The 142727-nt window shown below is 37.1% G+C and overlaps 2 protein-coding genes across 2 annotated transcripts; both read right to left on the bottom strand.

Annotated features, from left to right (window-relative positions):
• Positions 1-16895: 16895 nt before the first annotated feature.
• Positions 16896-88938, bottom strand: LOC149851608 (U2 small nuclear ribonucleoprotein A'-like). The gene is made up of 8 exons (XM_090001669.1): positions 88526-88938; positions 76392-76432; positions 75734-75863; positions 75418-75623; positions 19852-20025; positions 19098-19148; positions 18735-18914; positions 16896-17331 (listed from the first exon to the last, which is right to left on the bottom strand). The coding sequence occupies exons 1-8, from the start codon at positions 88605-88607 to the stop codon at positions 17326-17328; spliced, it is 870 nt and encodes a 289-aa protein (XP_089857795.1). The 5' UTR covers positions 88608-88938; the 3' UTR covers positions 16896-17325.
• A 45687-nt stretch (positions 88939-134625) lies between these two features.
• On the bottom strand, positions 134626-137529 carry LOC149851609 (Ubiquitin carboxyl-terminal hydrolase family protein). Its single transcript, XM_090015516.1, has 2 exons — positions 137139-137529; positions 134626-136282 (listed from the first exon to the last, which is right to left on the bottom strand). Exon 2 carries the CDS (start codon positions 136214-136216, stop codon positions 135047-135049), a length of 1170 nt encoding a protein of 389 aa, XP_089871642.1. The 5' UTR covers positions 136217-136282; positions 137139-137529; the 3' UTR covers positions 134626-135046.
• Between the last annotated feature and the right edge of the window lie 5198 nt (positions 137530-142727).

The following is a 142727-nucleotide window of genomic DNA, read 5'->3' on the forward strand; positions in this document are numbered from 1 at the left end:
CACGTTCATGCATTGTGTAACGCCTCTCTGCATCTTTCAGCTTGCGACTCTCATATGCGATCGGATGACCATCTTGCATAATAACTCCACCAATGGCAAAGTCTGAGGCATCAGTGTGGACCTCAAAGGGTCTCGAATGATCAGGCAGTCATATCACTGGCTCCCTCACTAAGGCTTTTTTCAAGCCATCGAAGACATCTTGGCACACTCCTGTCCAGAGTCATACCCGATTCTTCTTTAACAAATATGTGAAGGGTGCAACAATGAGAGAATAACCTTCAATGAAACACCGATAATAGTTTGCCAAACCGAGGAATGACCGCAATTCTAGCACTTTGCTTGGCGGAACCCATTCTTGGATGGCCCTTATCTTCTGCCCATCCATACGCAGCACATCATGCCCCACAACGTGGCCAATGAAGCTGATCTCCTCCTGCCCGAAGAGACACTTCTCTCGTTTGACACAGAGGTCATTCTCCTTCAGCACCTGAAACACTGTTCGCAAGTGCCCGACATGTTCTTCCATGTTACTATTGTAGATCATGATATCATCCCGATAGACTACCACAAACTTGTCTAAGGGTAGAAGATCTGGTTCATTAAAGTCGTGCACGTGGCTGGAGCATTTGTCAACCCGAATGGCATTACTAGAAATTCGTAAGTACCATAGCGGGTGATGCAAGTTGTTTTCGGCTCATCACCTTCGGCAATCCTCACATGCCAGTAACCCGATCACAAATCTAGCTTGGAAAAGATACGGGCACTGCCTAGCTGATCGAACAAGTCCATTATCAATGACAATGAGTATTTGTTCTTCACTGTGACCTTATTCAGAGCACGGTAATCCACACATAACCGTTTAGAGCCATCATGTTTCATTTAGAAAAGGACTGGAGTACCAAATGGGGCTTTTGATGGACGAACAATGACTGCGTCCAACATCTCGTCTAGCTGCCTGCGCAACTCCTTCAGTTCAGCTGGCCCCATACGGTATGAAACCATTGCGGGAGGCTTCGCTCCCGAGGTCAACTCAATCTTGTGGTCGACCTCACATCTTGGCGGAAGACGCTTTGGCAATTCCGGAGGCATCACCCCCCGAAACTCCTCCAATAGTGGGGCTAGGGTCGGCGACACTGCTGCTTCTATCTTCCCTTCATCTGCACGCACTGCAACTAAGAATGTCTGCTCCCCATGCTTGACACCCTTCTTCAGTTGCATTGTCGATAACAATGAAGACTTGCCTTTCTGCGTAAGGCACTGCACTGTATGGGACAGGTCTGACCCCATAATCGTCAATGTGTTAAATTTTGGCAGCATCATAACATTCTGGCTTCACAGAAACTCCATACCCAGAATCACCTTGAAATCGTCCAGGGGCACCATAGAGAAGTTGGCTTTGGCGACCCAACTCCCCACTTGAGTAGCCATATCTCTTGTTTCACCAAGGATGGGCTTGGCCTCAGAGTTCACTGTTTTGATAGTCCTCTGCTTTGGCCCAGTTTTCAAGCCCAACCGCTCTGCCTTTTTCCGTGAGACAAAGTTGTGTGTGGCCCCGGAGTCTATCATTGCTGAAGTAGACTTTTCATTCATAATGACTTCTACGTACATAAATTCCTTACTGACCTGCATGTTCTTAGCTGCGCAATTTCTAGCTGCGTTAATCGATCGCATGGCCCCCATCCTTGGTTGCATGGTATCAGTGTCACTGCATTCAGTATCGCTGCATTCTTCCCGTGCAGTGGCTTGCCCGTCGTTCTTTACAAGGCGCTTTGGGCACCGGCTGACGATATGTCTATCGCCGCAGAACCAACATGTCACAACCGCACCCTTGTTGTTGTTGTTATGCTTTGTGAAGTTTGGTTTCTTTTCGGATTGATGGCGTGTCGACGCCTCACCTTTATCATTGCGCTGCTCATCCTTCTTGCCTCCGTGGTCAGGCTTCTTCCAACTTTGGTGAATGGGGTGAAAGGCTTGCGCTGAGTGTCAACTAAGCACTCTGCCGCCACATATGCATCATCCAAAATACGGGATTACTCCTTTTCACTTCAGACTGTGCCCATGACTGAAGTCCCACAATGAACCAGTTGAGCATGTCGTCTTCTGGCATGTTAGGTATCTCCAACATAAGCTTCTGGAACGTTCTGACATAGTCTTGCAACGAACCAGTGTGTTTAAGCTCACGAATTATCTGGTAAGCCTGCCTCTGCGCATTTCTTGGCATGAAGTAGTTGCGCAACCCCATTTTAAAGTCATCAAAGGTGTCTATCACACATTGACCCCTCTCTATGTCATTGCGCTTCCTCCTCCACCAAGCGATAGCATCTCTATCAAGTAAGGCCGCTGCAACCTTAATCCTCAGATCTTCGAGGGTCACATTCTGGATATCCATGTAGTCTTTTACTTGGAACAAGAAATTCTCAATGGCCTTGCTGTCACGAGAACCATTGAATTTTATGGGTCTTGGCACATCAATCATTGATGGCCTCTCACCATTTCCGCCATTTAGGGTCACCGTCCGCTGCAACGTATGGTTCTTCAACTGAAGCTCCCCTACTTCAGTCTGCAAGTCAGCCACTGTAGTCGTCAACGAAGTGACCTGCCCCATTAATAAGGTTGTCTGCTCTTGCAGGCTCGCCACCACATCATTCAGTCCATTGAATGATTCACATGCGCGTGAAATTGCTTCTTCATGCGATGTCACCTCTTCCACCAGCTTGTTAACAGTTGCAGTCAACTCTTCTTGACCTAGAGGTGAACCCATGTGATTGCTTCTTGTGATTGCAATTTCTTTCCCTCTATTCTCTCTTGCCCTCTTGCACTTTGATTACAAGCTTCCGCGATCGGCAAGCGAGCTGACAAGTAGGCTTGCGGCGGTGAGGAAGGATCGTCATGCCGCGCTGGCCCATTGAAGGGAATAAGCCCGTGACAAGTGGTACCAGAGCTCGTTCTCATGCTGGAGAAGGGACTCCAAAGTCGATGTCGACAAACACATCGACAAGTTGCAATTTGTGAGCAAGACATCATGGCGCCTTATTAAAACTTGCGCAACACCAAAGGCAAGGCAATTACTGAAGCTGATGAGACGACGGTGAACAAAAGAAAGCTCAACACATTTACTTCATTCACAATTTTGCCCGCAGGCTATTACAGTTCAAGTATACGGGCTGCCCCTTCGAGGTATTGATTCACCTGAACCAGACAGCTTACATCAGACTCAACAAAAGCAAAACAGACTCTAAGCGCAACTGTACACTGTAACTCGCAAGGGAACAACTGCAGTCTGAGCAAATTATACCACTTCTCTCGTGATGCCTTCTGTAGCGTTTGATACCAGTCGAACACAAATAACCATGCCAATAAGGATATTTTGGTTGATGAAAAAGTGAAACTATATATGAGGTTATCTCCATCATTTGAAAATTTGGTAGATCCAGATATTTCTTAGCATTGTAGATGTCACGGGCTTACTTTTCTCAATAAACCATCCTTCCTTACCGCTGCAAGTCTTTCTATCGATCTGTCATGGGCATAGAATGCTTCACAAATCTGCGATGCGCCAAGCTGCTCAAACTAGCTTGCCTAACGGTAAAAAGCCGCATACCAACACCTTTCTATATGCTGAATCATTTTCATTGGCCCTGCGCAGCACCTCGTGCACAGCTGCCTAGCGGAAGTTGATCAAATACATTTTTAAATGCGCATTCCATTTTGTCTATGCCGCTTAGTGCATAGCCATCTCATACCAGCTATCACTTCCGAAAGAGGCACAAACTTTGCCTTAGCCTTACGTCCCATGAAACGTATTGTAGCTTCATGCGCACGACATAGCAAAATCTCGCCACTAAAAAACAAGACCTTGTGGCCCCAAGTCCGAAGACCAATTGATGATTGAACACCATAGCGAAGAGCACCACCCAGACTCATTCGTCGGCGCCTAGGCATTCACTCGCCTAGCCTCGAGTCACTATACTCGGTTGGAATCACCTAATGTGATACATAGGGGAATTAGCCCTAACCCACACACACCCCCATGCATCAAACTACTATGTGTGGGACTCATATTTCAAGCTAAGAGGTCCTTAACCAAATCTCCAAAGGCAACATCCTCTGATCGACTGACACTGCTTAACCGAACAACGCTCCACGTCTGTTTTGCCACACAATGATGCACTAATGACGATATTGATGCCTATCACATGCCGTGCTACCACCGCACATCACTGATCAAGCAAATACATACCACGCATTCCTACACTCGATGCATTTTCCACTCAGTAGAACTCCACACTGCACATGCCTCATTCCAAAATATTGGCCTGAGACATTCTCTCCCACCAAAAACCATTGTCGTCCTCGACAATATTGGTACAGATAAGAACACAGTCTTCACTGATATGCCAATTTCCCTTTTTACTTATCTTTGATTTACTCTTTTTCTTCATCCTATTCAACTTGTTCTGGATTACATCCACCATCGCCACAACTTTTAACACATCAAGTCTCATTCCTTAACACATCTTCGATCACTTAGACAACAGTCTTATACATTATCAACACCGAACATTCTCTGCTCGTGAGACCCCAATGCAGTCTCACACACAAACGAGTCTTCCTCGCTTGCATAATGAAATTATCGTCTTTATGCTCATGGTTGATGTGCCTTTCAACTCCAGTAAGGGCAAATCCAAGCCCTTCGTGGTCCTCATAGAGAAAAACGACCACCAATGCATGCTACAGGGATATCAACTCCCTTAAACACCAACTTATAGAAGTAGTCCTCAAGTAGGATGTGCCTTCTTGCGTATCACCCCAAAATGGTCCTTCAAAGCGTCTTTCTGGGTACTCGTCCTCACATGAGCACCTTTGGCCCAACGCTGGAACTCCCCTCCCGAAGCCAACATGTTGTACTCTCTCTCAGAGTCAGCAAAACGGTTTCGCAGGAACCAACGAGCTACGAACAATAACTTTTTCTACACACACAATCCATTGAGGATATGCCAACTTAAGGGACCAAAACAACGAGCATTCTGCTCAACGTGGGCACTCTGCTAACCCATAATCTTGGGAGAGTATCTAGAAGTTTAATTGAGTCTCCCATACCTAAATGTGCAAATTCATCCAGCCGAATCTAACGTGCATTCTCTGCATGCACAAGGCAAACGTCACGCTCCACCTGTGAGCCTAACATACAACTGGTAGAAATCTTTTGCTTATCTACATTTTCTTAGCCAATTGAACAACAACCTTACACTTCTACTTGTCATCGACAAGATGTCTCATACCCACACGCACCCTCGTGCATCCAACCGCTAAGTGTGGAAAATCTCTTGCAAGCTGAGAGGTCCTTAACCAAATCTCCAAAGGCAACATCATCTGATCTGCTGACACTGCTTAACCGAACAACGCTCCACGTATGTACCACCACACAACGATGCATTAACAATTATATTGATGCCTATTGCATGTCGTGCTACCACCGCACATCACTGATCAAGCAAACACATACCATGTGTTCCTACACTCGATGCATTTTTCACTCAGTAGAGCTCCGCACTGCACATGCTCCATTCCGAAAGATCAGCTCAGGACAGTAGATATTGAGGCCATATATATAAATATCATAGCACTAAATTTATTTTAAACTTGCATGATAATTTGAAAAGCAGGCATAAATTTTTTTTTAAAGAAAGATAATCATATTAATCAAAATTTAGAAGTTGGCAAACCAAATTATATAACTGTTCGACATATTTCAACCTAAAAATATCAGAAAATTATTATTATTTTTTTAACATCTTGATGATTCTTTTTTTCTTTCTCAAAATGTAATAATGCAACAGTCTCACCAACGGACATGTTTCAACTGTACCAAGTACTAGACAACCCGCCTGAGCGCAAACATGAGCGTGTCTTAGCCTCCTACTACCAAATTCAGTACGCAACCACCGCCAACAAATTCGATTGAACCATTATATAAAAGAATTTATTAATCTAAGTATTTCATCATTGGCATTATAAATAAGCTCTAGGGAGTCAACTTGGGCATGCACCAACATTTAATAGATTCGTAGAACAAAGTTTGAGAATAAAGCATGCAAATGACAAAATCCTTAAGTTATTACTATTGTGAGCAAACACAACCAAACATATTAATTTTTGGAAATAAATTTCATAAACTGTTTTTTTAGTTAAATCTCTCAGTCACATTATATTTTAAAACATTACCAATTCATACCAATAAGAGAAATCAGTTGAACATGAAATAGTCTTATTTAAGTCTCGAACCATTAAGGCAATTGTTCAAATAAATAGTCGATTAAATAATAAAAAAATTGTTGAAATTAAAATAAGACAAGTAGCCCTTGGGATCATCGAAAACATCAACGTGCGCAACCCCTTTCAGTATCCTGCACTCGCTCCAACCATCGCATATCACTTGAAAAATATTTTATTTTGAAAGCATGAGACTTTGAAAAGTCCCAGTAAAATTCACATAGGTAATACAAGATACGATACATAAAGCTTGCATAATATACATCAATAACTAAAGTATTGCATCAGCTATCAACAAGATAGATATAAGAATTTCACAAGATATTCATGCATCCATAATTCATAAACAAGTATAAAATGCAATCTCAAGCATCTATAACATCAATTCTAAATGAGATTAAGATATGTATAAATGAGAATGGATTCACAAACTTTTAGGAACAAAAATAAGATACAATAAAGTAAAGTGAATAAGTAATTTATCTTTCACTTGATTACCATGGCCTACCTGGGTATGACGTAGGACTAACCCGAAACAACCAGACTATCCAAGTGTTTATTATGCTATGTATTTTAATTTTTTCAAGTAGCCCCTGAGTCATATCCCCCAAGGATGGAGCCAGACCATGAGAGGTAGCGGCTGTTTTGAGAGAATTTCACCTGAGGGCATGGCTTCAGGCCACAATGATAATCATAATCACTTACTTTTGCAGAAGTTCCTACGAACATGCTCACATAGGATAAAAGTAGCATTCCTGGTCTCCTAAATTCTTTGAGCTGGGAGACCGTCGAGGTATTGCCCCTCGCAACTCAAAATAAATAAAGCCCAGAGAGTTCATACCGCCTACCCTCTCTAAGGTAAATACAACCAGTCTTTCTGGTTCAACATACCTTTATAACGGCATACTCAAAAATATATCACAGTGTTATCTTCATAAATTAGGCCATAGGTAAATACAACTACTATTTAGGATAGTGCATTGCCATCTCACTGTTCCCTCTAATGGAATCGTAAATTATTTTAATTTTATCAAGCACACCAAGTGCCCATACAACATTGAGGATTTCTATCAATCCTGCATGCATTTCCAAATAGTGCATCACAAAGCATAACATGTATTCTCACAATAAAGAATCATGTCATGTTGTTTAGCAATTCATTTATACAGTATCACAACATTTCAAATATTCAAAAATAAATATGCAGTAATATCACATATACATCATTTTGCATATGCACATATGACCAATATGCAACAAAATTAATATGCTCATATTCATTTTTCACATGCTTTTCATTTACCAACATGATCATAATCACTTTATCATGAAATAACATAATTAAACTGCCATAATTTCACAAATCTCAATCACAATACGTGTATGTGTTTTTTTTCTCAAAAACATAGCATCCATACATCTTAATCCCATCTTACCAAAAGTAATCAAAATCACATTTATCTTTATCATAAATATTTATATCAGATCTAATATGATTCAAAATGGAATTTATGAAAAGTTTATAGAAAATATCAAAATATAATTAAAGCCATAAACCCAACTTTCCAGATAAACGCTCCCATAAACTCTCACCAAGCAAATCAATATGACTCCAATTAATATCTTGGTCTTTCAGTTATCAAATTATATAAAGTCTTTTTTTTTTATTCAGGCCCTCATAAGCCTAAACTAGAAATGCTCGCATATTCCTAATTATGTTCAGTTGTAATCATGCTTAAACAAAAAGAATACACATTACTTAACTCAATTCATATTGTACAAACTTGTAAACATTCATATCTCATTTAAGTATGCCTTTGGAACATCAAAATCAATTAAAAAGCTCAAAAACCCTAAATCTATTTTTAAAAAATTGGAGTCTTAATTTTATTACAAAGAAGTCATCAATTATACATTAAATCAAGCATGAATCCAGAGATCTAACAAATTGATTTGCAACTGTTACTTAAATCGGTATCAAGTTGTAAATCAATTTGTATTTATAAAGTTACCTTGATTTGTACTTTACTAAGGATAAACATCTTGTTGATTTGTGTACACATGCATAAAACCCTAGTATATGTAAAACCCTAATATAGATCTGTGTAAAACCCTACTCGACCCAACCCGACTCGTTATCCAGGTCTAAAATCCTAATCTATTTAACATCTCTTCCTCTTTTCTGAGGCATCACGACTTCTTCTTTTTTCCCCTCTGCCTTCATCTCCCTTCTTCTTCTTTCTTGTATATCGGAGCAAACACATATATTTTGCATGATAGATAGGGAATGATGTTGATGACCATCTATTTGATCTATTCCTACTGTCGGACCCTCTATCGTTCACAAACCATCCTTTGCAGTTGGAAAAATATCTGCCTAATCTTCGATATACTTCATGACAAATATGCTACAGTCATGCGAGCTGCATTTTCATTGCCTATTGGGATCCATACCTTCTCCAACTTCGTCACCTCTGCCTTGAAGCTTTTTGCACTAGCAAGCTGGATTTCAGGCATTCGAACTATATCACTATTTGGACATGGGGGTGATGATGATGATGATGTCTATTTTCTTTGATGATGATGGTCATGTATTGTATCTAAGCCAAACCATTGGTCATGATGTATCATTGAAGTTACCTCAATTTGTACTTTACTAAGTCTAAACATCGTGTTGATTTGTTTATTATTTTTTCTTTCCTTCTTTTATGAATCAATCATTGTGTAAATTGATATAGGACATATCGTTCACATAGACAAAGCACATAAACGCAATTCACAATAGGCTAAATCATTTCTGCTTTATTTCCGTGGTTGTACAGATCATGATAAAACACTTCTATAAAAAAAAAATTTGTGATCTCTTATAGAAAGAACTATATAATTATTGAATGTTATGTTACAACAAAGAATTATAACTAGTTGTAAGCCAATCGATATTAAGCAAATTGTGATAGCACGTAGCCTTCATATGTATAAATCATTTCAGCCTTTTATCTATCATTGTGTAAATCGCGATAGGAAGACAACTTGTAAAAGCAAATTATAATTTTCGCAGTACACAACGCTAAATGCTTCTTCAATTTTTTTTATGAAGGCCAAACATTACAACGATTTGTTCAGTGGTACTTGTGTGTTACACTTATTAAAAAAGGAATTATATATTTATAGAATGTCACATTACAGAAAAGAATTATAGAATTACAATAAAGAATTATAGAATTACAAAAAATAATTATCGGGATACAAAAATCCTATAATGTTTATTCAGTGGCACTTGATGACTCAGATGGACTCTGACATACAAATTGTCTCTTTTTTTTTTCTTAGTGGACTCTCTTTCCTCGGTGGTCTCTTGATTTCCCCGATCTTATTAAAACCACTGGTAATCATCTCTACCTGTATACCATAATGTGACCGCATTTGTCTCCCCAAATTCTGCACTTGCTTTCGCAACTCCTCATTCTCCCTCTCCAACATCTCTATCCTTGTGGCAGAGACTACCTTCTTTTTTGTGAGCTGTGTTCACTCCTCATCGTGTATTACAGCTGAGAGAATCATTGTTCTAGCCAAAGAGACACGGTAGACATTTTTTCTATGCTAAGAGACAACATGCTCGGGGACGGGAGGGACGCATGGGTTCCCAATAATTTCACATTGCTTCTTCATAATGTTCAGATTTTGACGCATGGGTTCTCAATATTTTTTAAAATAGTTGGGTCATATTGTCGTTCTTTATAATCATATGCTATGGCATGAACACCTCATTTGTTCTAGCTATCCAATTGTTTCCTGAAGTGTTTGTGCAAATTCACGTTCCTAGCCCCACCACTATTCATCTTCCTTCTCACTTCTGCAGGCAGCTTTGAGGTAGACTGTCCCAAGTCAGCTTGTAGGAGAACTCGACTACCATTTGCAACTCAACTTCAGATTTGCTAAACAACCAAATATCGCAGCCAAACAGTCTCACAGCCTCAACAACAACCTCTTGGCTTTCATCTTCCCCATCTCCATATGGTCTTCACACAACTTGTACATTAGATATTATGGTTTAGGTGTAGACATAATTATTCATGCTAATGAATGCTAAATATTAAAATAAATTATAATGACAAGTGCTAAATATATCACAACAATTGTTATTAATGAGTGCTTTATATTAAAATGATTTACACTAATGAATACTATATATTACAATGATTTACAATAATGAATGGTAAATGCTAAAACGATAATGTTTGTACTAATGAAGATAAAATTCTGCAATGATCATTACTTAAGAATGCTAAAGATTACAATGATTTACACTAATGAAAGTTAAATGCTAAAGTGATAACGATTTATACTAAAGAATACAAAATCCTGCAATGATCATTACTTAATAATGTTAAACATTAGAATGATTTATACTAATGAATGCTAAATGCTAATGTGATAACGATCTATACTAACAAAGACAAAATCCTGCAGTGATGATTACTTAAGAATGCTAAGCATTTCAAAGATTTACACTAATAAAAGTTAATGCTAAAGCGATAACGATTTGTACTAAGGAATACAAAATTTTACAATGATCATTACTTTAGAATATTAAATATTAGAATAATTTATACTAATGAATGCTAAATGCTAATGCGATAACGATTTGTACTAACAAAGACAAAATCTTGTAGTGATGATTACTTAAGAATGCTAAACATTTCAACAATTTATACTAATGAATGATACATGCTGAAATGATTGTAAACAATTTTAAACCATTTACCTCATTTAATTGCAGACAATCTAAAATTAACTTAGCATTATCCTTCTTGACATTTATTGTAGCCCACCGGTCGATCTTGAGAAAACCACAAATCGCAGTCACACTGAGAACGCAAGGCGACAATATGCTCCCACGCCCAGGCCTACAAAAATGATATATTAGTAAGACTATAACCTTCAACAATCTTAGTCTACAACTACCAAATATATAATAAACAATTACCTGGACAAATGGCCAAAACCCTCTACCGATTTTTATACCCTTACTTGCATGATAAAGTTGACTGTACAAGTGTGCGAGCATAGCAATACCCCCCCATGCATACTTGTTGACTTCATCTAAATCTTCCAACAACTGTAGTCACAGGTAACTTAATCCCGAACCAGACAAATCTGAAAATAAAGTAAGTCCAAAACAATAAAGAAGGAAGTCACGCAATTCTTGGTCAGCTCTTTTAGATGCACATGTACGAATTGACCTTTCTATTTATTATGAAAAGAAGAAACTTTCATCGATGTGGAATTGCTTTCACCAGAAATACATTGACCCGAGTCCTCCATCGACATTCCTAGAAAGATCGTGCACTTGTCTCTTGCGTTATAGTTTGAATCCCGTGCTAGGACAACAATTCTATGACACTTAAGACTCATAATTTGTGCCACATCTTTTAGGGTCATGATGATCTTAAAACAATCAAACTGGAATAAGTTCATCTTATGATTTCACTTATTGACTAGGTGGATCATGGTGTTCTAGTACATTTCAAAATAATGTTGGTCCAAAAGGCCACTGAAGTGCATATTTCGTAATCAGTTCTTCTGATATTCACTCAGTTCATACCACGACAGAACTACAGGCCACTGACTTCGCCCTCTAAGCTTTTCACCTTGTGTTATACTTCTCTTCTGACCTCCTTGTAACACAAAATAGCATATTATTTGCATCAAATCAAAATTAGTCTCATTTGTACTTTTAGACATCGTTGTACATAGTAATCGCTATATATAATAATCGTTACATACCCGCTATCACTGTAATTGTATATGCAATAATCAATATCAAAGTAATCACTATACATACTAATCGTTATACATAGGTCACAATAATCGTTGTGTATAGTAATCACTATACATAGTAATCGTTATCACAGTAATCATTATACATAATAATACATATCACAGTAAATCATTATATAATCGCTATTACGCTAATTGTTATACGTAGGTTACAGTAGTCTCTATATATAGTAATCGCTATCACAGGAATCACTATGCATAGTAATCGTTATCACATTAACCGCTATACATAGTAATTGCTATCACAGTAATCACTATACATAATAATACCTATCACAGTAAATTATGACAAATATGAGTGATTTACATACCTTGATCACACTTTTCTCATCTTCATCCCCTCCCTTCATCCTCTGCCTTTCTTGTTGCTCCATCATTCGCTCCTCCTCCTCCTCCCTCCTCTGCCTTTCTTGTTTCTCATTCATTCTCCTCTCCTCCTCTGCCTTTCTTATTGCTCCTTCGCTCTGATGCCTCCCTCCTCTGCTTTTCTACTTCTTCCTTCCTTCGCTCCTTTGCCTCCCTCCTGTGCTTTTCTACTTCTTCCTTCCTTTTCCTTTCCTTCTCTTCCTCCTATTTTTTCCTTTTCCTTTCCTTCTCTTCCTCCTATTTTTTCCTTTTTCTTTCCTTCTCTTCCTCCTTCGGCTTCTTCCTTTCTCTTTCCTTATCTTCATTATCCTCATTCTCCTTACTTTGTCTTTCCTTCTCTTCATTGTCATCTTTCTCCTTCCTTTGCCTTTTATTCTCTTTCTCATCTTCCTTCTCTTTCTTTTGCCTTTTCTTTTCTTCCTTGTCCTTCTTCTCCTTCCTTTGCATTTCCTTCTCTTCCTCATCCTGGTGCTTCTTTCTTTGCCTTTCTTTCTCTTCTTCATCCTGATGCTTCTCTTCCTCCTTCTTTTTCAACTGCCTTTCCTTCACTTCCTCCTTCTCCTTCTTCTTTTTCAACTGCCTTTCCTTCACTTCCTCCTCCTTATTCTTTCTTTGCCTTTCCCTCTCCTCCTCTTTCTTCATTTGTCTTTTTTCATTTGCTTTTCATTATCCTCCTCCTTCTTCCTTTGTCTTTTCCACTCCTCCTCCTCCTTCATTTGTTTTTTCTTCCTTTGCTTTTCATTCTCCTCCTCCTTCCTTTGCTTTTCCTTTTCTTCGTCATCTTTCTTCTTCTTCTTCATCTTTAGTTCTTCCTCATCCTTCTTCCATTGCTCTTCAGCCTCAATATCTGATGGATAATGCTCTACATTATATAATTTCAACACTTTGTCCATGTCTTTATGATTCTCAATTTTTATTATATTTTGCTACCTTTCATAACGCTCATGTATATGGGACTGACAGATAATTTCTCCAATAGTCATCCCATCGAACGGTGTGGGCTTTCTTGTCTTACGAACTTTAGTCATTGCTAACTTGCACAACACATAAATTTAACTACATCATTATATGTTACAACTGCCTCCCCAAGTATATATTATTACAAATTATCATATTCATTAAACAACCACCAACATTACAAATCATTGCAATATTTGGCTTCATAAGTAAACATCATTGTAAGATTTAGCAAACTTAAGTACAAATCAAGGTAACTTCATAAATACACATCGCTACTGCTTTAAATGTATAAATTGTTGTTGCTTCAAACTTACAAATCATTGTAGAAATTGCAACCTTCATAAGTACATATCGTTGTAACGTTTGAACTTCATAAGTAAACATTGTTGTACGATTTAGCAAACTTAAGTATAAATCATGGTAACTTCATAAATCATAAATACACATCGCTAATGCTTCAAACATATAAATCGTTGTTGCATCAAATGTACAAATCGCTACTGCATTAAATGTATAATTCATTGTTGCATTCCAACATACAAATCGTTGTAGAAATTTAGCCTTCATAAGAATATATCGTTGTAATGTTTGGCCTTCAACAAAAACACGTATTTTTGTTGATGGCCCAAGGGGTGGGGACATATAACCTGCTTCGTGGGTCGAGGACACATTACATGCACCCATGAATAAAACCCCGATCGAAACAACAACAACTACATCATTGCCTCTGACCCCACCCATTGGGCCATCAACAAAAACATGTTTCCCTCCCTGCATGCTTACTGCTATACGAATAACCCTTTAGACACCGTGAAAGACCAGAATATAGCAAATCCTAGGCTGCCTCCAGTTGCTGCAATGAGCGTCAAATAAAGGACCAGCGTCCCAGCCAAGATAGCCCATATCATACCCCACCTCAACCCATTCAGTTTGTACCAGGATTGTTCCTAAGACAACATCGAGAGCACGACCAAATCCCCCCTAGCCTGTCGACCAAACAATCTGGCCATTTGCATCTCACTATGTCCTTGACCTCCCATTTTTGCTGGTATAGAATGTTATTAAGACTGCAAGCCTTTCTGTTGATTCCTCTCGACCCAAATTAGCCTTCATGCTGTCAAAATCCAAACACGTCAAACACACTTCCAATGGCAGCCTTTAGAGTGCATATAGACTGCAATGAAAGCCCCCCTTAGGAAATGATATCTTGTACCACTCTGAAAAATGATCCTTATATTTGATACAATAGGGAGCACATGCAAATGCAATTCCAAAAGAGGTGGTGAGATGATTCTTCTTCGCAATAACAAAGTAAGCATCGACTAGCAAGGTGAAAACCACGGATTTTGAGTAGAATTTCTGCATTAACCTTATCATGAAGTAGCATCCAACCCATGAGGGATGCTCAGAGAGGTAAACCCGCTGCCCTGATGAATTGATCCAATGCCACCACCCATCCTTTCCAAATACTGGATCTTTTCTTTCATTTATGATTATCGGACCAACTCCAACGCCAGCCAACCAAGTCATATTTTTTCAAGAAAACTGTGCTTAGTTTGCCCTCCCATCTACGTAACCTTCGTAGCCATTTGGACAAGAGAGCAATGTTAAATCTTCCCAAATTGTGTACCCCCAAGCCCCCTACACACAAAGGTTGTGAGATTATCGACCACTTAACTGGAGCTCTAGATTTTCCTTCAACCGAACTTTTGAAACATGGTGTTGAGACACTTTTCAACCTTCTTGGGCAGCTTGTACATTTATAGTAAGTGCATCACCGAAGGAGAGATTAAAATGTGACAAGATTAATCATTCCCGCTCTAAAGAATAAATGAAAAGAGTATGACTATTTGTTTTTGCAAATTTTATCTTCCACCGTACCCAAATGTGATTCTCTATAGACCCCCAAATAAAGTGAGAGGCCCAAATATTTCATTGGTAGGGACCCTACTTCACAATTAAATATTGTTGAGGCAAGCCTTTGCAAGCTCCAGATTGGTTGTTGAACACAATGATTTGACTTTTTCCTTCGTTTATATGTAGGCCCTAGATCCCCGAAAAACATTTAAAGATCACCTAAAGGGCCCATATATTTTCATCTGTTGCTTCTCTAAAAATCAAGTCATCCTTAAAGGGGTGTGATACAGTAACTGATTATGACACCTTACATCCCTGAAAAATACCTTCCTCTAAAATCATTACCGAGAGTGCTTCCAAAGTCATTTTTGGGTCTCCTTGCTGCAACCGCTTTTTGGGTTTAAAAAAAAGAACTAATTTTTTCATTGATTGTTACCGCAATTGAGGTTGCAGAAAGTAATTCATCCACCCATTGCCCCCACTTCTCACCAAAACCTATATTTTTATACAATAAGATATGAACCTCCAATTAAGTGAATTGAAAGCTTTTTCGAAGTCAATTTTCAAGATAAAGAACTTTGTACCTGAATGTTTGATGGAGTGAACAGTTTCATGTGTCAAAACACATGCATCGAGAAGCCGCCTAACGAGAATGAGGCACTTTAAATTCTAAAATGAGTTGTCCAATTGCACCCTTGTTTCTTGTTGCCAAAATCTTGAAGATATTTTAAAAGTTGAACCTACCAAAGAGGTAGTAATAAACCTTTCAATCTCATCGGCTTGGGGATCCTTAGAAATAAAAACAAGTGTTGATTTAAGTTATGAGTTCCGGGACCTTTGCGCAATGGTAAAAATCCATTATCATTTGAAGTAGATCGCCCATCACATCCTGAACTTTTGCCATTTGAAAAAGACCAAATTACATTCTTTATCACATCGAAAATGAAAGCACTAGAGATGGCCCTCCTTTCCTCGGCTAAAGATTTAAAAGCCAAGCGGGATAAATCGTATTCCACCGTCACCACATTTGTAAAGCACATTTTGAAGTACTTGTGGCACTATGCAAAATGTGTGAACGGTGACAAATCCATAAAGCTAATGAAATTTGTTACTATGGTAAATGTCATCCATAATGCATCAGCCCATCAAAATTGCCTTTTGATTTTAACCCTCAAACGATAAATTAGCATGGGCATTCCTTTTGTTTTCTTTATTCTAATAATTAGCTTCTCCTCACGCCTATTAAGTAAATTCAGATGCATATCTAGTCTCCACTTTGTTGAACAGAAGGCGTTGATCAAATTAAGACCATAACCCCATCCATCCAGTTAAGATTTGCACCCATTACAACATTGTTTATGCTATGACAAACTTGAACCTTCGTAACCTCTACTCGTGCATAGTATTCTCAAAGGAGTCAAGAATGCCAAATCGTTATTTTCATTGGCACGCGGGTTGACGGTCCAAATAAGAACTATCAACAAATGGAGCCAGTTTTCACTTCCGCAAACCAAACGGGTGAATGGGCATATTAAAGAAAAAACCATCTTTCATCACAGAGCCCTGTCATGCACCAAGTAGCATAAAGACGTTTTCAAAGTGTAAACATTGTCCCAACGTCAAGTAATTAAACCCAATTATGTCCCCATTCCGCTGACAACTAGAAAGAAGAATAAGCTATGAGTCAGATGCTCACTGAGGATAATTGCAAAACCAGCGTTCAGAATGCCAACAAAATTAAAAATACTTTGACAAAGGCAATGATGTGCAGGATCTTTCTGAACCTGTAATCGCCGTTGGCTCATTTTGACTGTACTCGACATTTCAACTGCTAGGGCATCAACTACTCGACAAAGGCAATGTACCCGATGAAATCAAGTTCAAGTTTCCTAGGGCATCAACTGCTGAATTGGTTGGGTCCCTATGATGCATATCCACGTTGAAAAATGAACCCTTTCATAGTTCTTGATGATTGACGATTCACGCAAAACAAAAGAAACACCTGAAGCACCTCCATAATACCCTTCCCTAGTCCTGAAATTGCCATTCAACATTAGCGGCAAGGTATTACTGTACCATTTCCATGACAGAGTCAAGACGGAATGAAAACCAAGGGTGTCAGAAAAGCATGTCATGCACATAAAGAAATCTGCAAAATTTTAATCAATGTAAAACAATACAAGTTGAGTTGCACAACTTTCTGGGTAAGAGAATAGCATGCAAAACCTGTTTATAAAACAAAAAATATGACAACAAACTGCCTACAAGTGTCTAAACATCCAATGCCAACTAAATACAATAGATGATAAGAAGCATCTAAATCATAAGTTAAACAATGATGCAGCTTATGTCACAAAATAATGTTGTTACAAACCAATCATATCACTATTTGATTGCACAAGATTTTCTTGGGACAGAGAGAACTGTACCCGAAAATTATCAAGGCTAAGAAACCACTCAGGAGAGATCATATGAAGTAGAGAGTGGAAGCTTATGCTGTAAATAACAAGAATCTGTTTTGAGTTACTTGATAAATAATTCTTTTGTGAAAATCAGAGACTAAAGTGTATAGAACATATATTCTTCAGAATACAAATAAACAAATCCTGAGCTCAAAATACAGTTTCCAATCAAAGTCCACCAATGGCCAACTAGTTTCCATATCTTCAACCCTTATTTAATAGGACAAGCAACACATGAAAATGATAGCACCACATATTACAAAAAAAGATACAAGATCGTCTCTTGCATAATTCTCTGTTTCAGATGGGAATTAGCTACAATGACATTTCACTAATAATCTATATGCATCTTTTCCAATTAAATAAGAAAATCTAAAATGAATAGCACTGTTTTTTGCGTGACCAAGAATTATCATATTAGACATAAGTACCAGATTGGACTGAGTTTCACTTCACTGCCTTTATATCTTATCCTAGGAGAAGATTCAAATTTAACTAAGGAGCACCATAGCCGTCAATAAGAGGATTTTTCTTGCAAGCTCTCAATGATCTATGATGCACTCCATAGTCACTGGAAGATAATAAACAGTTTTGTGTATGGACATGAGGATCACCATGATCATTCTTTAGTCATTTTTCTGCATTAGCATACACTAGTTCACAGTAAAGGTTTTCTAGTCTATCTTTATCTTCAGGTTCAATAAGTGTCTAGTTTTGCAGCTGTGCCACTCAATTTTCTAAAAATATGCCACCAAATGAGAATGCGAGGAGAACCATAAACCTTTGAAGTGAATTTTTTATAACATAATCTAAAAATGCACACCAAACAAGTTACAGTACTAAACAAGATATTCAAGAACTACATGTAAAAAAAGTACAATCACAGTTAGTAACCAAAAGGAGAAAAGTAACACATAACTGTGATTTAATATCATAAACATTAAGAACTTGGATAAATGTTAATGTCAGAAATACCTCCTCAATTGGAACAGATTGATCATCCTCGTGTGTGCCTTCAGCATCTTTTGGAACATCATTAACAACATTCCGATCATCGATATCCATTTTGCCACTTGATTCTGTACTTGTAGCAGATTTGCTCTTTGTATTGTCCATGATCTTCAGATCTGTGGGAAGTTGTCCAGACTTCAATGCCTGTTCACAACTTGGAAGATCAGTCAATAGGTTGTACCACCATTCTTAGCCCATGTTTCAGGGTGGGGGAGAATTTAAAAGAATAAAATGCCCAAGGATTAACTTTGATAATTAGAAAGATAGAAACACTATCAGCTAGAAGTACAAAAAGTATAACTCCAAAAAAGAGATATTAAGGATCACCTTTTCAAGTCTTGCGACCTCTTCAAGCGTTTGAGAATTTACAATAGCAGCCTGGATGAATCAGCATATCATACTATGAGCATAGATCATCAAATAGTACCATCATCAGCAAAAGTTCACAGATATGTATCTGGCAGACTATAGACCAGTTCTACATACCTTAAAAGTGTGTGTGTGTGTGTGTCTAAGCCTCTAAGGTACCCGTACACTGCGAGAGGCCCAGCTTATCTTCATCCGGTCATGTCTGGCATCTATACTCCTTGAGATGGCTATTTTCAAATTCTAAAGTGTGACTATGTTAAACACATTGGACACTGTCAAATGTGAGGAACTCCATGTATAGTGTATGAACACTTGAAGCTCAAGGGCCCAATACGTTGTAGACAAGCTTTTTTCCTTTTCAAGTATCAATTATATCATAAACAATGTCAACCTGCAACACTAAGTTCTCTTGGCATTATTATTTTCTAAATGAACCTTGGCATTCTTGGCATTTTCCATCTGAACTCTACCCCGTACCCACTTTTCCCTTTATCATGCAAGTTACTATTCCTGGGCCATGAAGCTCTCTCTCTCTCTCTCTCTCTCTCTCTCTCTCTCTCTCTCTCTCTCTCTCTCTCTCTCTCTACACACACACACATTGCTTATCTAACTTTTTAAGGCCCAACACTTGGGTACCCCAACACTCATGCTTGTACCAGTGTCCAGGTAATGTAGGGGGTGTCTGTGTGTGGCATTCACTGCTAAACGGTACCTTGATGGCAATAATTTGCTCTGGCGTTGGACCAAGAGCTTTGGAAGGCTGTTCTTCCAAAACCTCCGAGACAGCTGGTGGAACCTCCCCTGGGGTGAATGTCTTTGCAGATTCCTTTTTTATGTATTCTTGCACTTCAGCAGAAGCAAATAGGTTTTCTGCCTCAGTCCTTTCCTGCAAACAACATAGAGTTGGTGAGCAGGGGCTGAATAGATTGGCAATTAGGAAATAACTGCCAAAAGTGGGCAAGAGAAACATAACAAGATGTTTTTGGAATGACTGAGTACTCAAAATCCATGGGATTCACAATAAGCATGACCACTGTGTAAAAGCACAAGGTTGCGACAATTGACAGCATCAGAATCTACAACAGTCAACATGATCCAGTAGCAATGAACACAATTTCTGCAAATTTAGGTGTAAATAAATAGATGGCAACAATACAAAAAGTAAGGATGACAACAACCATTGCCTTAAAGATTTTGTTAAGGTCAGGGGTTGATATTCATAAATTGGTTAAAGACATGAAACAGCTGGTAGAAGAAGGAACCTGATCCTATTAGCTCTTCTGAGGGGCAAACACATGAGTATCATTTATAGAGAAATAATATAAAGGACAGCTACAAAAAGATGATAAAGATCGCTACAACTGCCACTATATGTGCATGAAAAAAACTATCAGAATTACAAATATAGATAACAAATAGTAATACAGTAAAGAGTAATTCAATAATGGTAATGCAGTAATAGCAGTGAATGCCGACTAATATTTCTCCCACAAGTAGTACATCTTGTTTCTTCATGTCCAACTTGTTATTAAGAAAAATAAACCTATTTCTAGTTAATCCTTTTGTAAGAATAATAGCAATCATATTTTCACCATTCACAAATTCAGTCTTGATCTCCTCAGATTCGAACTTCTCATGAACAAAATCATAGTTTATGTCAATGTGCTTAGACCTATCATGAAACAATAGATTTGCTCCCAATGTTAACTTAAATTCAAGATATCTTTCCTTTCATCAATTTCAATACGAAGAAAGTATCCCAACTGCTCCAAATCTTTCATCTTAAATCATTCAATGAAATAAGTTAATAACATCACCAATCAGCTCTTTACAGCTACCAGTACTGATAATATCATTTACATAAAGTAGAATTATCACCATAACTTTTCACCCATGAAGGACAAATAAAGAATTGTCAACTAATGATCTTGTAAATCCCCCACCTCTCAGAGCATAACTAAAACTCTGTAACCATGTGCAAGAAGCCTTCTTTAGGACATAAATTGAGCATTCAAGTTTACATAAATATCTAGAAGCATCATGTTGGTAGTATTGCATCAGTTGCTCCATGTAGTCTTTTTTCAAGACTCCATGAAGGAACTCATTTTTAACATTTAACCAGTGTTGTGAAAAGCGTTGAGGAGTAGCGAGGCGCTCCACCAAAATCTGAGGCGAGGCGTAAAGCGTGAGCCTCAAAGTTTTTTTTTTAAACTATAAAAAATATCTAAAATTATAAAAAAATAAAAAAATCTTTATTGATGAAGCAACAACCAACAGAAAATAAAAAATCTCAAATAAATACTGAAAAAAATATGAGATTAACTAGTAAAAGTAACATTAATGCAACAACTTGATCTATATAAGTATCTAAAAAATAAAACATGGGCATTCATTAAATTAAAAATTAGCATTAACAACGAAATGCATCTTAGCATTAACAATACAATGTCATAATTAGAAAATGCATGTTAGCATTAACAACCAAATGTTAATATATTTGTCCAAAACTCTTCAAAATGACAGTGTTCACATTCACAATTGCAATTAAAAGACCTAAAAAAACATATAAATGTTCATAGCTATATGATATGAATTAGGGCCTAGGCTCTTCTTGTGTCTCGTCATCATCAATATCTAAGTCTTGACGGGATTGCGTTTTTAGCATGAGAAAAGCTATGGGGGGAATGGCTGCCAAGGAATTCATTGATAATGAAACTGTTAGTTTCTTCCATGGCTTAGATGGTTTCCATTGTGTGTGACTCTCAAGGACTGCATCTTCATACCGGTGCAACTAGAGAAACTCGGAGGTCATTGGATATGCGATTCTGACGCTTGCTGGAAGGATAAACCACAAAACTGGTTTCCTACCCCAGCTTGCTAATCCAAAAAAAGAAAAAAAAAATCTATTCGCGGTTATGCAGGGAACTTCTGCTCATCTTCTCCATCTCGTACCAGCTTTCGAACCCTAGACCTCATGAATAATACGACACCATACAGATAGCAGGCACAAGAAGGAAGACTAACACAGATTAACCATGAGATGATGAGATAATAAAATTACTAAACTGCATAGTAAAAATATGCAGAACACTTTTTTTTAAACAAAAGTTTAAAAGTGATATTTTGTATGGATTTTAACCATTAATTAATTTCAGCTTTCTGTTTGACAGTTCCAGTGGAAAGTTGTCTTGAAATGTGTTTTCAAAAGCATGCCTCTTTTTAAAACATCAGATAAAAGGTGGGTCTGTATAAATAAAAACTTCCAAGAAAAAAAGCAACCAGTAGTTGATGACAGACACACTAGCGTAGCCACGATAAAACTGCAAAAAATCCAAAGCTTTTAAAGCACCTAACTTGTTCCACAAATTGCATATTGACGAGACTTTTCAGTGCAACTCATGTTATAGTGAAAACAACACTTTGCTTCGCCCACAGGCTCCCTATTCTTATTTGCTTGTCACGGATTTCTTCACCACGAAAACTGAATGCTTGTCCATTTTTCAGTTTTCTCCCTGTATCATGTGCTTCTAAAGCCAGGCATGGAGTGGTTTCCAAACATGCCTTATTAAGTGCTGAAACTTCCCCTACAGCTCACACGTTTTCATGGTTGGTCTCTCTTGACAACCCAGTTTAACCTTAAAAAGAGAGACATTCATGTGGCCAGCAAATGCATTATGTGTGAACACGAGGAAAAAGACTATACAGAGATCCTACCTTAACGGCGTTTGGGGCTGCTGTTGTTGCTAGAAGGAGATCGCCGGCGATGGTGGTCCTGCTGTCGTGCACGAAAATGAGAGGGAGATGAGAGGCAGAGGGAGATAGGAGGTGAGAAAAAAATAAAAACACATAAAGGGGTCGGTAGGGCTTTGTTTAAGCCCTATTTTTTTGGTCGAATGAAGGTTTTGACCCTCATTTGACCAAATAAATCGATGCGTGTGCGCCTCAGTCCGAGGGGCGCCTCGCCTCAAGGCGTGCGCCTCAAGGCCTATGAGGCGCACGCCTCAAGGGTATTGCGCCTTATGCCTGTGCCTCAAGGCACAAAGCCCCTCGCCTTGAGGCGAGGCGTGCTTTTTGCGCCTTGAGGTGCGTTTTTAATAACACTGCATGGATCTAATAGAGAAACTAAGAGATTGCATATGACAGGAAAAGAACTATATGTAACTATAAAAATCTAAGGTCTAGTGACTCGAGCAATTAAGTCTAAAGGATACTTTGTATCTGGTGCCTTAAGGTCGTCTTGCCTAAGTCACTGACCCAAAGCTCGTTTCACGGGTCACGAAAACCTAAAAATTGATATAGTGCTCAACTGAAAAAAGAGAAAAAGTGAAAAAAATTGAAAAAGAAAAAGAAAGCAAAAGAATAAGAAGAGCTTATTGAAAATTCATGACTTAGAAATAATTATGAAAAATTGTGTAGAAAACATTAAAGTGATGATAAATAAGCAATAGCATGAGTATACTTGATTTTCTGAGGAAAGAGCATAAATAATTATAATTTTTTTTAAAAAGTGAAAGAAAAAGTTTTTCTTCTATGATGGCATGTTAAAACTAATATGTGGTGAAAATGTAATCGCATGAAATATTTGTTTAGACAAATTTCTTAACTGCCTAATGTCGTTTGAAAAGAATTCCTATGTATACATGACAAAGATGTTTGTGGGTAGCATCATTGCAAACCTTCATGAGATCTTACTCGTCCACTGGAGTAACCCAAGGGTTTAAAGGGCATATGCTAAATACAATCGTGATTCCTACGAAAGTGAGTTAGGTGTTTCATAATAAGTTCGCATTTGGGTTATTGAATTGCATGTTTTATTTTGTTTTGCTTTTGTTAGGGGTAAAGTTTGCTCGAAGACTAGCAAAGGATAAGAATGGAGGAATTTGATCATGCATAATTTATATGGTTTGTATGCATGATTTTTGTGCGAAAGAAGCATTAAAAACCTATGTTTAACTGATATTTGTGCATGGCCCAACATATTAACTTTTGATTTCAATTAAAGAAAAAAAACAAGTTTTGACCCACTTGAGTTTTTAGAAAAGATTAGTTTTACTAACAAGTTTTTAGAAAATAATTTTTGAAATAGGTGGTTTGAGAAATTATTGAAAATTAGAGAACTTGTTTAAAAAAAATTCTTAAACCCCCCTAACCTAATTTAACATTATAAATAATAATGTAAAAGAGAGAGGGGCATCTTTCCCAAATAGAAAAACACGGCCCTCTCTCTCCCTCTCTCTCGCAACAGCCCCCTCTCTTCCCTTTTTTCTTTCTCCTCCCCTCTTTCTTCCTTTCTCTTCCTCTTTTTCGCTGGTGTAGAGTTTTCTTTCATGCATTTGGAGGTGCTGTGTGAAGGGCAATCATCTTGGGAAGGCCGCTCTGATCTCCCCAATCCGTCGGAGGTGACCCCAGGTACAGCTCTTCTCCCCCTTCTCTTTACATTCCTGCATGTAGAATAGGTTTCTGAATTACTGAATGCATATAGTTTTTAGATAGATTGATATTGGTTTTCTGCATATAGGATAGTGTTTTATTTGATTTAGTTTTTTTTATTTTCCTAAAGAAAATACAAAAAAAAAATCTCTGATATAAAATCAGATCTACTATCATCGTTGTCGGTCCAGAGCAAGTTCAGCCCAGATCTGATTTGCTTATCAGATCTGCCAGCGCAGATCCGATCAGCAGACTAGATCATGCCAATCTGATTTGTCGAACCCTGATCCTTTATGACAGTAAGCAGCCCATCTGAGACCCGATCTGCAGCCTACCAATCTAGGTCTGACTAGTTGCAGGCCAGAAAATTTGTTGTTGGACCTGATCCAGATGCAGCTGAGCAGGCCAGATCAGATCTGTCTTTAGATCTGATCGGCATCCATCCCATCCAGCTGAGTCTGCCAGATCGGATTGATTGGATCCGATTGTAAAAATGTCTACGAAGAGATGATACGTATACAAGCACAAATACTTTACAAAAGATGTGCACGAAGGCACTCGCACAATACTTGAACAACTACGCACAAATGCGTAAAAATAGCAAACATGCACTAAGGCATGTGTTTCAATAAAAAAGGAGAATGCTTGAGACTCTCAAGCTTAAGAATACAAAGGAGGAACACCCCTATATATACAAGTGCAAAAGGGAACCACCTTGCGGCTCCCAACGACTCTATTGGGAGGCCCCCAAGGTGGTGCCAAGTCACAAAAAGAAAAAAGAAAAAAAGCAAAAAATAGAAAAAGAAAGAAAATAAATAAAGAATGAAAATAAAAGCATATTCCAAGTGGAATATGTGTAAAACTGGAAATTACAAATTGGGTTTACATTTTAACACCCCCCCTGAAACTTACGGTGTGATGACCGCAAGTTTGCCAAGAAGGAAGTGAAATTTGGGTGAACAAAGGGCTTTAGTGAAGAAGTCTGTCAATTGATATTCAAATGTCATATACGGGAGATCAATGACCTTCTTCAAGTATTCTTTCCTGACATAATGACAATCCATCTCTATATGTTTTGTTCGCTCATGGAAAATGTGATTCTTGGCAATATAAATTGCACTTTTGTTGTCGCAGCATGACTTTGTTGGTTCTCTAATGAAAACTCTCATATCTTCTAGAAGACGCTGAATCCATACAATTTTCATGGTGGTGGACGTCATGGCTCTATATTCTGCTTCGGTGGAGGACAGAGAGACCTTCTGTTGTTTTTTACATCGCCAAGAAATCAGAGACTCACCTAAGAAGAACGAAAAACCAGTGGTTGAGTGACGATTATTAGGGCCACCTCCCCAATCTGAGTCAGTATAAACAATTAACTTTAATTCAGAAGAAGAAGACAAGAATACTCCCTTATTTACAGTTCCCTTTAAATATCTGATGATGTGAAGCACAACACTCATGTGAACGGTTGTGGGAGCATGCTGGAACTGACTGGCAATGTGAATTGCATGAGACAAATCAGGCTGAGTGATGCTAAGGTACATCAATGAGCCTACCAATTGCCGGTAAGGAGTAGGACCGGTTAGAAGGATCCCATCATCGATCTTCATTTTTTAGCCAACTATTTCAAGAGTTTCGCAAATTTTGTCATCGGAAATTCTTGACCTATCAATAATCTCACAGGCAAGTTTAGATTGAGATAAAAAATAACCACGTTGAGAATAAGCAACCTCAATTCCAAGAAAGTATGTCAGAAAACCTAAATCTGACATCTCAAATTTTGAAGTCAAGACGGACTTAATACCCTTGACTCCTTAAACATCATCTCTTGTAATTAACATATCATCAACATAGAGCAATAATATCACAATCCCTACATCAAATTTTCTAGTAAATAATGCAGTATCAGTATAATAAGAAGAAAATCCATTTTCTAGCATTACACTGTTTAATCTATCATACCAGACTTTGGGAGCCTGTTTCAAACCATAGAGAGCTTTTCGAAGGCGAAGAACTTTATCTTTAGGAATCTTCATGCCTGGTGGGGCATCCATATAAACTTCTTCGTTAAGATCACCATTTAAAAAAGTATTTTTCACATCCATTTGAAAAATGTTCCAATTTCTTATAGATACAATAGTAACAAGACATCTAACTGTAACCATACGGGCTACAGAAGCAAAACCTTAAATACCATATACTTGGCCATACCCTTTTGCAGCTAAGAGAGCTTTGTATCTCTCCAAAGATCTATCGCTCTTAGTCTTAACCTTAAATACCCAACAACAACCTATAGTTTTCTTTTCAATAGGCAGAGTTTAGAATTCCCATGTCTCAGCTTTCTTAAGAGAGTTCATATTGCATAGCTTCTTACCATTCTATACATTTTTTAGCTTCTTCAAAAATTCTTGGTTCAAAGTAAGAATGAATAGCACTCAGACAAGCCCTATATCTGGGTGAAAACGAATAAAAGGAGATAAATTGAGTTGATGGTCTCCTATTTCTTTCAGATCTTCTGTGATCAAGAGTGGGAACAGACTCACTATATTGATCAATAGCACTTCTGAAAGTATCTCGATTTCTATGAGAATAGGTTATTGGTTCACTTGAAATTCTGCCTTCTTGGATGTGGTGAGTTAAGTTCATCAATATCTACTCAATTTTCCCCATCATGATTTGATGATACTTCAAAATCACTAGACATATCATCATTACAAGACAATAAGTCAAATAAGAAAGAATAATCAGTATTTTCCTGGTGAGAAACATTTCTTTCGAATCCGCTCTCATTTTCTAAGTCACATTTCTTGAGACATAACTTATCATTTCTAGGATCATAACATCGAAACCCTTTTTGAGTTTCGGAATATCCAAGAAAGACGCAAGGAATAGCCTTGGGAGAGAATTTGTCATTCTTATCAGTAAGTATAAAACACTTACAACCAAAGACTCGTAACCTATTATAATCAGGTTCCATCTTATGTAAAACTTCAGAATGAGAGATCTTTCCCAAATTCCTAGTGGTAAGCGATTTATGAGATATACTGAAGCAAGGGTTGCCTCGGCCCAAAAGTTTTTAGGAATATTTTGGGATATAAAAAGGGTTCTAGTGGTCTCAATGATGTGTATGTTTCCTTTCAGCCAACCCATTTTGTTGAGGGGTTTTAGAATAAGACCTTTAGTGAACAATACCACTATCCTCAAGATATTTTTTGAATTCATTCGAGAGATATTATCCTCCATAATCACTTCTAAATATATTTATGTTGCATTTGAATTGATTCATGATCATTACATGAAAGGATTTGAAGCACGAAAATACTTCATGCTTATACTTGAGAAAATAAATCCATGAATATCTAGAAAAATCATCCACAAAGATTACATAGTAAGAAAAAACTCCTTTTGAAACAACTGGTGTAGGTCCCCAAACATCTTAATGAACAATTTCGAAAGGTTTAGAAGACAACATAGTTCTTTGTTCAAAAGGTAAACTTTGCATTTTCCCGAGAATACAATCATTAGAAGAAAATGAACTTTTACTGAGATCTTTTACAAAATGTAAATTAGACAACTTGGTGATATTAGGATGACCAAGTCTTTTGTGCCACACATTTACATCTTTGTGTTGGGCAACATTACAAAAAAAATTGGAATATGAAGAGAGTCCATATAGTATAAGTCTCCCTTCCTAAAGCCTTCCCAAATTAATTTTTCGGACCGACGATCCTGTATTGAACATTTATCAAAAGAAAATTTAATATCGCAACCATGGTCCGAGAGTTGAGAAACAGAGAGAAGGTTTAAGTTAAGCTTAGGTATAAATCTGATTTTTTGAATAAAAAAATCTTGAGTTTCAAAATTTCCTATGCCTTTATTTCAAAAGAGGTTCCATCTGCAGTGGAAACAAAAGATGATGAAATACTTTTTGAATAATCGGAAAGAGAATATATGTTTGGGGACATGAAAAGATGCACCGGAATCCAAAAGCCATGAAACTTTACCTGGAGGAAAGAGGTAGATACGGTGGCACCGGAGGTAGCTCCCTTGAGGAGAGGTTGAAAAGCTTCCACTATTTGATTTAGTAAAAGAGATCCACTTCAAGATGCCTTCTCCTTTTGCAGTATACCGGTGGTGGTCATGGCAAGAAGTCTCTTCCATTTGGGGCATATAGGTTTGATATGCCCCGGTTCTTTACAAAAATGGCAAAAAATCTTGCTATAGTCCTTATTTCCCCCTTGCCCACTATTTCCGCCATGATTTTGCGGTTTGAAATGAGGAGGACGATAACCTTTTACATTGTTTTCGGGTCTTGATACGGCATTGACCCCATCATTTTCTTCATAATTAGAAGGAACGGCAAGTACATTTGATCCTTGTTTACTTATACCCATACGGATCTCTTCACCACTTAATTTGGTGATAACATCCTCAAGAGAGAGAGGAGTAAATGAGGATAAAAGAGACGACCTTATTTGCTCAAATTTGGGCCTTAGCCCATTCAAAAAGTTGAAAAACCGGTCTTCTTCAAGTTGCTTGTGACAGAATTCAATTGCTTCTCCACTCCATTTTGGTTCGAGTATAGCAAGCTCATCCCAAATAGAAGAAAGGTCGGCGAAATATTCTCTAATAGTCATGTCGCCTTGTTGAAGAGTAAGAGCCTTCTTTTAAAGGTAGTATTTATGGGAAAGATCCCATGAGGTATACATTTTTTCAAGATAATGCCATGCTTTCGAAGCTTTCTTAAACTTAATAATATTGGCATTAATCTTGGTTTCAACCGACGAAAAAATCCAAGAAAGAATCTTAAAATTCTTCATTTCCCATTCGTCATGTTTCTTGGAATAATCCTCAAGTGCTTTTGTTCTTTCATCCCCTTCAAGAACCTTGATTTCTCCATCTTTAACAATAGTAATTTTCAGTTCGAGTTCCGGGATTGTGCCTTGCACATAACCCCATAAACCCTTCCCTTTTATGTGAACCTCCATGTTCCCAGCCCAAACATGATAGTTGAAGCCATTTAGTTTAAAGCCGAGAGCAAAGGAGGACTCTTTTTCGCCCATTAGAGAGTAAAGATAGAGGGAGAAATACGTACCAAAAGGATATCTTTAAGTCTTACTTGCACAAGATTCTTCTAAAATATTGGAGAAGCAAGATCCAAAACTTCAATCTTCAAAACACAGAAGACACACTTTTCGAGGCACTTGAAAAACAAAGAATCCCACGATCCTCTATCACCAACTTGGCTCTAATACCATGTAAAAATGTCTACGAGGAGACGATACATATACAAGCATAAATACTTTATAAAAGATGTGCACGAAGGCACTCACACAACACTTGAATAAGTACGCACAAATGCGTAAAAATAGCAAACATGCACTAAGGCATGTGTTTCAATAAAAAAGGAGAATGCTTGAGACTCTCAAGTTTAAGAATACAAAAGGGGAACACCCCTATTTATACAAGTGCAAAAGGGAGCCACCTTGGGGCTCCCAAAGGAGTCATTGGGAGCCCCCAACGGTCACAGTTGTGACCGTTGAGGGCTCCCAACGACTCTATTGGGATCCCCCCAATGTGGTGTCAAATCACAAAAAGAAAAAATAAAAAAAGCAAAAAATAGAAAAATAAAGGAAAAAAATAAAGAATGAAAATACAAGCATATTCCAAGTGGAATATGCGTACAACTGGAAATTACAGAATTACCCTTTTCGAGTATTAGGATAAAAGTATAAATATATATATATAGAGAGAGAGAGATACATATACATATTATCTCTCTCTCTCTCTCTCTCTCTCTCTCTCTCTCTCTCTCTCTCTCTCTCTCTCTCTCTCTCTCTCTCTCTCTATCTATCTATCTATCTATATATATATATATATATATATATATATATATATATATATATACGTACAATGGGATCTTTGAGTTTACATTTTAACACTGATCAGTAACAGCAAGACCAGGTCAGATTTATTGAGTTGCAGTCGATATCTGTCATCATCCACGTAGATCAGCCAGATCAAGTCGAGCCAGTCTGTGTGACAGCCAACACTAGTTCTGCTATTTTTTTTTACACAAATCTAGGCTGATTTGTCAGCCTAGATCTGTTACACAAATCAGCAACCGAGCAAATCTGACCAGGTCCAGCCTAGTCAGCTCTGTTGTATGTCAAGTCAAACCTGATCAGCTTGCGAGCAGATCTGGTTAAACAGACCAGGAAGACTGATCTGCCAACCCGATTACCTTCTTTGTTTTGCCGATTAGACTTAAAAGTGGGCTTGGCTGAATTTGATTCACAAGCTTTAATTGTTTTACTTTGGTCAGTTTGCTATCAGTTTAGGAGGTTATTGATTTTTTTTATCTAGATTTTTTCTTTCCTTCAGAATTAGATATACATAGATTTTTCTTTGGTTTTTTTAGATTTAATCTTTATTTCCTACAACTAACATTAACTAGATTAGGTGGCCTAGTTGTGTCGTTTATTTTTGTGGTTTTGTGTTTTGCAGGTGGGTACAAGATTGTTGATTAAAATGTAACAGCGAGGGTCGTGCACATTCTGACAAAGGAAGCTAGATTGCGAGGGAGAGAGCCTTGCAAATTTTTTACTTTTCTTTATTTTTAATTTTTAGGGCCCAAGCCATTTCATTCATTAGGTTAGGTTGTAATAATTTTTATTTCTACTTAAACCTCAGTAATAAGGTAGTTTGTTTTATTTACATTTGATTCAAGACAGTAAAGATTGTTTTGTGTAAAGTATAAAAGTTTTAAACTCGTTCCCTGAGTTCGACCCAGACTTCACCACAATGTGAACCGATTAATTTAAGATTTGATGCACGGTTTACACTGATAGTTTTTATCAGAAAATCTCTTTTAAAAAATACCTTCAAGAAAAGTTGCATCAAAACCTAGTTTTCTCACAAAAATTTTGCTTTGCGAAGTGATGGAGGTAGTGAATACCTTTCACACGAGTCTACTAATTTCTTACACGATAATGGTATCATATGTGAGATGTCTTGTCCTTGGACATCTCCACAAAATGGTATGGCTAAGTGCCAACATTGACACATTGTCGATATAAGAAATCTTTGAAATATGCCTTATGAAATCCTGCAGCAAAGTGTGAGAAGAGGAAGAAGAAGCCAACATTGGAAGAGGAGCAATCCACGATTTTTTTTTTCTGTGTGGCTACCTCGTGTTTCATTAGTATTTAATATGAAACATTAGGGTTTAGTATTTTACCATAATAGCCTTAAATGCAAACACTTTTTACATAACATTTTTACGAACTGGATCGGATCAATCTGGACCCGATCCAAAACATCCACATTATTTTTCTTACAGCCTCCCTCAAGTTGTACATGTAGATTGGATCATGGAAACCTTGCTCTTTAAGAACAAGAACCTTGACCTTTAAGGTCCTTGGCAAGAATATCAGCCACTTGATTATTGAAATCAACATACTTCGTTGTAATCTCTCCATCCTCAACTTTCTCTCAAATAAAATGTTGATCTACTTGAATGTGCTTTGTTCTGCCATGATGAATAGGATTCAGCAAAATTTTAATAGCACTCTAATTATCGCAATATACAATGGAGCATCCAACTTTCTTATTTAAAGTAGTCAAACTATGACGAATCCAAGTGACTTCAGCAGCAAGGGATGCCATAGAACGATACTCCACTTCTTGATCTAGCCACAGTGTGTTGCTTCTTGTTACTCCAAGATATCAGATATATTACCAAGAAAACAAAATATCCCGACACATACCTCCTCATAACAGGATCTCCTGCCCAATTTGCATCCGTGAAGCCAAAAATAATTAAAGGATCCCATTTATTTGGGAGATATTGTAAGCCATTGTTGAGTGTGCCCTTAATGTACCTTAGAATATGCTTTATAACTTTCAAATGCCCTTCTCTAGGATCATGCCTAAATTGTGATACTTGACTGACTGCATAAGCAATAACTGGACGAGTAAAACTCAGGTATTGTAGCACTCACACTATGCTCCTATAGGTTGTTGTTGTTAGAAAATGACCTTGAATGCAATAGGTTCAAGAATGAACCCATAAACACGCATGTAAAGTGTGAATACACATACCCACTAAGGGGTAACCAAATGCACATAAAGTGCAAACACATAAACCCACAAAGGGGTGAAGCCAAAAGGCTAAAAAGAAATAATCTTTATTGAAGGGAGAGGTAAAACTCTACACATTTGAGAAGGGGGAGACCCCTTTATATACAAGAGGAAAAAAGAGAGAGAGGGAGCTATTGGGGCTCCCACTAGATAGACATTGGGGAGCCCCAATGGTCATATTTATGACCGTTGGGCATCCCAACGTCTACACAAGTGGGGTCCCCAATGGTCCCATGTTGGAACAATAAAAAAGAAAAAAGAAAAATAAGAAAAGAAAAAAACCTAAAAAATATAATTACATGATGAAAAGACCAAAATACCCCTATCGGGTATTTTGGATACAACTTAAAATATACATATATATATGCATGTATATATATGTATATATCATACATGACTATATTTTAACAGTTGCATCTTGAATGGGTTGACCTTCATCAATTCTCAAACTTCTCGTTGACAGGCACGAGCGTGGAGATCGGTTTACAATCCTTTATTCCACTCTTGTTGAGTAGATCTATGGCATATTTTTATTGGAAGAGGAACATCTGGTCTGCAGTTCGATCGACCACTACTCCTAGAAAATATTTGAGGTTCCCCAAATCCTTCATCTAAAAACTCTCAGTCAAATATTCTTTCAATTTTGCAACATGCTGATCAAAACTTCCAGTAATCACAATATCATCCACATATATTAACAGGATAGTAATTCCATGCATTCCAATACAAGTAAAGAGAATAATCTACTTGATTTGGAAACCATATCTTTGGAACCAAGCTCTTGAAGCTTGCTTCAGTCTATACAATGATCTATGTAAAAGGCACATTTTACTCGTCAGATCCCCTTCTACAAAGCTTGAAGGTTGTTCCATATAGACCTCTTCTTTAAAGTTCTCTGTGAAGGAAAACGTTATTTACATCCATCTAATGCATTCTCTAATCATACATCATGGCAATGCAAAACACCAACCGTATAGTTTCCATTTTGACCACAGGGCTGAAAGTTTCTTCATAGTCTAGTTCGTGTTCCTGTGCATACCCTTTTGCTTTACCTTGTACACCCATTTACTGCCAACCACATTTTTGCCAATAGGTTTGTTCACTATCTTCCATGTTCGGCACGCATGCACTACACAATTTTTTTTGTTCATGGCCTCAATCCAACAATAGTCTTGCTACCTCTAAGTAATGTTTAGGTTTTTGGATCTCCATCATTGTGTGATAATATATCTGATAATCAAGACTACGACATTATAACTCACCCACCTGTCAACAGGATGCCGTTCTCGGTGTAAGAAAGTGAAAAATACAGTACAATAAATGTCTCTCAACAAGTTCTCACAAATACACCATAAGAACCACAAAGGTTCACAAAGACAACTCAAGAATACACACTACCCGAAACGGGTATAAAAATATGAAAAATAAACAACTTTATTGATTTGGGATAAAAACCCAAACAAGAGTAAGTATTTACAAGAGGAATAGCCCCATATTTATAGAGAGGTAGAGAGGAGCCTTAAGGGAGCTGTTGGACTCCCCAACTGCTCTCAGCACCTTTTGGATTTTACTTTTTTGACTTGGTCAAAAAGGTACCTTTTTGACTAGTCAAAAAGGTACCTTTTTGACTAGTCAAAAAGGTAAAGGCCAAATCAGTCCAATGATGGACTGGTTTGGCTAATTCTAGTTGTATTTCAACTAGAATTAATTAAACTAAAAATCCTAACTAGAAAGGAGATAAAACATTACTTGTCTATGAGATTACATATTTTAACACTCCCCCTCAAACTTACGGTTGGATAACCGAAAGTTTGCCTAAGAGAAAGTGAAACCTAGGAGCAGCGAGAGGCTTGGTGAAGAAATCGATCAACTGCTATCCTAAAGCAACATAGGGAATATTGATGGTGCCACACAAAAATTTCTCTCAAACATAATGGCAATCCATTTCTATGTGCTTGGTGCGTTCATGAAATGTCTGATTGCTTGCAATATAGATAGAGCTCTTGTTGTCATAACACAGATTTGATGCTTTTGGACTTTCAACTCTCATATCAGAAAGTAGACGTCGAAGCCAGACTAATTCCATAGTAGTTGTGGCCATTGCCCTATATTCAACTTCAGTTGATGAGAGAGAGACCTTTTGTTGCTTCTTACATCGCCAAGACACCAAGGATTCTCTCAAGAAGACGCAACAACCTTAATTGAGTGGCGGTCATTTGGATCACCACCCCAATTTGCATCAGTATAAGCAAGCAATTCTAAGTTAAAGGAAGCGGATAAAAATATTCCTCGAGAAATACAATTTTTGATATATCTAATAATACGCAAAACTGCTCCCATATGAACAGAAGTTGAAGCATGCTGAATTTGACTGGTTGTATGGACCGCATGTGTAATGTCAGGTCTTGTGATAGATAGATACGATAGATCCCAACAAGTTGCCTATACGGAGTCGGATTCTCGAGTGGATCTCCATCATCAATCTTCATTTTGACATTCACAATCTCAAGAGTATCAACATGTCTTTCATCTGAAATACCTGACCTAACAACAATATTCAATGCAAACTTAGATTGAGTTAGCAAGTAACCTCTAGGTGAGTAGGCAACTTCTATACCAAGAAAATATTTCAAAAAACTCAAATCACTCATTTCAAAATGTGTTTTGAGAAATTTCTTAATATCATAAACTCTCTGTTTATCACTTTCAGTGATGATCATGTCGTCAACATAGAGTAGAAGGATGATAATACCTGCATCAGAATTCTTAACAAACAAAGTTGTGTCAGTAAGACAAAATCGAAAACCAAAATCAAGCATAACCTTACTAAACTTATCATACCAAGCTTTTGGAGCTTGCTTGAGACCATACAAAGCCTTGTTTAGGCAGAGTGTTTTCCCTTTAGGTATATTCATTCCTGGTGTTGGGTCCATGTATACTTCTTCAGCTAAAGTTTCATTCAGAAAAGCATTTTTAACATCCATTTAAAAGATATGACATCCCTTTATTGATGCAAGAGCTATTAGGATTCTAACAGTGGTCATTTTAGCTATTGAGGCAAAGGTCTCTTCATAGTCTATTCCATATTTTTGATAATAGCCTTTTGCCACCAATCGGGCCTTGAATCTTTCAAGAGTGCCATCACTTTTGGTTTTCACCTTGTACACCCAGCGACAACCAATAGGTTGTTGTTTGGAGGATGGTCTTGAATGGTCCAGGTATTTGCTTTTTCTAAGGCTTCTAATTCGACTTCCATAGCCTTGATCCATTCTGGTTGATCCTTGGCTATATCATAACTGGGAGGTTCTTCATAGGAATGAATTAGGGCAATAAAAACTTGATGTTTTGGTGAAAAAGACTCATATGACACAAACTTTGCAGGAACCCTCGAGACCCTAGTGGGTTTTATAGATGAAGACGCAGATTCTTGTTCCCTTGTGTATTTATCCAGGGCACACTGTCTTTCTAAATTTCCTCATCTAGAGTATTGAATACAATCTTGACTATTTCTAACAGGATCAGAATCAATCACATCCATCTGATCATCTAGATCAATTTCTCTTTCACTATCCTTTGGAACTAGATCCAACAAGAAGGAATACTCATCTATTTCAGTAGAGTTTTTGTTTTCAAAAAAACTTTCATTTTCTAGAAATGATACATTCCTTGAAACATATAACTTGTTTTTAGGGTCAAAACATCGGTATCCTTTTTTATTATTTGCATATCCTAAAAAACACAGGGGATAGCACGGGGAAAAAATTTATCATTCTTATCTGTAAAAACAAAGCACTTGAAGCCAAACACCCTCAGTCTAGAATAATCAGGTTTTTGTTTATAAAGCTTTTCAGTGGGAGAAATATTGTTTATTAAGGATGAGGGCATCCTATTAATTAGATACACAGCTTTGTTTGTTAAGAATTTTGATGCAGGTATTATCATCCTTCTACTCTATGTTGACGACATGATCATCACTGGAAGTGATAAACAGGGAGTTTATGATATTAAGAAATTTCTCAAAACACATTTTGTTAAAATATGTAATCTCATATAATATCTCATATGTAATCTCATAGACATGTAATGTTTTATCTCCTTTCAAAATCGCCTCCTTGCCTTTCATTGTTTATTCTCCCAACATGTGGAGGTTTGTATGTGCGAATGTGATTACCTGGTCTAGATACAGCTAAAATTGTATCATCATCACTTTTGTTGACTCGTTTCTTGAGTCTATTTTCTTTCATACTTAGCTCTTTAATAGAGGGAACATTTCCCCGATGTAGAAGAGCGGACTTGGTTGATTCAAATTCGGGTTTCAACTCATTTATAAATTGAAAAAAATGCTCCGCATTTACTTGATTTTGGCGAAGCTCAATGTCTTGTGGACAATGCCACTTTGGTTCAAGAAGAGTCAACTCTTCTCATAGTTCGGATAAGTTATTGTAGTATTCTCTAATACTTCTCTCCCCTTGAACCATATTCCGAACATTTTCTTGTAAGTTACATATATGAGCAATATCTTTAAGAGAATACATTCTCTTAAGATATTCCCATGCATCATTAGCATGTTCAAATTTTGTGAGACTTATACACTTCTTTATGTCTACACTAGAAATTAGCCAAGACATGATCTTGGTGTGACCCATTCTCCATTCTTTCCATTCTTTTTCATATGTGGAGATGGCCTTAGTTTTTTTCACCTCCGAAAGAGGTACTTCTCTTCCACCTTCTTCTTTAGTGAGTGTTAGTTTAGGTTCCTTATCAGTTCCATCAACTAAGCCCCATAGACCCTTTCCCCAAATAAGATGCTTCATGATTGAAGCCCATGTTACATAGTTTGAATTGTTGAGTTTTATGGACTTAATGGTGACATTATCATTGTCATCCATTTTACAAGCTTAGGAATGAGAGGAGAAGAAGAAAAGCAAGTAGGAAGAGGAATATTTTTACCACAAAGATCGAAAATAAGTAGTCTTCCACGCCCTTCAAGGCTACACACGAGCACTCCTTCAAAGAGACTTCACTTTCTTGAAGAGTAGTTGCATGGCACGCTTCCCAATACACATCTTGATACCATGTAAGAAAGTGAAAAATACACTACAACAAATGTCTCTCAACAAGTTCTCACAAATACACCGTAAGAACCACAAAGGTTCACAAAGAGAACTCAAGAATACACACTACCCAAAACGGGTATAAAAATATGAAAAATAAACAACTTTATTGATTTGGGATAAAAACCCAAACAAGAGTAAGTATTTACAAGGGGAATAGCCCCATATTTATAGAGAGGTAGAGAGGAGCCTTAAGGGAGCCGTGTTACCTTTTTGACTTAGTCAAAAAGGTACCTTTTTGACTTAGTCAAAAAGGTACCTTTTTGACTAGTCAAAAAGGTAAAGGCCAAATCAGTCCAATGATGGACTGGTTTGGCTAATTCTAGTTGTATTTCAACTAGAATTAATTAAACTAAAAATCCTAACTAGAAAGGAGATAAAACATTATATGTCCATGAGATTATATATGAGATATTATATGAGATTACATATTTTAACACTCGGGTTGATCTGCACATTTCAACCTGTGATTCTTGTTAACTAGTATCAGGGTTTACTTCAACATTTGCATGAGCATGCTGACTCGTCTCCTGCTGAACAAAATTGTCCACCACTTCCTTTGCTCTTCTGTGATAGACCTGTCAATACCGCTTAACATTTGGGATAGAGGTATTTGCTGAAACTGGATCTGCGGCTGCAATATTATGTTCATCATTAGAAGAAACATGCCGAGACACAGAATCAGCTGCATCTCCTTGCTGCATATCTGTGCATGGACTATTGTTTCCCAAATCAACAATGTGGTTTTCATGACAATACATGTCAATGTCCTGCAGCATGGACATATTTATGTAGTCTTGCATATCATAATTATATAGAGGAAGCAAAGAGGATTTATATGCATTAGGACCTTACACTATAAAAACAAAATTGTTCTCATCAAAGATGACCTGCCTGGATATAGTTATGCAATGTTTCACAGGGTTCCAGCAGCGGTACCCTCTATGTTCATCATTATACCCGACAAATCTGCATATTGATGCTTTAGGAAAGAATTAGTTACGCTGAGAATCACCACCATGAACATAACAAACACAACCCCAAACTTTCAATTCAGCCAAACAGGGATCTCTCTTAAAAAGAACTGAATAAGGCATCTTATTGTCCAAAATTTTCATCGGCAATCCATTTATGATGTGAATAGCTGTATGAAAAGCTTCGGTCCACAAACCCAAACAGGCATGGCTCCCATGAACCATCGTCATCACACTCTCAACTACATGCCGATGCTTTCTTTCAGCTATGCCATTCTATTCAAGTTTATGAGAGCTCGATTTCTGATGTATTATACCAAGATTTTGTAAATACTCTTTAAAAACATTGGAACTATATTCACCCCACCATCACTATGAAGACGGGTAATGTTTTGCCCAAACTGATTTTTCACAAAGGTATGGAAACAACAAAACAAGCCAAACACTTCAGATTTTTGCTTCATGAAAAAAATCCATGTATAACGACTATACTCATATATGAACGTCACATAATACTTACTCAATGGATAAGAATGATCAGAAGCTAGGCCCCAAACATCAGAATAAACAATTTCGAATGGAAAATAAGCCCTTTTATTGATAACTTGAAAAGAGAGTTGACTTTTACATACTTGACAACTAGGACATTAAATCTTTGTCATCAACTCTTTATTACAAAGGGGACCAAACACTAAACCAGAACTGACTAAGAATTACAAAAAAGGGTGACCGCAATGAGGATAGCGACGATGACAAAGATCAAACGATGGTTTGGAAGTAGACTGAGACTCAGAAAGGAGCAATGGAAACTTTGAGGTTTCTTTTATCACATATAGGTTCCCGTCTCTCCCCCTCAGTGCACATTTCCTTTGAATCCAGTCCCTTCATACAAACAGGAATAAAAATTACAAAAGAGTTATGTTGTTGACAAAGTTGAGAAACCGGCACAAGATTACGTTTGAGGCCCAAAACAAGAAAGGTATTAGACAAAATTAGAAGTTTAGGACTGCTACGTGAGTGATGGGGTGAACAGTTCCATCACCTATAATAATTTTACCATGGCCAGTATAGACTTTAACATGATTGTTGGCTCCTGAATCCAAAGTCCATGCCTTATCCTGAGATCTTTTTGTTGTTGAATCCACCTGTATTTGCTGAAACGTTGCATCTAAAGCTTTATGGTTCCGTTGTTGTTCATTACCCTGCTGAATTTGAGCATAGTTGGCATTATATTCCACCTTTTTCGCTCCAGCCGCTATTCCATAACTAGGCAAATCCCAACAGTCGGCTGCACTATGCCTTCTTTTCTTGCACAGCTAACAGGTAAAACTTTCACAATTTTGATTTTGATGCTGCTGAAAATTCTATTGTTGTTGTTGCAGTAGGGGAAGTAATCTTCTTCCCCTTTGTCCATAATTCCTGTTGCGGCCCCTTGATCTGAAATTATTTTGTCGCCATCGACCTCTATTCGATCACACATTAATATTAAGAACTTCAATAGGTTTACTTCGATGATCGTCACTCTCTTTATTAATATCTAAAGCTTCATGTTGCAGCAAGATAGATCGTAGTTTTTCATATGAAGGAAAGTGTTCCTGGCACTCCAGAGATATGACAAGCATGGAATATTTTGGTCGAAGTCCAACAAGAATATGTTGTACCTTATCTTTGTTAAAATATGTGTACTCGTACACATATATGTTGAAATATAATCCTTAAATGTACATATATATATTTATATATATATAAAGATACGTATACATATATATATATATATATATGTATACGTATCTCTATTTATATATATATATATAAATATATACATATTATCTTCCTAAAATACCCTCAAGGGTATTCTTGTAATTTGTCATTTTACGCATATTCCAATTGGAATATTCATTGTAATTTTTTCCTTTAATTTTCTATTTTTATTTTTTAATTTTCGTAATTCGTACCATATTGGGGGCCTCCCAATAGAGACGTTGGGAGCCCCCAACGGTCACAAATGTGATCGTTGGGAGCCCCCAACGGTCACAAATGTGATCGTTGGGGGCTCTCCAACGTCCCCTTTGGAAGCCCCCAAGGTGGTCCCTTTTGTGCTTATAAATAGGGGCTTGCCCCTTTGTATTCTTTAAGACTTGGAGGAGCTCTTGCTCCATTGTAAGGGGGTTTTACCCTCTTCTTCCTTTTCTTCAATAATATTCAACTTATGACTTTATGTCATATTTTTGCCCCTTGTGTGGGTTTATGTGTAAGCACATTATGTGCTTGTGTTGTTCCCTTTAATGGGTTTATTCGCACTTCATGTGCATGGGCTCATCCTTATCAACTTCTCTTAACATTTCCCAAATAGGTTGTGTAAATTGAAGGAAGTATACCAATTTGTCCCAAAACTCATCATCAAGAATGAATTTCTTAATTTTTTGAGTCTTGATATCATCATCAGCATGATAGAATGTCCAATTTTCATCAGTCACCATGTTAATCAAAGCATTCTTCACTCTTTTAATCCTCTTCATCATCACAATGATGGACGCAAAACGTGTTTCAGTGACCTTCAACAATTTCAAATCAGAATGCCTATTAAATATAGCATTAGCACGATGGTGGTTAACAACAAAATTCCTAATGCTTTTGACATTTCTTTCTAAATCTTCAATCCATGAACATAAAGCATATGCTTGTGAATTTTCTTCTTCTTTGGGGTTGCATATGCTCTTTAGGGCTAGATTTAAGTTGTGTGCTACACAGGGAGTCCAAAAAATATGAGGGTACTCACTCTCCAAACTCAACGCTGCACTTTTACAAATCGGAGCGTTGTCTGTAATGATTTGTACCACTTTCTGATCACCCACTTCTTTTATCACTTCTATAAACAATCCCTTCAAATACTCTGCATTTTTATATTCCCCAGATGCATCAACTGCTTTCAAGAATATTGGGCCACTAAGCGAACAAGCAATGAAATTGATTAACGGACGCCTTTGAATATTTGTGCATCCATCAGACACAATGGAAACTCCATTTTGCTCCCATGAATATTTTTTAATTTCTAGCAACCTCTCCACGTTTGCCCTCTCTTCTGCAAGAAGTGTGGTTCGTATTTTTTCTGAACTTAGAGGCACATAACCACTCAAATTACAATTTGCCAAGGATGTTACTAAATCCTTCCAATAAGGATTTCTAGCCGCATTAAATGGGAGTGAACCAGAATAAAAATACCTCTCAACTTTTCTATCCAATTCTTTTCTTCCATATGTATTGAATGTTGCTTGTATCGTTCCTCTACCTCCTACATTGACTTTTTTTTTCAGCATCTTCTTGGTGGCTTGCAAATGGCACACTGACTGCAGAAGAATCGGTCATTGCCTTTCTCTTCTCATATTCTTCTTGTATTTTCTTGTATTGTCTTCGCATTGCCTCATCAACTTTTCTGCAAGCTGAAATGTCATGTCCTGGTATCTTCAACAAATGAGCTTTCACTCTTGTGTAAGACCCAACAAAATCTCTTTCGCATAGCTTGCATCGAAATCTCTTGTTTCCACCACCTCCTTCTCCAGTTTTTGCAAGTTTATCTACATGCACCCATAGTGGCCCCACATCATCAATCCCACTGCAAACTAGCAGCAGAACTCACATGTTGGGATGAGGATGACGCAAGTCCTTTCCCTTTATCCGTCATTTTTATCCTGAAAACACAAAAAAAAATACATTAAAATTTTCAAATCAATTCGAAAACATAGGGAGAAGGGGGGGCTCAGCCCCTCCCCTGCCAACCCAACAAGAGAGCGAGAGCGAGGGGGGCTCGGCCCCTCCCTGCTGAAAACAGAGAGAGCCATATGGGGGAGTGGCTCGGCCCCTTCCCTGTCGACCCAAAAAAAATCCAGATGGCCTGTCGACCCAAAAAAAACAGATGGGGGATTGTCGACCCAAAAAAAAAACAGATGGGGGAGGGGCTCGGCCCCTCCCTGTGAGAAATCAGATGTGGGAGTCACCTTACTATCGTAGCAAGAGATAGAGAGAGAGGTAAGAGGGAAGAGAGAAAAAAATGTTGGGCGGCAATGATGTCTTCTCCCCTTTCCATTGATATTTATATGTTGTACGAGTGGTACAATACAGTACAATAGTACAATACAGTACAGTATGTTGTACAATACAGTACAATACAGTACAATAGTACAATACAGTACAGTATGTTGTACAATACAGTACAATACAATTATGCTGTACAAGTGGTACAATACAGTACAGAAATATATTCATTTACATATACATATTTAACAGCCTCCCTCAAGTTGAGGATGATCTTCAATCATGCTCAACTTGCCCTTAAGTAACCAAAATTGATGACTAACCAATCCTTTGGTGAAGATGTCTGCTACTTGGTCTTCTGATCTGACATACGAAGCCTCAATTTCTTCTGTTTCAATCTTTTGTCTAACAAAATGCTGATCAATCTCAATGTGCTTCGTGCGACAATGATGAATAGGGTTAAAAGAAATATTAATGGCACTTTGATTATCACATAAAAGCAGAGAGGAAGAGATAGGTTCATTCAACTCTTGAAGAAGATGTCGTACCCAAGTGACATCAGCTGTCCCTGCTGCCATTGCCCTGTACTCTGCCTCAGTGCTGGATTTAGCAATGGCCTTTTGTTTCTTACTACTCCAAGTGACAATATTTGGGCCAATAAAAACACAATATCCTGAAACCGACCTACGCTCATCAGGGTCCCCACCCCAATCTGCATCACAATATGTAAGTAAACGGTGTCCTGTAGTGAAGCTTTCATCTTTGTGATAGAGCAATCCATCTCCAATAGTCCCTTTCAGATATCTGAGAATACGCTTAATACATTCCATATGACAATCAGTGGGAGCATGCATAAACTGAGATGCTTGATTTACAGCATAAGCAATGTCAGGTCTTGTAAATGTAAGATATTGCAACATACCAACAATGCGGCGATATAAAGTGGAATCATGATATAATTGACCTTCTTTTGCACTAAACTTATGATTTAAGACAGATGGGGTGCTGAGAGGTTTACAATTAATCATACCAGTGGTGTGAAGAATGTCAAGAGTATACTTGTGTTGACTTAGAGTGAGTCGATCATCTTGTCTATCGACTTCAACTCCCAAGAAGTATCGCAATGGGCCTAAGTCCTTCATCTTGAATTTGGCCATGAGTAAAGACTTGACCAAGGCAATATGTGCATCATCACTCCTAGTGATAATGATGTCATCAACATATATAAGAACCCAAGTAGTAACATGATCATTCTTATACATAAATAAAGAATGATCAAGTATACTCTTAGAAAAGCCATGCTGCTGAATTTCCATGGAGAAACTCTCAAATCAAGACCGAGATGCCTGTTTTAAACCATAAAGAGACCTTCTCAATTTACAAACCCATGTAGCTGCATCATGTTCACTATATCCAGGAGGTTGCTCCATATACACCTCTTCCTTCAAGTCCCCATGTAGGAACGCATTCTTGACATCCAACTGGCTAAGAGACCAACCATGCTGAAGTGCCAAAGTGAGGATCACACGAATGGTGCCAATTTTGACAACAGGGCTAAAAGTTTTCTCATAATCTTGCCCATATTGTTGTGTGAATCCGCGTGCAACAAGGCGAGCTTTATATCTTTCAATGCTACCATCTGGTTTACGCTTGATCTTGTAAACCCATTTGGAACCAACAACATTTCTATCAACAGGTCGAGGAACAATATCCCATGTATGACATTCATGAAGTGTTGCCATTTCTTCGTTCATAGCTTCAACCCAAGCTCGAGAATGGGCTGCCTGATGGAAAGTAGACGGCTCTTTCTCTTTGGCCACATTGGTTAGAAACAACTGAAAGTCAAGAGAAAAATTGTTGTAACTAACCCAACGATGGATAGGATGCCTTTCACGTGTGGATCGTCGAAGAGGGGGAGCCTCGTGAGATGGAGTTGAAGGGGCTCCTCGACGGGCATAAACCAAACCTGAAAACCGTGAAGGTGCATCCTGGATGATGGAGTTGTCTGCTTCAAACTGAATTGGTTCATCAACAACAGGATCTTTGATAGAGTCATATAGCAAAGTATCACAAAGCCATGGATCATAAGTAGTTTGCTCATATACCTGAGAAGTATCACAAGTGCTGAAATGGTCATCATCAAAAACAACATTTCTAGACACCTTAATCTTACCCAAAATAGGATCATAACATCTATATCCTTTATACCCATCGGCATATCCCAGAAATCTGCACTGAACTGCTCTGTCCTGAAACTTGTTACGTAAAGAATGATCCACATGGACATAACAAATGCATCCGAAAGCATGCAAATCATCATAAGAAGGGTGAGAACCGTGAAGCAAATAATAAGGAGACTGATCTCCTAATAATTCCATAGGCAACCTGTTAATGATATGCACTGCAGTGTGAAAGGCCTCAGTCCAAAGAGAGAAAGAAATATCAATATTGTGCATCATACTTAACGCGGTTTCAACAATATGCCAATGCTTACGTTCTGCTACTCCATTCTGTTGTGGAGTGTAAGGACAAGAGGAGTTACGTGTGATGCCATGGTCCTTTAAATATTCACTAAAATCATGAGATATGTATTCTCCACCACCATCACACTGGAAATAAGTGATATTTGAATTGAAAAGGTTCTGAACAAGAGCATGGAATTGTTTGAAAAGTTTGAACACTTCAGATTTAGATTTCATAAAGTAAATCCAAGTGTAACGAGTGAAAGAGTCAAGAAATAACACATAATAACGAGAGCCAGATAGAGATGAAACAGGAGCTGGGCCCCAAACATCAGAGTGAATAATTTCAAATGGCTTGGAAGCTCTTTTATTGATACTTTGAAAGGGAAGTACATGACTCTTGCAGACATTACAACTAGGACACTTATGATCTAATTTTACTTTGGGAATAAAACCCTGAGAAGACAATTTGTCAAGGAACCCTTGACTACAATGACCTAACCGACGATGCCAAGAAACTGGCTTATTACATTGCATAACAAAAGAAGACTGACTCAAATAAGCAGGAAAAGATGGAGACACGGTAGATGACGTCTTCAAAGTCCCGGGGGCTGCTTCGAAGACGTACATGTTTCCGCGTCGTTCACCCTTAGCGAGCATCTTCTTGGTTCGAAGGTCCTTAAGACAAACAGAAGACGAAGTAAATTCCATGGATGAATTTGTTTCATCAACCAATTTAGAAACAGATAAAATGTTTTTCTCAATGGCAGGAGTGAGTAAGACATTTTTCAATGGTAGTGTAGATTGTGACAAAGAGAGAGATGCATTTCCAGTATGAGAAATAGGGTGGTGGGAACCATCTCCCGTGACAATAGTGCCAGTGCCAATATAAGGAACCATGTTGGAAAGTTTACCTGCATCAGAAGTAACATGTGCGGCTGCTCCAGAATCAATATACCAAACTCCATCATCATTCTGACGCAAATTCATGTTGTTAAATGCAGTCATCAGAATTTGTTGCACATCATGTGGCAACCCTGCACTCTGTCCCTGATCAGTACCTTGATGTGCTCGAAAATTTCCCTGCGGCTGCCCCTGAAACTGTCTAACATTCATCTGTCCAGCTCTTGGTCCTGGCCTCCCTGCCTTGTTGCGATTCTGTGGGTTGTGCCAACAATCTGCTTTCACATGGCCACGCTTGTTGCAATGGAAGCAAGTAGAGACACGGGTACCTCTAGTAGCAGGTGGAGTAGTAGGAGTAGGAAGGAGTCCTCCACGGCCCATATGAGCAGCAGGTGGACGAAATGAGGTAGACCCAGATGTAAACATGACAGGATGAGGATCATCAACAAGATGATCTTGAGTCAAACTAACTTCATACTGTAGGAGTTTGGCCTGTAAATCCTCAAAGCATGGAAGTGTAGAGGCAACCTGTAATGCAGTGCAAAACATACGATATTGGGGCCCAAGGCTTCCCAATACCTGCTGAACAACATCTCTGTCAGAAACAGGATATCCAATAGCGGCCAACTGATCAATGATAATTTTGATATCCCCTAGAAATTCAGTAATGGTCTTAGTTCCCTTTCGCATAGATTGGAACTGCCATTTCAGTTGAAGTGCACGTGATTCAGAAACCTGTGAATAAGAGTGAGCAAGATGTCTCCATAGTTCTGCAGCAGTAAAATGGTCAGAGATAGTTTGTAATATACGATCAGATAACGTGGCAGTCAAATAGGCAACCACAGATTGGTCCTTCTGAAACCAAACATCATACGCAGGATTTGGAATAGCAATGCAACTCACCTTCCCATCATTACCAGTTACCTCTTGCGTAATAGTCATAGGTGGGGCGGGTGATCCCCCATCCAGATGCCCGGAAAGACCATGACTTCGGATAAACGGCAGAATTTGGCGTTTCCAAAGTAAGTAGTTATCATGAGTTAATTTGTGAGAAACAAGTTGAGAAAGAAATCCGGGGCTGATTTTAGAATCCATAAGGAAGAAGATCAAAGATGAATCAAACAGCACGACAGAAATTCGTAGGTTGTACGGACAGAACCGTACGGACAGAAATTTTTGAGTTTTGGAAATCACGATTTTTTAGTTAATCGTGCAGAATGTACGATTTATCAACTATATTGCAAGAAATAGATAAGAAATCACAAGAAGTTTGAGAAAAGAGGCACTTTTGAGAAATGAGGGTTCCCAAATTTGGGGAAAACAGAAATTAGGGTTGATAAATTTGGGGATAACAGAATATGTAAGAAGGAAAAGATGCACGATATGAGGAAATGAAGAAACGACGTCGAAATATAGTGATTCAACGGAGAAACAACAGAGAAAAGATGAAAAAAAAAAAAAAAACACTTTCCTTGAGAACGCCCAAAAACGCACGTCAAGGTCCTTAGGGGCCTTCCAGATGATCGTGATTACCACGCCCTTGGCTTTGATACCATGTGAGAAATCAGATGTGGGAGTCACCTTACTATCGTAGCAAGAGATAGAGAGAGAGGTAAGAGGGAAGAGAGAAAAAAATGTTGGGCGGCAATGATGTCTTCTCCCCTTTCCATTGATATTTATATGTTGTATGAGTGGTACAATACAGTACAATAGTACAATACAGTACAGTATGCTGTACAATACAGTACAATACAGTACAATAGTACAATACAGTACAGTATGCTGTACAATACAGTACAATACAGTACAATAGTACAATACAGTACAGTATGTTGTACAATACAGTACAGTAGTACAATACAGTACAGTATGCTGTACAAGTGGTACAATACAGTACAGAAATATATTCATTTACATATACATACTTAACACTCCCCTGTCGACCCCAAAAAAAAAAAAACAGATGGGGGAGGGGCTCGGCCCCTCCCCTGTCGACCCAAAAAATAAAACAGATGGGGGAGGGGCTCAGCCCCTCCCCTGTCGACCCAAAAAAAAAAATAGATGGGGGAGGGGCTCGACCCCTCCCCTGTCGACCCAAAAAAAAAAACAGATGGGGGAGGGGCTCGGCCCCTCCCCTGTCGACCGAAAAAATAAAACAGATAGGGGAGGGGCTCGGCCCCTAACCTGTCGACCCCAAAAAAAAACAAATGCGGGAGGGGCTCGGCCCCTCCCCTGTCGACCCAAAAAAAGAGCCAGATGGGGGAGGGGCTCGACCCCTCCTGTGCCGAAAAATGAGGGAGCAGGGGGGGCTCAGCCCCTCCCCTGCCGACCCAACAAGAGACTGAGAGAGGGGGGGGTGCTTGGCCCCTCCCCAGCCGACCCAAGAAGAGAGTGAGAGACATGCGAAAGGAGAGGAGCCGAGAGGAGGAGCCTGGGAGGCGGAGCTGGGGCGGCGATGGGAGAGAGCTCGAGCTCAGGGGAGAGAGAGGAGAGATTAGGGCAAAAAAAAAATTTTGCCCTAATCCTCCTTTTCATCGGGGAAAAAAAAATTACGCTCAAATAGTGGACAAAAATGACCCTAGGTTCATTGACCGCACCCAGGGTCGTGTTGACCGCACCCGGTGTCGCACACGCGTCGCGTCGCATCGACGCGGCTGCGACATCTGTTTTGTCGAGTCCCTGTGACATAGATCAAAAGCAAATTTAGTCTGAGATAATAAATATCCTCTAGGAGAATAAGCAACTTCAATGACTAAAAAATATCTCAACAAGCCTAAATCAGTCATTTCAAAATGAGATTTAAGAAGTGTTTTGATCGTTTCAACTTTATTTATCGCTTCCGGTGATGATCATATCATCTACATAGAGAAGAAGCACAATGATCCCTGCATCAGAATTCTTAATAAACAAAGCAGTGTCAGTTAAACATAATTGAAAACCAATATCAATCATAACACGACTAAACCTATCATACCAAGCTTTCGGTGTTTGTTTAAGTCCATAAAGAGCTTTTTCTAAGCGAAGGACTTTACCCTTAAGAATACTTAGACCAGGAGGGGGTTCCATGTATACTTCTTCAACAAACTTTTCATTTAAAAAGACATTTTTGACATCCATTTGAAAAATAGACCATTTTTTGATAGAAGCTAAGGCAATTAAGATTCGGACAGTTGTCATACGAGCCACCGATTCATAATCAATCTCATATTCTTGGGCATAACCTTTGGCTACTAATCAGGCTTTATATCTTTCAAGAGTACCATCACTCTTGATTTTAATTTTATAAACCCATCGACATCCTATAGTTTTCCTTCCTGGAGGAAGATCTTAAATAGTCTATGTAGAAGCCTTTTCAAGTGCATCTAATTAAGCTTTCATGGCTTCTATCCATTTAATATCATTTTTTGCTTGAAAATATGTGGATGGTTCTTCATATGAGTGAATTAATGCAATAATTGCCCTATATGTGGGTGAAAAAGACTAGTATGGTACAAACTTTTCTAGAGGCCTCGAGACTCGGGATGATTGTCTAGTTGGAATGTTAGAATATTTTTCAAGTGCACATGGAGGATTAGACTCTTGTCGCCTGGAATATTGAATACTAGTATCCCTATGATCATCATCAAAGTTACAGTCAAGGTCATATACATCAGATGTTGATGTTAGATCTAGCAAAAAGGAGTACTCAGTGACGCCTTTTAATTTTCTAAAATCAAATAAGCTCTCCTTTTCAAGAAAGGAAACATTTCTAGACACATATAGTCTATTATTTTTGAAATCAAAACATTTATAACCTTTCTGATTTTGAGCATATCTTAAAAAGGCACAGAGAATCACACGAGGAGAAAGTTTATCATTTTTGTCAGTAAATATGAAACATTTGCACCCAAATATTCTTAGTCTAGAGTAGTCTGGAGAAATGTTCATAAGTTTTTCAATGGGAGTGATATTTTGTAACGAAGAAGATGGCATCATATTAATGAGATAGGTGGCAGTTAAGGCAGCTTCTGCCCAAAAGTCTTTCGGGACTTGATTTGCTATTAATAAAGTCCTAGTGGTTTCTATAATATGACGATGTTTTCAATCTGCCAATCCATTTTGTTGAGGTGTATAAGGACAAGATCTTTGATGTGTGATGTCATGCAATTTAAGATAATTTTGAAAATTTGTGGATAAAAACTCTCCCCCTGAATCTATGCGAAAAAAAGTAATATCATTTTGAAACTTGTTTTTAACCATATTATGAAAAGTTTGAAAGTATGAAAATACTTCAGACTTATCTTTGAGAAAGTACATCCACGTATGTCGGGAGAAATCATCGACAAAAATAACATAGTAAACAAATCCTCCTTTAGAAATTACTGGTGCACGATCCCAGACATCCGAGTGTATTAATTCAAGTGGTCTTGAAGAGAAAAAGGTTCTATTCTGAAATGGTAATCTTTTCATTTTGCCGAGAATACAATCTTTATAATCAAATGATTCAGAGTTACAAAATTTCCCTAGATTTGGAAAATGTTGGATTTTGGCTATATGTGGGTGACCAAGTCTCTTATGCCACAGTTTCAACTCTATTTTTTGAATATTATAACAAAAAGTTTTCTTCGGCATTTCCAAAAAATTCATGTAATAGAGTCCTCCTTCTCTATGGCCTTCCCCAATCAGCTTGCCTGACTGGCGATCTTGTACCCAACAACCATGAGAAGAAAAAGAAATATTACACCCATAATCAGAAATTTGAGATACAGATAAAAGATTTAAATTTAATTTGGGAACATGTCTAATTTCTGGAATAGAAAATTTCTTTGTTTTATAAATTTTTTTAAAATTTCCTATTCCTTCTATTTCAAGAGAAGTCCTATCAGCAGTAAAGACATTTGACACACTTGTTTTATTTTTAACACATATGAAAAGATGCACCAGAGTCAAGGAGCCAAGAAATTTTACCTAGATCAGAAAAAGATGAGGTTGCTGCGCCGGTTGAAGCTTCAGATGAGGAAGAAGCACCTTTGATGAGAGGCTGAAGAATCTCCATTAGTTGGGCCAGAGAAACTGGTGCATCCTGATCTTTAGGCTCCAATCCAGCAATTGCAGCTCTTTTTTCTCTCAGCTCCTTAAGTTTGGGACATTGTGGCCTGTAGTGTCCCGGTTTATGACAATGATGACAAATAACTTTCTTCTTATCATAGTCACCATTTTGTCGGTTAAAGTGAGGAGGCCTATATGATCGAACATGATTCCCTGGTCTAGACACGGCTAAAACGGAATCATCTTCAATTTTTAAAGAACCTTTCCGGAGACGATTTTCTTCCATTGTTAACTCTTCAATAGTTTCAACAATAGAAGAAATTTTTCCCCGGTGAAGTAGGGCCGATTTAGTGGTTTCAAATTCTGGCATTAATCCAGTGATAAACTGGTAAAACTGTTCAGCATCGAGTTGTTTCTGACGAAGCTCGATGTCTTCGGCACAATGCCACTTTGGTTCTAAAAGGGAAAGTTCTTCCCAAAGTTCGGACAACCCATTATAATATTCACGAATAGTTTTGTCTCCTTGTGTCATCATTCGAACTTTTTCTTGGAGGTTGCACACGTGCGCAATATCTTTAAGGGAATACATATTCGTAAGGTATTCTCATGTCATGTCGGCATGATCAAATTTGGCAAGACTTGCATTTTTTAATGTCAACGCTATTGATAAGCCATGACATTATCTTCACATGAGATATTCTCCATTCTTTCCATTTCTTTTCGTATGAGGCAATAGCCTTGATTTTCTCTTCTTCCGATAGAGGGACATCTTTATCTCCCTCCTTTTTAGTAAGAGATAGCTTAGGTTCCGAATCGGAACCATCCACAATCCCCCATAGGCCTTTTCCCCATATATGGTGCTTCATGATTGAAGTCCATGTTACATAGTTCGTATCGCTTAGTTTCATAGGCATGATGGTGACTTTATCATTGTCATCCATTGATTACAAGAAGAGAAGAAAAAGGGATAGAAGATGAACAAGAAGAGAAATGAAAAAGAAAGAAGAAAATACAATACAACAAGAGGTGAAATCTTTCTCCAATGAAGTGATAAAACACTTCTCTTCAAGTGGTGAACGCTTTTGCAAATGGGCACAAAAATCGAGGCAGCTTTTCCTCAAGATCTAGTACTTCTACGACTTTGATACCATGAAATAAAATAAGGATCTTCGAAACACGAGCTTAGATTCTCAAGGGAAAGTGTCAAGAATGACACTAAAGCATAACCCTTAAAAAGGGTATAACTGAAAAAAAATAAAAAGGTATTCTTTATTGATATGAAAAACCAATTGCTTAGGAAGCATTGGAATTAAAATACAAGAGGGGTTGCACCCCTTTATATACACAGCTGAAAGAGGACTTAATAGAGTTGTTGGACACAGTCCAACAGCTCTATTGCTAGTCAAGTCTGGACAGGACTTGACTAGCAACTGTCATTCTAGTTCAAACTGAACTAGATGACATAAAGACAAAAAATAAAAATAAAGAAAAAAAGTTACAGAAAAGAAAGAAATAAAAAATATATTTATATATATAATAATATAATATTATTATATATATGTACAGTTTTACATTTTAACAATCATTACGCTCAGCATTCCGAGACGCATCCAACGATATATAACATGAATATATATTCTGAATTTCGCCCGAAAATAACCCGAACTTCGCTCGAATTTAAAGGCCGAAAATGAAACTCTTTCCTACATTTTGAATGGCGCGTTTAGATCTAGTTGATGAGACCTGGGCGAAGCCCAGACTCAAAAGCATAGATCTAATATCGAGGTTCAAACAATTTTTCTTCTATACTTAGCCAAAATTTCAACAAAATCATAAAATGACTAAGTGCGCAAATACGCGATATTACATTAAATACCAAAATCCTTACTCTGTCAAACCCTTCACAAAAAGATTTGCTATCTGATTTTCTGAACTGATGAATCTTGCTTCAAGTTCCCCTTCTTAAATTTTACTTTTGATGAAGTGTTGATCGATCTCTATATGCTTGGTTTTTACGCACAGGATTCAATGAGATCTTGATGGAACTCCAATTGTCACAAAGTAAAACTGATCTAGGAATTGTCTTATCTAGTTCATGTAGCAAATTTCTTATCAATATAAACTCTAAAGTAGTTGTTGCCATGGCTCAATATTCAGCTTCAGCACTTGATTGAGCTATGGCCATTTATTTAAGACTTACCAAGAAACTAGAATGCCTCCAACAAATAGACAATAACTTGAAATTGATCTTCTTTCATCTGGATCTCCTGCCCAATCAACATCTGAATAGTCCATAACTATGAGATCTTCCCTATGATATCTTTTCTTATAAAACATTCCATCACCCAAGGTACCCTTTAAATACCTTAGAATTTGCTTCACTACTTCCATATGGGTAGTTCTTGGCTAGTGCATAAATTAAGACACTTGGTTTACTGCATGCACGACATCTGGTCTTGGAAAGGTAAGATATTCCAACATTCCCACAATACTCCTATACTCAACTAGATCACTATACAATTCTCCATCATTAACACTTAATTGTTGGTATATTGGAACAGGAGTTAATAAAGGCTTACAATCACATATACTTGTTTTATGCAAGAGATCCATAGTATACTTAAATTGAGTTAAGACCAACCCATCCTTTTTTTTTATCAACTTTAACTCCCAAGAAGTACTTCAACTAACCAAGATCCTTCATCTTAAAACGGTTGTTCAACACTTCTTTTATTTCCTGAATATGTTTATCGAAGTTCTCTGTAACAATTATGTCATCCACATAAACAGTCATGTATCTCTTACCTTTCTGGATAAACAACGAATGATCAAGTGAAGATCTGTAGAAGAAATGTTTATGTATTTTCATGGAGAAACTTAAGAACCACTAACGAGAGGCTTGTTTTAGACCATATATTGCCCCCTCTTAAGTTTACACACATATTCGGCTGGATCATTTTTATTGTATCCTTGTGGTTGATCCATGTAAACTTCTTCTTTCAAGTCTCTGTGTAAAAATACACTCTTGACATCAAGTTGGTTCAGAGCCCAACAATGATCAACTATTAGAGACAAAATGATTTGTATTGTTCTCATTTTAACCACAAGGTTGAAGGTCTCCTCGTAATCTACGTCAAACTCTTGAGTAAAGCCTTTTGCAACTAGCTTTTCAATAAAACCATGACTACAATGGGCAAGACAACTATGTCAAACACTGACTTTATTTAAATCAGAAAGTACTAAACAAGGACTAGATGTCCCTAGACTAGGCTTTGAAACGAAACCAGCTAATCTGGACATCCATCTTCTTTGAAGATGTACATATTTCCCGATTTTTTGCATTCAGCAAATATCCTCTTCGTGAGAAGATCTTTGACACAAGCAAAGGACAGAGTAAATACAATACACAAATTGGTATTATCAACAAGTTTAAAAACATAAATAAGATTCTTTTTTATGTTGGGAACAAAAAAGACATTAGAAAGATTTAGAGAAATAAATTTAGAAAAAGGAATTGATATATTTTTAGTGTGTGTGATGTGGTGACGAGTCTCATCTCCAGTAACAATACTATCTTTGCCATGATAAGGAACCAACATTAAGAACTTACCCACATCACCGTTAATGTGATTAGCTGGCTCCAAAAACAAGAAAATACACTCCTTGATCATTCTGCTTTAGATTGAGTCTTGCAGGGACAGCAAGTAATATCTGCTTATCTATTGGGACTTATTCTTCACCACTATTTTGTCTATTAGTCTGACCTTAAAATTGGCCTTTGTCATGATTCGTGTTTTGTGTTGTTACTTGATCATACATGGGATTATCCTTGAACCAACAATTTGCTTTGACATGCCCTAGTTTCTAGCATGGAAGCAAGTAGGAATAGGGCATCGTCCTTGTACAGTAGTGTTAGGAGAAATGTTCGGTGTGAGCAGTATACCTCAGTCTCCCTGGTTGCCTCCACGGCCACGTCTCCTACCTCATCTATAGTATCCACTTCTTCCACGACCTCGTGAGACGTTAGTGATGAGAACTTCCTAAGTATCATTAGAGGCATCAACATCGACAGTAAAAGTTATCTCATAATGTAATAATTTGGCCCTTAAATTATCAAATATAAGAAGCAACTCTGAATACTGCAAGGTAGTAGAGAGTAATGAAATATGCGGAAAAGAAATGTATGTCCTACAATGGACATTCACACATAGAAATCAAAGAACAAGTCCAAAAGAGGACATACACAAAAGCCAATAATGGCTAGAAAGCATAAAATCTTATAAATGCACTAAAGGGCTTGAAGAAGCCACACATTACAAAGGGGGAGACCCCACTTATTTAGAGGCAAGAGAGGAGTGAGGGAGAGTTAGAGAAAAGCAAGAGAGAGGGACCATTGGGAGTCCCAACAAGGAGTCGTTGGGCTCCCAACGGTCACAATTGTGATCGTTGGGGGCCCAACGACTCTTTGTTGGGGCCCCCAATGGTTGTGCATTAAATGCACAAAAAGAAACAAAAAAGGAAAAAAGAAATAAGAAAAAAATAGAAGAAAAAGGAAAAAGGAAGAAAAGGAAAAAGTCTAAAATGCCCCTATTGGGCGAGATTACAAAACTACCCCTTATCGGGTAGTGATTGTTAAATATATATATATATATATATATATATATATGTATTACATATATTTTAACACCCTCCCTCAAGCTTTACGGGGATACAACGGAAAGCTTGTTGAGAAGAAACATGAAACGAGGAGCAGCAAGAGCTTTGGTGAAGAAGTCCGCCAACTGGTACTCGGATGTGACGTAGGGCAGTGTTATGGTTCCTTTTAGGTATTCATCTCGAACATAGTGTCAATCCATCTCAATGTGTTTAGTATGCTCATGGAAGGTGTGGTTACTTGCAATATAGATAGCACTCTTGTTATCGCAACACATCTTCGAAGGAATTGAGATGACGATGCTCATATCACAGAGGAGACTTCTAAGCCACACAAGCTCCATGGTTGTAGTGGCCATTGCACGATATTCCGCTTCAGTAAAGGACAATGATACTTTATGTTGCTTCTTGCATCTCCAAGAAATCATAGAGTCACCTAAGAAAACACAAAAACCAGTTGTTGAGACTCTATCATTGGGATTTCCTCCCCAATCAACATCTGTATAAGCAATTAAATCAAGGGATGATGAGGAGGAAAGAAAAACTCTCTTAGTTATGGTGTTTTTAATGTATCTGACAATCCTTAAGACTGCACTCATGTGCACAGTTGTAGGTGCATGTTGAAACTGACTGACGGAGTGAAATGCATGAGCTATGTCGGGCCGAGTGATGGATAAGTATGTCAAAGACCCAACAAGTTGACGATAGGGAGTAGGATTCTCAAGAAGTGTCCCATCTTCCAGCCTTAGCTTTGCATTGATAACCTCAGGGGTTTCTGTCTTCTTATCATCCGAAATTCCAGACTTGGAACAAATGTCAGCAGTAAGTTTCATTTGAGATAGAATATACCCTCGGGGTGAATATGCAACTTCAATACCTAAAAAATATCTTAAGAAACCAAGGTCAGACATGTCAAAATTTTCTTTTAAAATTTTCTTAATATCATGGATTCCTTACTCATCACTTCCAGTGATGATCATATCATCAACATATAGTAGTAGAATAACTACAGAGGACCCTGAACTTTTCACAAATAACGCAGTGTCAGTATAACATGAACGAAAATTTAGGCTAGTCATTACATTGCTAAATCTATCATGCCAAGCCTTTGGAGCTTGTTTTAACCCATAAAGTGCCTTTTTTAGTTTAAGAATTTTGTTTTCACCAATAGATACTCCTGGTGGAGGATCCATGTAGACCTCTTCACTTAGTTCACCATTAAGAAATGCGTTCTTAACATCCAATTGATAGATAGGCCATTTTTTAACGGATGCAACCGCAATAAGAGTCCTAACACTAGTCATTCTAGCTACGGGAGCGAAGGTTTCTTCATAGTCTATTCCGTACTCTTGAGCATATCCTTTGGCTACCAACCTAGCTTTATAACGTTCTAATGACCCATCACTTTTAGTTTTAATTTTGAAGACCCATCTGTTAAAATGTATCATTCGACAATTGTAATATTATATATATTTTATATATATAAAGGATAATACATATTCATATATGGTATATATGCATATGTATTATCCTAATTATATATATAAAATATATATTTATCTATTTATAGGCATAGGGGTAGTTTAGATATTTCACAGTTTTTACGCATATTCTATTTGGAATATCTTTGTAATTTTATTTTTAATTTTCTTTTTATTTTTCCCTTTTTTGTGGTTTGCGCCACCTAGGGAGGCTCCCCAAAGAGTCGTTGGGGAGCCCCCAATGGTCACAAATGTGACCGTTGGGGAGCCCCCTTGGTGGCCCCTCTCTTGTGTTATAAATAGGGGTCTCCCCCTTTGTATTCTTTACTCCTTAGAGGAGCTTATGCTCCATCGTATGGGGTTTATACCCCCTTCTTCCTTCTTCTTCAATAATATTCAACTTATGACTTTATGTCATATTTTTGCCCCTTGTGTGGGTTTATGTGTTAGCATATTATGTGCTTGTGTTGTTCCCTTTAATGGGTTTATTCGCACTTCGTGTGCATGTGTATGAGTTCTTTATTGAACCTAATGTATTCAAAGCCACTTTCTAACATCGTATCAGAGCAAAGTTGAGATCGAGTTGCTCTTTGGTGCATCGGGAAGCGTGGTATTAAAGAAATTTTTAAATAAAAATGGTGAAGTATTTATTTCTCTCTCTTTTCTTTCTTAAAGTTATTAGGTATGCATTCTATTTCCTTAAGTATTGTATGAAGAATTTAATATGTTTTTTTATGTGTACTCTTTGTCATTATGTCTTTTTATAAAAACTTGAGTTACTTGATACTCTATTGAATCTTTTTCGTATACATACTTTTTCGTATGTTTTTCTTTGAAAATGATAACTTGTTTGGCGAAAAAATTAGATATATGATTGCTCAAAACTTAATGGGTCGGTAAAGATTTATGACCATTGGAGCCTTGAATTTATATTTTAAATCTAACTTTGTTTATAAGAATACCTTTTATATATGGTAAGTCTTTAAAGAAAGGTATGTTAAGATTAAAATGTTTGTGAGATGTAGTTTTTCGAAAAATGCTAAATTCCTTAATAAGTTTTGATTCACTTACCCAATGTGTCCTTTTTATATGAGCAACATTTAATTAAGAAAGTTTTTTTTTATAATTCCGGTTGAATTGAGTTTTAAAATAGTCTTATGGAATATGGTGATTTTCTTTGCATCTTTATACTCTTAAAAGATTTTTCAATTTGATTTAAAGAGCTTGTCTCATTATAAAATTTATGGTCTTCACTAATGTTTATTGCGTACTTATTACATTAGGAGTTCGTAATAATCTATTAAGTCATGTTTTTTGATAAAACTTAAAAGCTTTTGAATTTTTCCTCAATAAATGTTTAATTTTATAGATTTATGCCATAGTACAATCTTACTTTATCATAAGGTTTTTTTTAACAAATCTATTATTCTTCTTTGTTGGAATTTCTCTCACTTTAGTGGAGTTTCCCCATTCTTTGGGAATTTTGTGTGTTTTGAGCTCTCTTTAAGGAGCCTTTCGGTCCTTATAATCTTCTTGTGAGTATATACTCTTTTATGAAGATTTCATAGTTGTTGTGAGAAGATTGTTTGTGAGTATCTTTTTCCTTGCATAATATCCTTCAACGATTCATTAATACTTGTAACCCTTTGTGGATTTTTTGAGATTGGTTGTGAGCATCATTTTTTAAGTTACAATAGTGGATTTCATAAGATTTTTCAAACTTCACCATCTTTATGAATGCCTATATTGGCCTAAGTTTGTTATTTGCTTATTCAAGATTATTGTCATTTAAAAATCTTGCATTGCATAAAAGTGCATTGTCATTCAAGATTATTATCATTTGGTGTGCATTTAATTGCACTTTATATCTATCATAGTTGAGGCTTGTTTTTGACTTTTTGATTATTCCAAATCGGTTCTTACGCATGATGTTGCTTAATATTTCATAATTGTGTTAGTTGCATAATAAGTCTTTTTATATAAATGACTTCTTTTGAATATTAAGCATAATTCATGTTTATGCAAAATTGTTGTTATAAAGCATATTATTGTGATTGATTATATTGGACCTTTGATTCAATTTTTAACCGGTCCTCTTTTCTTTGAAAAATGATTCCTAAAGTGTTTATTGCCTTTTTGTGGCATTTATATTTGTCCATCACATGTTTCTTTAATGCATCATTGTTTTGGCCTTATTATTGTTTTATTAGAGATGTTTGTTGAGGTGAGTTATGGGCACCTCGTGTTATATCATTTTAGATTGTCCAAATTGCCATATTATAGATGGTTGTTGAGGTGAGTTATTGGCACCTTGGGACTCTAAAATGATTTGTTATATGATCTCTAATTATGAGTGTGACACTCGTTGTTATGTCTTTTTAGATTGTCCACTTACCATATTATAGATGGGGGTTGAGGTGATTTAAGGGCACCTTGGGACTCTAAAATGATTTGGTATATGAGTGTGTCACTAGTTTGATGTTGGTCATTGATCTTATGGATGCTCTTATTTATATATAAATGTGATGGATATATGATGTTTGAAACCTTAAAATGTTTTAAGGTATATTGAAATAAAGTTTTTAGGGATTATTGCCCAACCTTCCATTGTTTATGAAAATTATGAGTGCATTTGCACATTTGTGATTTTTGTGCTTTTGTGCACAAGTGTTCCATATGTTCTTGGTGTGCGTATGTTCACACATTTATTTTCAATAATATTGTTCTATCGGTTGTTGTATCTTGTTGAAGATACTTTTACATAGTTTATTCCAAAATGTTATTTTTATGGGTATTCTTTTTTGAAGAATATTGTTTTATTGATTCAAGGTTTGATTTATATATATGTTTGTCATTACAAGTTTGATTACCTCAAAAGTCTTCTCCTTTTATGCCCCTTATCTAAGTGTCATCATATGTAGACAAGAATTTTATTACACCTTCGTGTGTTGGTAGCCCTTTGTTGGCTTTTGCTCTCTTGGTCTAGTAGCTGAACACACTTGTCTTGAGTGTTATTTTATGTAGACAAGGCACGTTGATTCACACCATGGTGTGTGATTTTAGTCCATGTTGGCGTTTGTGTCCTTGCTCTAGTCGCTGAGATGTATGCCCATGGTTGGCTTATTTCACTCATTTCAAGTGTCATTTTATATAGACAAGAGATGTATTGTGTTTTAGTCCATGGTTGGCTTGTAACTCTTGTTCTAGTAGCTGAACATACTTGGTTTTGAGTGTATTTTTACGTAGACAAGATATGCTTTTGGTCCATGTTGGCGTGTATTCTCTTGTTCTTGTCGTAGATGCACTCATTTCAAGTATTATTATATGTAGACAAGAGATTCTTTTGCACACATTTGTGTGTGTCTTTGGCGTTTAATGGCATTATATTCATATTCTTGATCTAGTAGCTTATACACTTGATTTATGGGTTTTGGAGGACTAATGAGGTAGTTGTTTGTAATGGATGAACTATTGTTGAAATTTGCAAAATTTCATGACTTGTGTTTTAAGATATTCAAGTGAATCATATTTTTGATATGCATATTTTAAAATCAAGTTGATTTTTTGGCATTTAATCTATATATTAAGTGCTTATGGTATTTTGGCCACTTTTGTATGCAAAATGTGTCCTTTTTTGTCAATTGAGTGAGATTTTCCTAAATGGGTAAGATTCTCTACTCAAATAACGTTATTCGTTTTGCCTCGTAAATGGATTTAAAACCTTGTGAACTCTTGTGTTTATTTTTTGTCTAAAGTATGCTTGGAGACTTCGTTTCTCTTGTTTGGCACTTCATTACATGTTTGAAGCATGTTCATTAATGATTCCTTTACGTATTAATTCATTTCATGATAATATATGCATATGCTCTTTATGGCCTTTTAGGATCTCATTCAATAAAGTATATGTTGCTTATGCCTCTTCGTAGGATTATTGTGGTGTCCCTTAGAGGACTATTTTGTTATTCTCCCATTATGGGGTTGTGTTTGTACCTTATGAATGCATTATGCATTCTTGCAATATGTTTCTGCTCACTCTTTAAACATGATATAGGATTTTGAAAACTTTGGTTTTCTAAATTTTCTTTTCATGCTAAAGTAATTATCCTATTATGCATAAATTTTGCACCTTGTTAGGAATGTTCCTTTTTGAGTAAAGTGCAAAGATATTTTTTACTTGTTCTTTGTTGTTGTTCCTCAGGATCTTAAAGATAAGAGGAAAAGAAGTACCTTGGATACATCATGGAAGGTGCTCATCGTTAAAGACATTGGAGGGAGACATTTACAATGGCATTCGTCCTGAAGGCTCTTGAAGCCTTGAGATTCTTCCTCTTGCTTTCTTCAATCTTTTCGTTCCCCCACGCAAAGCTTGAGGGGGGTGTTAAAATGTATCATTCGACAATTGTAATATTATATATATTTTATATATATAAAGGATAATACATATTCATATATGGTATATATGCATATGTATTATCCTAATTATATATATAAAATATATATTTATCTATTTATAGGCATAAGGGTAGTTTAGACATTTCACAGTTTTTACGCATATTCCATTTGGAATATGTTTGTAATTTTATTTTTAATTTTCTTTTTATTTTTCCCTTTTTTGTGGTTTGCGCCACCTAGGGAGGCTCCCCAAAGAGTCGTTGGGGAGCCCCCTTGGTGGCCCCTCTCTTGTTTATAAATAGAGGTCTCCCCCTTTGTATTCTTTACTTCTTAGAGGAGCTTATGCTCCATCGTATAGGGTTTATACCCCCTTCTTCCTTCTTCTTCAATAATATTCAACTTATGACTTTATGTCATATTTTTGCCCCTTGTGTGGGTTTATGTGTTAGCACATTATGTGCTTGTGTTGTTCCCTTTAATGGGTTTATTCGCACTTCGTGTGCATGTGTATGGGTTCTTTATTGAACCTAATGTATTCAAAGCCACTTTCTAACACCATCTACATCCAATAGACTTTTTTTCTCGTGGGTAATGAAGTTATTTCCCAAGTTTTAGCCTTTTCAAGGGCACTAAGTTCTAGTTTCATGGATTCAACCCATTGAAGAATGTTTTTGGCTTCATTATAGTGTGATGGTTCATGATAAGAGTGTAATGCAATTAGGCATGCCCTATATTTAGGTGTTAGGGACTCATAGGAAACAAACCTATTAGGAAGATTGGAGATTCGGCTAGATCTCCTTAAAGAGGTTTCTTCTATGTTGGAACTTTGAGAATATTTTTCTAAAGCGCTTATGGCAGTTTCTTGACCACGCCTTGTATAGGTTTGAATTGACCTATTTTCAAAATCATTACTTCCATTTTCAACATTACTAAGAGGAGTATCCTCTAAATCATTAGGAACATCCTCTACGTGAGGAGTCACATCTTCTTGAGAAAGAAGATCAAATAAGAAAGCATATTCGCTTTCATCAATATCTTTATTTTTCTCAAAGTCGTTCTCATTTTCTAAAAAGGTAACATCTTTGGATACATATAGTTTGTTACTTTTGGGATCGAAGCACCTAAAACCTTTTTTATTTTCTCTGTATCCTAAGAACACACATTCGATAGCTTTGGGAGATAACTTATCTCTTTTATGTGTAAGGACAAAACACTTACACCCAAAAATTCTTAATCTAGTAAAGTCGGGTGTTCTTTCAAAAAGTTTTTCATATGGAGATATACTTTGTAGGGATGAGGATATCATTCTATTTATCAAATAAGTGGAGGTTAAGACGGCTTCGGACCAATAACATTTTGGAATTTCTTTGGAAATGAGAAGAGTCCTAGTGGTTTCCAAGATGTGTCTATGCTTTCTCTCGGCTAGACCGTTTTGTTGGGGAGTCCTAGGACATACCTTTGATGACAAATTTCATTGGTTTCCAAATATTCTTGAAATTCCTTTGACATATATTCTCCACCGAAATCGGATCGAAGAATAGAGATATTAGTTGAGAATTGATTCTTGACAATCATATGAAATTTTTTAAAGAAATTAAAAACTTCGGATTTTAGATTGAGAAAATAGATCCACACATATCGAGTGAAATCATCCATGAAAGTAACATAATATGAGTATCCTCCTTTTGATATGACCGGAGAAGGACCCCAAACATCTGAATGAACTAATTCAAAGGGTCTTTTGGACACAAATGTTCTCTTTGGAAAGGGGGTGGATTTCATTTTTCCAAAAATACAACTCTTGCAAATAAAATGTTTCTCATTACAAAATTTCTTTCCAAAAGGAAAGGATTACATTTTTTAGAAGCTAGGATGTCCAAGTCTTTGATGCCAAGTTTCTATATTTTTATCTTGGACATGATTACAAAATGATTTAGTGGGAAGTTTCAAATTGTTCATGTAGTAGAGATCTCCCCTCCTATGGCCTTGCCCAATCCGCTTCCCGGACAGGAGATCCTGTATAGAGCAATCCTTGGTTGAGAAGGAGATTTTACATCCACGATCACATATTTGAGAGACAGATAAAAGATTTAAATTAAGTTGAGGTACTACTCTTACATTTGGCACAAAAAAATCTTTTGAAAAGTCTAAGGTTCCAAAACTTTTAACTTGTAAAGAGATACCATCGGCGGTGGAAACAAAAAAAAATTTGGAGTTGCTACATACATTGGATAGTCCATTTTCAATAGGGGTCATATGAAAAGATGCTCCAGAATCAAGAATCCAAGAAGGCGTACCTGGAAGAGAAGAAGAGGCAATGGCGGCTCCCGAAGTTGACGGCGATTTGAGTAGAATTTGAAGTGCTTCGGATAGTTGAGCAAGGGAAAAGGACTCTTTCCCTTTCATTGGCTCCTTATTTTGTGGGATTTCTTCAATAATAGCAACTTTACCTTTTGGAGGTTCATTTATCTTTGGACAATTAGGTCTTATATGACCCGGTTCTTGACAATGATGGCAAATGGCTTTCCTATAATTGCCATTATAGTTATTTTGCCTCCCAAAGTGTGGAGGCTTATAAGCTTTCATATGATTGTCGGGTTTAGACACGGCAAGAACTTTATCTCCTCCTTTAATCATGCCAAGACGCGTTTCTTCTTGGCATATTTCGGCTATGCATCTTCCAATGGAAGCGGTTTTGATCTATGAAGAAGGGAGGACCTAACTTGTTCATATTCGGGCCTAAGCCCATGTAAAAATTGAAAAAAGTGTTCTTTCTCCATTTGTTCTCTTCTCATTTCCACATCTTCACTTGATACCCATTTGGGTTCAAGAAGGGATAGCTCATCCCATAAAGGTCCAAGAGTGCTATAGTAATCTCTTACACTCATTTCACCTTGCTTAATGGTACGGATTTTTTCTTGGATAAAAAATTGACAAGCAAGGTCTTTTTGGGTATACATACCTTTCATAAAGCACCATGCTTCATTTGCTAGGCGGAATTTAGCAATGTTGGCGCAAATCTTTAGCTCCACGTTGTTTATGAACAATGCAAGAATTTTTGCATGCTTACTTTCCCAATCTTCTACCTTGGATTGGTGATCTTCAATAGCCTTCATGCGAGCATTTCCTTCTAGAGCTTTTTCTTGATCACCATCAATTTTTGTAAGTTGAAGTTGAGGTTCCCTAATGGTGCTCATAACATATCCCCAAAGCTTTTTACCTTTGAGGTTGTTCTCCATGGCGGCGGCCCACATCATGTAGTTAGTACCATTAAGCTTGAAGGAGAGATCAATCTTTTGTTCTCCTTCCATTATATAATCAAGAATGGAGGACAAACAAAGAGAGAGAGAAAACAAGACAACTAGCTATATGAATCAAGAGCACAACCAAGGCTCTGATACCATGTAATGAAATATGCGGAAAAGAAATGTATGTCCTACAATGGACATTCACACATAGAAATCAAAGAACAAGTCCAAAAGAGGACATACACAAAAACCAATAATGGCTAGAAAGCATAAAATCTTATAAATGCACTAAAGGGCTTGAAGAAGCCACACATTACAAAGGGGGAGACCCCACTTATTTATAGGCAAGAGAGGAGTGAGGGAGAGTTAGAGAAAAGCAAGAGAGAGGGACCATTGGGAGTCCCAACAAGGAGTCGTTGGGCTCCCAACGGTCACAATTGTGATCGTTGGGGGCCCAACGACTCTTTGTTGGGGGCCCCAATGGTTGTGCATTAAATGCACAAAAAGAAACAAAAAAGAAAAAAAGAAATAAGAAAAAAATAGAAGAAGAAAAAGGAAGAAAAGGAAAAAGTCTAAAATGCCCCTATTGGGCGAGATTACAAAACTACCCCTTATCGGGTAGTGACTGTTAAATATATTTATATATATATAGATATATATATATATAAATATATGTATTACATATATTTTAACAGAGAAGACATGATAATCAGGACCAAGACCCTTGAGTCCTTGCTGGACCATATCCTTATTTGATACTTCATAACCAATCATAACAAACTTATCAGTGATGTTTTTTATCTTATTAAGATATTTCATGATCGACATGAAACCTTTCTTCAGATTTTGAAACTCCTTAAACCCTGGATTCTGAAATTTGAAAATATGAAATTAGTCCAAAATTGAAGAGCAGTGCAAGCATTAGGCACTCCAATGAGAACCTCCTACGACAAGGTGGAAATGATGTATGCAACCAAAGGCTACTCTCTTTTCATCCATGAAATAAAATCTGGATTTTTGACAGGATCAGAAGAAACTACAACCCCTTTGTCATCATTTTTCTCTTTGATAACATACTTCGGTGGAGGGGGCGATGGACCCATCAAGATGCCTAGAAAGATCTTGACTCCTAATAAAAAGAGTTAATTGCCTCTTCCAAGTTAGAAATTTGGAGTTGTTCAATTTTTCATAAACCTATTAAGGCAAAAAGGTAGAAGATAGGGATGGTTGAGGATTTAGATCCATGAATAAGAAAGGCAATCAGGATAATAGAGAGTATGAAATAAACACGAGTGCTCAACCAATCACGTCAATATCAAAATTAAAAGACTCAAAATTTAACCTTCCTCTTTTTAGTCGGTATTTCACTGCAGACAAGCACGAAGAGGATGTAAATTTTCCTTGTGTTCCTGTATTGAGAAAGAGAAGAGAAAGAGAGAGGGAGAGAAAAGGGAGAGATCGACTTCGGCTGTCACGATTTCAGTTAAAGAAATCGTGACCTAAACATGTATTTAAGCTTACATTAAACTATGGGTCGGGTCTGGTATATCCAAACCCGATAACTAAATACATCTTTACATACATGGACGGTGACATGGATCGGATCGGATCCTGCACCTTTTTCACCCCCCCTCAAGTTGATCATGGTTTTGGACCATGAACAACTTGCTTTTAAGCATCCAAAAGCGATCCTTGGTTAACCATTTTGTAAATATGTCTGCAACCTGTCTTTCAGTACTGACAAACTCAGGTTCAATCTCTTTTTCTTCAACCTTCTGTCTCACAAAGTGTTGGTCGATCTCAATGTGTTTGGCACGACTGTGATGTACTGGATTGAATGACATATTGATAGCACTTTGATTGTCACAGAGCAAGGTAGTGTAGGAGATCTTTTCTCCTACTTCAGTTAGAAGATGCCTGATCCATGTGACTTCGGCAGTGGCAGCAGCCATGGATCTATATTCAACCTCAGTGCTTGATCTAGCGATAGCTTTTTGTTTTCTATTGCTCCAAGAGACTAAATTTCTTCCAATGAAGGCACAATATCCTGATGTAGATCTTCTTTCGTCGGGATTTCCTGCCCAGTCTGCATCACAATATACAGTAATTTCGTGCTCGTTTTGGCCATGGGACTGTGGTAAATATATCAATCCATCCCCAATAGTCCCTTTCAGATATCTAAGGATCCTCTTGACCGCTTCCATATGTCCAGTACGTGGCGCATGCATAAATTGAGACACTTGATTGACTGAATAAACAATATCAGGTCTAGTGAATGTGAGGTATTGTAACATTCCTATTATGCTGCGATACTTGGTGGGGTCATCACACAGATCTCCATCATGAGCGCTAAGTTTTTGATGAAGTACACTCGGAGTTCCTAGAGGTTTGCAGTCTTTCATGCCTGCCTTGCTGAGAACATCTACGGTGTACTTGTGTTGAGTGAGTGTCAATCCATGAGCCTGGTTGTCAACTTCTACACCAAGGAAATAGCGTAGAACTCCAAGGTCTTTCATTTTGAACCTTTGACCTAATAAGTCTTTTATTTCTTGAATGTGGTCCGCAGAGTTTCCTGTGATGATAATATCATCGACATAAATTAATAATAGAGTGGTCACAGACTGGCTTTTAAAGATAAATAATGAGTGGTCCAGCATGGAACGTGAAAATCCATGTTTCTGAATCTCAGATGAGAAGCTATCAAACCAAGAGCGAGATGCTTGCTTCACGCCGTAGATGGCTCTTTTTAACCTGCATACATGGGTTTTACAATTTTGTTCTTGATATCCAGGGGGTTGTTCCATGTATACCTCCTCCTTGAAATCCCCATGTAAGAATGCATTTTTTACATCAAGCTGACTCAACTTCCATCCATGTTCAACAGCCAGGGAAATGATAATTTGAATCGTTCTCATTCTTACAACCGGACTAAAGGTCTCATCATAGTCTTGCCTTGCTTCTTGAGTGAATCATTTTGCTACAAGCCTTACTTTATATCGTTCAATGGTTCCGTCTGGCTTGTACTTGATTTTGTAGACCCATTTGCATCCGACAACATTTTTGTCAGGTGGTCTGGGAACAACTTCCCATGTTCCACATTCATGCAAGGCTTGCATTTCATCATTCATGGCTTCTACCCATTTTATAGAAGTTGCTGCCTGATAATACATGATGGGCTCTTCATCCTTATTGATGACAGTTAAAAACAATTGAAAATCCAAGGAGAAGTTGTTATAACTAACCCACCTGTCAATAGGATGACGTATGCGGTTTGATTTTCTGACTGCGAGGGTATGAGAAGGAGTAGGATTGGCAACTAAGACCTGATCTAAATGGCTTGATGTTGTCGGTCTCTGTCTAAAATAAACAATGCCTTTGTATCTGCCCGGTACTTCCTCTGCATTCTGTGACCCCGACGTCCCAGTGTTCTCAAAAACCTCTTCTTGTTGCACGCAATCTGAGGAACATGTTTCATTGGAGCCAGCAAAAAGTTCTGAGCTTAGCCAAGGATGGTAAATTTCAGTTGACATACTCGTTGTGTTAGCTCCGTGATCAAAATTTTGTTCATCAAAGACAACATTTCTTGAGGTTCTGATACGTTTGTTGGTGGGATCATAACACCTATATCCTTTGTAGTCATATGCATATCCCACAAATCTGCACTTTTGGGCTTTGTCTTGAAACTTGTTTCTCAGGGACTGATCGATATGCACATAGCAAACACATCCAAAAACACGCAGATCATAATAACTAGGATAAGTTCCAAAAAGACAGTGATAAGGAGATTTATTTTCCAGAATAACCATAGGCAGTCTGTTTATCACATGCACGACAGAATGGAAGGCTTCTGTCCATAAGTTGATGGGAAGATTGCTGTCATGAAGCATACTCATGGCACTTTCAACGATATGTCTGTGTTTTCGTTCAGCAATTCCATTTTGTTGAGGGGTGTGAGGACAGGACACCCTTCTTCCTATTCCATTACTTTGAAGAAAAGAGATAAAATCACGGGATGAGAATTCTCCACCTCCATCACATTGGAAAAATTGAATGGACTCAGAAAATTGATTTTTGACAAGGGAAAGAAAATTTTGAAACAAAGAGAAGACTTCCGACTTATTTTTTATGAAATATATCCAAGTGTATCGAGTATAGCTATCAACAAAGATTAGATAGTATTTGCTCCCAGATCCAGAGGCAACTGGGGTTGGTCCCCATACATCAGAACAGATTATCTCAAAAGGTTTTGAAGCTCTCTTATTAATGGAATGAAAAGGCAATACATGACTCTTGCAGGAAAGACAATTGGAACATTTGTGACTGTTCTCATCCCTATTTAGACTTTCTTTTGGAATTAGATTATTAGATACAAGTTTCTCAATGAAATGACCCCCACAATGTCCTAATCGACTATGCCATAAGAATGGCTTATTACATTCAGAAATATTAAAAACATTAGCAGAAGAGGATGAACACGACTCTAATGAAGGCTCTGAATTCAGGTGGACAGGGCGGACAGCATGACAAGGAGCTTCTTCAAAGACATACATATTGCCTCGTCTCTTTCCTTCAGCGAATGTTTCCCTCGTGCGAATGTCCTTGACCTGCACAGAGAAGGGAGTGAATTCAACTGAAGCATTATTATCATCAATAAGTTTGGAAACAGAGACAATATTTTTCTTAATGTCAGGAGCATGAAGAACGTCAGAAAGAGTAAGAGTGGAATGTGACATGGGAATGACAGTTTTTCCAACATGAGAAACAGGATGGTGGGATCCATCTTCAGTGACAATCTTACTTTTTCCAAAATAAGGACTGGGATTAGAAATCTTACCTGCATCACATGTTACATGAGTCGCTGCCCCTGAGTCGACAAACCAGGTGCCTTCATCGCTCTGCTTCAATTTCAACTCTGACAAGGCAGATATCAACAGATCTTTAATCTCTCCACTGCTTGAGAACTTCTTTTTGTTTTCTGTCTGTGAACACTTTCCTTTATTCTCTGGATTATGCCAACAATTCGCCTTGATATGCCCTTTTTTATTACAAAGGAAGCAGGTAGGAATGGATCTTGACCCCTGCACATGAGCTAACATATTTGGAGTGGGAAGCAAACCACGCCCTCCGTGTCCACTTCGCCCTTGTCCTCCTCGTCCGCGTCCTCTACCATAAGACACCCCTGTGGCAAAAACTTCTTGAGAATTTGTGTGAACGTGAGATTCCTCAGAGAACCCTTTCAGAGTCATCTCATACTGATATAATTTTGCTCGCAACTCATCAAAGGTAGGAAGAGCAGGGAGACACAATAGGGAAGTGACGATCATGTTGTAGTCGGATCCCAATCCACTCAGAGTATGTTGTACCATATCGTTGTCATTCACCGCGCATCCTATAACTGCAAGTTGATCTATGATAGTCTTCATCTTGTTCAGATATTCCATGATGGTCATGGAATCTTTTCTCAACATCTGGAATTCCCTCTTGAGAAAAACCATTCTCGCCTGCGAAACTTGTGAATATGTTTGAACCAATTTTTTCCAAAGTTGCAGAGCAGTACAATTGTCGGGGATGGCAACAAGGACCTCTTGGGACAAGGTGGAAGTGATGTATGCAACCACTGAGTGATCTTTCCTTTCCCAGTTGAGGTACTCAACATTCTTTACATACACAATTGAACTTACTCCTTTGTCATCTTTTTCTTCTCTCGTAACAAATTCGAGTGGGACGGGAGTGGTTCCATCAAGGTGACCTAAGAGACCTTGACTCCTTATAAAAGGAATAATTTGTCTCTTCCAAATCAAGAAGTTTGAGGTAGTTAACTTTTCAGAAACGAGTTGAGTGAAAAAACTTGAGGAAAGATTGGATGAAGAGGAATGAAGATCCATGAAAAGGAGTTTTAACAAGGGAACCCCCCCTTTTTTTTTTTGAGTATTCACAGAGTGCTCAGTGTGCAGTCAGAGGTGTTTGCTGATGGCCTTTTTTTTTCGGCTGAGTAACTCAAAGATAGACCGACCAGAAATTGTCAGAAGAAAGCACTGAGTTTTCAATGTGAATCCCACTCGTAACAGTCAGAACAAAAATAATACGAGAAAAAAAAACAAATGAGAGCAAAGGAATGAACAGATTTTCTGTCCCACAGCAGGCTGGACAGCAAAAAAAAAATTTTTTTGAATCCTGCGTGAACAGATTAGGGATTCACGTGAGATGTGAATCCACTAAAGGAAGAAATCGTAGAAATGAAATCCACGTGAGATTAGGGATTCACGTGGGATTCACTGCGTGAAAAAAAGTGGGAAAACAAAAAGGGAAAACGAGAGGTGGAGATTGAAATCGCGGTAAAAAAAAAATCAAGATTCACGTGAGATGTGAACTGATTAGGGATTCACGTGAATCCTGCGTGAACTGATTAGGGATTCACGTGAGATGTGAATCCACTAAAGGAAGAAATCGTGGAAATGAAATCCACGTGATATTAGGGATTCACTGCGTGAAAAAGGTGAGAAAACAGAAAGGGAAAACGAGAAGTGGAGATTGAAATCGTGGTAGAGAAAAAAATCTGAAGGAAATGAAGAAAAGAATAGGCGAAACCTCAAACCTTGATTTTCCGCACCTTCGCAATCCACTTCAACCCTTAGTTGGATCTTTGCTCTGATATCATGTAAATTTTCCTTGTGTTCCTGTATTGAGAAAGAGAAGAGAAAGAGAGAGGGAGAGATCGACTTCGGCTGTCACGATTTCAGTTAAGCTAAACATATATTTAAGCTTACATTACACTATGAGTCGGGTCTGGTATATCCAGACCCCATAACTAAATACATCTTTACATACATGGACGGTGACATGGATCGGATCGGATCCTGCACCTTTTTCAGAGGAGTCTAATATAAAACAATATTTTGATAATCAAAAGATGTGACATGATGATGAAGAAACCCAAAATAAATTCTCTACAAATCTGAATATGGAGATAAAAGGAAAGGAGAATAGGATCCAAGCAAATGCATGAGACAGATAATCAACAGAAAACATGACGTCAAAGCCAAAGAAATAATAGAAAGAAACAGATTAGAAATTGACATCAAACAGGATATTTGCAGAAAACTGAAATTCACTTTAAGAGAGAATTTTTCTTTTTTTTTGTAATCAGATAATAACATCACCAAAACAGATTGAGAACGACACTAGAAAAGACTGGGAACAACCTAATTAAAAGTTGATAGAAGGATTTAGAGAAGGAGAAAGAAGAAGGAACAGAAAAGGGAAAAACTTGAAAAGAGGCAAATAAGAGGATGAAAGTCTCAAGATCTCTTAGGGTGTACGTTAATACATGTGATCAGTCTACCTCCTGCTCTGATACCATGTTAGATTTGGTATCCATGGGTGTCCAAAGCAATCACAAAGAGAAAGAAGGAGAGACAATGTGCTGGGGTGTTGTTGCTTCTGTCCAAACGATTCCCAATGGAGGGAGATCGTGTGGGAGGTTTCCATTATATTAAAAATTAACACACAAGCACCATTTACATATTTGCCCACATCTTACACATTACAAGAAACTAACAAGGGGCAATATTGGAAAGAATAAAATAGGAATAAAGAAACAAACTGTAACGTCAGATTACACATATTGCATCTGGATCCAAAACCCAGATCCAACTAATGTTATCTCTCAATAGAAAGTAGAACAACAAAACAGATACAGCATGAAACACAAGAAGAAAAGAGGAGAAAAGAAGAAGGGAAAGGAAAAGAGAGAAAGAAATAGATGAAAAAACCTATGGAAAGAAGTTAAACTAAAGGAATCAAATATAGAAGGGAAGAAGAGAAGAGAATATAAACTTGGTACTTAGGGTATGGGATCAAACATGGTAACAGAGCTCTTATAACATCATAAATTGTTTAGAGAGATGTAACAGCTAGTAGAAGAAGGAAATAATAAAAGATAACTATTAAAAGATAAGGATAAGGATAGTTACAACTGCCACCATATGTGGCATCCCACCATTTAAAAAAAAACAAAAAAATATATCCTAATGACAGATACAGATATCAAACAACAAATACATAATGCAGTAACAACAATGATTGCTCACTAGTATCTACTGATCCAAACCAAGTTAGCATGCCAAAAAAAAAAGACCATTTCTTTGTTCAAAGCCATCATAACATCATCCCATTCACTCATTTCACCCATGAGTTTGGCATACATGATCTTGTTTATGGATGCAGAAGGGTCAACCCACATTATCCGATAATGGGTGTAGTTATCTAAAGTCAAGCTAGATCTTGAACCGATGTCACAAACCTCAGTACCAGGATCTCTTAGCATGGGAAAATCTTTCAATAGATTTAGATTTTTGTTTTTTTAAGAAAACATCAGAGCAAATAAATTATTGAATACAATATATAAGAAACACAGAAATTTATGAAAATGCAAAAAGTTTAATTTTTTTATCATGATGATATCACAATATTTTCAAAATAAGTGATATTTACTGGATCCAAACATAACTATGGAAGAAAAAACTTAAAGAAGAGAAAGAGCAAATCCAAGTAACACTTTGGGTGAGCATGAAGATAACAGGTAGGTTTCCGCATCATTGCTGAAAAAGGGAGCTCGCAGCTGTTGTTTATGGGTGCGAGGACCCCAAATCTCAAGTTGAAGAGTCAAGGAAACTTTTCACTGGGCAACTAAAAGCAATTTCAACAAAACTTCACATTTTAAGTTCTACTATGTTCTTTATAACCTTTTCTGGAGAAAGAAAGGAGTTGGACTCTTTCTAATCCTAAAGTAATAGAGACACGTCTAGACACAGCAAAAAAGAGTCCTATTCGATCCATCTACAAGAACCAAGTTTAGCATGGAAAGGGTGCAAGGTGGACCAGCATTTTTTTAAGGGTGTGTTTACATAACCTGTAGACAAAGGTTGCATTTGCTTTGCTGGCGGCCATGTACAACTCCAAATCAAATGTGATTTGGAGCCTTATGAATCAGAATCACAAGGGAACCCTTGTGATTCTGATTCTACCCATTCTCTTACCATTGTTTTGGCATGAGAAAATGGAGCCAATGAGAATCATGCTTTCATTTGAGTGAGAGAACGATTTTCATAGAGTGTAAACAAATGTCGCCCAACAAAAGACAAATAAGAGTACCCATTCATAAGAACTCCTAAAAATTGGAGAGCAATAGACAGATTTTAACACCTACTGGTCGTAATGTGTATTCTGCTAAAAAAGACAAAAAGTGTCATTTAAGGGAAAATGAAGGAATTAAGGCTCTGTTTGGAAGCCAAGCCCACAATGGGAGCGACAACATGGATTTACCGACACACCACACATCTCCGACACTTGGTTTCCCAGTTTTGGGAGGGGGCAACAAAGATCGGAGTGAAGTTGGGAGGGTGATGGTGTATAAAATTGGAGGATTTCAACAATGTCCGTGGGAGGATGTTATTTCATCGCCCTTCTCAACAATAGTTCCCAAACAGAGCCCAAACGGAACCACAATTCCATGGGAATGGCACCCAAACGAGTAAAATGTGGGCCCAGTCCCACATCAAGAATTCTCAGGTGATATCCAAAACACCCTAAAAGAAGGTCAAACCCCCCCAAAAAATGGCTCTAATTCTGGAAATTAACAGCTTTAGACAATTACAACACTATCCAAATCAATGAATTATAGATTATACTTGTTCCTGTACATTTGCAGCTTAGGTAACAAAGATGTAAATTGAAATCAACAACAAGACAACAGAGCCTCTAGTACACAACATTCTCAATCTAGAGATTGTTCAATGACAGCAAGCAGAAAGAGAAGATTTGACCAGATTGCCAAGGGTCTTATCTGACTGCTACTACCTCCAGCTAATTGTAGCCATAACCACAGCTGTTGATAATAAATCTTCTACCAAGTACCAGTTACTTGATTGAAAAAACTGACTTGTTTTCACTTTGATTACCGAATAAATAAAAGTGTTCAATGGACAATAGATAACTTTTCTTTTCTCCAGAAACATAGCTTTTTGTTTGAAATTATAATTGTCCACAAATCTTAAGAAGTCCTGGCTGGCAGGTTCTTCATCAGTCGATATACTGTATCTTGATCTCCATGTTTAACACAGCAGGCATCAGGCTCACAGATATCCACATGAAATGTAGGAGAGGAGGCACACATACAATTCATTGCAAATAGCCTCACATTGAGATTGGGCAAAAATTGGTAGAAATAAACATGAAACTATGAAAGCATAAAAGACAAGACATATAAGCTAACAAACAGTAATTTTCTTCAATTTCAAGAAATTTTATCCAAGTAGATTTTGTTATAAACTAAGGTAGTGCAAGCATGTAAGTATCATTACCAAGTAAAACAACAAAAGCAAGAAACATAGATTGTTCTGACAGTGACCACCATCTTACCTTTTGTTTCACTTTCTTGAAGTCTAGCAAGCGCAGCCTTTTTAACTTGTAGATGACATATAACCGATAATTTGGTTTTTTGGTAACATTATTGTCTAGCAGGCTGAGTGTTTGCAGCTTGGGAAGTGATGCAAGAGGGTCGAGCTCCACCAAGTTCACCAATCGATTATTTGTCAGAACCAGAGTGTGTAGTTTAGGCAAGTATTCTGCACTTCTCAAATAACAAAATGTTGGAGAGTATGAATAATGAAGAAGCCAGTAAAGGAGCCAGTGACCAAAGGAATAAAAAACTATAAATGGTGTGAAGCAACTAGACCTCCAATGTTGGGATTGATCCGAGTAATTCTGTTGTTGTTGACAAGCAGAGTACCAAGACGATTCAGATAAGGGAAATTCTCAAGCTTGACAATTTCATTGTCTGACAGATCTATATTGTCAAATTGATCCTGTAAGATACAGGCTTCTTTAAGGCATCATCACTGGCAAAAAACAGTGAAACATATATGTTTATATATAGGGATAGCATTTACTACCCTCGTGGTTAATGAACCCCCTAGTTATAACTCATAGGGGGTGGTTGTTTTGACCAAATCTGACCTCATGGATGTGTTCAGCATGATCAAAATAATAGGAATTGACTCTTGGTTCATAGTTTTTCGACACAGACATGTTTTTTTGACATTGAAAATTTGGTACACCCTCGTAGGTTCTGACTTATACATCAGGAAAACATGAACCAAAGGTCATTTTCTACTAAACTTAATATGCAGCTCACATCTGGAGGGTTATATATATATATATATATATATATATATATATATATATATATATATATATATATATATATATATATATATATATATATATATATATATATTATGCATCATGGACTCTTATCATCAGTAGATAGGATTCTAAGAAATACAGTGCTCATAATGTTTTAGATAACGAAAACAATTCATCATAAATCTTACCTCTGTTGCACCTAAATTTTCAATTACTGCAAGCTTATTCCCTACAATAAAAAATGGAGTCAAGTGTTAGAAACAGAGAAATGTTCAGTACACTTAAACTGCTAGCTATTCCTATGCTCATTTATGCAGTTTCTGGTTCCACAAAGCTTTAAAATTTTACCAACAATTATAACAAAATTGAGCTCCTATATGGCACAGCAGGAAAAAGATATAATAAAGCAGAAACAAAGAAGGTTGTAAAAGAAGAAAAGGAAAAGACATAGATAAACATACAACCACTTCCTCCCTTTTCTACAGTGTGCAAAACCAGAATTATCCTAGAGTGGAACAAAAACAACATGAAGATGAGGAGGAAAGTAAGAACGGTCTCATCAATGACAAAGGGATGAGAATTGTTACTTTTAAGATATAGAAGTTAACAAAGGCCCTTTTCCTAACCATATGATTTTAGACACTAGCAAAAACATCCTCCAAGATAGCAGCATTGATGGCATGAATGCTAGCAAATATGATTCAAGCCAAATGCACCACAAAGTAAATACGAACCCAAAAGTGTTGGCAGATTTGCCAGAACCACTAGATGCATGGCAATGCCTTGACCAGAAAAAAAGATTGTATGGAGATGGAAAAGATCATCCTAATATTAGAAAAGAGATAAAACATCAAAATGTTTTGAAATCTCAATGAGTATGCATGCCATTATCAACCCCACAAGCACAATTGGCCACTTGTTCACTGTGGAAGAATTAATAATACCAACTGACCAAAGCAGAGTCAAAGCCCTTGGCAACAGTCCTATAACCTATGTCACATGGATATCAATATGGATCTACGGTATGTCAACAAAGTCATGGACGAGATGAAAAAGAAAAGAATAGTAAAGAGTTGACAAGAGGGGCACGCACATTGTTTAAGTGTGTATAGATTTGAGAGCACAAATAGGAATTTTATTAAAATTTAAAATATGTAAAGTGATATACAATATACACATATAACATTTATGTGTCTATGCAGGTGAGCAACCAATATCTTCTCCATGGAAATATCTGGCACCACCAATGTCACCACAGGCATGCCAGCCTTGTTGAAATATGCATGTTACATGGCATAGAAACTTTGTACTTTGAACGGAAAGAGACGACACAAGGCTCCAAGAACATAAGGAGTAAGATGGCTATAATATAGAACCAAGCAATCATCCAAAGTTTCCATCCTGAATTGCCTTATTAATTAATGACAATGATAAAATGAACTCAAGCAAAGCCATCAGAAGAAGAATTGGCACATCTGTATTACAACTACCAAGTAGAAACAAGAGAACCATTCAGTCAGAAAGAAGCACGCCCTTGTAGTTGGCAACATTATCTTAGGAATCTTAAAGACCCCGAGTGAAAACAAAAGAAAGATTTTGTGGTACAATGCTGTCGTGTCATAGGTTTAACCAAGACCGTCACACCACAGTCAATCATGGAAAGTGTTACCATTATTATGACCAACCCTCATATACTCACCTGGGAGCTCCCACCACTTCTCGTGGGTTGCATCCCTTCTTTCATACATTATATGACCATATTGGTTTGGTTAAGCTCGCACTTTGGTTCCTCAACAAAGATGCCTTCATTGTAACATGTATAAGTAACCAACAAAAAAGCATGGACACATTCGGTTTTGGCTCTTCTATACCAGGCGGCTAACCTAAAAGAGTGCCAAAATGGGAAATCAAAAACACATCCTCTTCACTGAGAGTTGTTCATCTAGTTGTACATAACCAAGATAAAGCATGATCAACATGCTCTTGCCTTCACGAAGAGCTGGGACTTTCCATAGACTTGTTGCTAGCTTACCTTACTGTTGTAGCATGGACTCAAGAGGGTAACACGTTGTCACTTCTTGTAGTATGTTCCATTATCTTCTTCCAGTTAAGCTTCATCCAGATCATGGTGTTGGGTAATTGTCTCAAAATTATAGGGACCTAATTTTAGTTGGCTTGAGCTGATTTTGACTTAGGTTCTTGATTGACAATGTTAGAACTTTGACCTAGTCAACTTTGACTATTTGACTTGGTCATAATCTATTCAACACCCTCGCATGCACCCTGTAATGGCCATAATGGTCCAGAATCTGTCCTAGTGTTTGACCTCGCAGTTAACCACCCCTTTTGGTGGAATTTTTTAGCCTTTTCATGGTCTTTTTGGACCCTATGACTAACCTTTTGGTCTATTGACTGCACCTAGCCCATTTACTCTCTTTTACTAGTTGTTGGGCCCATTTAGAGCCACTTATTGATAGCCGTTATAGCTTTATTGATGTTGATTGTAGCTTTATTACTAGTCATTAGAAATTAATTTCTTGCTCTCGAGCTTGGGCTTATATAAACCCAAGCCCTCTCCCATTTTCTCCATCATCACCTCGAAATCTCTCCACTCATCTCCTCACTTCCTCTCTAGCTCTCTCGAGCTCCTTAGTTCATCGAGCCCTCTAGCTCCCTTCAACCTTCTAGCTCACGCTCTCTTGACCTTAACTCCGCCTGTGTATAACTGTTTAGTTATACACTGCCGGTCCCAAGCCCAGATAAAGGAGGAGGGTTGCGGTAGGCCAATGACAGCCAACATAAAAACTTAGTCATACCCTATGAATATGAACCAATATGAGAATTTCGTTGGGGCGTTCCCTACTGAGCGACGCGCTCTACTCTATAGGCCTGGAGGCAGTGATAAATGGGGCAAGGGTTGCTAGGTCGTCGCCCAGAAGCGACGCGTCACACCGGCGCCCGGTGTGGTGTCAAATAGGTAAGGGTTCCCTCACTTTGTTGGACGGGTGGGGATAAGGAAGATAGTTCAAGATCATAAAATTAGGTTAGCCACTTCGAACATAGGGTCTTTAATTGGTAAGTTGGTAGAGTTAGTAGATGTTATGTGTATAAGAAAGATTGATATTTTATGTCTACAAGAGACCAAATGGGTAGGTGAGAAAGAAAAAGTGATAGAACCTTGGGGATATAAGATTTGGTATACAGGAATAGGAATGGAGTAGGGATTGTTATTATTCGTGAGTTTATAAATAATGTAGTTGAGGTCTGTAGGAAGGGAGATAGGATTTTACTTATTAAATTAGTATTAGGTACGGATATTATTAATATTATTAGTGTTTATGCACCAAAAGTAGGTTTAGATGATTTCATTAAGCGTCAATTTTGGGAAGATTTAGATGGAGTAGTACAAGGGATATCTTATGAAGAAAAGTTTTTCATCGGCGGTGACCTTAATGGACATGTAGGCATTAGTAGGGATGGATTTGAGAGTATCCATAGAGGCTATGGTATAGGAGAAAGAAACGAAAGTAGAGAAAGGATTTTAGATTTTGGTTTGTCCTATGATATGATCTTAGCAAACACTTGGTTTAAGAAGAGGGAGTCTCACCTAGTAACACTTAAAAGTGGGGTTAATACGAGTCAGATAAATTTTTTCCTACTTAGAAAGAGAGATAGGGGTTGTTGCATCGATTGTAAGGTTATACAGGGAGAAAGTGTAGCTACACAACATAGAGTCTTAATTTTAGATCTTAGAATTAGAAAATGCCGCAAAAGAGATAGACATAGGATAGACATAGGATAGATCCTAGAATTAAGTGGTGGGCACTGAAAGGAGCTAAACAAGGAATGTTTGTAGAGCAGGTAGTTAAGGAAGTTGATTGGTGTCTCGACGAATGTTCAGATTCAATGTGGAATAAGATAGTGGGTGGCATGAGAAAGGTGGCTAAGGAGATAATAGGTGAGTCTAAAGGCGATGCACCGCTAAGTAAGGATACATCATTGTGGAACGAGGATGTCAAATTAGCTATTAAGGTTAAAAGAGAGTGTTATAGAAATCTAAGTAAGAGTCGTGATAATGAGAATTTGGAGAAGTATATGATAGCAAAGAAGGAAGCTAAAAAAGTAGTTCCAAACGCGAGGGATAAGGTATATAAGGAAGTTTATGACAAGTTGGATACCAAAGAGGGCGAGAAGGATATTTATAGGCTTACAAAGATGAGAGATTGGAAATCGAGGGATCTGGGTATGGTTAAATGTACCAAAGATGAAACGCAAAAGGTTTTAGTCAAAGATGAGGAGATTAAGGAGATATAGAAAGATTATTTTGATAAACTATTTAATGGAAGTCATGCTCAGGATCTTGGAGACTTCTCCATTCGTTTTCATGAGATGAATCGTGACTTCATGCGCAAGATTCAAAAGAAAGAAATTGCAGAGGCTTTGAAGAAAATGAAATCAAGAAGGGCAGTTGGCCCAGATGGTATACCTATCGAGGCTTGGAAATGCATGGGAGAGAAAGGTTTAGAATGGTTGACAAATCTTTTTAACAAGATTTGGCGGACAAATAAAATGCCTAATGAGTGGAGGAAGAGTACTTTGGTACCTCTATATAAGAATAAGGGTGATATACAAGATTGCACAAACTATCGTGGTATAAAACTCATGAATCATACTATGAAACTTTGAGAGAGGGTGATTGAGTATAGGTTGAAGAAGGTTATCATGATATCGGAGAACCAATTTGGTTTTATGCCTGGAAGATCAACTATGGAAGCTATACATCTTCTTAGACAACTTATTGAGAGATATAGAGAGAGGAACAAAGATTTGCATATGGTTTTTATTGATTTGGAGAAGGCATACGATAGAGTACCTAGGGATGTTCTCTGGTGGACAATGATGAAGAAAGGTATTTCTCTCAAGTACATTAGTATAATTAAAGATATGTACGAAAGAGTAGTAACCAATGTCCGCACTTGTGGAGGGATGACAACCAATTTTCCTATAACGGTTGGGTTACATCAAGGGTTTGCATTAAGCCCTTTCCTATTTGTTATAGTGATGGATGAGCTTACAAGATCAATTCAAGAAAATGTGTCGTGGTGTATGTTGTTTGCTGATGATATTGTTTTGATTGATGAGTCTAGAGCTTGGGTTAATGCTAAGTTAGAATTATGGAGACAGACATTGGAAGTAAGAGGTTTTAAGTTGAGTAAGAGTAAGACAGAATATATGGAATGTTGGTTCAGTAAGCAACGAAGTAGTGATGGGAGTGTAGTGAAGCTTGGTGAGCAAGAAATATCGGTGGATGATTGTTTCAAATATTTAGGATCTATCATTCAAAAGTATGGAGAAATTGATGGAGATGTAAATCATAGGATAAAGATTGGGTGGATGAAATGGAAAAGTGCAACTGGAGTGTTGTGCAATCGTAGAATGTCATTGCGGTTGAAGAGAAAGTTTTATAGGACGACAATGAGGCCCGCTTTACTATATGGTACGGAATGTTGGGCTGCCAAGAGGCATCGTATTCAAAAAATGAGTGTAGCTAAGATGTGTATGCTTAGATGGATGTGTGGAAATGCAATAAAAGATAAGATTCTGAACAAGGAGATACGTAAGAAGGTAGGCATTGCATCCATTGAAAATAAGATGAGAGAGAATCATTTACGGTGGTTTGGACATATTCGGCGAAGGCCTAATGATGCTCCAGTTAGAAGGATGGAGAAATGGGAAAATATATTAGTTAAAAGAGGTTGGGGTAGGCCAAGAAAGACTTGGATGGAGATGATAGGAAAGGATATGAATGCTTTGAACCTCACCGAGGACATGGCATTGGATAGAAATGATTGGAGGAGAAGGATTCATGTGGAAGACCCAGAATGATTTTCTTTTTTGGTTCATATCGCCGACCCCAATTGTTTTGGGATGAAGGCGTAGTTGTTGTTGTTGTTGTAGTGCTTCCCGGTTCGAGTCGATGTGAGCTTAAACCTAGCCAAAGTGCTTCCCAATTCGAATCGATATAAGCTTAGACCTAGTCGTAGCACTTCCTGGTTTGAGTCGATATGAGCTTAGACCTAACCATAGTGTTTTTTGGTTCGAGTCAAGATGTTATTCAAGGTAGCAAGGTAGTCTATGTCGAGTAGCTCGGTCTCACCCAGTGAAAGGCACGGCCCAACCATTGCAAGTAAATGAAAGTGTTGTTGTACCCTGAGAGTGATGTTGCATGAATACCCATTGCACCAAGGATTTAATCCTAAGTGGGGCAACTATTGCTTTAAAGATAGCCTGTCTAACACACACCTCCGAGCATACCTAGTTCTAGATAAGTTGCCATACCCACTGAATTATTTTTCCAACAAATAGAACTCCTTTTATTGATCTAAGAGGAAAAGGGGGAACGTTATATTTGTTTTCTTTAAAGGAACCTACGCATTAATGGCAAACCCTAACCCTGTAGAGGTAACACAGGCCATAAGTGTTAAACTCGTTAGACTCATCTGTATTTGTGTCCTCAAAGAACGTGGGCAGTTGCTACATTTGTGCTTTAGCAACTGCCACTATCTTCAAAGATCGAAAATCAAATGAACGTGGGTTGTTGCTACATTTGTGCTAACCTTAGCACAAATGATATTGTTTATCTTTATCATATCATTATCACATATGTTGTTGTAATTTTCCTGTTTCGTAGACCATTTACCTTTATCGCATATATTGTTGTAATTTCCCTGTTTTATAGGAGTTAGTTCACATTTTGTGATTGATATATAACGTGGCCAATGAGTCAATGTAAACAACGATCATCTTTACAAATGAGAGAATGAATCACATTCTTCTTGATATCATGTTTTCCGTCAACTGTTCCCTATCTCGTTCCTCTTAACATGGTATCAAAGCTAGTAAGATAATTTTGTTTTGAGCGATGAAGGTGTTAGGTTTGTTCAAAGTAACGGATCTAGCGGCCATGGACCAGAATCAACTATCGATGAGTCGAATGATAATTCATATTTTTTACATCATTCAGATAACCCAGGACAAATATTGGTTAGTAGCGCTCTCATAGGTGATAACTATGTGTCATGGAGTCGTGCCATGACTGTGGCTCTATCAACAAAAAATAAAATGGGTGTCGTTGATGGTTCAATTGTAAAACTGGACACATCTTCACCCACTTTTGCTATCTGGACCATATGTAACAACATGGTCCTTTCATGGGTCTTGAACTCATTGTCAAAGGACTTGACGGAGAGTGTAATTTATGGAGAAACAGCAACAGACATATGAAAAGAACTTCATGAACGTTTCTCTCAAACTAATGGACCACGAATTTTTCAGATTCGTCGCTCCATTATAACCCTACATCAAGAAAATCTCTTTATTTCAAATTATTATACAAAAATGAAAATTTTATGGAACGAGTTATCAACACAACTTGCTATCCCTATATGTGTTTGCGGAGCTTCCAAGTCTCTCTCGGATTTACTTCAACAACAAAGGCTCATAGATTTTTTGATGGGCTTCAGTGAATCCTATGCTCTCATAAGGAGTCAAATTTTGATCATGGATCCATTGCTGAATATTAATAAAGCCTACAACTTATTGTTGCAATAAGACAGAAAGAACTTTGAATTATGTCAATGGTTGAAAATAATGTGGTTGTTGTTGTAGATCATAATAGGTGACTAAATCGATTCCCACCAAGCAATCCTTGTTTCAAGGGTAAAGGGCAAATAGAGCGACCAAAATGTGATCATTATGGAAAGTTGGGATACACTAAAGATCCCTGCTATCATATTCATGGGTTCCCAACAAGAACCATCAATCCTCATAATCAGCGTATTGGCACCCAAAATGGGGAAAATCATCTCTCCAAATTTTGCAGCGCAAGTCCAATCTGAGCCAACAATCTTGCTCCTCAACTTACCATGGACCAATACAACAAATTCTTCTCTTAAATCAGTAGGTAAAGAGCCAATGGTGAACATGACAGGTAATCACTTTGCCAACTTAATTCATTTTTTTCTAGCGTGTGGATTCTTGACTCTAGAGCAAGCAATCATATGTGTTGCTCACTACACACGCTATCTTCAATCCAACCCCATTGTTCAAAACCTATTAGACTTCCAAATGGTACACTTTCTTATGTGACCCATGTTGGAAAAGCTACCATTTCTCCATACATTACACTAGACTATGTTCTTAATGTACCATCATTTAAATTCAATTTAATATGTGTTAGTAAACTTATTGAATCGTTGAATTGTGACATTCATTTCTTTCCTACCCATTGTGAAATCCAGGACCATCAATCGAAGAGGATGATTGGTATGGGTAAAGTGCACACGGGACTATACTATCTAGAGACGGAGCCAAACCATATTGATGCCATCTCCACCGACCAAATACCTACTTTCGACCTATGGCATTGGTGAATAGGGCGTCTATCTTCTCAGCGCCTAAGGCATTTATCTCAACACAATGAGATGATTCTCTTTAATAATTGTCAATGCGATTTCTGCTCGTTAGCAAAACAAACTTGTTTACCTTTCGCTGATAGTGACTCACGTTCTTCTTGTGTTTTTTATTTCATTCATGTTGATATTTGGGGAGGATATCTCATTCCATCCATTACTGGCGCACATTATTTTCTTACTATTGTGGATGATTTTTCGCATGCCACTTGGTTATTTTTTATATGTTTCAAATCTCAAACTAAGGAATCACTTCAGACCAGAGTTACCGGAAGCGCCTAGCTAAAAGGGGAAGCGCGCTTCCCCGAAGCGCGCTTCGGAAGCGCGAAACGTCGCGCTTCCGAAGCGTGGGGGGAAGCGTCCCCCTTTTTTGGGAAGCGTGCTTCCCTTTAATGGGGGACGCGTTTCCCTTTAATGGGGGACGCGCTTCCCTTTAATGGGAAGCGTGCTTCCCCCACGCTTCCCCAACGCTTCCCCCTCGCTTCCCCCACGCTTCCCCCTCGCTTCCCCTGTTTTTTCAAATTTTTTGTATTTTTTATTTTTTATTTTTATTTTTTTCGCTTCCCCCTCGCTTCCGAGACGCTTCCTGGGTCGCTTCCGAGACGCTTCCTAGGTCGCTTCCGAGACGCTTCCCGAATCGCTCCTAAGTGGTCCCACGCTTCCCCGCTTCCTAAAATTTTGAAAGTGCCTCGCTTCCCGCTCCCGCTTCCCGTATCGCTTCCCGCTCCCGCTTCCTCAACTGGCAACCATGCTTCAGACCTTCATCAATATGATTAAAGTGCAATTTAACTCACAAGTTAAATGCATTAGGTCTGATAATAGATCTGAGTTTTTTATCTCATGATATGCGAAATTTTCTCTCCACCAATGGAATTTTGCAACATTCTTGTGTTTCAACACCCCAACAAAATAGAGTGTTTGAACGCAAGCATAGGCACCTACTAGAAATTGCAAGAGCCTTAAAATTTCAAGCAAACTTACCCATCAACTTTTGGGGTGAATGTTTCTCATGGCAGCTTATTTAATAAACAGATTACCCACCTCAAGATTGAATAAACATTTTGATAAAACACCATATGAGATGTACAAATCTAAACAAAAATATCAACATTGAAGGGTTTTTGGTTGATTATGTTTTGCCCACAACATCAATTATAAACACAAATTTGATGGTCATGCGCACAAGTGTATTTTTTGTTGGATATCCTCATGGACAAAAAGGATATAAAGTATTCGACCTTGACAAACAAATTGTCTTTGAGTCGTGATGTCATATTTCATAAGAAGGTATTTCCCTTTCATTCACATGTTGAAAAAACCCTTAGTAATCATGTCTTACCCATTCCTATTTTAGATGACCAAAACCAAGATCAAAAACCCATCTTATCAAATCCGATTAATCATGCACACATCAAGCCCAATGAAAGCTCACCTGACACCGAACCCATCCCACTTCCTATGGAAACACCAGTTCTATGCAGGAGATCTACCAGGACCAAAACTAAACCCATGTACCTAAATGACTACCAATGTTCGTATGCCGCACTCTACGCATACACATTTGACTCTAAGGTAAAGAAATCCTCTTTTCACTTTCACATTACTTGTCTATTTCCCAATTTTCTAAGGTACATTAGCTTTCTTGGTTTCTATTTCTTCTCATGATGAACCAATGGATTACCGCACTGCTATAAAAGATAAGAAATTGTGTTAGGCCATGAGAGATGAGATCAAGGCGTTGGAAGAAAACAATACTTGGATTGTTACCAACTTGCCCCCAGGAAAGAAAGTGATTGAAAATAAATGGGTTTTAAAGATCAAATATAATTCTGATGGCTTCATTGAAAGGTACAAGACACGTTTGGTGGCAAAGGGCTACACACAACAAGGACTGGACTATCATGATATTTTCACCCCAGTTGTCAAACTTGTCACAATGAGGTGCTTATTATCAGTCGCAGTCATTTCTAATTGGCCCTTGTATCAATTAGACATTAATAATGCTTTTTTACACAGAGATTTGGAGGAGAAAATATACATAAAAATGTCACCCGAATATACCACAAAGGGGGAGCAACTGGTTTGTCGCCTAAACAAATCTCTTTATGGACTTAAACAAGCGTCCAGACAATGGTTCGCCAAGTTTTCTCAAGCTCTAAAGCAAGCAGGTTTTAAGCAATCATTGGCTAATTATTCATTATTTTCTTTGATAATGAGAACCAAAAGGATATTCGTCCTTGTCTATGTGGATGATGTCATCATTACTGGGAATGATGACCTCATATCCAAACTAAAGGCTCTACTTCATGAGCAATTCCATATTAAAGACCTAGAAAAATTAAAATATTTTCTAAGCATTGAGGCTGCCTGCTCCCCACAAGGAATATTCTTGAATAAAAAAAAGTACATTTTGGATCTATTGAAAGACGTCGGAAATCTTGGATCCAAACCCAATGACATTCCGATGGAGCAACACTTAAAGTTGGCTCATGCTGAAGAAACTCTCAAAGATCCAACTTCATACGGGCGACTTGTGGGAAGGCTTATATATTTAACTAGTACACGACCCAACATCACGTATTCAGTTCACATTCTTAGCCAATTCATGCAGGAACCTCGCCAGCCTTACTGGGATGCAGCCATGAAACTGCTTAAATATTTGAAGGGAAACCCTGGAAAAGGAATTTTATTACGTGCAAATAGCACCATGCAACTTTCATACTATACAGATTCAGATTAGGCTAGTTGTCCTATCACAAGGCGCACTACCACAGGATATTGCACTTTTTTAGAGACAATACTCTCTCTTGAAAAAGTGAGAAACAAAACATTGTGCCACGCTCATCTGAAGAGGCCGAATACAGATCTATGGTCATGACCACCAGTGAGATCATCTTGTTAAGGTATTTACTACAAGATCTTGGCTTTCCCACTGATGCACCAACAACTTTATATTGTGACAATCAATTTGCTTTGCACATTGCGGCAAATCCAGTCTTTCACGAATGTACCAAACACATCGAGCTAGATTGATATTTTATCAGAGAAAAACTCCAGCAACGCATCATTTCTACCCAGTTTATCCCAAGTACACATCAGTGTGCTGACATCTTCACCAAGGCACTCGACCGAGATCAATTTCACTATTTACTTGGCAAGTTGGGCTTGATTGATCCTCAAGGGCCAACTTGAGGGGGAGTGTTAAACTCGTTAGACTCATCTGTATCTGTAACATCAAAGATAGTGGGCAGTTGCTACATTTGTGCTTTAGCAACTGCCGTTATCTTCAAAAATCGGGAGTCAAATGAACGTGGGCTGTTGCTACATTTGTGCTAACCTTAGCACAAATGATATTGTTTATCTTTATCATATCATGATCACGTATGCTGTTGTAATTTTCCTGTTTCGTAGGCCATTTACCTTTATAGCATATACTGATGTAATTTCCCTGTTTTATAGGAGTTAGTTCACTTTTTGTGGCTGATATATAACGTGGCCAACGAGTCAATGTAAACAACGATCATCTTTACAAATGAGAGAATGAATCACATTCTTCTTGATATCACGTTTTCCTTCAACCGTTCCCTATCTCGTTCCTCTTAACAATAAGTTCAATCACCCTCTTGGCAACTCATGCTACGCCTGCGCCTTCTCCTCCCTTCCCTCCCCTTCCTCAACAGCAGGAAAGAGGTATCAAAGCCACAAACAAAATATAAGATGAGAACGTTGTGACCCCAGACGCATTTCGTTACATGGAAGATTTATTTGCATGACACGGCACAATTGAGAGATAAAAAAGAAGATGCGTGGAGATAAAAGGAAGAGAGAGAGGAGGAAGGGTTAGGGAGTACCTCGAAGGTCCAACTCCCGGTTTCCAACGGCATTGAAGAAATGAGGGCTCTTCCATATCAAGTCTGCGGTGAGTCTAAACATGTTCAACCCCGATCACAAGAATGGCGTCTCTGCTGCAAATGCTGTTAAAGAAGACAGCTGATAGAAGCAAAATGAGGGAGGGTGGCAAAATGTCTGCGTGGGGTTTAATCTGTGGAGGGTGGCTCCTCTGGAAGGAAGCTTACAAAAGGATGGGATTAGGGTAAGATAGATTTCGAATAAGCAGCGTCGGGGCGAGGGCCTGCACCGAGCGATTTATGTGGGGGAGGGAAGGGAGAGGATACCACCGAAAAATCCTACTGCAACGAACGACACACGGGGGGCATCGCGCATAGGGCCTTGAATTAAACCCAGGCCACAGTCGCCGGTGGGCGCGTTTATATTAAGCTAAAGCCCTCTTATCAGGCCAATGGGGTGTTTGGCGCAGACCGCCCTGGGCCACTGGTTATATCACAAAGACACGCGGACACCAGCATGCGTGACGCGGCAAACGTTCGGAACTTTTTTGAAAATTAGAAAACGGGGATGCAAAATTTTTTAATTTTTTAATCAATAAAAATTTTGACATTTCAATGTTATAAATGTATTCTTATTTAAATAAAACTTAAAATGTCAAAAAATACTAAAATAATTTGTGTGTGTCCATGTGTCACCAAAGTTACTCCACCAAAATGACGTGTCTCAATGACCTAGGTTGGTAGATGGGCGGTCAAGGATCCATTATCATGAGCATCATCCCTTAAAGCAATGCGATTCTTTGGGGGCGAAGGGTGCTATTAGAATTTTACGTTACCAAGACAGTGGCCATAGGTACGTCCAGTGAAGTACAGCGTGATTAAATCTCGGTCTCAAAGGTGATTTCTTCATGTCATAAATAAAAAAAAATGTTCTTATCTTTCTATAAAAGTATCGGATTATATTAAAAAAAACTCGTGAATATCTACCTTATTCCACGATTTAACGGTATATGAAATCTGCAGTAAAAAAAAAAGCAAAACACGTACATATGAGAAGCGTGAGAAGCATGTATCGGAGATGTAGAGCCAAAACTTAAAGAATTCAACTCTTTTTATTTAAACTTGCTTGGGGTAATTTATATATGACAAAACCCCTTTTGCGACTTTCTTTTCTATTTTGGAATTGCAGTATTTTTTCTTCTATTCTTTTTATTTCTTGATAACCAAAGGTGGGGTATTTAGCTAAACCTAAATTGTATGGAAGTAGAAGAAAGGGTAGTGCAGCCAATAGGTTTTTTTCTGAGGGCAGATAAGTTGCACTCACATAGCACGCTTTAGTGTACTGTTGCAGCAGATTGATCATGTAATAACTATAAATTTTTAAATATATAAATTCAAAAAATTTATGTAAGACTACGTAAATTCGGATCTAGGAGCAACCCAAACTCGTCAAGTTCGGTTTCGATGCGAGTTTGAACAAACCAGACCTAAGAGATCCAGTCTGAAACAGAGATTGAGTAGTGTAAACTCCAAATGATCGATCAGTACGGGATTAGATCAATCAGAGATCCAAAAAACCCATTTAACTGTAAGTGAGTCGAGTATGTGTGTTGGGTTTGGATCAAGATCCAAACGACCCGAAAGAGGAAGGAGGGGCAAAATGAAAAAATAAAAAATGCAATTTTCGAGGTTGTGAAGGGGCATAGGGGTGATTCCCCATGGAGGAGACCTTCAATCAATGGGGAGTTGTACCATGGCAGCTCCCTCTCTCTCCTTATCTCTTCCCTCTCTCTCATCTCTTTTCACGTGAAACCTACCCCCTCTCTCTTTCTCTCTCCACTCACTGCCTCTTTCACTATTTATCTCTCTCACTCTCATCTTGTCTCTCTTCTTTCTCTACTCATTCACTCACTCACTCGTACTCCACCCTTTCAAGGAGGGTGTTGTGTGTTCTCCCCCGAAGACGAGGGGTTTGCTACAATGCGTGTTCGGGGGCCCGAATGAGCGCCACATATATAAGCACATGGGGTTGTATCTCCCTGTCTATCGACATCACATAGCATCGGAGTCTGGTGTGGTTGCAAAGACTTAAGTACCCTTTTCCGCCACTCAAGCCATGAAACGACGGTTCGAGAAAAGAACAAAAATGTCCTCCATCCAGAAAAAGGAAGGATGATCTTAACTATTCAAAAAGTTCAAACGTTTCATTTTCGCCCTAAACAGTAAACTTCTATGCTGCTAGTGGATCACCTTTTGACGATGCACCATCTGCTGTAACAGGAGCTCTCTTTGACGACGCACCCCTTATCGGCGTCTGCTATCAGCGAAGCACCCTTTGTCGTAGTTTGCTGTCATTGGAGCACCCTTTGTCATCATTTTTGCCTTGGTTTTTAGCTTGTGTCACAACACACTGTCGCCTTCTCATTCCTGCCTTGTGTTACAAAACATTCCCGGGTTCGTTCCTACATCGTGGAGATAACTATAAATCGATCGACTGGTTTGATCATTGGTGGGCGTCATAGGGGCATTTGTCGGCCATCTCTTTTTACAGTTTTCTCTTCTTTGTTTTTGTTAGGCAGTATAGAAAAAAACAATGATGCATAAACATTCCAACAAGTGCCATTAAGGCATCGTGAGTACCTTTCCATGTCATCACGTTATTGTTGAATAATGTATGTCACCGTGAGTGTCATTAAGGCATTGTTTTGTTATTTCAAGTGGATGTTGTATTTTCGACGGTTGAAAAATTAAAGATATTTGTAGGATGTTGGGACATGTTGACAAGAATGCTTGGTTACATATGCGAGGAAGGGCCTCTAGCCCATCCAATATCGTCTATTCACTCAGTATATGCAATGTATCGCAAATCGTGATTGTAGTAACACACTACCAACTTGTGAGATATTATTTTGTTTGTTAATATCGATTTACAGGCTATTATGCTAAATTTTTGTATCGGTTTATAATATATTATGCAATATGTATATCGATTTGTAAGATATTATGTGTTTTGCAGTGTTGATTTGTAAGGTATTATATTGAATTGTCGTATCCATTTGTAATATATTATGCAATATGTATATCGATTTGTAAGATATTATATGTTTTCTAGTATCGATTTGTAAGATATTTGTAGTATGATTTTAAAATATGTGTGTGCAAAAATACATTTTTATGTGCTTGCAGTGGCGATTTGCATATTCAAATCGTTGCTCATTTAGCGACTTCTATTGAAATCACTTCACAGCATCATAGATATAGTTAAATCGCTATCACGTGAATCACTATTGTCAACACACATATACGATAAATCATTTATTTTATTGGCATGGTAAATAATAACTCAATGCATAGTATAAGCAAATAACAAATCATTGTTGCTTTTATACTGTGATTCATTCAATTTTTTTTTTGACTTGCTTAACTAATCGGTATTCGTTGTTATATGCATCTTGAGTAAATCGTAGTAAACGTATGCGCTATCTTGCTTATGACAGTGGTGAGCTTATCAATTGGTTGAAATAAAGATAATGTATCTCAATCAATAGAAAGTTACGGAGAAGTGAACATCTATTCTAATAATGCACTTGAAGAACAGAACATGTGCACTAATAATGCACATGATAAGAAGGCTGCAGGCATTGGATTCACTCTTGACTTGAATGTTCCAGTAGAATAAATGCAATTCGATAATGAGGTAGACGATCATGACAATACACTTGATAAAGGTACAGACACTGGGAATGTACATGATAGTACACTTAACATTGTTCTCGTAGAAGGAATGCAGTTTAATAACGAGGAAGCTGCATATAAATTTTACAATGATTATGCCTTAAAACTTGGCTTCAATGTTAGAAGGTATTCTTGGTCAAAAAATGCACAGAGTGTCGTGGTAAAAAAGACATATGTTTGTTCTAAGGAAGGCTGGAAGAAGTCAAATAGAAATCCAACAAGGAGCAAGTGAGATTCAAGATATGCTTATCCAGCGAGAATGGTATTAAGAAGACTTCTGAATAGAAATTATATAGTTTGTACTTTAATTAATTATCATAACCATGAATTAGCAGTTTTATTTATGACTCCTATGTTAAGGTGACATTGTAAAGTAACTGAAGTGCATGCTGTAATTGTTGAAATAGCTCACAATACTGGCATTACACCAAAGAAGACATACAATTTGTGTGTGCACATAAATGGTGGTCATGAGAATGTGTCATTCACACCTATGGATCTAAGAAACCACTTGAGAAGGAAGATGACAAATAACATGAAAAATGAAGGAATATATTGTTTGGTTGATTACTTACATAATAAATTAAGCAATAACCTTGGTTTCTTTAGTGCAATGCAACTGGATGAAGATGGATATGTTGTTAATATGTTTTAGGCATATTCAAAGTCAAGAGTAGATTATGAATGTTTCAATGATGTACTTGTTTTTTATATGATAATGAAGATTAATACTGAACAGTGGCCATTTACGCATTTTGTCAAAGTAAACCATCACTCATAGAGTTGCATATTAGGCGGTGTTTTTTTATATGACCAGACCAAGGAAAGCTCTGAGTGGTTGTTCAGAGTATTTACACAGGCAATAAATGAAAATCACCCTGAAGTTATACTTACATATGGTGATCACGCAATTGCGACTGCAGTATCTAATGTATGGCTAAATGCATGTCATCGCCTATGGTTGTGACATATCTTTCAAAATGCAACAAAGAACATAGGACATATATTTAATTAGAAGACAATGTTAGATAAAAAGTTTACAAGGTGTGTACTTGAGAGCGTATATGAGGTTACCTTTATGTCTGATTGGGAGGAAATGATTCAGATGTAGGACCTTGAAGACTCTGTTTGGTTACAAAATTTATATGCAGACAAAAAGAAGTGAGCATTGGCATATGAAAGACAATACTTTTGTGGAGGTATGATAAGCACATAAATAGTTGAATCTATGCATGCCACACTGAAGAAAACCTTATATTTATGTTTAACAATGTTTCCCTTTATGAAACAATATGAATTATTTTTAGGCGGTCTTAAAAAAAATGTATTTGAACAAGATATGAAATGCTTCAATACACGCCCTATAACTTTGTGCATGAAAATATTGATGCGACCTGCAGATCTATATACACTAACTGTATTTGAATGAATTAAGAAGGAGGTTATATAGGTCATGAATTTCAACATAAAAGGATGTATGTAAACCGAAAATATGCACAAATATCATATTGTATGTAAGGGCAAAGAGCATCCTAAAAGGCAAGAAGCATATGTTGCATACAATGTTGACAACAGAACAGTTGAATGTACGTGCACAATGTATGAATTCAAAGGTATTTTATGCCGGCATGTGTTAAAGACACTTAATCAAGAGAAGATACAAAAAATACCTGAGTCATATTTAATGAGAAGATGAACGAGACAAATAAAAATTAAACTGCTAAATACAGATAATATCAGTTCATCTGGTGTTAATGAGAAGTGCCACATAGCCTCTCGTTACCAACAACTATCTAGGTCACTTATGCATATTATAGATTTGACATCGAAAAGTAAAAAAGCCTATGTATGCATAAGAAAAGTGTAAACGGAGTTACTTGAAAATGTGCATTTAATTCACCATCAGTCTATTGCAGCTCATGAAGACCAGTCCAAGAAAATGAGAGTGAACAATAAAGGTAAAAATCATGTTTTTCTTGACTCGCATGAGAAGTTGCGTCGAAGGGTAAACATCATCTTTAATAAGTCAAGAGTCAACATTGTAAACAACGATAAAAAAAATCACCTAGCGAAGGGTATCAAAAGGAAACTTGCCCCTGATCGTAGTCGTTGGAGGACAATGGGTGCACTAGAATTTGTTGGCAAGAAAAGGCCTAAGAAACAACTAACCTTTAAGCAAAAACAACCAAGTCATTCGCATGAACATGTATATAATGCATTATATTGTTTTTCATGTAAATTGCATTATGTGTAGCTTATCAATATCTAACTTGTGTATTTTCCAACATGCAGCAATACCCTACAGATGTGCACTATAATGTTGGAACCTTCAATCCTCCTGACCAGTTTGAGTGGAATGGTGACATCAATTTTACAAGTCTTTTGGTATGTAATCAATGTTGGGAGGATGCTTGCATTTCTTGTGAAACTTAATGTAGTATCTTATATTATTATGTTTCATGACAGACTCAGTTCAATGGTTTTGCATAGATATAATACATGACCATCATCATCAAAGTCAAAACATCATTATCAAAGAAAACACAGATGGTTTGACTTAGATACTCTATCACTTTACAATTACAATACATCATGACCAATGGTTTGACTTAGATATAATACATGACCATTATCATCGAAGTTTACACAGAAGAAGTCATCATCATTATCTTAAAGAAAATATAGATGTTTTTATCCTTGAAGTAGATATCAACATTCCACCGAACACATATTTAGAATGGATCCAATGGTCAAGCAGATATAAGCATTTATCATCGTCACGACCAAGTCAACGAAGAGGTACCAAATATGGCATATTTGTCATGAAGTATAACGAAGTAGACGGAATAGATCTATCTTCAGTTTTCAGCGTCACCCCCCATCTATCATGTATAGGTAGACAGAACAAAGAAGAATAAAAAATAAAAAGATGAAGAAAAAAAAGGACATAATAAGAAGAATAAAGAAGAAGAAAAAAAGAATTACATAAGAAGAAGAACAAAGAAAAAGAAGAGGTACACATGTATAAAACCCTAATCTATGTAAAACCCTAATATAGATCTGTCTAAAACCCTATTCTATGTAAAGCCCTACCGGACCCGTTGTCCAGGTCTAAAACCCTAATCTATTTAACATCGCTTCTTCTTTTATGTGGCAGTGCAACTTCTTCTTCTTATTTTTTTCTCCTTCGCCTTCTTCTTCCTTGTATACCGGAGCAAGCACATATATTCTGCATGATAGATAGGGGGTGATGCGAATGACTATCTATTTGATCTATTCCTACTGTCAGATCCTCCATCATTCGCAAACCATCTTTCGTAGTTGAAAAAATATCTGCCTAATCTTCAATATACTTCATGACAAATATGCTACAGTCGTACGAGCTTTATCTTCTCTGCCTGTTGGGAGCCATACCTTCTGCATCTTCGTCAGCTCTGCCTTGAAGCTTTCTGCACTAGCAAATTGGATTTCATGCGCACCTGGATTGCATTTGAAGCACATCACTATTTGGACGTGGGGATGATACTAATGATAATGTTTGTTTTCTTTAATGATAATGGTCATGTATTGTATCTAAGCCAAAAAATTGGTCATGACGTATTGTAACTAAATACTCATTTTTTGTAAATGAATATGGTTGTAAATCACGTCGATACTCATTTTTTTGTAAAGTAATATGGTTGTAAATCATGTCGATTTGTAGTTATGAATTTTTATACGCGTTTAGTAAAATTGAATTTTTATTTTAACCCAGAGAGATTTACATACTTTATATACACAGTCTTATAAAATTTGTATACACAATATACAAAATCTGTTACAAATCTTTGTACATCATATTACTTTTAAGGGGTCGCATCATTCGTTGCCTTCTAGATATTATTGATGGCGGAGTTTTTTTCTCTTTTGCAATTAGAAACTTCGTCAATTTTTTTCATAGTTCTGTGCAGAATCTAAGTATAACATCCAGCAACAAAAAGGTAATGTGACACCAATATATAAATTGATTCCTCAATAATATAGGATAATAAAACATGTTTAAGTGTAGAGCATACAACATTGAATTCTGGTTTTTATCCATTGTATATTGCTTCAATATACATCATTACAAATATGCGACAATCGACATCATTATTTTGTAAAAGAGTATCATGTGCGCAATGAAACCTCCACTCACCAATGTCGACACCCAAGACGTGTTTGATGAATCCCTCAAGCGGTTAATGCAGAAGCAAGTAAATTCTAAGCCATCGTACAAGATACGATACACTTATAGATAAGAACTTACCAAATGCATAATGTTACATTGTATACCAGTGTCAAAGTCCAATGAATTGTAGCACCATGCTTATTTTTTTTCGTAAATCCATCACATATAAGACCCAATGGTCACTAGATTATCACAATGTAGGAATCAATATCTGCAAATTGATAATAAAATATCATACAAATCAATATAAAAATTCATATTGATAGCTTAAAATCAGCATATAAATAAAAACTAAGAATCAAAACAATGTTTTAAATCGATATAATATCTTGGACAACAGGTTTTTTTACTTATCTTTTTACTTGATCAAAAGTCTCTGCAATGATCATCGTTATCCCAACATTGTAATCCATCTTGAAATCCAATGGCATATGTCAGTCGGCGACCGAAACTCTTTTGAATGAAACAGTGATAATAGTAAGGTTAAAACAAGAAGGAACAAGAGTAAATCAAAAAATAAAACAGACATATAAGAGAACCGATATACCATGAAATAAGGGGTGATGACGCGTCTAGTATTGATTGTTGTGTTGCTTTGAATATGCATGACAAAATCATATATAGTTTGTTTGCAACAAATATGCATGTGTTAACATACATACCCATGGCATACATAAATATATAACTGATAGTGGTTTGATATGTAGAAAATTATTGATAGTGTTTACTTTTGCAAAATCATCTTGCATTCGGTTGATGTTATCTTGGAGCTCTTTGTTGAGTTTTCTGGCACCTTTTTGTGGATGTTCCACAGACATTAGCAAAATATTCAATAAATGATCTGTCACATTATATTGCAATTCCTTACTATAGTACATAAAATAAATCAAATATATTACATAAAAGAAACAAATTTTGAATAAACTTGTTACAAGGTTTAGAAAATATATGCTTGAATCGTCATCGTTAGCCATGTAGTTGTCATTGTCTCCTTCCTCACCATCGATACCCATTTGTGATGAAACAGGTTATATGTTCGATCCACGAACATGTTGTTTATAAAGAAAATGTTGGCTCGTCTGTTCCTTATTAATAAAGCAAAGCGAAACGACACCCTCTTGAACTTGTGTGACATGTCATTCATTTATAAAGAAAACATTGTTTATATACCGTTTGTTTTCAGAAATCGCGCACAAATAAATTATATTGCCCATTAATTAAAAAATATTGTTTCATCTGCCATTTACAAAAAAGAATTATAACTGGTTACAAGTCAATCCGTATCAAACAACAATATGTCTTTGTTTATCTTTGTGAACGAAATTGATTTGTATTTATGAAGTTACATCGACTAGTATCGTTGAAGTTAACTCGGTTTTTTACTTTACTAAGACTAGACATCGTCTCGATTTGTTTATTATTATTTTTTCTACCTTTTAAGAATCAATCATTGTGTAAATCGAAACAAATTTAGCTCTCATCAAATCCAAACTCAATCTAAACTACTATATATATAGAGAGAGATACATATTTACATATATATATTAATTAAATTTATTTGGGTATCAAATGAACCCAAATTTTATGTATTTAAGTAGGATCCTTTTGGAATTTAGATAGATCCAAAACTTAAACCTCAAACCCTGAACCATAAACCCTAAAGCCTAAACTATAAACCCTAAACCCTTAAAACCCCAAAACCTAAAACCTAAACCTTAAACCCCAAACCCCAAACCCTAAACCCTAAACCCTAAATTCTAAACCCTAAACCATAAAACCCTAAACCACAAACCCCAAACCCTTAACCCTTAACCCAAAAGCCCAAACTATAAACCCTAAACCCTATACCCGAAACTCTAAAGCCTAAATGATATGTCTTTGTTTGTCTCTCTAAATAATATTGATATGTAATATAGCGATTTACTCATATCGATTTGCAATTGTTACGAAAATATTATTTTAATATAAAACTTAAATCGGTATCAAGTTGTAAATCGATTTGTATCGTTGAAGTTATCTTGATTTATTGTTTACTAAGTCTAAACATTGTGTCGATTTGTTTATTGCTTTAAATTTCTGCTTTTTATGAATCAGTCATTATGTAAATCACGATGCGACATATTGTTCACATAGACAAAACTCGAACAGACAAATCTCAATAGGATATTCAAACAGATTTGGTGGAATGGGATGCATTCGATTGAATTGATGGGTTTAGGTGGGGGAGTGATTGGATTGAGTTGGTTGTGAGACCCATTTAGGTCTCATCAAATCCAAACTCAATCTAAACTATTATATATATATATATATAAAATTTATTTAGGTATCAAATAAATCCAAATTCTATTTATTCAAGTAGGATCCATTTAAAATTTAGATAGATAAAAAACTTAAACTCTAAACCCTAAAGCCTAAAATATAAACCCTAAACCCTAAAATCTAAAACCTTAAACCCTAAGCCCTAAACTTAAACCCTAAACCACAAACCCCAAACCTTGATCCCTAAACCCTAAAGCCAAAACCCTAAACCCCATACCCTAAAGCCTAAACTATAAACCCTAAACCCTAAACCTGAAACCCTAAACCCCTAAAACCTAAGTCATAAACCCTGAACCCTAAAGCCCAAACTATAAACCTTAAACCCTATACCCTAAACCTAAAATCTGAAACCCTAAACCCTAAATGATATGTCTTTGTTTATCTCAGTGAACAATATCGATATATAATATAGCAATTTACTCATATCGATTTGCAACTGTTACTAAATATTATTTTAATATTAAACTTAAATCGGTATCAAGTTGTAAATCGATTTGAAACATTGAAGTTACCTCGATTTGTAGTTTATTAAATCTAAACATCATGTCGATTTGTTTAGTGTTTTTCCTTTCCGCCTTTTATGAATCAATCAATGTATAAATCATGATACGACATATTATTCACATAGACAAAGCTCGTAAAAGCAAATCGTAATAGGAAACTTATTAAAAAATGATTTATACACTTATAGAATGTCATGTTATAATAAAGAATTATAGAATTACAACAAAGAATTATAGAATTACAAAAAATAATTATTCGGATGTCGATTTATAATTATGAAGTTACTACAACAACGATATGACTTTGTTTGTATTTGTGAATGATATCAATATGTAATATTGCGATTTACTCATATCGCTTTGCAACTGTTACTAAAATATTGTGAACAAAACATTGAAATCGATTTGCAACTATTACTTAAATCGGTCTCAAGTTGTAAATCGATTTGTATTTATGAAGTTACCTCAATTTGTGTTTTACTAAGACTATACATTATGTTGATTTGTGTATACGTGCATAAAACCCTAGTATATGTAAAACCCTAATATAGATATGTGTAAAACCCTATTCTTTGTAAAACCCTACACCCTAATCTAATTAACAAAACTTCTTTTTTGTGGCAACACAACTTCTTATTCTTCTTCTTTTTTCTCCTCTGCCTTCATCTTACTTCTTCTTCTTCTTCTTCTTTATATATCAGTACAAGCACAAATATTCTGCATGATAGACAAGGGGTGATGCTGATGAGCATATATTTGATCTATTCCTACTGACGGACCCTCCATCTTTTGCAAACCATCTTCGCAGTTGGAAAAATATCTACCTAATCTTCGATATACTTTATGACAAATATGCTAGTCGTGCAGGCTGCATCTTCTTTGCTCGTTGGGATTCATACCTTGTGCAACTTATTTCATTCTTCCTCAGATTTTTGCACTAGCAAGCTGGATTTCATGCGTACCGGGATTGCAATCAAAGAACAACACTATTTGGACATGGGGGTGATGCTTACGATGATGTTTGTTTTCTTTGATGATGATGGTCATGTATTGTATCTAAGCCAAACCATTGGTCATCATGTATTATAACGAAATACTCATACTTTTTGTAAATGAATGTTGTTGTAAATCACGTCGATTTATTATTATGAAGTTACCACGACAATGATATATCTTTGTTTATCTTTATGAAAGAAATCGATTTGTATTTATGAAGTTACGTCGATCAGTATTGTTAAAGTTACCTCGATTTGTACTTTACTAAGTCTAAACATCGTGTCTATTTGTTTATTATTTTTCTTTTCCACCTTTTATGAATCAGTCATTGTGTAAATCACGATAGAACATATCATTTACATAGACAAAGCTCATAAACGCAAATCGCGATAGGACAATTCATTTCTGCTTTATGTTCGTGGCTGTATAAATCGTGATAGAAAACTTCTTCTATAAGAAACAAATCATGATTTCTTATAGAAAGAATTATATAATTATAAAATATTACGTTACAACAAAGAATTATAACATGTTGCAAGTCAATCAGTATCAAGCAAATCACGATAACACATAGCCTTCATACATACAAATTGTTTCAGCTTTTTATCAATCATTGTGTCAATTTGTTTATTGTTACCTCGATTTGTACTTTATTAAATCTAAACATCGTATTGGTTTTTTTATTGTTTTTCTTTTTCGCCTTTTATAAATCAGTCATTTTGTAAATCGGATAGGACATATCGTTCACATAGACGCAACTCATATCAGTTTGCAATTGTTACAAAAATATTATGAACAAAACAGTGAAATTGATTTGTAATTGTTACTTAAATCGGTATCAAGTTGTAAATCCTATTGTGAATAAAATAGTGAAATCGATTTTTACTTTACTAAGTCTAAACATCGTGTCGATTTGTTTATTATTTTTCTTTTCCACCTTTTATGAATCAGTTATTGTGTAAATCGTGATAGAACATATTGTTCACATAGACAAAGCTCGTAAATACAAATTGCAATAGGATAAATCATTTTTGCTTTATGTCTGTGGCTGTAGAGATCGTGATAGAACACTTCTTCTATAAAAAAAGTTGTGATCTCTTATAGAAAGAACTATATAATTATTGAATGTTATGTTACAACAAAGAATTATAACTAGTTGCAAGCCAATTGATATCAAGCAAATTGCGATAACACGTAGCCTTCGTACGTATAAATCATTTCAGCCTTTTATCAATCATTGTGTAAATCGCGATAGGACGACAGATCATAAAAGCAAATAATAATTTCTGCAGTATATAATGCTAAATGATTCTTCGATTTTTTTATGAAGGCCGAATATTACAATGATTTGTTCAGTGGCACTTGTGTATTACACTTATTAAAAAAATAATTATACATTTATATAATGTCATGTTACAGAAAAAAAATATATAATTACAACAAGTAATTATCGAAATAAAAAAATTACATAATGTTTATTCCGTGGCACATGATGACTCAGATTGACTATGACATACAAATCATCTTTTTCTTTTCCTTGATGGACTCTCTTTCCTCGATGGCCTCTTGGTTCCCTCGATCTTATTAAAACTACTGGTAATCATCTCTACCAGTGTACCATATTGTGACCACATTTGTCTCCCCAAATTCCTCACCTGCATCTGTAACTCCTTATTCTCCCTCTCAAACATCTTTAACCTTGTGTCAGAGACTACCTTCTTTTTTTTGAGTTGTTTTCGCTCCTCATCGTGTACTGTAACTGAGGGAATCGTTGTTGTAGCCGAAAAGACACGATAGACGTTTTTCTATGCTGGGAGACAACATGATGGGGGATAGAAAGGATGCATGGGTTTCTAATATTTCCACGTTGCTTCTTCTTAATCTACAGATTTTGATGCATGGGTTCCCAATATTTTTAAAAATAGTTGGGGTCATATTGTCGTTCTTTATAATCGTATGTTATAGCACGAACACCTCCTTTGTACAAGCTATCCAATTATTTTTTGAAGCGTTCGTGCCAATTTAAGTTCCTCACCTCACCACTATTCATCTTCCTTCTCACTTCCACAGGCTGCTTTAGGGTGGATTGTCCTAAGCTAGCTTGTAGAAGAACTCGACTACCATGCTGCAACTCGGCTTTATATTTGCTAAACAGTCAAATTTCATAGTCAGACAGTCTCGCAGCCTCAGCAACAACCTCTTGGTCCTCATCCTCCCCATCTCCATATGGTTTACACACAACCTGTACATTGGAGATTATGGTTTAGGTATAGACATAATTATTCATGCTAATAAATGCTAATTATTAAAATAATTTATAATAACGAGTGCTAAATATATTACAACGATTGTTACTAATGAGTGTTTTGTATTAACATCATTTACACTAATGATAGCTACATATTATAATGATTTACAATAACGAATGTTAAATGCTAAAATGATAATGCCTTGTACTAACGAAGACAAAATTTTACAATGATTATTACTTAAGAATGCTAAAGATTACAACAATTTGCACTAATGAAAGTTAAATGCTAAATCAATAATGATTTGTACTAAGGAATACAAAATCTTAAAAACAATCATTACTTAAGAATGTTAAACATTAGAATGATTTATACTACTAAATGCTAATATGATAACGTTTTGTACTAATGAAGATAAAATCCTGCAGCGATGATTACTTAAGAATGTTAAACATTTCAACAATTTAGAGTAATGAATTATAAATGTTGAAACGATTGTAAATGATTTTAAACCATTTACCTCATTTAATTGCAGACCATCTAAAATGAACTTAGCATCCTCCTCCTTGACATTTATTGTAGTTCACCGATCGATCTTGGGAAAACCACAAATCGCAGGGCCACACTAAGGATACAAGGCGACAATATGCTCCTATGCCCAGGCCTACAAAATCACTATATTAGTAAGACTATAACCTTCAACGATCTTAGTCTACAACTACCAAATATGTAATAAACAATTACCTGGATAAATGACCAAAACCCTCCAATTACGGTAAAGTTGACTATACAAATATGCGAGCACAGCAGCACCCCATGCATAGTTGTCAACTTCATCTAAGTCTTCCAAGAACTTCAGCAACAAGTTACTTAACCTCAAACCAGACAAATCTGAAAATAAAGTAAGTCTAAAAAAGTAAAGCAAGAAGTCGCGCAACTCTTGGTCAGCTCTTTCAGATGCACATATAGCGGACCAGCCTTCCCATTTATTACAAAAAAAAAGAAACTTTCATCGATGTGAAATTGCTTCCACCAGAAATACATTGACCTCAGTCCTCCATCGACATTCTTAGAAGGGTTGTGCACTTGTCCCTTGTGTTATAGTTTGAATCCTGTGCTAGGATGGCACTTTCATGACACTTAAGACCTGTAATTCATGCCATATCTTTTAGGGTCATGGTGATCTCAAAAGAATCAAACTGGAATGTGTTTATCTTATGATTTCACTTATTTACAAGGTGGGTCATGGTGTTTCAATATGTTTCAAAATAATGTTGGTCCAGAAGGCCGCCGAAGTGCATAGTTCAAAATCGATCATTCTGATATTCATTCAGTTGTCCATACCATGATAGAACTACAGGCCACTGACACCGCCCTCTGAGTTTTTCACCTGGTGCTCTACTTCTCCTCTAACCTCCCTCTAACACAAAATAACATATTATTTGTATCAAATCAAAATTAGTCTCATTTGTAGTTCTACTACTTGTTGTACACAATAATCGCTATATATAATAATCGTTGCACACTCGCTATCACAGTAATTGTTATACATAGTAATCACTAGACATATTAATACCTATCATAGTAAATCATTCATAGTAATTAATATAATAATAATCGCTATACATAGTAATCACTAACACATTAATCGCTATAATAGTAATTGCTATCACAATAATCAATATACATAATAATACCTATCACAATAAATTGTTCACTGTAATCGCTATACATAGTAATAGTTATCACATTAATCATTATATATAGTAATCGCTATCACATTAATCACTATATATAGTAATCGCTATCACAGTAATTGCTATACATAATAATACCTATCACAGTAAATCATGACAGACATGAGCCATTTATGTACCTTAATCTTACTTTTCTCCTCTTCATCCCTTCCTCCATCATCTGCCTTTCTTGTTGATCCATCATTTGCTCCTCCTCCTCCCTTCTTTACCTTTCATATTACCCATTCATTCTCTCCTCCTCCTCTGCTTTTCTTGTTGCTCCTTTGCTCTGTCGCCTCCCTCCTCTGCTTTTCTACTTCTTTCTTCCTTTCTCTTTCATTCTCTTCCACGACCTGTTTTTTCCTTTCCCTTTCCTTCTCTTCCTCCTCCTGCTTCTTCCTTTCTCTTTCTTTATCTTTCTTGTCCTCCTTCTCTTTCCTTTGCCTTTCCTTCTCTTCCTCATCCTGATTCTTCTTCCTTTGCCTTTCTTTTTCCATGTTCATTATTTATCTTTCATTCCCTTCCTCCTTTTCTTTCTTCTTCTCCAATTGTCTTTCTTTCTCTTACTCCTTCTCCTTATTCTTCCTTTGCCTTTCCCTCTTCTTCGCCTCCTGCATTTGCCTTTTCTTCCTTTGCTTTTTATTATCCTCCTCCTCCTTCCTTCGCCTTTTCTTCTCCTCTTCCTCCTCCTTCTTCACTTGCCTTTTCATTCTCCTCCTCTTTATTCCTTTGCTTTTCCTTTTCTTCATCATCCTTTTTCTTCTTCTTCATCTTTAGTTCTTCCTTGTCCTTCTTTCTTTGCTCTTGAGCCTTAATATCTGATGGATAATGCTCTGCATTATATAATTCCAACACTTTATGTTTGTCTTTATCATTCTCAATCTTCATTAGTACCTTTCATAACACTCATATATATGGGATTGGCGGATAATTTCTCCAACATTCATCCCATCAAACGACGGAGGCTTTCTTGTCTTACGATTTTTAGTCATTGCTAACCTGCATAGCACATAAATTTAATCACGTTATTATATGTTACAACCGCCTCCCCAAGTATATATTATTACAAATTATCAAATTTGTTACACAATCACCAACATTACAAATTATTGCAATATAAACATCATTGTAAGATTTAGCAAACTTAAGTACAAATCAAGATAACTTCATAAATACACATCACTACTGCATCAAATGTATAAATCATTGTTGTTTCAAACATACAAATCACTATTGATTTAAATATAAAAATCAAATTTTTCAGTATGAAAATAGGTGTTATTAAGATTTAGCATTCAGAATTACAAATCAATTTGTTTACATAACGAAACCTTAAACAAAACTCACCGAAACTCCATGAGTTTTGGTAATCCGACAGTAGAGGAGAAACACCCAGAAGGTAGATGCAACCGATGGTGGCAACGATGCTCCCACTATGCAGACGATGACAAAGGGTGCTCTGACAACAACAGATGATGACAAAGGTTGCTTCGACGATAGCAAACGATGACAAAGGGTGCTCTGACGGTAGTAGACGACGACAAAAGGTGCGTCATTAGAGGGAGATCCTATTACAACAGATGGTGCAAATGTTTACTTATTAGAGTGAAAACATAATGTTTGGACTTTGAAGAGTTAACATCATCCTCCCTTTTCTACATGGAGGACATTTTTGTCCTCTTTTTGGAACCAGTGTTTCACTTTTCTAGATGGAGGATCTCAAATCGTCATTTCACTTTTCTAGATGGAGGACATCTTTGTCCTTTTTTTAAACCATCGTTTCATGGTGGGAATAGTGGGAAAGGGTACTTAAGTCTTTTCAACCACTATGAACTCTCACGCTAAGTGATGCCGACGCACACGGGGATACAAGCTCCATGTGCTTATATACATGGTGCTCATTCAAACCCTTGAACACGCACCTGCATCTTTTGGGGGGGGGGGGGGGCATATAACCTCTTCGCCCCTTTCACAAGCCACTCCTCTCTCTCTCTCTCATTCTTACACTCACCCTCTCGTTCCACTTGGATTCTTCTTGCTGACACCACCACCCTGTATGCTGCCCTCCCTCACCACCATGTTGGACCCCCATTGCCAGCCGCAACCGCCGACCACCGTCCTGTGCCACCACCCGAGTATCAACTCTCTCCCTCGGTTCTCCTTGCCTAGCCTATCGCCGAAGCCACCACACAGTCACCCACCACCGTCAGTGCCTCCGTGAAAGCCCCCACTCATTGGACTGTCCCTTTTGGCCACCATTGAACTCCACCTTCAGCCACCACTTCTACCACCTCCTCTCTCTTGTCTCACCTCTCTCTTCCTCTATTTGGTTCAACCCTGAAGAGGAAGAAGAGAGAGTGACGGGAAAAGAAAAGAAAGAATGCAAAATAAAAGAAAGAAGGAAAAGAGGAAGAAGAATAGGGAGCCACACAACCACCCCTTTCCCTCTTGTCTCATCCTCTCTCTATGTTCTTACGCCCAGGTGCGCCACCACAGAGGTGGGTGAGCCCGCTAACACCGGACAACAAACTCAATGTCGCCATTGTCGTTGTACCATCATTGTTTTTGCAGCCGCCTCATGACCTGTGCGTACTACCTCGAGAACCATGTGAACCTTGAGAACCATACCACTACCACCCTACATGCACATTGCCTCGTGGTTTGCATCACAGTCGCCTCCACTGCTGCATGCCTTCTCGCATAGTCGTTCTTACACTAGAGTACATGCCATTTTCAGGAAGTTTGGAAAAGTCCCCGAATGAAGGACACGACTTTAGAGGTACGGTTCCTCGTGCCCCTACTGTGTTTCTAGAATATTTGTGTACAAAGATAGCGAAACATCTGCTCTAACTTTTGGTGATAATTATAGAACCCAAAACATGTTTTTTGGGGTTTGTAAATATATAATATATTTTATTAAATTAACTGGAGTTAAGAATTAGCAGATGTGATTATAATTGTAGAACTGAGCAATCCCAAACATTAGAGGTATTTTGTTTTGCAGGATGAAAATTAAACATTAAAAGATAAAAATTGGTATATAAAACTGTGTATTTTATAGGATAGACTATTAAAAGTGTATATTTGATATGTGTGTATGCGTGTGTCAGAATGACATAGTACGAGTATATAATTATGCATGTATGTGATTAAGGCATACACATAGACTTTTGTAGTGTGACATGTACATATGCAATTATGGCATACATACAGGAAAATAGAGTTGGGTACATGTGCTCGAGGTGTATATTATGTTGCGATTATTTCCTGAAGTCGAGTTTTTGTTTATAGGTCACTCCCTTCACAAACTAGGTTATAGTGAACTAATATGGGCTCACACGTGCGCTCAGGCACCCCCCCCTAATGCTTAGTTCGATTGGAGCATCATCATTGATAAAGTCGCATATTATTGAAAAAATAGGGTGAACATTTATATTCATGATGTACATGCGATTGGGGGTGGTTTGTATATAACTGTTTATCGATACATGACATGTGTGTATGCAATTAAAATATACGTACGAATGATTAATGTGACGCATGCATATATCAGTGTGGCATACATACGGATGTTTGATGTGTTTACATGTGTAAGCCAATATGGCATACCTATGAATGTTTGAACTAATACATGCATATGCAAGTGTGGCATACATACGAATGTGTGTTAAGATGAATATGTATGTAATTATACGTACATATGAATATTTGTTTGATGTAAGTTATATGTATGCACTTGTGTCATATGTACGAATGTATGTTTGATGTAAGGCATACATATATAATTGGTATATATATGAATATATGTTGATGTACATAATGGTTTATATGGAAAGAGCTGGAATGTATGGTGCATGCACTAGAAATTTTAACTGCATAAGACTAATTGTATGCATTATAAGGTAACTGCATAGGACAAGATACACAGAGATGGTGAATATATACCTCTAATTACATTGTATTCGTTCTGCTATGAATTTATAGGTATTGAAGCCAAATAATCCTTACGAAGATGAAGTTTCGTTATTTGTATTTGACATTTGCAAATGTGACAAATGGTGGATGATAAATGTGATGTGTACGTATGTGATTATGACATATGTATATAAAATATGTTTATGTGTGTGCCCAAAGTATATATTTTTTTTGCACTCATTTTTAGGAGTCGAGTCATTGTTTGGCATGTTCCCTTTGCGAACGGGTTTCTAATAGACAAATATAAGCTTGCTATTGCACTCGAGCAGACCCCTAGTGCTTAGTTTGGTTGAAGTGTTACCATTGGTAAGACCTTGTATTATTGAGAATTGAATGATGATATTTATGAGGGACATGTGATTGGGGTGGGTTGAAAATAACTGAGTGTCAATATATGACACACGCATATGTAATTGAAACATATGTGCAAAGAATTTTGTGATGCGATATGTGTGTATGTAATTGAGGCATACATACAAATGCTTGTGTGTTATGGTATGTGCGTATTCAATTTATCCATACTTGTGATTGCTTATGTGATGCATGTATTTATGTACACTTTCAAATGAAAAAGTGATAAGTATTGACCAAAATGATTGCTTTGAATATGAATGTCTCATTATTCATATCGTTTTGTGTAATGTACACATTTGAATGTTAAAGTGATGAGCGTTGACCCAAATGATTAACTCGAATACGTGGTTTTGTTATTCGAGTTAGAGATGTGCAAGTATGACAAATTATTTGTGATGTGTATGATACATATTTGAAAAGTACTGAATTGTAGGGTATTCACCCAAATGATTTTTCTTTGAATGCAAGATTTCGTTATTCGTGTTTGATATTTGTAAGTATGGCAAATGTGATGTCAAGCATGAGAGACATGGTTTAATAGTACAAAACCTATGAGTATTGACTCAAGTGAAACTAATAATAATAAGATGCTAAAGCATGTGCATTTACTTGTAAAATGGCATGCTTTGAGAAAAAAATCTTAAAAGATAAGGGAAGACACACTAAACGCGGTCAAGTTAAAATCCTCTCATAGTGACCCTTAAAGGCGGTCATGTTAAAGTCTTGTTGTAATCATACTTAGAAATATGCTGACAATGACTCATATTATTGAGATCGAGCAAGGAGGTCAATTGTGAACCCATATGCACTATTGAGGTCCGGTTAAAGTCTTATTGTAATGACGTTAAATACAATCAAGTTAAAATCATACCTTGGTGACGATGAATGAAGTCAAGTTAAAGTCTTGTCATAGTCACAATAAATGTGGTCAAGTTAAAGTCATGTTGTAGTGATGCTAAATGCGGTCAGGTTAAAGTCATGCTATAGTTACAGTATAAAATTGGGTGACATTGGTTCATACTATTGAGGTCAAGCAAGTGGGTCAATCGTGAACCTGCACAACATGGACCCCATGATAAATGAGTGAACATAGACGGATGTCATTTTTATCAAGTCAGATGTGGTCCACCTCTTTTCTCTCTTTGTTTCTTTTATATTATCTCTTTCCGCAAAGCTTTTTTTTTCTCCCCTCTCCTCCTTTTCACGAAACTCTTTTTCTTTCTCCTTTCTTCCCATTTCCATGTCATTACATATTGCAACAAAAATTAAATGAAAAAGACAAAGGAAATGTTATAATGCACAAGATAAGTCATGATTAAATGCTTGAATTTTGTTTATGTATAAATAATTCAATGAATATTGGTTGTATATTGATCTTAATGTAAACATGATTGTGTGTTTAAATTTTATATAAGCATAATTATACGTTGAGCTGAGCGTTATTATTATAGCATGATTAAATTCAAAGTTAACACAAATACCTGACTGATTGAGATCAATTGCATAATTGTATGCTCAATAGATTGTGCACAAGAGTATAAGCAGACTACATGTACATATAAGTGGTATAATATGCACACATTTAGGTATGTGTATGTTATGTGCTATGATCTATGCATAAAAACATGTGTAGATTTTGTACAGATCACGCATAAAGGTATGTGTGACTTGAGTATTATGACATCCACATAAAAATATATGTATTGCGTTTTAAATTATTGTAAAATGATTCATGGTTACGTAAGTATATACATAACCTATTATGCTTTTAAAATCATGTGGTTGACGTGCATGATCAAATAACAAGAATTTAATGAGTATTGACTCGTAAAATTTCGTATATATGAAATGTTTGTGAGCAGATTGTATGTTTGAATGAATTATATTGCATAATTGTATGCATTAATTGCTTGCAAGCTCAGTGGCAGGCTTGAGTGATGCATTTGTGCAATTGTATGCAAGATTTGCTTATGATCATAAGTGTACGCTTGAATGACTTATGCACATAATTGTATATATAAGTACATGTACATATGATTATATGTTTGAATTATTTGTGCACATAAGAGTATGTGTAATCTGATTATTTACATACACATAAATATATTTGTGCATTGTATGTTTGATATATGCATAAGAACGTGCATGAATGGTTTGCTTATGTATGCATCATAGTATGTATATGATTTTTATGCTCACATTATCATGAGATGATGTAAGGATTACGTAGATTATATCGTAATTGTTATCTATTGTGTTGTTTGTTTGTTGAGACCTAATAAAGGTATGCAAAATTGTGCGGGGACATGATGTGTATCACGCTCTATTTCTTTTCACTTTTTAGCTTCGTAGGAATATGCGAATGGACTTCGAGGCAAACAAGGACATTTATGTTGGACTGGACTGTATTCTTCTGTTTCTTTTTGTATTTTTTGTGTACACTCTAAAATTTTATTTATGAAGTAAATAAAATCTTTTTGTGATATTTTGATTGTAATGGTTTGATTATAACTCTGTGATGCACCCGAATTCGGGGATAGTTTCAAATTGGTTTAAAAATGTCTTTCGTTGTGTTTAAAAAAAAATCCCTTAAGTCAAGGCGGGGAGTTACAAACCATTCATTTTCTATTTGGCCCCACTGTTGAGAGGTTGTATCCCAAAGATGAAGGACGATTAGGTGTATCGGTATACTTAAAGTGTGCAATGTGATTGCACCTTATTCACCTAGTTTTTTCCTTATAATTTTTTCTAATGACATCTTCATCTAATCTTTTATGAATGGATTATAAATATTTTTTAACATTTCTAAATTTATGTTTTTAGTAAACAACTGCATTGGATACATGGCACATATGTATATTTCATACATAATGAACCATCATTACTATGACTAACCAATGTTAAAAATGTTGAGATTTTTGCATGATCTGGATGTCGACCATGGTGATGGCAATAATCAAACTGGTTTGGAGGTGCACACTATGGCGCTCTCTTAAAAGCCACATATGCCCCTCTGAGTAAAACCTAGGTGCAGAAGGGTGAACTGCAACTTCGTTTCTTTGATACAACCAAAATCGTACCTCTTGTGCTTTTCTCAATCACCTTTCACACTAAGGCAACCGACTGCCATGATACAGTTACCCTGAGCAACCACACAGAGAAAAAAAACAACTTTGATATAAGAGTGAAAAAAAAGAAGAGTCTACACCAGTCAAGTCATACCAAGTCACTTTATATGGACTAAGGGACCTTCCTAAGGTATATATAGACTTGTGTTAGATGGCTAGTCAACAGGTCCGCAGAACTCTATTGATTGCAATATTTAGCATGCCCCATAATTGTAATGCCTCAAAATTTTACCAAAAATACAATAATTTTTTTGTAAAACAAGAACAACAGGAATTTTGAATCTTAGTAGGTTAAAATCCTAGGCGGGTTACAAGTGTTCACATTAGACACATGCATCCAATCATTAGGATTAAATGTCACACACACATAAATCATAAATAAAATGGTTTACATTGAACTTATCAAATCAAAATTTAAGAATGTTTAAAATAATGTCTAAGCAATGTCCCAGACTCTTAGAAAATAAGGAACCCATGGCACCAATTGCAGCATCCTACAAACACTCCAATTTGCTCATTCCTGACATGTAAAATTTGTAGTAAATATGGGTTAGACTTCATAAACCTTAGTAAAAAACATTTTCCAAGGCATGTAAATAAAGTGTCAACATACAAAAGCATGCATCAGTGGAAATAACATTAAAACTATTCAAGCAAGTGTAAACTAACTCATGAAATACAATAAAATCCTTTATTGAACATTCACACACATCTGAAAAGTTTCACACATAATATAAGTGTATATTATAATTAACAATATTGCATCAACATGATTAAAGCATTAATCAATAATATGTTCACCAAAGTAAAGTTGTACATGTAAGATTTATGTTTTACTTGTTTCACCTCCTGCAGGTACGTGTAGTTTGCCTACGTTGAGACAGATGAAATCACTAAGGGGGTTGTTATGCTTGTGTGTTTTAATACCCCGAATGACTATTTGGATCGGATTTCAAAAGGAGTGGTAAAATGATTGAGAAAAAATCCTAAAGGCCGAGCTAAACAAAATGCATCTGACTTCTACAGAAGGCATATGATATACCACCTATGAAAAAATTTGGTAGTCCGGGTCCCCTAACTCTATGAGCGGTATACCAATCGAGTCATTGTCGCTCGTAGAACAAAAATAATAGTCCAATAGAGTTTGTACCATCTACTCTCTCTAAGGTAGCCCAAAACTGGATGGGTTATCAATCTTTTTAGTTTATTTCATAATTTTTCAAGTGTAACCTCACATGTACTTGCCTTATTGGGCATCAAATGTTTCAAAAGCACAAGTACCTATCTAGAGTATCAACATACTTGTCTCTATGGCAAACAACGAACTATACTAGTGTGGTAGTCAATAATATTTAATTTGGTACATTCATATAACCCATCCAGTGTGTTCGTGGTGCCTTTAAACAAGTCGAAATTTGAAAAGAAAACCTTGGTGCCTTTAAACCAGTCGACCATTAATTTAAGTTATATGTGCATGCAATATTCAATTGTATAAGTTTGGGTGTGCTTGTCGGACCCCTGGGCTTTCTCAACCGCATGCTCAACCCGGGCAAAAACATAAGTATACACATCACACCATTGCATTATAACACATTCATAGCATGTCACACATAAAATCTCACATGTGCTCAAATGGCACTATAAAGGTTATGCAAAACCGCAAGCTCCGTTTCGAGCTTTTGCATAATCATGACCTTGCAATTTCCATTAATGTGCAGAATTATCAAGAACATGCACTTATCATTAGGAGGTTCATACACCGGATATGGTCATGACACTTGCATGCAAATCAAGATAACACAAAAAAATTTGTATGTGACATTAAAAGTAATGGCATCTCATTCTTTTGCAAAGATAAAAATGACATAATATCCTCCTTATATGCACGCAATAAATTTTGCATTTTGTGAAACCATGCTCAAGTACGCTCATTGTAATAACATGATGGGCAAAACAACAAAACAAACAAAACTCACATCATTTTACAGGGTTTTCAAATGGAACAACTGCCCTAAAATATAGAACGTTACCTTTGAGGATCCAAACGTGCAACATTTCAATATCATGTAATAAGCACCATTTTCTTAAAAGAATCTTGCTGCTGCATACCATATATATATATATATATATATATATATATATATAGGTCGATCGAGTTGCAGTAGACCGCTACTTGCACACCCATTGGTTTGATCTTGAATCGATCAAATACCCAATAGCGTGCACTATCATGTTACATATATTTATTTATTTATTTATTTTTTGAAAGGCAAGCCTAGCTCTGCTAGAGGCCATGGCCTGCAGTGCACCAGCAGGTTGTCACCTAGATAGAAAGAAGGAAGGTTGGGGTTGGGCTGACCCCAGACTGTCGCACCCAAAAGGGTGCAGCTCTACGGTGCACCCAACCCCAACCTGTTGCACCCAGCAAGGCTGCAGTGCACTATAGCGTACTCCCATAAGAATAGCAGGCTGGGGTCATGCAGACCCCAGCAAACTGCGCCCAATAGGGTACAATGGGCTTTGCCACACCGTACGACTTCTAGATCAGGGTCGAGCAGGCCCCGCCCTTACTGAAACATCTGATCAGTCAATCTGAATTGATAGATCATACTAAAGCATTAGACAAGATAGGGTTGGGATGACCCCAATCCTGAGTGTCCCAACAACGAAGCAAATAGTTGGGATTAGACAAACCCCAACTTGTTTTCCATTTTCAAACTGAATTAGAAAAAAATAAAATGAATTACACATATTATACGACAACTCTTGAATATATATATATATATATGAAAATCGAACACAAAAAGAACATAACCAAAATACATAGATCTACACTATGTATATATATATATATATATATATATATATATATATATATATATATATATATATTTTTTTTTTCTTTCATTGAATCTAAATACGAAAGAACAAATCATGTAAAATCTAATGCATGAACATGGGATTCTACTTCATGATAGAAAATAATGTAAATCAGACATTGTAATATGTAGTATACATATATTTTTCGAAATCTAATTTAAATAAATGTACAACAACTCATGCATGATCATGATCATATGCATCAGTGGACTTAAATGTATGTATGCACTTTATACACAAAAACTGACATATATATTCTCCTTTTTATTCACTTAATATTACATGCATATTAGCGTGAACTAACTAGATGTATTATCCTATCGACCACACTATATCAAAATGGATCGATATGCATAATAACATGCGTCCCTGCATGGTCATGCATGTCGGCCCATTGTTCACATACAAGGGTCAATGATCCTACCTTGAAAATAATATCGGAAGATGGGAAAACCCCAAGCATGGTTGGTCGGCCCTAGGTCATATGCGCTCCTCTGGATTCCTTCAATGGAGTTTCCCCCTAGTCAAGTGGAGGAAGATGGGAGAGAAGAGAGAGAGAAATATCCATAGGGATGGGGCGTGTTAGGTTCCCTACTATGTACTATGTAGGGCCTCAACAACAATGGAAAGGGAGAGAGGGGTGCACCATCTTTTCCTTTTGGTGCCTTCTTCTTCAAAAGATATGTTTTTAAAAACTTCTTTCTTTCTTACCTTTTTTGTTGTTTTGTTTTATTTCCTTAGAGAGGAGGGGGTTGATCCACCCTTCCTCTTTTATTCGAATTCCCAAAAAGTTGAGCCTCTAAATGGGATCTCTCATTTAAGTAGGAGGGGCCCATTTGGGAAGGGCAACCCTCACCAACCCAATTTTTTTTCCTTAAATGTTTAGGTTGATTCATTAAGAAAACTTTTAGTTTTTGGTAATATTTTATATAGTAAATTTCATTTTTGGTAAAAAGGCCCACATGGGTTGGGGGGGGGGGGGGGGGGGGTGGGAAGCCACCCGTGGGATCCCACATGCCATAATTAATAAAGATATAATTTAATTATTATTATTTATTTAAAACCCTAATTTAGTTTTCCTCTTTGATCTCAGATCCGGATCAATTTGAATCAACCACATATCAGAACTCAATTTCAAAGTGGATTTCAAACTTATCTGAGATCCAAATCCAATTAAATTTAACTAGATTCAAATCCAAATACCAGATCAAGTTATATCCAAATCCACATTCTCATTAAATAAATTCTACTCGAATTATAATTTCTCAAGGAATTCAATTTCAAGTTAAATTCATTCAATATTTTGGATTTTCATTCACTTTTAATTCTATTTAATAAAAATTAAATCTAAAAACTGAAACAAAATTCGCCTTTATTGATTTAAATAAACCTCAAAAATTTACAAGTATTACAACAATGGATCTTAAAGCCATGAATGCACCCCACTAATGGCTCTTAAAGCCCCCATGCATGCACCCACTGATGGCTCTTAAAGCCTTGTATGCACCCAATAGCGTCCAAAATGTTTGGCTAGGAGGCACACTCAGTTATGGTCTAGAATGACCCTTGATTGGTTGGTCAACCTCTGAAACCGTTCTTGGTATTAAATTTCCTTTAAGAATGTATTCAATCTTTTTTTAAAGAGGTTTTATGAGGTCCAAAACAATAAAAAGCAAGTGATAAAAAGATTGGTCAAGCCAAGACCAAGACCAAGATCAAAATGAACTGAACTGAATCCAAATCCAAATCCAAAGTTTATGCGGCCTTGCCCTCTAAGTCAACTCTACACATTTTAAATCCAATGTGTTTAACAAAAAAGTTCAACATGGGACTAAACATATTTTATAAAGTGAACTTTCTCTCCAAAATTTATTTCTCAAAAAACTTAGGCAAAGAATGGTTATTTGGCCAAAAAGTTTGGTTCAAAAACTATAAATTTTGAGCCAAATAACAACATTCTCCCACATGCATCAAGATCATAAAAGGAAAACATAAACCTACTCATGAAAATCATATGCATAAATGAAGGTACATTTTGGGTTTGAACATTCACTTAGTGTGTATTTTAGAACGTTTCAGAAACTAAGTAGCTAAATTTTAAACTTAGTCCTCATTATGGACATCCTAAGCTCATTTACACACACATTCCTTTTAGGTAACCATATTTATCATCAATATATAGAGGATGCATATATTAAGGGTCCTACACAGTATCTCATTTCATGAGTGCTCTAGATATAACCTAAATCTAATAAAAGATGACCCACACCTTTATACTCATATAAGTAAGTCCATCAAAAGTGAAGACCTGTTTAAACCACTTTATCCAAATTAACATGTGGATAAAATTAAAAGTCTTGAGATTTATCCATATATCACAGGTTTTTCGAGTACTTACATCATAATGGGACGTGAAGATACTTTCTATCTTCATATATATTATGGTATTCATCAAATTACTCTAGTGACTTATTTTTCTCATTTAACTAATAACTCAGGTGACATGAGTTACATGGTTGAGTTTCCATCACATGTAATTTCTTTGATAGGTTTTAATCTCATTCCCTAATATGTATTTTGGAAAATATTTTCATGAAACACCTTTCTTACATGGATCTCCCTAATTTTGGCATGATCCTTCTAAATCAACAAAAATTACTCCTTGCTTGAGTAATGATTTATATAATTGTGCATTAGACTTTGTAAGTCTAGATTTCTCTAAGTTCATATTCTTCAGCTTTATACAGTTGCTTGATTTATTTAAGCTTTTATATAATAAGTGGCTTTCATACTAGTAAAGACTAGTACCATTAACTGTATTAATAGAATCGAGTGGGTTGTTACCACGTGTTTAGTTGACCATGATACTTGAATATCTATACATACTAGGGTAAAACTCATACACTCATTTACTCAACAAAATTTGAATTATAATTGTCATTCTCATCATTCTACTTTTAAGTACATCATAGCCCATAATCTTAAATTCTCAAGATTCTTCAGGGTATGAAATGAATAGCATTTATATTGTTTATTTCTTTGGATTATAAATTATTTGGTTGATCTCACTTATGATATGATCGATCTAGTATCAACTCATAGTATAGATAAAAAATGTTAATGATATTCATACATTTTATTTGAGATCAGTATCCTCTAGTGTAAAATAGCACTATGATCATACCATATACCAAGGATTAAACTTTCTCTAAAACTTTTTAGTATGAATGGATTGTGATACACTTGCATGATAAAATAGTTATAATATAACACGTTAAAACAATCAATCTCATAACATAAAAATTTTATGAGAATAAATATTGCAATTCATTATGTTACTCATGATCAACATATCACACACATGAAATGTATTAAAATTCAATAATAACAATGTAGGATCACAAAATTTAGCATCTATTAAGTTTGTCTAATTAAGATACAAAATACTCATTTTTAAAATGATATTAATTATTTGATATGAGTCATTCTCAAATTCGTCACTATATATAGTGGATTTTTAATGGTTAAAGAATTCATCTAGAGATAAAAAAATTAATAAATTACCTTATTTGGGTTTTAACAAATAATACAATTTTGAAAATATTTTTTCTTTTAAAAAAAATATAAGTACTAAGATCCCACTTGAATTTCAAACATGGAAAATTAGAAAAATTATTTGCATATTTGATCAAATTAGTTAATATCTCCATAAGTTAGAGTATATGACAAATCTCATTTAACAACCCAATAAAAAAATCAAAACAATTGTAATTGAGAAGTTATTTTACCACTTTATCTATGATGTCTCACACGTGTTGATCCATGCTTGATAATGATTTAGGAAAAATCATTGCATACTTATGCTTCCATACATTTAAATATCTCATATCAATAATTAACATATTTTTACTGATTAAATGTGAAGGCATAATAACACCACCTTAATGTTTAAATTGGTTTTAGCAAAGCCACAATAATTAGTTCTCCCATAACATTAAGAATAAGTTTGACCTACTAACCATTCATAATAAGTAGATTGACATAAAACATATCTCAAAGGGTTAAGACATGCACTTAGGTAAAGTAGAACTCCACACTCATGTTGTCATCATTTGGCTTCAGAGTAGTCTCTATAAAATACTATATTATCTACCCCTACAATTTAGTGTAATTTTACACATGTAGGAATGAATCAAAGATCCAAATACATGTTCCAGCCTTTATTCAAATCAAAAAATATTTTCACCCATTTCTATTGCTAGTAAATTATCGGGTATGATTGTTTTAGTGTCACGAGAATACAAACTGAATAGGCACACCCAAACAACACTACTCAACTAATTAGAAAATAAGTGCAAAACACAAAACATGATAAGATATTTCATTTTTTATCCTTGATACAAATTAAAACCGGATCATGCACAATTAAACCCTCTTATGTTTCAATACATGCATATGTTATATGTGCCTATCAAACAATCTTATTTAATTCACAATAGACAAAAAATTTATCTTAGACAAATGGGAATATTTTAAAGTTAAAGATAATATACAACACATGGAACACCCATATTCATATTCTTAATACTAGGATAAATGATCAAGGTTAAAAACATAATACTTGTATCAAGAATCACTTTTTAAGAAAAAGAAGCATAATTATCATATTTTCCTTTGAATTTGTACATAAGCATATAAGAGTCTCATTTAAATACATATAGGAGGGTTAAAAAAAAAGTCATTATATCATTCAATAGAAATTTTGGGTATTCACACCAAATAGCTCATGAGATTCAAAATAAAGGGGTTTTTTCAATGATAATAAGGGTATTATTTTTACATAATAAGATGAGAACATTCATGTATTCATCTCCAAAAAATCTCACATGATATTCATTTGTCAATCAAGATACATGTTGATCAAATCATCATAACGAATAAAAATGTTGATTTAATTCACAAATATTGATCTAAAACCATACTCGGATAAAAAAATTCAAATACAATTTAATAGCATAGCATATGCATATAACATTTTGAGGAACACCAACAATAATAAGATCTGGATAAATGAATCAAATGAACATGAGTCTAGATCCAAATACATAACTCAACAAATATAAAATAGACACAATGCAAGAGTCAACTTCAACTATAACAACATATAATCACATAAAATCAGTTTGCATGAACATTAATCTCAAAAGGATCCAAAGCATGAAAGTGAATATAAGTATGAATCGACAACCAAGAACTTATGAACCATGTTACTAATAGGGCTGATAAAAAAATTAAAGGTAATTTTCAAGTAACCACCAAAAGTATTTGGCTTTTCAAATGCCCACCAAAGAATTGCTCACCGTTAAGCAAATGCACCCAACATCTCAACCATCGGTGGCTTAACCATGATTCTCCATTTAACTCATGGTTTGAGATTCTCATTCTACCCTTAAAAAAGTAAACCTATTTAACTCTTGCTTTGATGCTTCACATCACCATTTGTTGCCTCTTATTAGGTATAAAAGTGGGTCGCAAACATTTAACCCATGCCCAAACCAGATTCGATTCACATTATCTGATTTAGATTAGATATATCTGAATCTAGTTCATAACTAGAATAGATAAAGCTTGGGTCTATCCAGATATGTGGTTGAAATTAAAAAAACATTTGTTGCATACCTCTTTTCCCTTAAAAATCAGTTTGTTTATCCATTTTCTTGGATCAAGTAATATATGGTCCCATTTTTGGACTGGATCTTGAGATTTATTATAAGACTGAAGTTGGATTCAGATATGAAACCTAACCCACCCTTCAAAAGTTGGAACTAGTATTGGATCAATCATAATCTTAACCATATCCATCATATTTTCAACTCTATTATGTATGAGGGGTGTAACTAGGTTTGATCAGGTAGGTATTGTCAAACCCATACCTAAATCAGGTTTAAAAACTGCACAAAAACCTATCCGATACTAGTTGGGATTGGGTTCATCTTTGGTAAGATTTGATATATTTAATGAGTTGAGTTTTAATTAGACCCATTTTTACATCACATTTAGAATTAGACCTAAACAAACCTGAACTGATATAAAGCAGGTTTAGAGGTTAGGTATTAGAATGCTAAATGGGTCATATTTTTTGTCAATTGAACCAAATATGATCCATATTATAGATCTATATACTATATATCTAAATCCATATTGGATTGGGAAAAATCATATATGGATGGGTAAGGTTAAATCTTGGTCAGAATTTGGCAAAAAAATATGATTTGATCTAATGTAACCTATTTTACCTTTTCTGCATAGAAATATGTACATTTTACATATTTTCAATGAATCCAATACTAGTTTGACTCATATGATGACTAGATCCTAGATATTTGAATATAGTGAACTAGATCAATAATAGGATCTATTCTCTAAAACCAGGTCCACTGCTATCAAGTTTAAGGTGTCAATGGATCAGATCTGGTTTGGACATGTGAGTCTAAATCACTTTGAGGTGCTAGTACCAAGTCCAATCTGATCCACTATAAGAAAAACCATACCCAAGTCCTATAAGGATTACCTCAACCAGACCTGGTCCATACCCAATAAAATAATGTTATTTATTTTATTTTTATATTGAAAATCATGGGTCTTTGGGTCAGGCCCAGGTCTGGTATGAAATTTCACAAACCGTTGGGTTTGACCCAGTTTTAAATCAAACACGTTGGGTATGTCCTAGTTTCTAATCAAACATCCTTCTTTATCACCAAACCCTAACTCTATAGGGTTTGACACAGGTCATGTCTAGGTCAAACTTGGCAAATTAACACTCTTAAACCCGGCCCACTGTTACCCCTAAGCTTAACTAGGCTTTTTAATTTGGAAAATGTGTTTGGATAAAATGGTTATTCTAAATAGATAATTAATAGAAGTTATAGAGGTAACTGACCTTGGTGTCAACTCAAAAAAACTTTGAAGTTGAAAACTTCCAAACTTTTGGTGTGCACATGATTTGCACTAAAAAGTTTTGTGGTTATTTAAAAAATTTCAAAAAATTAATAATGATCTTAAATGAGTATAATATATAAAATCCAGCTTGCATGGTTAACAAGTGCAAATAAATAAACTTTAATCTCAAATGGATCTAAAACATGAAAGTGAATATAGATAAAAAAACCCAAGATCATGTGAAACATGCTACATGTAGGAAGGACCCAATACAAGAGCTTAAGTAAACACTAAAATAAAGCTTAACTAAATGAATCCAATTAAAAAAAAATCTTAAAGTGAATAATGTTAAGAAATTATATCTAAGAATAGATCCAAAAATCTAAATTCGGATCCAAAGCAAAGCCCAAAAATAAAAGCATGCATGCATCAATTTTGTATATTTAAATGATGAAAAGCACCAATATAATACATTTATACAATCATGGTCGCAAGATATTAGGAAAAACTCACAAAACCCCCCATAGATCTTTCATAATTAGGCTCAAGAATGCATGATCTTGTAGCCACTTGGTCCAAAAAGCATAGACTATAGCGTCTTGCCAAGATGACGAAACAAAATATATATAGGATTAACAATGTACCTTACTCTATTTGATTTATTATGAATGATCAAACACCTCCCTACACGATTACAATGAAGCATCATGTAGCTTTTAAATTGTTAGAATTTTTGCATTATATGGATGATGACCATGGTAATGACAATAACTAAATTGGCTTGAAATTGTGCACTATGACGGTTTCTTAAAAGCAACAGTTGCCCCTCTGGGTAAAAATTAGGTGCAGAAGGATGAACTGCAACTTTGCTTATTGGATACAATCAAACCCGCACATCTCATACTTTTCTCAATCACCTTTCGTACTAAGACAACTGACTACCACGACATAGTTACCCTAAGCAACCCACAACGAAAAAGGAAACAACTTTAATACAAGAGTTAAAAGAAAAATGCAAAGAGTTGACAATGTTTACAGTGGCACCAGAATCAATCTACAATGAAATATAGATTAAATTGTACTCATGAGAAACGAATGACTTGTTGTGTCATTTCTTATGCTTCATATAATCCACCTTCTTATGTCTCTTATAACCCTCAGTTTAGGATTTGACATTCATCTGAGAGTTAGAACTCTCTTCAGAGGTTTTCTTCTTTTTTTCTTGATTTTTTTTTCTTTACCTAGGGCTTATACCTTGAGTAATGAAAAGCCATATGTGCACTTTGCACTTTCTCACATCGCAATCTTTCTTTCTCTTTAATAAACTTAGTTAAAAGGTCATTAAATGATCACTCATCATTGTGTGTATTGTAAGAGATTTTGAAGGATTTGTATTTTATAAGCAATGAGATCAGAATCAAATGCACTAGAAAGGAGTCAGAAATGGTGAGCATCATGTCATTCAGTTGAGATGCAATATTTTTTATTTTCAAAATATGTTGACAGATGTAAACTCATCCTTATTACATGTTGAAAATACAATCTTGATGCTAGCCCTTTAGTAAGAAGATACACAATCATTTTCTTTATGTTGATTGTATCAATACACACTAAATAAATCTCAGCTCTTTATTTAACAATAAAGTACTTTAACTTCATGTATTTACATACAGTAGAGCTCTTGTTGTTATTAGAGAAAGATACAACAACTTCATTATTACAAAAGATCTTAAGTGACATCTCAATAGAGTCCACAATACAAAGACCCAAAATAAAGTTTCTAATCCATATAGCTTGAGATGAAGTCTCGTATAGAACAATAAATTCTACCTCAATGATGTGAGCTACAGTTGTAGAATGGTTTTCGCTTCTATATGAGATTACACCACCTGCTAATACAAACCCATATCCTATAGTAAACTTTCTAATATCGAGACATCTTTCTAAATTTGTATCTGAGTATCCAACGACCTCTAGGTAGTCTATCTTTCTGTAGGTTAATATATAATCCTCCATTCCTTACAAATAGCGTATGACCTTCTTTGCAACCTTCTAGTATGCAATGCCTAGATTAAACTAATATCTACCAAACATCTCAACAACAAATGTGATGTCAGGTCACGTGCAAGTCTGCGCATATTGCAAACTCCCAACCACCAAAGCATACAAGATGCTTGTACCTCTCCACTCAATCGATGTTTGCCCCTTCCCCTCCTTTGATCTTTTTTTGGTTTTTGTTTTTCACTGATGCAATTGTTGGCAGACGATTGAGACTGATGGCAACTGGTTGCGGGAGGCCAGCCATCATCGATGACAGACGTGGCTGGCTGCCAGTGGTAAAGGGTAGTGGGAGGGGTGTAACCCTTAAAAAAATGTAATCCTAGTTGAGGGGAGGGGGGGGGTTGGGATTCACTGTAGCTACAGTGAATTGACGACCCAGTGGACCGATCCAAGACCTGGACTCAGTACTTGGGTTTCGGATGGACCGGGTCTGATACAGACCCGAACCCAGTACCTAGGTTTTGAATGGATAGGGTCTGACCCTGACGAGGTCCAAGACTCAGACCCAGTACTTGGGTTTTTGGTGGATCAGGTTTGAGCCTGACCCAGTGGGATTCGATCTAGGACCCAGAACCAATAAAGGGGTTCTAGGTGGATTGTGTCTGAGGCTGCCCTAGAGGCCCTGAACACAGTACATGGATTCTGGGTCTGAGGTCGACCCAATCAGACATGGTCCCAGACACGGACCCAATACTTGGGTCTCGAGTGGACTAGGTCTGTGCCCGACATGCTCGGGCCTCATCCCGGCCCTGGAACCTAACTTTTGGTTGGATTAGGTGTTGACCCAATTTTGGTGTCTGTTCAGGGGTGGAGTGGTCCTGGATCATTAGATCTGACTCAAGTCGGGGTCCAGGTTGTCAGACTGGGCCTGGATCCTTGGATATGGCCCAGATTGGTGGTCCAATTTGGTGGACTGGGTCTGCATCCAACCTAGGTACCATATTATGGGTTGGATCGGGTCCTGAACCGGACCCTATTAACCCTTTAAAATACAAGACCAGTTTAGGGTCTTCCAGGACTCATTTGATGCCATTTTCAGCTAATTCCAGTTATCACTTATAACATGTTTTTGCCATTTCTCTTATACTTTTACATGATATTTTTATCATGGATGCGTGACTTTAGCATGATATTATGTATATTTATAATTGTTTTGAGTTATCCATGATATATATAAGCATTATGTTATGATTGAGTTCAAAGTATATGTATTGTGGCAGGCATTGCAATATGAATATACTTAAGGTAATAGATCTCGATCAACTCACTCTTGCAATCACCAAAATGATATGAATTTTGTTGATTGAGGGTTCTTTGGACCGTGTTGAGATTGAAATTTGGTATTGCGATTATGTGTGACTTTTGTAAGTAATGATTCTACCCAAAGGCTAATCATTGTATTCCAAATTCATACAGGGTATAGTAGTAGGTGTGTACACCAGTCCATGAAGTATGTTTGTACCTAAAGACACAGTATCGAATTGCCTATGGTTATATTATCTTTTAGTTTTACCAATTAAATGATAATTCTTTGAGAATTGAAAAGGCAAAGTATCTATGAGTATTATTGTTTCACTAAAGTAAAGTCATAGTGACCTTATTATGCTTGCCTTAGAAAAGGTGAATAATAAATGGTCTCATGTTTACCTTTTTATATGAATCTTGTATGAACATTTATTTGGTATAATCTTTTGTTCTTGCAATACTAAATTCCTTGATTGTTGTCGGTTATAGCAATATCCCTATTTTAAATAGATAATTTTTTTTATTGAAAAAAAATTGTGTTGTTCACTTTGGGATACATGGACCTAGATTTTGCTTTAAAAACTGACAAACCTCCCACTCTTAAAGAGCAAAACACAACCGATCAAAAGGTTATCCATGAGAAATGGGAGCGCTCAAATAGGCTTAGCCTATTGCTTTTGCAATCACGAGTGGTCACGAATATTCGAGGCATCATCCCTCACTACAGTACAATAATTTTTTTTTTAGAGTCATTGAGGCTCAATACTCTCATGTTCAAGTTGATATGTATGAAATATTCCAGAGACAATTACATCTGATAACACATTTTGGAAATGAAAAATATTGCATCTCAATTGAATGACATGGAGCTCTTCATTTCTAACTCCTTCTTAGTGCATTTGATTTTAACCTCGTCGCCTATAGAATACTGACCCTTCAAAATCTTTTACAATACACATAATGATGAGTGGTCATTTAATGACCTTTTAATTGCTTCCACTACGTGGTGGGCCCATAACCCAATGTTAGACTAAAAGACTGGAAAAATACCACTTACCCAAAACGGCCATTATGGATCCTAACGCTGCTTCGATGGAGGTGGATTATCAGCATTCTCAGCCAATCGACACCTTTGATGAGCTCAGGCCATCAAGTCGAGAGGTGAGCAGGACCCTTGAACCCAGAAGATTGAGAGAAATCTATATCAAGTAGCACTCATCACACTTTTGTACTGATTTATATAGTAGGAGATCCTGTAGTGGAGGTCTACATTCATGGACAGTTATATAACCTCTTCACATTCACATAATTGTCCTGCAACCATAACTGCCAAAAAACTGTAAAACCCTTATGTCTTCCTTTGATGTGCATGTTTTAATATGGGCCGCATCCGGTTGGATCCAATCCAAAATCCAACATTGCATTCCACCAACCCTTCTTGGCAGTCTGCAGATTTGTTTTCTTCTAGCCGCCCAGTCTCCTTCGTGCGTTGCTTTTACAATGATTCACCTGAAATGCTTAATTAACAAATGTTAACAATAGATCTCTTTCAATTTAGATATGCAGAGGAACAACCACAAGTAACAAAGAACAAGCATCTGCTTGATAATTGGATTTTGTTTGTTTGATCCTTCTCGGTTGTTTCAAGCCCTGGATGATGTGTTTGCTCATTCGTTCCTCGTTCCTTTAAACAAAAGTTGGGAAGTAAAATAAGAAGAGGTTTGAGTTCATAGCTTGATCATCGTAGTTAACGAAACACACACCGTGGAAGGGGTGAAGTTTCTACTCACCCTTCACAATGACAATTTTCGGCGGTTTACTTCTTGCCACCTTCAAGTAGGGGAAGGCATAAGATCATAAGACGCAAGCATGAGTCAAGAGGCTGGTTTTCATGAAGGTTCAAACTCGACCTTACGAACTGGTGATCTAACCAACTGTCGTGAGATTGTTTGCTTAAAACGAGTTTTTTCAGTGGTCTCCCTCATCAAAGGACCAACACGCACATGGTGCCACGATCAAATGTGTTGCTGCAAGATGAACTCAATGATAGGCTAGCCTTACAATGCCGGCTATGCTGTTCATGCACATCACATCGATCCAATGCAGCACGGGCACCGTATGTACGTTCCTCAGCTAGAGGCTATGGTGGCCCATGCAAGAACAATCTTCCCGGGCCATTTCCAAGAGGACGGTCTGATCAGTTGAGTTCTGAAGGGGTCTTTGAGATCATAGCACTCACTCTGATCGCACTCAAGGTTCATATAGAATCATAGAAGGTAGGCGGCTGCTTACAAAGGAAAAGTGCGTGCTTTCAAGTTTGCAACATTATTATCCATTCCTCACAGGATAAGAAAATTAGAGCTGAATGCCCTCAGATCGGATCATCTATTTCATACATATTTGCAACATTATTATCCATTCCCCATCAACCTTTTGCCTTTTAGGAGGTATTCATTTAGTGAACCTTAAGGCCCATGGAGCACATAATTTTAGAAGTCGAGTACAATAAAGGAGTGACGTACAACTATACACCCCTTTCAGGGTTGTTGCAGTTGTAGGAGCGTGGAAATCACTCCACGCAGCTAGCTACCTGTTTGATGGCACCATATGCATCGCTCATGCAAATACATTCATTCAGTAGATCATCAGAAGGAGCCATTTTCATCAGATCATGGTTCCCAACCAGAATGGAATAAACTGAAGAACATCAACAGCATATTCAGATTCTAGCCCTTGATATCCCCCACAAACATGAATCGATCTCACCGAATGAGCTGGACTATATCCTGAAAAGGCATTCCTACATTCAATAACCTGGAGAAAGGAGAACCGCACGTCACCTTAGAAATGAGATGTTGGACATGAAAAGCGTAAATTTTAGAACAAGAAAGCTAATTATAATTAATAACCACATAATGCTAAGAAAAAAGCTCCTTGTACGGTGCAAGAATCCAGCATGGAGCCTACAAACTGCGGCAAATATTAGATTCCTTTGATAAATGTGAAGGCTTAAATACAATTATGAAAGCTGTAACAGTGAAAAATAAGGAAACGGAAGAAAACTAATCAATCTCCAGCATCTGCCAAGTATAAACAAACACTAAATAAATAAAAAAAGGTAACAATCAAAGACAACAAATCACCAGAACAAAGGTTCATGTGTCTTGCCTCCACAGTCGAGGAAGAAACCAAAGGAGCATTACCGAACATGTAAAGGATGCCCAACATATGGACAGGAGCACAGCTATGGAAAAGTGGCTCCCAATAAAATATCACACAACCTATACCACAATAGCATAGATGAGTTTTACTTCAAAAAGTGAAATGATTGTGCAGTTTAAGCGGCAGAGTCACATCTCAATTTAAAAACATGTTAGCTTAGAAAAATAAGACAGAGGCCTGAGCTTGATTCAACTTTGAAATCATCAACCCTGATCATGCTGCCCCCCTTGCAGGAAAAGCCATATGCAAACCAATCAACATAGATCATCTATGCTGATGTTGACTACAGTAACGAATTCCAAAGTTTTCTTTTGAGAACATTGACTCCCAATGTTACAAGACTAGGTCTTGGTAAGTTACTGTTCAGTTTGTCTTGGCTCCACATCACTTCTCATTACTCCAATTTAGCCTTCTGATCTGAAGCTTAAAGCAGCAGAAGTAAAAATTAAAGATACCATTGAGATATTAGAAGCAGAGATTGTCATGTAATTCTGATGCATGATTCGAGAATTAAGCAATTTGAAGATATGACTATCATGTTTTAATACAAATCTATGAAATTCATTCATGTTCAAATGACTTCCAGGTATTGTTCACAGTGTTTAAAACAGAAAGAGAAGAAAAGAAAGAGTGAACGAGTAACTCTGTTTCATTCCTCCCATGCAATGATTGCTCATGCTTGTCTGCCTGTAAAACAGCTGATTTCACTCACTAACATATCAATCTAAATAAGTGAAATGTTCATTATGGTGATTTCAGTCACTAATGTCATTATGATGTTAAATCATCCCAATACATCACCTCTACCGCCTTCAAATTTAAGCATTCTATTAATCAAGCCAACCAGATTTACTTACTATGTTTATGTTGCTTCTTAATTTCTATTTACTACTCTCCTGTCTCGTGAAAGATAGGAGTTATATATTCATCTAACTGAAACCACAGCACTTATTTTTTATCCTCCATTGCACAATTATCTCAGCTAAGCATTATGTTGACCACCCTTGTGGAAAGCTAATCCTGACATACTACAGGTTGCAGACCAGTTTATCATGGGGGATTTCTGTCGATCTCTGCTATATCTTCTCTTCCAATTTGAGATATAATATCACAGTAGCTCTTTAAATTTTTCAGTAACCTATCAACGATCACAGAACGTGCTGCTTGAACATGTATTGATTGGGCATCTCTCAATTTCTTCAGATTCTCGAACAATATGACCATGACATAGAAGTTATGTTGCAATCATAAGCTTACCACAATTGATTCCAAATGAGTAGTAATAGCCAACCACATATTGAAATAAGTAATATCCAAGCACACAAAACTGATCGGAGATGGTAAATAGTTCAGCATCTATGTCACACGGACTCGGCTAGGGGGTCGACGCACCCGCGTCGACATGCCCCGACACGAGTGCGGCTTCGGACACGGGGCGGACACGCTCAACCAAGTGTCGGACTTAGTCAACACACCGGGGCCGAGTCCATCCACATTTTGGACTCGATCAACTTGTTAGTTTTGGATCTTGGATCCGACCCGCACCACATTCCAAGATCCATCTTGGGATGCGTGGGCGGTGGCATGTTTGTAATTTGTTTTTACTTCTTGTGTAAAGTCATACTATGTACAACACTTATAAATATTAAGTGGAAGAGGGAAAACCCTATTGCCGTCGACCTCTCTCTTCTCTCTTTACCTCATCTCTAACCCCTGCAGGTGAATATTTCTGACATGGTATCAGAGCACAAACCGGATGACAGTGTTGAGCGCTATAAAGCTCGTCTGGTCGCACGAGGCTTCACACAGCAGTATGGGCAGGACTACGATGAAATGTTCAGCCCAGTAGTAAAATTGGGCACCGTCAGGATTATCATTGCATTAGCATCACAACATGGATGGTCACTCAGTCAACTTGATGTTAAAAATGCCTTTTTGCATGGTGAACTAAAGGAAGAAGTTTACATGGAGCAGCCACCTGGTTATAGTATGCATGATTCATCCAATTGGGTATGTAAACTTCGACGCTCTCTTTATGGCTTGAAACAAGCTTCTCGATCTTGGTTTGCGAGTTTTTCCACGGAGATCCAGCATCATGGGTTCACTAAAAGGGTTCTAGATCATTCATTGTTCATATTCAAAAGTGATTCAACTATTGTTTGGGTGCTTATATATGTTGATGACATCATTATTACTGGGAGTGATGAGGTTCACATATCTTGGATTAAGTCTATGCTGATGGCTAAATTCAAGATGAAAGACTTGGGTCCCTTGCGATATTTTTTGGGTGTGGAAGTTGATAGTCGACATGAGACTATTACATTGAGCCAATATAAGTACACCATTGATATTTTACTTGCTACAGGGATGGAGAATTGTAAACCAATTAGCACACCTTGCCTTCTAAATCATAAGCTAAGTGCTAAAGAAGACACTACTTATCATGATCCTACTTTGTATCGTCGAGTTGTAGGGATGTTACAATACTTAACATTCACTAGGCCTGACATAGCATACTCTGTCAATCAGGCTTCACAGTTTATGCATGCTCCTACAGATGTACATATGGAAGGAGTAAAAAGAATCATTCGGTATTTAAAGGGTACGATTGGAGATGGCTTGATGTACACCAAGGACACAACTTATATGTCAGGGCATCGACTATTCACCTACACAGACGCGGACTGGGCGGGTGATCCTGATGAGCGAAGATCAGTTTCGGGGTATTGCATTCTTATCGGCAATAATATTGTAACATGGAGTAGCAAGAAGCAAAAGGCAGTGGCGCGATCAAGTACTGAAGCAGAATATCGTGCAATGGCAGCAGGAACAGCCGATGTTACATGGGTGAGACATCTACTGCAGGAATTACAAGAATCAATCTCGTCCTCTATGCTTCTTTGCGATAATCAGAGTGCTATTAATATTGCTTTTAATCCCGTCCTTCATTGTCGTACGAAGCATATCGAGATCAATCAACATTTTGTTAGGAAAAAGGTGGAAGAAAAAGAAATTGAACCTGCATATGTTCGGTCAGATATGCAAGTTGCTGACATCTTTACCAAGGGATTATCAACTCATCAGTTTTGGGCACTCAAAGGCAAGTTTAGCATGATCAAAGACCATACTCAACTTGAGGGAGGCTGTTAGTTTTGGATCTTGGATCCGACCCGCACCACATTCCAAGATCCATCTTGGGATGCGTGGGTGGTGGCATGTTTGTAATTTGTTTTTACTTCGTGTGTAAAGTCATACTATGTACAACACTTATAAATATTAAGTGGAAGAGGGAAAACCCTATTGCCGCCGACCCCTCTCTTCTCTCTTTACCTCATCTCTAACCCCTGCAGGTGAATATTTCTGACACAACTTTGACCGAGTCTATTTTTGTCTATTTTTAGGGCAAAAAACTAAAAAAAATTATTTATATATATATATAGCCCTGTCCCCTAATGGGCACAACTTTGACCGAGTCTTATTATTGTTATATATATATATATATATATATATATATATATATATTTAAATATATATACATATATATAGCCGATTCCCTGTGTCCAAATTTTTTTAAATTGCACCGCACCCGTACCCGTACCCGCACCCATGTGACATAGTTCAGCATTTACCTTATTTGAATAATCTTTTCTCATTTGTCTGACTTCCTAATTCACTGATTTATTATGGGAGTCCTTGTATCACAGCTTGCACGTTTATTTGCTTTATTGGGGTTACACATGGCAAGGTATGATTGCCTTGTGATTCAATTTGAAACATTACTAATGAAGCAGTTCTGTCAACCTATGTTATGACTACTGTTATCAACTTGTATAGGTACTCCCTATCGTGAACAACATCCATGATATGGTATTAATGCAAGACCATGACTATTGATGACCATCTAACTTACATGCTTATTAATTAAAAGATAACAAACATCCACTCACTAACTGTCAAAATGCTAACAGAAGAGAAGAAAAAACAACAATTTTATGATGAGAAAACATGACCTAAAACATCTCCATCATTCTGGATTAATGAAAAACAAAATCTTTTTCTCCTTACATCTTAGCTCAAAAGAGTTGTTCATTTCAAGAGCGTTAGTTGCCAGAATAGCCATAAATTGGTTATGGGAAGCACTTAGACATTTGTAGGAAATATAAAGAACATATAATTGCAGAAATCGATTTTAGTTCATGTAAACGGATTTACTTGTTTAAAGTTAATATCACACAGAAGATCAAAGAAAACGTACAACTTAAAAGCCAACAACCAGCTCAAGCCTACAAAATAAATGCAAATAGAGACAAAGACCAAAATGCATGATCATGACTATAACAGACCCCTTGTACAGTCTAGACCTTTCAACCATCAACTTTCAAATCATTTCTGAACATCGGCACTCTATATTTCCATAATGACCACAATGACCCAGCATGTGACATAGATTCTGTGCTTAATTTAGGCAATTATAGCAAAGTGCCTTCTCATTGATTTCACAATAATATAGTAACACAACCCCCATGAAACTATCATGGCCTTTATTCATTTACTTGCACAAGATGAACAAACATTTGTATGACTTAGATCCTGCCTGGAAAGATCAAGTTTGCTGATCCAGGAAAAAAACTTTCCCATTGTCTTAAGTCCCTAACCAAAGAATCCTACCATTTGCCACAAGTGGAACATCTTGGGTTTGCATAGATAGCTGATTAGTTGGACTGAGTGTTGGAGATCCTGGGAGGGAAGCTAGCATCTTTAGAGCAAGTGCAATGTTGTTTGCAACTCACAGCCGAGGCCCTGGCACCAGCTTCATTACGCACCAAAAACCTTTGGTGCATAGTGGAGGCCTGCAACTGGATTGTGTGTCAACACCTTTAAGGCTTTAACTTGTTGGCTGAGGGAGTCTACCACATTATAAAGTCAGTAAGGCCATAAGTAGTCGTGAAAGATCCCTCAATCCTAATAAGCAAAATCCAGATTTGGGCCAAAATAACACCCCTTGACTAATGCTAACGACCACAGGTGGCATCCTGTCTCCCTCTTTAACAAATAATAGTTTTTTTTATGCGAGGAACCCTTTAACAATAAATAGTTGAACTCTTTCATGTGAGCATGTAATTATTAGAGCTTTGGCATCTTAACCACAGAACTTTGGGTTCAAATTGATGAAAGCAATAAAAACACAACACGATATAAAAGAAATTATTCACCAACATGCTTGACAACAACCATACATGAGTGGCTTTCCAGTACCATCTTGGGGGTGCTCAAAGGAAAAAACCAGCTGAATTGATGCCATATGATTTGGATGGAACTAAAGGTGCCAGTGACATTACTATGTGAGAAGTTTCTGGAAATGACCCAACCTCAAGTTACAATCCCCCAATTTTATTTCAGCCATCACAGGGCCATATGCAGGAGCAGATTATGTTCTAGCTAACCACCATCAACCATGTGCATGTGGGAGTGTGTCTGTTTTTGTGTGTGTATATGTGTGCATGCACATAAAAACACACTTTCTCAAATGTGATCAATGATCAATTCAGTTGCCATATGGTGATTCCTTCAGTGTATAAACATGGCTGATGTGTATAGTAACTTTCAAATGTTAGGTGGATCTCAAAAATATTAAAAAAAAAAGAACACTAAAAGCATAACAGGAAAAACTTACAATCTTCTGCAATCAATAAGGGAAACTATAGAAACACCACCTAAAACCTCACTGAGAAACTGCTTGATCTTGCAAACGGCACACTAAATATCTTAAAGAGGCCACATATTAACCAATTTACCAGTAATGTAGATAACAATTGCAATGCCTAGAGATGCCATCTCTTGTAAAACATGATTTACTAACTTATCCCATGCGTTAGCCTAGTAGAGGCTTGTCTCTTTGTGATGCAAACCACAAAGTTCAAACAGAGTCTCACAAAAATGAGAACGAGGAAAGCAACAAAATGAAGAAAATATCTCGGGAGGAAATATTGAGTTCTATAATTCATTTTTTTTCCCTTCTCTAGGAATAGCATGTATATTCCACCAAAGAAGAAAAACAGTGTTAGTAATGAAATATTACTCTTAAGATTTATTAGAGTCCCTCATTAACCATGTCACAGGGGTGCGGGTGCGGGTGCACGGATGCGGCACTTCCAAAAAACCCGAGTGCGGGGGTGCGGCAAAAATATAAAAAATTATATATATATATATATATATATATATAAAGTCCAAAAGTTGGATATAAATGACCCCACCCAGGGTCAGGTTGACCACATCGGGTGCGGGTGCAGCACCTAGTTGGAGAATCCCTGTGACATATAGGGCAAAAAAAAATTTCTTGGCAAATTTTTTTTAAGTCCGAAAAATTGGACCAAAATGACCCTGGGTGCATTGACCGCACCCGCATCGCGTCGACGCGGGTGCGGCACCCTGCTAGCCGAATCCATGTGACATAGCTCATTAATTGTATCATGCTATGCTAACTCACAATTTACATATACATATAGACACCCAGAAAAAATTGTACTACTAAATTTTGCCATTTTCAATCATTGCTTGTCTTTTCCACAAATTTCCATATTTAAAGAATCCTAAATTGGAAAAAACATGAAAATCTATAATATCATGGATATCCAACTTTTAAATGGATGACGAGCATTCTCTAATGAATCCACCAGCTTGTGCCTCCCCAGGAGAACTTCCATAAGATGACTTTCGTGTAAAAAGGACTCACATCAACAGAAGAAGAAAAGATATGGAACTACCCCACCAGTCTCTACCATCCACAATTGAAAAGCAGCAAAGCGCTTCATGTTCAAGGAATGCCGCAAAGGACGCAATGTGTTCATAAGATGATCTTTGAATAACAACGGAGCTACAACAACCGACCCATGGAAGCAGCACGAACAAACATTTAACTTGGAACATAGATAGTGATGAAAGGTCGGAGAGTAAGGGCGTGGAGAATTAGATTCAGAGGCGTGATCCATGGGGCTGATTGGCATCCTTCTTGTACAGGCCTCTACTTCGATTGAGGAAACCGAGCCTCATCATCTGGACGTACTTGTCCCTCACCTCCACAAGTGGATGCTTGTGCACCAGCTCACGCCCGTCATAGGCCTCCCTAAGAATGACTGTCTCGGTACCAGCTTTGCGGGAGATGTAGAAGATACCGGGATGGCGACCAAATACCTTGGTGAATTTCTGGGGAAGCCGCAGCGGCGCACGCAGGTTGCTCAGGTTCTTCCTCTCGGTCTTGCATTGGATGGTGAGGAGAAGGAACTCGTGGAAGACACCCACAATCCTCTTCTCGGAGACATCAGTTCGGGGATCGAGATGCGAAGCATCTGAATAAGGGGAAGTATAGGATAAAGTCTGCCATTCCTTCAACCACGACATGCATTTCTTCTTGAGCCCAAAACCACGAGTGAACGTCACAGGGAAGGCCAATGTTGCTGCTGAATCTGCCCCTTCCCCTCTCAAAGAAGAAGAAGACGAATGAGGGTCTTTGATCATGATGTTTGCTTGCATGAGGGCAGACACCGCTAGACGATCGTCCCAATGGAGCAGCTTCAGGGCTTCGCGTCCGTCTTCGAGATGAACAATTCGGAAGAGGTGCGGATAGTGGTGGGCATAGACATGGTGGTCTTCCAATCCCATGTCCCATCTCAACTGGTCGATGGTCTGCAGGGGCAGAGTGGTATCCTTGGTGAGCATCAGCAGCTTACAAAGGGAATCCGCTAAGCGAGGACGTTGCTCTTGGAGGCAACAACATTCCTCTTGATGGAGAAGCATCGCTTCCTCCGTCAATCTGAACCAGGGGATGGAACCACCACCACTGCTCACTGCAAACTCCTCGAAGATGGTAGGGTACCTCCTCATGAAGCTGGAGACCCTGACGTCTAGGCCCAACTGCCTGCGGCGCCCGAACAACTCCATGATGGGCAGGCAACCCTTAGGGTCCTTGCAGATCCTATCCTTGAGCTCACACATAGCCTTGAGATCCTTCTCCTTGGCCACCACGTCATCTAACACCCTGTCCTTCACCCATTTCACCTTGACGTTCACCAGAGAGAAGGCCTGCTGGTACTCAAAACCAATGGCCTTGCATATATGGGTGGCCTTCCTCTCCAACCGAAGCATACTTCACTTCTCTTATACTTGTTTCTCTAGCCCATCCCAACACCGTCACTCAATCCACATACACACCTATCAACACAAACAACATAAATATCAATCACGTCAAACAGTCAACAATAACAACAATTTCAATAACAAAACGAGCACAACAAGACATTTAGTTCATCTGAATCAAATATGATACTGTCAAGCAACCAAAAAAGAGAAAGCCTTTGGGTTTGAGGATATTAACACTAGATGCTATATCATCAACTTCCAAAGTGTAGCCAAATTGTATGCTTGCCTTTCCATGTTTTTTTATGCATTTGGATGCGCACTAAAATATCAAGCAAGTGCCAACACAAGTACCCTTTAAAAACAAGTGTTGATACACAAACATTAAGCTCAATACTTGCTATTAGATTTAGTTTACACAATATCTTGTTTGTTGGCTTCTGGTTCAAAGAACCACACCTTCACTAAACATCAAATAAGTTTCTTGTTTAATTGAATCCTCTGTATATAACTGTACACACAGGAAGGATATGGCTCCACCAGTCAAGCTTGATTGTCATGTGGCACTGGATCAGCAAAAAATGGGTAAATAAAAAAAAAAATGTGTTTAGGGATAGACCCGTTTTTAACTCGGACCAACCATATTCGATTACTCAATTCCAATACAGAACTGATGTCCCTATGGTTTGTTCAAGTCTTCTTACGCTGGGGTTCGGAGATGCAGGAACCCTAAAGTTACTTTGAGTTGTATGTTCGATTTGATCCAAGCCTTGAACTATTGGTTTCGATAGTTACACCGAATAGTTTGTTTTGAACCAAAATTATGTTTTAAATCTATTGATAAAAAGAAGAAGAAGAAGCTAGAGATAAAAGGGGGAGAGGGAGAGAGGAAGGGGTGGGGGAGAGGGAGAGAGGAAGGGGTGGGGAGTACCTCGAAGACCCAACTCGCGGTCTTCGACAGCATCGAAATGAGGGCTCTTCCAATTTCAAGTCTGCGGTGAGTCTGAACATGTTCAACCCCGATCACAATAATGGCATATCTGCTGCAAATGCTGTTAAAGAAGACAAGCAATAGATGGGAGAAGCAAAAGAGGATGGCAGAATTTCTGCATGGGGTTTAGTCTGTGGATGGTGGCCCTTCTGGAAGGAAGCTTACAAGAGAGGGGCAAGATAGAATTCAAGCAAGCAGTGTCAGGATGCGGGTGCTTGTGTTTGACTTGATGAAGGATACGTTTGTGACAGAGCAGGTTCGCTTGCACTGAGCAATTTTTGTGGGGGAGGGAAGGGAGATGATACCACCGAAAAACCCTACTGCAAGGAACAACACACATGCATCACACTTAAGGCCTTAAACCAAGGCCACACTCGAGGTGTGGGCACATTTACTTTAAGCTAAAAGGCCTCTTTTCAAGTCCCTTCTTATACGACTATATGAGTAATGTTCTTAACTTTCGCCTCTCAGGAGTTTGAAGCATTGAGAGTAGTAGGGATGGCAGTGGACCGGGGCGAGGGTGGGGGACATGGTCTCCACCTCCGCCCCCGTTTCAAAATCCAAACCTTCATCCCCCCCTCCATCCCCGGACGGGGATGGATTTTAACCTCCGCCTCCATCCCGGTTTCATGTCTTCTATCCCAGGTCCAAATGGGGGCAAGGCGGGCCCGTTCCCCCCTTAGTCTATAGTCATCCCTTAAAGGATTGGGAACGGAACGGGGCGGGGATTGGGACGGGGAAAAGTGTAAGTCCATCCCCGCCTCCATCTCGGCACGGGGATAGATTTTAACCTTCATCCCCCACCATCATCCCCGTTTCATGCCCTTCATCCCCGGTCCAAACAGGGCGAGGCGGTTGTCCCCCGGTCCACTGCCATCCCTAATTGAGAGGGGGGTCTACACCGCTAGATGGAGGGGAGGATCAGGTGCAATGTGATTGACCTGATCTTCTCTGGCTAGATGGGCGGTCAAGGTTTTATTTTCATGGGCGTCACTACCTTTCATTGGCTGAAGCAAAGAGACTCCTTGAGGGCGAGGGGTGCACCCACAAAAGTTTTATGCTACCAAAACCACAACCATACGTACTGCAAGCCAAGTCCAGCACGACTAGATCTCCATCATGAGAGCGATTTCGTCATGTCACAAAACAAAACAAAGAGGTTCTTAACTTTATACGAAGATATCAGGTTGGATTCAAACAGACTCGTGAATATCTCTACCTTGTTCCACAGTTTATCAGTACATGAAATCTGCAGTAGGAAAACAGAAAACACATATATATGATAAGCATGAGAAGAATGTACGAGAGGCAAAGAGCCAAGACTGGAAGAATCCAACACTTTTTGTTTAAATTTGCCTATCCAACACTTACCAAAGTTGAAGCAGTTACAATTTTATCTATGACAAAAACCCTTTTTGTGATTTCCTTTTCTTTTTTGGAATTGGGGTATTTTTTCTTATATTGTTTTTATTTTTTGATAATCAGAATTGGGGTATTTAACTAATCCAAAATTGTATAGACGTAGAAGCAAGGGTAGTGCAGCCAATAGGTTTTTTCCTTGTAATTTTTCTCAAATGACATCTTTGTCAAATCTTTTTTGAATGGATTCTAAATCTCTTTGAACATTTGTAAATTACATTTACAATAAACAATTGCATTGCATACATGGCACATATGTATTTTTCGTACACAATGAGCTATGATGAGTGTAATTAAGCAGTGTTTTAAGAAAATGGTCTCTCTCTCGTACATATTTATTGTTTACTCACCAGCTTAGTATGGCAGCCTGTTTATATGGCTCGACCCCTAGTAAATGAATAGATTGGTATTAAAAACCTTTTCAACCATTCGTGCAAACCACTAGAGAAATCCAAATAAAACAAAAGGACAAACTATAGACTTCTTCCGGAAAAAACGGATGCTTATCAAGCGACCCCAAATCCCATCCTCGATTAAAAGAATCATCATCAATCATTGGTCACACGATATTGTTCTCAATAGAGACAATCCTTTCTTTCTTTCTTTCTTTTTTCTTTCGATCATTTCCTTTCTTTACAAGGATGATAAACATAGGAAATGAGAGAAAATATAGAAAGAAATATGAAAAAAAAGTGCATCATCACCCAATACGTATTCTTGGATTTTAGACTCCGAAGCATTCTTTCATATAACCCCCACATGAAAATGCATTGATTGATGTATGCACCAACTCAAAAAGCTCATGTGTTTCTACGACCGATGGAACCTTTTTAAAAATCACAATTATTGGAATACTTGATTTTCAAAACCTTTTTGTTCCAAAAGTAAGAGTTGTTCCAAAGTTAAATTTGAATCTTTTTTCAGTTTCCCCAAATTGCCGACCATGGATGTGAAATATCTTTCTCATCTAATAGTTGCTTTGTGCAAGATCTCCAATCTGGGAAGCGGATTGGGCAAGGCCATAGGAAGGGGGACCTTTATTATATGGATCATCTAAACCTTCTTACAAACTCTTTCTTTACTTATATTCAAGATAAAAGCATGGAAACTTGACATAAAAGACTTGGACATCCAAGTTATTAAAAAATGTATCTGTTTTCATTTGAAAACAAATTTTGTAAAGAAAAAGACATTAATTACAAAGATTGTATTTTTGAAAAAATGAAGTGTATTCCATTTCCAACTAAATTCTTTCTTTCCACAAGATCTTTTGAATTGGTACAATCGAATGTTTGGGGTCCATCTCCGATCATGTCTAAAGGTGGCTACTCTATGTCACTTTTATTGATGACTTTACTCGTTATGTTTGGATTTATTTCTTTAATCATAAATCAGAAGTATTTTTCTTTTTTAAAGAGTTTCATATGAAAATTCAAAATCAATTTCAAAGTAATATATCTATTCTTAGATCCAACATCTTGAAATTGATAGTTACAAAGGGGGGGGGGAGAGAGAGAGACTTCATTATCTCTCTGAAGGGTTTCTCCATAACCCTATGTGGAGCTTTCCTCACATCTTCTCGTCCATATGTGACACCTCTATCTCCTGTGACTCGTATGAACACCCACCGACAGGCTTGGCCGGAGTGGGGTGCACCTGCTGGAGCACGGAGTCATCATGCTTCCGCATGCTTTTGCTCGTGAAGGAGTGTTGCCTTCTTCCTCTCCTTGAGGTGCCTCTTCTTCCTTGCCAGTCTTCCGGCAGAGCCCAGCCGGCAGCCTCACCACAACGAGCACCAAGAGGTTCATGAGCCCGCATGGGCAGCAGCAGCACACGACCGCATGCGGCCGGGGACATTAGTTTCCATAACTATTGAGTTGTTTTCCCAACAAATGAAACTCCTTTTATTGATCTAGGAGGAAAAGGGGGAATGTTATCTTTGTTTTCTTTAAAGGAACCTACTAGTTACTCTCTTCCCTTCCTTTCCTCAACCGCAGGAAAGAGGTATCAAAGCCACAAACAAAAGCTAAGATGAGAACGTTGTGAGCCTAGACACATTTCGTTACATGGAAGATTTATTTGCATGACACAACACAATCGAGAGATAAAAAGAAGAAGATGCGTGGAGATAAAAGGAAGAAAGAGGGGAAGAAGGGTTGGGGGAGTACCTCAAAGGTCCAACTCTCGGTCTCCAACGACATTGAAGAAATGAGGGCTCTTCCATATCAAGTCTGCGGTGAGTCTAAACATGTTCAACCCCGATCACAAGAATGGTGTCTCTGTTGCAAATGCTAAGATAGACAATATAAGCAAAATGAGAGAGGGTGGCAAAATGTCTGCGTGGGGTTTAATTTGTGGAGGGTGGCCCCTCTGGAATGAAGCTTCCAAAAAAGGGGTGGGGGGGGGGGGGGGGGGGTAGGGTAAGACAAATTTCGAACAAGCAGCATCAGGATGAGGGTGATTGTGCTTGACTTGATAGAGGATAGGTTTACGACATAACGGGTTCGCCTGCACTGAGCGATTTATGTGGGGAGGAGAGGGAGAGGATACCACCGAAAAACCCTACTGCAACGAGCCACAGTTTTAAATCCCATTAACTCGCCCGCCCCATTTCTCGTTCTGTCCTATAGGTTTTTAAGTGTTAGATGTGTTTAACATGATTAATTTAGTGAGATCATTTTTTCCAAAAAAAAAAACATCTTTTTACGAGCTGAGTCATTGAATTTGGATCACTCAAAAAACCATTATACAGGTCAGATTCCGACAATCTAAAAGCTAGTTTTCACTAAACAAAACATATAAATCACGTTTAAACTATTGAATGTGAGAAAAAATACTTAAAACTAGAGGCTTAACAAATGAAAAAAAAGACCCAAGGAACTCATTATATATATATAATTTATAGTAAGTTGCCAATAGATATATAGAGTAATGGGTAGGTGCTAAATGAAATATATTAAATGATACATGCTAAATGAGTTTTTTAGGGTTTTTATTTTTTTTAAATTATTATTGTACATGTCTATGTACTTGATTTTATAGGGATTAGCTCTTGATTTGTGGGTGAGTTTTTATATGGTTCAAAAAATCAATGGTCTAAAATCTTTGTAAATTTTTTAGGCTCCAAATATTAAATTTTTCATCAAAAATCACATGATTCAGGTGCAAATTCCTCGTAAATCGGCCATGCCCAACACTTTTATTAGGTCGAAACTGCAAAAAAATATCGAAAGACCCAAAAAACTTATTTAACACGTGTCAATTATGTTACTCCAACCTTGTGATAAAATGGATTTAAGAAAAGAGATCTCAAACCTAGAGGCACGTTCTTAAGATCACTATCTTTAGAACTTCAATCGCCCCACTCCAGAAATTTCGAAGATGCGAAAAAGGGGTTGGTTTCGACTGAGTTCCCAGGATACAACTAGACTTGAACCTCAAGATAGTCATTGCTTCTCAAGAACAAATGACCTCTCCCACACCAGAACTCTGCAAGCCAAAATCGGGAAGAGATAAAGGAGAAAACTGGAGAGTCAGAAATTCGTGTCTCCAAAAGATGGAAGAAGGAAGTGATTTATAGATTTCTTAGAAAGATCAAAACGTTTTACGATAAATGAGATTAATGACCATAAATCCGACAGTTTGAAATAAGGACGAAAAATGTCCTAAACGGTCCCCCTCCTCTGACTATGCTCAAAGGCCTTTAAAACCGTCCAACAGTCACAATGCACCATAAAAGCATATTAAAACATTTTAAAAGGCCAGACAATTCGAAAACCAAAAGGTCAAAACAGGCCTTTGCACCTCATACGCACGCTCGTGCGAAGTGCAAAGTGCGCCATCAAAATGCCACATTGCACCTCAAGCGCCCTTGCACATACACACACGTGTGTGTGCGCAAATGACACATCTGTTCCTGCACGATGCGCATCAACATTCACAAGTTACCCCAAGACACATGGATTACCAAAGTAAAGAATAAAGAACAAACCCTCTATTTAAACCACTTGAAAAACTTATTTCTCTTAGATATGGGACTAAACTTATTAAAGTACTTTTGGTAGGAACAAAATCACCAATTTTAAAACATTTATAACAAATTAGCACCTA

The sequence above is a fragment of the Nuphar pumila genome, chromosome 1 (assembly GCF_984573655.1).
Source record: "Nuphar pumila chromosome 1, dmNupPumi1.hap1.1, whole genome shotgun sequence".
NCBI classification, from domain to species: Eukaryota; Viridiplantae; Streptophyta; class Magnoliopsida; order Nymphaeales; family Nymphaeaceae; genus Nuphar; species Nuphar pumila.

Excerpts from the sequence above, each read along its gene's own strand:
- LOC149851608 (XM_090001669.1), bottom strand. The coding sequence starts at position 88,607 with ATGTTTAGACTCACCGCAGACTTGATATGGAAGAGCCCTCATTTCTTC. Across the intron at positions 76,433-88,525 it reads CCGGGAGTTGGACCTTCGAG|GGAATAAGCTTGCAGTAATT; the intron begins GTACTCCCTAAC and ends TTTTTATTGTAG. Across the intron at positions 75,624-75,733 it reads GATCAATCCCAACATTGGAG|AATACTTGCCTAAACTACAC; the intron begins GTCTAGTTGCTT and ends TGAGAAGTGCAG.
- LOC149851609 (XM_090015516.1), bottom strand. The coding sequence starts at position 136,216 with ATGCTTCGGTTGGAGAGGAAGGCCACCCATATATGCAAGGCCATTGGT.